The sequence below is a fragment of the Monodelphis domestica genome, chromosome 8 (genome assembly GCF_027887165.1).
Source record: "Monodelphis domestica isolate mMonDom1 chromosome 8, mMonDom1.pri, whole genome shotgun sequence".
NCBI lineage: Eukaryota > Metazoa > Chordata > Mammalia > Didelphimorphia > Didelphidae > Monodelphis > Monodelphis domestica.
In genome coordinates, this window is record NC_077234.1 from 209,763,789 (window position 1) to 209,871,388 (window position 107,600).

A 107,600-nucleotide genomic window follows, 5' to 3' on the forward strand; every position below is an offset into this window, starting at 1 on the left:
TAGAGAGCCAGACCTGGAGATGGGAGATCCTGGGTTCAAATCTAGTTTCAGGTACTTCCTAGCTGTGTGACCCTGGGTAAGTCACATAACCCTAACTGCCTAGCCCTTAGGAGCCAATATAGATTCTAAGAGAAAAGTTAAGGGTTAAAAAAATTTTTTTGCTAGACTACTGGATTCTGATTCTGACTCCACATTTCCTGGCTGCATGACCATGGGAATAGCATTGAATGTCAATTTCTTCATCTATAAAATGGGAATAATAACAATTTCACTACCTCTCTCACAATGCTTTTGATAGCAAAGCATTAAAGCACTATACAACTGTGAGTTACCTCTTACTCAAACCCTAGAAAAATTCCATTATCTGGGTAAGCCAAATTATAACTTCCTCAAAAACACAACTTAATTTCCACATTTTCTCTGAACATATACCTGAAGTTTGGCTTGCAACCTAAGCTCTATTAAAGGAAATAAAACCACAACCCCTCTCCATCAAAAATCTGCTAATTTATGACTGGCCAAGTTTATCTATCTTCTTTTCTTTCTAAAGGTAAAGCAGAGGTTTCAGAGCGCTGGACTTGGGGTAAGGAAGATCTAAATTCTGCCTCTCTGTATCACTTAACCTATCTCAGCCATCTTTTCCTCAACAGTAAAATGGGGATACTTCTAAAGGTTATTGTGAGGATCAAAAGTGATATTCTACGTAAAACATTTTGCTTGTCTTTAAGCGCTACATAATTTTTTTTTTTTGCTATTTAGTCATATCTGATACTTTGTGAGTCTATTTGGGGTTTTCTTGGCAAAAATACTGGTGTTTTATTACCAGTGCCTTCCAACTCATTTGCAAATGAGGAACTGAAACAGTCTTGCCCAGGGTCACACAGCAGTCTGAGGCCAGATTAAAATTTAGGAAGGTGAGTCTTCCAGACTCCAGGTCCCGTGCTCCATTCATTGCACCACTTGGCTGCCTTCATACAAATGTGAGCTATTATTATTATTATTATTATTATTGTTACACTCCATAAATATTAATTTGTGGTAATTACTTACATCCTGAAAAACTACAAGACAGGTGCTAGAACTACTTTTTCTAGGTCTCCGATGCCCACCTCTTCTACCAGTTCTACCTTTGCGTTGAACCCAAAGTTTTGCTTTTCTTCCTGCTTTACTCCCTCCCCTCTCAGTCGCTGCTAAAACCCGGAGTAGCAGAAAAATTTAGCCAGCCAGGCTCTTACGTGATCCCAGCGGTGTGCGCAGGCGCGGGAACCCGGGCCGCTTTCGGTAGCAAGTAGGGAGGAAGCTTCGGCTCTGCTAGGGAGGAAGATGATGACTGCTACTGCAGCAGCCGGGGAAGGGGCGCACAGCCCCAGCCCCGCCGCCGTGTCTCTCGGCTTGAGCGTGGCTGTGGTTTCCAGCCTGGTGAACGGATCCACTTTCGTACTTCAGAAGAAAGGCATCGTGAGGGCAAAGAGGAGAGGTACAGATCATGGAACGCGGTGCTTTCCCCGGCACTCCTTCCCCGGGGAGGCTTTAACGCGGGTGGGGTGGGATTGTCGGCGATTAAAGCTTCAGGGGGGAGCGTTGAAAACATCTGGGTTTGTATTGGCCCAGGGCCACCTAGGGATGCTTCCCTCTATCTGTCCTCTTCTCTGCACCTCCCTCCCCCAGTATCTTCTGTAGCTGATGCTTCTCTGGGTGATGCTGTCACCCTTTCCCCAGTAGCCTGAGTGGTCCATAGCGCCCACCCCTGCAGAAGATGGGCCAAGTGCAGTGTGTGCAACGGCAGGGATGGAGCTGCAGCGCCCATCCGCACTTAGGAGCGCAGCCGACCCACCCCTGCTGCAGAGCAGTGGGGCTCAGCTCACTCCGCTCCCTAGGTGTGTGCCCTGCTCTAGTGAGATAATCTCTTCTGTGCAACCTCTGTTTCCTCCTTTGGCCGTAGCATCTCCCCAGTCTCTGCCACTCTTATTCTACTATGGGGGTAAGAGCTCTATTTTGGTTGCGTTTTTAATTTTTAATTTTTTTTCTTTTAGTTTTGTAGGCAGTTAATAGGTTGGGGATTTGGAGAAGCTTCGGACATAGATCAAAAAGCATTTTTTTTTTCACTTAAAGCACTAATTAAAGAGAGTTTAGATTCCTCTGGGTATGTGATATCCTCCGGGGTAATTCATAAATTATACTGGCAACAAAAGAATGGATAGTCAAACTAGTAAAGAGACGTCCAAAGGTCATGTACATTCTAGAGAAGCCCCTATTCTTTTTACTGAACAAACTTAAAGAAGTTATTCTTTGGTCTGTCAAGATACCTACTTTCCTCTCCTCTCTTCCCACCCCCACTGATGTAAAAGGAAAGGAAAGTACATTTTAAAAATGTTTCTATTCCTTTTCTGTTGGAAAATCTAGCCTCAACTGGGAGGTATTTAACCTTTATCTGAGAATGAAATTCTCTTAAGTGTTTCAGCCACAGTTTATCCTGTATCAGCTTTCAAAGCATCAAAGAGTGGAATATAATAGTTTCCCATTCAATAGCTGGAAGATCAGTAGCATTAGAGAGAATTATATACAGTAGTCTCCATTTAAGGAAGTGATTTTGGGTATCCAAACATACTTTCTACTGTGCTCTCTCTGCCCTGCTTAAAAGTTTGGGCTCCTCCAAAGTAAGTAACTATTTTCATTCTCAGAATTTTCATTATTTTCACATTTAAGAAATAAATTATTTATGTTGAAACTTTTACTTAAAGCCTGATTGTGCAAAATTACTCAGGACTGTTAGCAGACTTTTACATTTAACAGCAGTTTTTGTCTTTAAATCAATCTCTTACTTCTATAAAATGATTTATCAACATCTTGGTATTACTTGGACAGTAGGGAAGAGAAGCACTATAGACAACAAACTGATTAGATCCTGAGTAGATTCTTTGTAAAAATATTAAAGAATATAGCCATTCAACTCTCAAGGCTGGTAGAAAATTCTAGGTAAATCTGTCAATTCAGTACCTCACTTTTCTAGTAATCAACTCTTTTGCTGATGGTAACCCTGCCATCCCGATTCCATACTACATCTCAATAAATGGGACTAGACCCAAAAGGACTAACATGGCCAGTCCTTTCCATCCTAGAGTTGAAATTATGGTTTAGCGCAATAAGTTAGTCTGGGGAGTCACAACTCAAGCACTTCTTTTCCCTATTCCTTGTCCCCATTAATTTTGTAGAACTGCATCTTGAACCTCTTGAGTCAGAGTTTAGGTCTTGATTAGCCTCATATTCATTGCCAATCCCATTCCACCATTACCAATGGAAAAACTACTTTTTATTTATACCTCACCTAGGCAGGTAGGTGGAATAGTAGACAGTGTTGGATTTGGATTTAGGAAGATTCAAATTTGAATCTTGCTTCAGATGGTTACTCCCCCTTAAAATATGGGCAAATTACCTAGTGTTTCTTAGCCTCACTTTCTTCATCTGCAAAATGGGAATAATAATAGCACCTTATTTACAGAGTTGCCGTAAGGATGAAAGAAAATAATATATTAAAAAAAACTTACTTTTCCAGACTTTGAAAGTTATAAAGCTTGTAGCTTTATAAAGGTTAGCTATTATAAAACCATAGTCTTTTGTTCACTTTAATGGGAAGCCTGGACCAATCCTAAGTTAATGAAATTCACTTATTTTTTAGTCACTTTGATAATATAATACTTTGAGGATCAGCCATTTCATTGGTGAGTTTATTTCTTTCAGGGATAGACCCAAGTCTATCCACTGCATCACCTTGCTGCCTCACATCACTGTTATAAGAATTTTGGCAATAGGCAGAAAGGAGAACAGATTGTGTTTGGATAAGGTTTTTCTACCTATCTTTGCTTCAATAAGCACCATCCTAGGACTTGAAAGGTCTGCTCCAGGATGGGTGCCCCATCCCTTATAACTGTATCATAGTCATCCTTTTTCCTAACTCACCAGAACATACTTCCGTAACACATTGTTCAGCAGACAAGTTTTTATCAATTACTTGGGTCAAGGAGTAGAGGGTATGCTTATTAAATTTACTGATGACATATGACTGGAAGAGATGGTTATTTTATTGAATGAGTACTTTATAGATTAAAGCTTTGTGCTAAACTGAATGTCTTTATGATATATTACATTCAGTAGGGATAAAATGTAAAGGCTTTCCCTTGGGTCCAAAAACCAACTGCTTAACTACATTATTTGGAAAGCTTAGCCAGTTATTTGAAAAAGATCTGAAGGTTTTAGTGATCTGGAAGGTCAATATGAGTCAGCATCATGATGTGGCAGCCAAAAAAAAAGCTAATATGACAACAGGATGCATTAAGGAGTATGTTTCCAAGAATGAGGAGATGCAGGTCTATAGTACATTGGTCAGATCACACATATGGAGTACTACGTTTGGTTCTCAGCATCATAGTTTTTCCATAAGCAAGAGAGTAACTGAAAGACCTTGAGCACATATCACATGAAGATCATTCGAAGGAATTAAAAATATTTAACCTAGAGAATAAAAGACATGATAGCTGTCCTCTGGTATTTGAAGCACTGCACTGTGGCAGAAGGATTAAATTTGACCCTAGAAAGTAGAACCAGGAGAGATAAGTAGAAGTTGAAAAGACAGAAATTTAAACTTGATTTCAAGAAAAACTTCCTAACAATTAAGAGGGGCCAAAGGTAGAGGGGCTAAAAAAGTAGGCATTTCCCTTGGATTTGAGGTCTTCCAGGAAACACTTGACAAGCATTGAGTAATTATTCCCTCTGTTAATGATGTCCTAGTTTACCTGTGTGTAGCTTGATTTCTATATACTTTGCATGTTATGTTCTCCATTAGACTGTAAGCCCCTCAAGGGCAAGGTTGGGTTTTTTGCCTTTTTGTATCTCTTCTGCTTAGCACTGTGCCTGGCCAGTAGTAAGTATTTAACAAATGTTTATTGATTGATTATTATTATTATTGTGGGGAATCTTTTCAGGAATACATTTAACTAGATGGTCTTTAATGGCCTTTTTACAGCTTAAAAACTCTGTGATTCTTATTGACTTATTTATAATTTAAAAACAAACAAGCAAATACAAATCCATTCCCTTTTCCTCTGGGCTAAAACCAAAATAAAAACATAAAACCAAGATCAAATCCAAAAAGAAAAGACTCGAAGTTCTTTGCCAGGATCACTCAGAGTGCTAAAGAAAAAGCCATTACTTTCAAATATAAAAGAAATTTTTTTCAGAAAGTGAACAAGAATTATGGGTTTGGTTTTTTTCTCCTATGTCTTTGACAGTTCATGGAATTAGTAACAGTTTTCTAGCAGATTTCACAAAATGTCTAGGAAAGACACCTCTAGGCCATGAGTTGCAAAAGTAATTAAATGAGTTTGATAGGTGGCTCAGATTCTAGAATGTAAGCATACTATTCTTGGTTTCTAGAATTATGGTCCATGAGTGCCTTTTTTGAAATTTTTAAAGTTTCATAAATATATTTGACAATAGCACTCTAGGCAGGAGATTGAAGCATCCCTACTTAAAGAGAAAAGTTCTAAATCTGAGTGAAAGGATTTCATCCTGTATTCAGAACAGGAAGGGAAAAAGCAGAATGTAGAACCTAATAAGGTAACTGTAGCTCACAGTCATATATCAGCAGTTTGATGCTTTAGAAGTAATGTGGTTCAGCAGTTTGTGAACCAAGCCTGGAGGTGGGAGGTCCTGGATTCAAATGTGGCCTCAAATATGTCCTAGCAGTGTGACTGTGGGCAAGTCACTTAACCCCAATTGCCTAGCTCCTACCATTCTTCTGCCTTGGAACCCAATACACAATATTGATTCTAAGACAGAAGATAAGAGTTAAAAAAAAAAAGGAAGTGATGCTGAAGATGAGAGATCCTGAAATCATGAGGTAGCCAATTACAGAATCATAGATTAGGAGCTAGAAGGAATCTTTGTTGTTCAAATTAATTTTAGTCATGTCTACTTCCTTGTGACCCTGTTAAGGGTTTTCTTGACAAATATACCATAGTGGTTTGCCATTTTCTTCTCCAGTTCATTTTAAAGATGAGGAAATTGAGGCAAACAAAGTTAAGTGATTTGTCCAGGGTCACACAGCTTTAAGTGTCTGAGGCCAGGCACTCAGACTGGTCATCCTGACTTCAGGTCTGGTGCTTATCTACTGTGCCACCTAGCTGCCCTCAATATTTATATATCTAAGGCAAACAAGGTTAAGTGACTTGCCCAGGGTCACACAGCTAGTAAATGTTTGAGACCACATTAGAATTTAGGATGATGTCTTCCTGTTAAGCCTTCCTGACTCCAGAGCTGGCAGTCTATCCAATGCGGCAACGACCTTGATTTTAGTGACAAGAAAAATGAAATTGAGGGATTAAATAATTTGTGTAGATCCACAATGGCATCTGTCTATTAATTTTGCTTATGTTAGTGATGGCAAGAGTTTTTGATATGGCTTGAAACCGACCAGCTTCATTGTTTTTGGTTTTTGTACATTTTTCAGAACTTAAACATGCACAATTATTATTTCAAGGCACCATATATTAGACAATTATACCAAGAATTTACTACCCCATTCATGGATACATAAACCAGTATTAACAGTAATTAGCTTAAAACTTTGTTATTTGAACTAACAGAGAAGAAATAACATGTTTTTTAAATGGGCAGATGATTCAAACAATACCTCTTAACAAATTTCAGAATCTGCTCTTTCAAAAAACTTTTTTGCCATCTTCTTCTAAGAATATGTAAAGTTGACAGGTAGTTTTATTTGTTTATTTTCCATTTACTACCTATAACCTCATGTTTACACTAAAAGAGTAATGAAACAACTAAAAAGAAAGAGATGGAGTGAGAGGGAAATGGATAATCCACAAATTGAGTAATCAGATTCTGAATAATCAAACACTGACATTATTCATATTTCTGAAGAAAATATTTCCACTCTGCAACATATTTAGAGTAAGAGATGCTTAGCTTTATGGAAAACAAATTCTAGAATTGAGGCCTCTCTATTGTAAATGTTGTCAATTACTTAGAAATACAGTAGAGGTCTTTTGTTCATGGTGAACCTTTTAGAGACCAAGTGCCCAAACTGCAGCCCTCAAGCCACCCCCTTACCCCAGAAAGAGGAGGGAGGAAATCCTCCCATTGTGCTGCTGAGCCGAGGGACAGGTAATGGGAGAAGTGTCCTCAGGCCTGGTGTGTCTTTGTTTAGGAGTTATAAAATAAGTAAGAGGCGGCATAGTCTAATGGTTAGACAGCTAACTTTGGAATTGGGAAGGTTCAAACCCCGCCTTTGAGTTTACTGGCTATATATGACTTAAATCAAAGCGTTAAACTTCCAAGTATTTCCAAGCAACTGTCTAAGACCACAAAATACTAATGAGTTACCTAGTTGCATTGGTAGAAGATACTTCCTATACTAGTGAAATCACCTGTACTGTCTTTAAAAACAATCATGGAGTAAGAAAGATAATATAAGAGAACACTACTGTATATTATATGATAAGACCTCAGTGCCATTAATGTTTTTTACTGAGGTGCCCTCTTGAAGCTTCAGAGGAAAGTCACTTCACTTCCATTGCCCAGTCTTTACTGCTCTTCTGCCTCGGAACCAATACACAGTATTGATTTTAAGACTGAAGTCTTAAAAAAAAGTTTAAAAAAAATGAAAGTTTAAAAGTTTAAAAAAAGTTTAAAAAACTTTTAAAAGTTTAAAAAAAAAGTAAAAGTTTAAAAAAAATGAAAGACTGGAATTTCTGAAATGGAACTCAGTTACCTTCAGTAGGAATTTCCAACCTGTCGGTAACCAATGGAATAGTAACAGTATCCAAGGCTGCTGGTGGATCTAATACCACCTGATCTTTATCCAATTCTAAGGGAAGATCTCTGTATCAGCTTTTCTTTGTCAAGGGGTTGGAGGATGTCACAGGATTCCAGATACCTCACCCTGCCGTGCTGGATCATCTTTCCATAAAGGGACACTAGTATATGGAAAATAAGAGCTCTGAGAAAACAGTTAAAACATTTAAATAAAACAATGTCTCATAGAATATATTCGGTAGATGAATAGTAATTTATATTCAGTTCTATATATAATGTTACACTAACCCTTTTCCAATTGTGTATCTGTGAAGTACAGTTTTCTTCATATACTTCAACTGAAATGTTGCAATAGATTGATTATAGAAGCAGATACTGAGAATCAAACTGTCTCCTATTAAGCCCAGTGTTAATAAGTTGAGCAAAAATATGTAAAATAATGTCTCATCTCACCAATTTTTAGGTTTGGAAAATATACATCTTTTTCATGAAATAAGATTTATGTAGATTTTTATGTTAAATAAATATGTATTTTAAAGGTTTTTTTAGTTTTCATTTCTAAAATGGTAAATACTAATAGATATAATGTCACCCTTATAAACAAAAGTTCTTTGGGGGACTCAATTTTTTAAATTTACCTTCTGTCTTAGAATCAAAACCATGTATTGGTTCTAAGGCAGAAAAGAGGTAACGGCTAGGTCAATGATGGTAAACCTTTTAGAGGGGTAGGTGATGTGAGAAATGTCCTCAGTCACCTGTGGAGAGGAAGGGAGGAACAGCCTGACCCTGCATCCCTCTAGCTTTCTAGTAACAAACTCTAGTGAACTCTGTGCTAGGGTGAAGGTACATGCCCCCCGCCCCCATGTGCCAGATTTGAGCCCAGAACCTCCCATCTCTTTGGCCTGGCTCTCAATCCACTAAACCACCTAAATGTCCTCCAACTTATAAAAAATAATTTTTTTAGAGTATAAAGGGGACTTGAGACCAAAAAGTTTTGAGAACTATTACTCTAGACCACATAAATTCATTCTTTTTTTTCCCCACTGTATCATGGCTAGAAAAGGATTTTGGATATTTTCTAATCCAATCATGTCATTTTATAGATAAAGCAACTGAGGCCCAGGAAAGTTAAATAACCTACATAAAATCACACAAGTAGTAAGCCTCAGGTAGAATTTGAACCCAGTTCTTGAACCACTATACAACTGTTATTTCCATGTAATCAGTTTATTACCCAAAGTAAATCTTGCTTTAAAATAAAGACATTAAACTTTGAAAGTGTTAGGAACTTTGATCAACAAAATGACAACCATAATTCTAGTTTCTTCATCTACTTCTTGACAGAGAGGGAAGAGGCTCAGAATGGGAATTGAGACATATATTTTTGGACATGACAAATTTGGGGATTTGTTTTATTTAACTATATGTGTTTTTAACAGAGGGTTTTGTTTTTCTTGCTTTCTCAAATTGTTTGGGAAGGGTGCCAAGGTAGAAGGGAGAGGTGGACCTTTGTTTAAAAAAATTTAATACATATACATATATTTAAAGTAAACCTTGCCTTTGAATACTTTGTATTTCCCAGCACTTTAAGTAAGACTTAGAAATTGCATTCATTCTGAGAGACTAGAAATTCTTCCTTTTAAGTCAGAAAATACTTAATTCTTTACACCTTTAACATAGGCTTTGTGATTCTGGGTAAGAAAGTGCCAATAAAAAGATGATTGAGGAAGTTTTCCCCAGGAGCTCTTCTATACCAAGCAATCATGTCGGGTTAATAATTTTTTTTTAATTTTCATTTGTTCATTCACATTATGAATAAAATAGGATTTTTGAGTTGGCCTGAGTGCCTAATCACCATATATTTTTTAGAGGGGAAATGAATTCTGAGTTCCATATGACCAACTAGTAAACAGACTTTTGAAATCCAGTCATTAATTCATGAATACTTGCATCTACAAATTGGCTTTAGTCTTTACAGTATATATTTAGGTATATTAACATCAGAAAGAACATTTTTGCTGCTTAAATTTTTATTAAGAGCTCCGGGAAGGGAGGGAAGGAGACAATTTGGATCACATAACTTCAGAAAATGTATGGAGAAATTTATTACATGTAATTGGCAAATAAATAAATAAATAAATAAATGAAAATACATTTTTAGATACATTTTCCTTAAGGCCTCAGCTCAGACTCAGTAATTTGTTTGTAAACCTTTTTGAAGGAAAGGGATTAATTCATAAAGAGTGTTATTCTCTAGTCATTGTTATAAGCAGCCACTTCCTTTGTTACTGGCTACACCCTGCATGAATTGAGGATCTTTTTTTTTATGCCATGATCATTAGGATTAATATAAGTCCCAGATATATTTGCATATATACAGAATAGAAAATGCATTTTACAAAGATAATTTTCACATAGCTTAATTCCTAAATATTTGGCATTTAGGCACAAAATTAATGTGTGTCAACATTACTAGCAATTGGTATCATGATTTCTACAAATCCCTTTTGTGTTTTCTACAAACACGTCTTTGTCTGACAGTTCAGACTGTTATGCTCAAATTTAGCTTAGTTTCCCAAGATTCCTCCACAAAGGAGAAAAACAACCATGACAGAGCTAGTGTTCCAGTTGGGGATTTGGGGTGAGTTGAGAGATAATAATGGCTAAATCACATTTTAGCATCACAGATTTGAAGCTGCCAATGTTTGTAGATGACTTCAGTATCAAAAATTAAAAACCAAACAACCCATCCCAAATATTAAATAATGGGCAGATTTAAGAGTATACTCAGCTTGGAGAAAACCTCAATGATTTTGATAGGGAACAGAGTGAGCAGAGCTGGAAGAACATTTTATACAATAATAACATCACAGAGGAAAAACAACTTTGAAAAACATTAGAACTCTGATCTATGCAATAATAAACCACAAGACCATAAGACTAAAGATCAAACATGGCATTCATCCTCTGCCAGAGAATTGAGGAATTTAAAATGCAGAGACACATACATTTTCAAACATGGCCAATGTGGGCATTTGTTTTACTGGACTGTGAGTGTTTAAGAGGGTTTTATTTGTTTGTTTGTTTGTTTTAATTCAGTGTAGGTTGAGACTGTGGGAGAAATGGACCATCAATGCATTTTTTTCCAGATGGCAAAAAAAAAAATACACACATAAACACACACATATACATGTACACATACAAACACAAACACAGAAATACTTAAAATTGCATCTGATAAAGCAGAAAGCTCACTGTCTCTGGAATCAGAAGACCTGGGATCATATCTTGCCTCTGATGCTTATCATTTATGTGGCACTGGATAAGTCACTTAACCTCAGTTTCCTTGTCTATAAAATGAGGGGGTTGGATTAGATGACATTCGAAGACCCAACTATAAATCAGTAAATATTTATTAAACACCTACTATATGCCAAGCATTATTATAAAAACTCCAGATACAAAAGAAGGCAATAAATTGACCCTGCCCTCAAGAAGCTTACAGTCTAATGCAGTGATGACAAACCTTTTAGAGAACTAATGCCAAAACTGCAGTCCTCGTGTTGCATGTGAGCTATCCTTTTACCCCAGAAAGGGGAGGGAGGAAGTGCCCCCATTTGACTGCTGGGCAGAGGGATGGGTGATGTGAAAAATGTCTTCAGGCATGGTGAAGAGGGGAAGGAGAGAAGCCTCCTCTGGCATATGTGCCATAGGTTGGTTAACATGGGTCTAATGGGTGAGACAAATACAAGCAAGTTTATACAAAGTAAGATATATATATGCATACACACACACACACACACACACACACACACACACACACACACACACACATATATATATATATATATATATATATATATATATATATATGGCAGCTAAGTGGCTTAAGGAATAGAATGCTGGGCCTAAAGTCAGGAGTCAGGAAGATCATAGCTCAAATCTGGCCCAGACACTTACTAGCTGGGTGACCCTGGACAAGTCACTTAACCTTTATTTTATTTAATTCTCTGGAGAAGGACATGGTAAACCACACAAGTATCTTTGCCAAGGAAACTCCATGGTTCAGAGAGTTGTGAAAAGTTGGACACAACTTAACAACAATAATAATAAAAGTTACGTATAGTATATACAGAAAATAATTAACAAAAAGAAGGCACTAAAATTAAGAGGAGTTGGGGAAGGCTTTCTGTAGAAGGTAGGATTTTAATTGGAACTTAAAGGGAACCAAGGAGGCCAGTAGTCAGAGTGTAGAAGGGAGAGTGTTCCCACATGGGAAATAATCAGAGAGACTGGCCAAAAAGGAGAGTTCTTTGACCATGTGATCCAGTATCCTGATGATTCTTTGCTGCTATCTGAGAGAGAGTGTGGCTTAGAGATGAGGAATTTGAATTGTGATTTCAGAAGGGGGTGGGAGGTAGAGGGAGTTTTTAAAAGAGCCATGAAATAGAAGAACACCAGGAAGAGCCAGTTTAGACAAGGAAAACTAGTCAACAAGTTGAGAAGAAAATAGGGACCATGATACACTGAGATTGGGGAAATTTAGCAAGGAAATTCACTTGTAAAAAGTAGCAATATGTGGTTAGAGGTATGCCATTAAGGCAAGATTTAAAGGGGCTTCAATGAGAGCAGTTTTAAACTAACATCCTTTAGCAGGTAAATCTGGGGCCCAGATTAAAAAAAAGAATGTTGACTCTTTAGCCACTAAGAAAGCATGAAAAATAATTTAGCCTTCATCTGGGAAGAGAAAATAATATGGGTCATCTAGCAAGGAAAATAGTGACCCAAAGAATTAGGCTTGAGCAGGAGCTAGCTTTCCTGTAAAATAGAGGTAGTAGAAAATCCTGCCTGCAGGTTGTTTAATTGAATTAATGTAAAACTGGTACCTGTAACTTATGAATTCTTTGTACCCTTTGTAAAGATTGAAATTTAGGGGAGACTGAGGCAGGTAGAAATTAGTTTCTCTCTGCAAGGAGTGTTATATTTTTATGAGGTTTATTAAAGGTTAAGGATTAAAGAAAATACGGAATAAGAAAGCACATACCAGAGAGGCCTAGACAGGATAACCTCACATCATGGAAGAGATGTGTCTGCTCCAAAACGGAAGTCCAAAAAAGCTCCAGTAGGAGGAGAAATCCTTTAAATAAAGTTTTGTGATCTTGCCCAGGTGAGAATTCAGTGCGATTAGGGGGCATTCTGGGGAAGTGGAGCAAAGATTTCTGGGGATTGAAGTCCAGAGTTCAAATCCATTTTTTTACATTTTTCCATGTGATCATTTTTGGAAAAAAATTATTTTTTCCCCCAAAGGATCATAAAAACACAATTAACTTAAAGATTACAATAATGTGAGGATAAGAGAAAAAAAGAACAAAACCAATAATTGCTGGACACATTGACAGAAAGCCAGTTAGGGGGCAGTCCCCTTTGGCATGAAAGTATACATACAAATAAATGTTCAATCAGCTACACCCAAAGTTCATTTTTGTGCATCTTGTGGTCTGGAGGCTTCTTCATGGTGGCTTCTCCAACAGTTCAGTTTCTGGATTCAGAGAGGTAGCATCTTTCTTTACCTAAAATTCTTCTTAAAAGAAATTTAAACTTTGTAATTTAAATAATAACATTTTTTACACCTTTAATTCCTTTACATTATAACATAAAACTAGTATACCTTACACATGCATGTGTGGTTTGAGACCTATCAGTTACCCTTAACCTGGTTTAGCCCATGTGCTGAGATGGTTTTGCCAGAGTGAAGTTGCTCTGAATGCTTTAACTTTTGGGGGTTATAGTTGAGAGTTGGGTAAAAAGTGGATGAGCAGCTCTGAAAGGGCCATCATACCAAAGGTCCTAGTCCTCCTAGAATACCCCAGATGAGGACAACTTGCTCCAGTGGCCACAAAGGTGACTGAAGAAGATATTGTGGAAAGCTTAGATGTTTAGATGATGAGGAAGCCAAGTTCATCCATGGCATTCTGGGCTATCACCAGTCCTGCCATTTATCCTGCCATTGGTCTTGGATGACTCTAGAAGAGAGAATGAGGCTGATGACTTTGTGCAATGCTGCCTCACCTAAATCCAGTTCTCAAACAAGTTAGGATATCATATCATTGGCCCTTGACAACACGTGTATCAACACCACTAACAGTGTGCTTCTATACTTGTAATTAGTTGAATAATTAAAGGCAGCGAATTACAGTGAGTGACTTTTCCCTTAAAGTCCCATTGATTCCCATTGGTGATAAACAGTAGAATGTTACCCCAGTCACAGAATTAAAGAGACTCAGAATCAGAATGGACCTCAATACTACAATGCAGTGACCTTCAAAACAATATGGTACTGGCTAAGAGAAAGAAGAGTGAATCAATGCAATAGACTTGGGGTAAATGACCTCAGCAAGCTAGTGTTTGATAAACCCAAAGATCCCACTTTTGAGACAAGAACTCACTATTTGACAAAAACTGATAGGAAAATTAGAAAACAATATTGAAAAAATTAGTTTTAGATCAGCATCTTTTACCCTAAACCATGATAAATTCAAAAATGGGTAAATGACCTAAATATAAAGAGTGAAATCATAAATTAGATAAACATAGAATAGTATACCTGTCAGATCTATGGAAAAGGAAAGAATTTAAGACCAGACGAGAGACAGAGAACATTACAAAATGTAAAATGAATAATTTTGATTATATCAAATTTAAAAGGTTTTGTACAAACAAAACCAATGCAACTAAAATAGAAGGGAAGCAATAAACTGGGGGAAAAATGTATAACACAACTCTCTGACAAAGGTCTAATTTCCAAATATATAAGAAACTAAGTCAAATGTACAAGAAATTAAGCCATTCTCCAATTGACAAATGATCAAATGATATATGAATAGGCAGTTTTCAGATGAAGAAATCAAAACTATCAATAATCACACAAAAAAGTGTTCTAAATCTCTTATAATTAGAGAAATACAAATCAAAACAACTCTGAGGTATCACCTCACACCTAGCAGATTGGCCAAGATAAAAGTAATGAAAAATAATAAATATAGGAGGCAATTGGGACACTAAAACACTGCTGGTGAAGTTGTAAAGTGATCCAACCATTCTGGAAGGCAATTTGGAATTATGAACAAAGGACTTTTTAAAAATGCATACCCCTTGATCCAGCAATATCACTACTAAGTTTGTATTGCAAAGAGATAATAAGGAAAAACACTTGTATAAAAATATTCATAGCCGTGCTCTTTGTAGTAGCAAAAAAATTGGAAAATGAGGGGGTGTCCTTCAATTGGAGAATGACTGAACAAATTGTGGTATCTGATGGTGATGGAATACTACTGTGCTTTAAGGAATGATAAACTGTTTGATTTCCATACAAGCTGAAAAGACCTCCTCAAACTGATTCGGAGTGAAATAAACAGAACTGGGAGAACATTATACACAGAGACTGAAACATTGTGGGACAATCATATGTGATCGACTTTGCTACTGATAGCAATGCAGTGATCCAGGATAATCCCAGAATGCTATCCACATTGAGAGAAAGAACTGTGGGAATAGAAACATAGAAGGAAAACATTTGATTTTTCACTTGTTTATATGGGTTTTGGATGTGGGACTTTGTTTTTTTTTTTAAGAGTATTACAAAAATGCTTAATATGGAAATAGATATTGAGTGATAATACATGTATAAACCAGTGGAACTGCTTGTTGGCCCTGGAAGGGAGGAGGGGAAAAGGGAAGGGAAAGTACATGAATCATGTAACCATGGAAAAATATTTAAATTAAAAAAATGTTTTTAAAAGAATGGACCTAAAGATGTCCTGCTGTCTGTATCTGGACAAGAATCTCCTTTCATACATAGAGTTGAAATTAATCTTTTCGTGCCATTCTTCTCCTCTCCCTCCTCTCCCAATCCCACAATATTCTTTTTTTCACTTGTCAGCTCTTCATGGTCTCCTGGCAGGTTATGGTTCTCAAGATCAAACCAATGTTTATGATTTCTAGTCACAGGATTTAGAATAGTGCTTCTCAAAGGGTATGCCACTGCAGAGTTTTGCTAGTTATCCCTGGAATTATACAAAACTTAAGCCTGCCATTGTGTGCACTCGGGAGAGTCACATGATTATCTCTCAAAGTGCCAGGATTTCTCATTGCAAAGAACAATACTGTGTGATGGGCAAAAATAGTTTGATAATCACTGATCCAGAACAGTGCCATAGGTGGTCTAGAAATAAAACTCTCAGATGGTTATGTTCCCACTGGGAGTCACCTCTAAAATGTCTCTTGAGAAGAGACAATCTGGTGTTTTGGAAGAGTGAAGGACTATAGTTAGGGGAGATCATGAATTTGAATTCTACTTATAATATCTCCTAGTACAGGCAAATTATTTAAATTATCTTTTAATTAAATTATTTAACCTAAGTCTCAAATTTATCATTTGTAAAATGGAATAATAATGCCTGTAGCACCCATTCCATAGGGTTATTTTAGGGATCAAATGAGATAATGATGCCTGTAAAGCATTTTAAGGCTATATAAATATCCAGCATACTGATGATTCTCTATTCATGTGGCTTGGAGAGGAGAACTTTGAGTTGTGATCTCAGAAGGAAGTTTTTTTTGGGGGGTGGGGGTACATGGAGGAAGTTTTTCAAAGAGCCATAGAATAGAAGAATACTAGGAAAAGATAGTTTAGACAATGAAAATTGGTTATCTGGTTGAGAAAGAAATAGATTGAGATTAGGGAAAACTTAGCAGATAAGTGCACTTGTAAAAGTAGCAATATGTGGACATAGGCATGCTATCAAGTCTTAAAGATGATAGGAAACTACTGGAATTTACTGTGTACGGGAATGGTATAATTTGACCCATCCTTTAGGAAAATCATATTGGTGACCAAAAGGAGTGGGAGAGGCTTGTGGTGAAAATATCTACCAACAGGCTATTGAAATAGTACAGGCATATGATGATGAAGGCCTACACCAGAATGGTGGCAATATTAGAAGAGAGAAGGGGGCATGTTTGAGAAATGTTGCAAATAGACAGGCTTTGGGAACAGATTAGATATGGGGGTGAGAAGTACTGAGGGGCTGAAGATGACACATAGGTTGTGAATCTGAGGGACTCAAAAGATAGTGTTACTCTCAACAGTTATAGGGAAATTAGGATAAAGAGAGGGTTTGTTGGGGGCGGGGGGGGGGGGAGTGATGAATTTAGTTTTGGCCATGTTGAGCTTAAGATGTCTATTGGACATCCAGTTCAAGACAGCTGAAAGGCAATTGGAGATGTGACATTGGAGATCAACAGAGAGGTTGAGTTAAGATAAAAAGATTTGAGAATTGTTAGCATAAATATGGTAATGGTAATTAAATCCATTGTTGCTGATGAGATAACCTGATTGAGATTTGCTGATGAGTAAAGTAGTGTAGAGGGAGAACAGAAGAGGGTCCTTGGATAGAGCCTTGTGGGACCCCTGTGATTAGAGGCTTTGATCTGGATAAGAATCCACCACGAAGAATGAGGAGCAATTAGACACATAGGGGATAACCAGAAGAAAGTAATATCCTTAAAGCACAGAGAAGAGAGTATCAAAGAGGAGAGAGTGGTTAATTGTGTCAAAGAGGTCATGGAGAAATAAAGATTGAGAAAAGGCAATTCAGCAACTAAGAGATCATTGGTAACTTTAGAGAGAGGAATTTTAGTGGAATTATAAGGCAGAAACTGGATTGTAAAAAGTTAAGAAGAGAATGATGGATAAGAAAGTTAAAACACTTATTGTAAACGGCCTTTTCAAGGAGTTCAGCCACAAAGGGCAGAGAAGATATAAGAGGATAGTTAGCAAAAATGAAAGGATCAAATGAGGATTTTTTTTCAAAATAGGGGATAAATGGACATGTTTGTAGGTGCCAGTGAATGATCCAGTACATAGGGAGAGATTGAAAGTAAGTGAAAGAGTGGAAATTATAGGGAGGCCAATCCAGGAAACTGGATGGAATGGTATCTCTTGAGCAAGTAGAGGAGTCAACATTGATGAGGAGTAAAACCATTGATCTTGTGAGACAAGGGGGAAGAAGGAAATCATGAGTGATGGGAGATAAGGAAGAGGGGAGAAACATTAGGCAAGTTTGTCAGCTTAGAGGGTAGAGGAGAGGGAATCATGGATGGTATGAGGAGAGATAAAAAAGTTTGAGAGAGCTTCAGTGGAGAGTGGGATAGTGAATTGATAAGATGGGTATAGTAAGATTGTCTAGCAGCAGTGGGCCAAGACAAGATTAGGTAACATATATTTGTGTTGGACTCAGAACATGGCATGATTTTCTCCACCTTCATTCAGCAGCATAGGTATAGGAGCAAAGGCAGTAAATGGTGGGAGTGGTCCAGAGGACAGTATAGAGTTGAATTGGTTCACAAAGGAGTCAAGATGAGGGAAAGAGGAAAAGGGGTTTGTATAATAGTTTAGAATCAGTGTGATGTATAAAATATGACTATGTATCTGAAAAATGTTCATTGTTGAAAGGAAGACATCTCTCCTATTACCAAAAGGGACGGAGTCTGGATTCTGGGGCTAAAGACAACTCCCCACCAACTTTCATCTTTCTCTTTCCTCAAGGGACAAACATAGTAGGAGATAAAAGGTCTAAGTCAAAGGGCAAGTTGCTCCTCTCCATACCAGAAATTCCCTCATTGCATTTGGGTGATCAGGCTGGCAGCAGGTTTATATTGCCCTAACACAGCACTAAACTTTTCAGGATACATCCCCCTCATCTCCATATGGGAATTGGGCTATCCTTATGGTAAAGGACCAAGGCAGCTAGGTAATTCAGTAGATAGAGCGTTAGGACTGGAGTTAGGAAAACTTGAATTCAGATTTGGCCTCAGATACTTATTAGTATCTTTTCCAAGAAAACTCCATGGACAGTATGGTCAATGGGGTCATGAAGGGCAGGACATGCCTGAATGACTCAAAAACAACAACAACATGGTAAAAAACATGATGCCTCCCTTGTCATCTTGAGAAATTCAGAGGGGGCCCCCCACTGTATGTCTGGTGAAACTTTTTGTATCAGTAGAGTCAAGAACCCAATCAAATCCCAGATAGAGGGTTTTTTATTTTTAGGGGGGGTTGGCCTTTTAGGGAAAACTAATCCCTATTCTGGGAAATGGGAGAATCCCATTCCTATCACAGGTAAGGTATGAAGCTTAGAAAAGAGGTTTGGAACATCAGTTGGGGAAAAAATGATAAAGAATCATTTAGGTATAGTAAAAGTAATACCTTTTTATAGCAAGTAAACTGTTGAGATATGAGAATATAAATTTGTATTGTATTAGAGGGTTGGTTTGGGTATAATGGAGAAAGAATTGATGTTAAATGCCCAGAAGGTAGGAGAGTGAGATGGATTCCCCCCTTCAATCTTCCTCAAATATGTCTCCTCACTAATCCTGCCTTTACTCCTCTCTAATAACTGATTTTAATGGGTGAACCTCTTGGAGAAAGAGAGAAATCAGCTGTCTCCCTCTTCCACTATGGCAAAGAAGCCAATTTAGGATAACTAACAACTTTATTCTAACAAATTGTGGTTAAGGGGTAAGATGAGAAAAATGTCTACAGGTTAGGGCCTATAGGAAAGAGGGTAAAGGAAGTCCCTGTCTGTCTAAAATATCTTTTTCCCTCCCTCCAAAGTTGAGACACTCAGGCTTTGCCAGCCTGGTCTCTGAGAGGCTCAGGTTTGTGAGCCCTGGTCTCTCTCACAGCAGAGCCAATGTCCAGACCCAGGGTGTCACAGGAGCTGTGCGAGATCTTGTTATGCTGTTCGTATTCTTCTCAGGTTCTGCCACACTTCTTGGTATCTTTGGGAGGAAATGGTGGTTAAATTCAATGAGGGATTTTGTATGGCTCAGGATACAGTCTCTGATCAGACCTGCACCTTTGCTGTCTCAAGATAGAGAGAGCGATCAACTGCCTCTCCTTGGAATCTCCTCTTCCCTCAAGATTCAAGCCTTCTCAACCAACCCCCTATGGATGGAAACCTTTGCATGTCTTCCAGGCTCTGTCATTCAAAGTCTCTGGATTATTCCTCCATCACAGTATTGGACACATTGATACATATTGGACAGGTGACTTCCTACAGTTCTCTCGAAGCATATGATTAGAAGAAAAAGCAGTTGAGTAAACCAGGGTTTGATTTGACATGATCAGCAATAAAAAGTGGTTTCAAAATTCTTAGTTATGGAAGTTGAACCCTTGTGGGTGATGACAAAATAAAACTTATGACCCGTTGTGAGCCTCATATAGATTGAAAGCATAGCTCATGGGAATAGAGGACTTTGAAAAAGTAGGAGGTTAAGATGTTTGAAGGAAAATCAACATGTAGCTGGAAATCCCCTGTTATTAGAGCAGAGGTTAGGGTAGAAGAGAAGCCTGAGAGCCAAGGACTAAACTCCTTAAGAAAGGAAATGTAATTTAGGACTTTTGTTGTTTCATTATTTCAGTTGTGTGATTCTTGGTGAACCGTTTTCTTGGCAAAGATACTGGAGTGATTTGCCATTTTCTTTTCCAGTACGTTTTACAGATGAGGAAACTGAAATAACAAGGTTAAGTGACTTGCCCAGGATTACACAGCTAGCAAGTGTCTGAGGGTAGACTGGAACTCAGAAAGATGAATATTCCTGACTCCATGCTCAGCACATTACCGATGGTGCCAACTAACTGACCATCAGGGATCATTAAATAATTGCCACCAGCAAAAATCTGGAAATTGAGGGGATGTCCCTCAATTGGGGAATGACTGAACAAATTGTAGTATATGGTGGTGATGGAATACTATTGTGCTATAAGGAATGGTGAATCCCTTGATTTTTATAAGAACTTGAAGGACCTACATGAACTGATGCAGAGTGAAATGTGCAGAACCAGAAGGGCATTATACACAGTAACTGAAACACTGTGAGACAATCAAATGTAATAAACTAAGCTACTAATAGCAATGCAGTGATACAGGACAATCCCAAGGGACTTAGGAGAAAGAATGCTATCCACATTGAGAGAAAGAACTGTGGGAGTAGAAATGCAAAAGAAAAATGTATGATTTATCACTTGTTTATATATGGACATATGAATTGGGATGTTGGTGTTAAAAGATTACTCTAAGGGGCAGCTGGGTAGCTCAGTGGATTGAGAGTCAGGCCTAGAGATGGGAGGTCCTAGGTTTGAATGTGACCTCAGACCCTTCCTAGCTGTATGACCCTGGGCAAGTCACTTTAACCCCCATTGCCTAGCCTTTGCCACTCTTCTGCCTTGGGACCAATACACAGTATTGATTCCAAGATGGCAGGTAAGGGTTTAAAAAAAGAAAAGATTACTCTATTACAAAAATGAATAATATGGTAGCAGGTATCGAATGATAATACATGTATAACTCAGTGGAATTGCTTGCTAGCTCTGGGAGTGGGGAGGGACCAGGGAAGAGAGAGAATATGAATCATGTTACCATGAAAAAAATTAAAAAATAAAATAAATAATTGCCACCAAAAAGAGAAGTTGTCAAGTGGAGTCAGAGAAAAGTTCAAATAGTAGCTGAGAGGAACAAGGAGAATGCTGACACTCCATTCTAGGAACAATGTGTTGAAGAATAGTGGGGAGAGTAAAGAAGTTATAAAGCATATGAGAGAGAATGGCCAGGAAATGCAGTCTTCTGCCCAAAACCAGATCTCCTTCCCCACCAGAAAATGAAAGTAGTATGAGATAATTGGCTTAAGATAAAGGGAAGTTTGTTAAGAATAGAAGGGAATCCAGGTGGCATAGTGGAATGAATGGGTAGAGTTAAATGGAAACAGGGGAGGGAAGGGCTAAGGCTAATGGGGAGAAAGGATAAGAAGTTTTGACAAGGGAGAAGGGATATTTTTTCATAAGTAGCTTGGGGATTCTGAATCACCGCCGATTAAAGGAGTAAGATGTAGGAGTTTGCCATCCATGGTTGATGGAGTCTAACCTTTTGCCTGGATTTCACAACTTGTAGAGTCTAGAAACATTCCTGTGGGCCCTGGGATTCCCCACCTCTTCCACCCCACAATCCTTTAGCAGCCTATCGCCCTCTTCTTTATTTCTTCTTTATAGGTGCCTTTACCCCAACCTCTGTAGGAAAATGTGTGTGTGTGTGTGTGTGTGTGTGTGTGTGTGTGTGTGTACACACACATAAAATTGGTGCATATGTTAGACCTTCCAAAGAAAGTAGGATGAGCAGCTCTCTGTAGGACATTAAGGAGGAGGGGTCAAAGATCTGGCCAAGTTGTTAACCTTGAGTCTCCTAATTGGCAAGTTTTTAGAGGGCAAGGACTCTGCAGGTTTTCATCTTTGTACCCCCAGTACCTAACATAGAGTAGGTGGTGGTTGTTTGGTTGTTTTTCTTTGTGATCCTATTTAGAGTTTTCTTGGCAAAGATACTGGAATGGTTTGTCATTTCCTTCTCCAGATCATTGTACTTATGAGGAATGAGAAAACTGAGGCAAACAAGGTTAAATGACTTGCCTAGGATCACACAGCCAGTAAGTGTCTGAGGACAGATTTGAACTCATAAAGAGGAGTCTTCCTGACTCCAGACCCACTGAACTCTATCTAACCACTGAGCTATCTAGCTGTCCCAATATACAGTAGGTCCTATTGAAAATTTGTTGAGTTAAATTATATGCTTTGCAAGAATGGTAGTATTTATTGGGGCAACTCAGTGGCTCTATGAGTACAGACAGGAGATCCTGGATCAAATCTGGCTTCAGACACTTCCTAGCTGTGTGTCCCTGGACAAGCCACTTACCCCCACCCCCACCCCCCGGTTCTAAGGCAGAAGGTAAAGGTTTAAAAAAGAGAGAGAGAATGGTGGTATCCTTGGCAGAAGCAGAACAATGGCAAAAAGGAGCTGATTTTGTAGGAAATTTGATTAATTTGCTCGTTGAGTAGCCTCTGAGGTACAGGATCACATCTAGGGCACTTGTTTTTGGAGGGAGACCCCAGTACAGCATTCCCCACTTCGTCTGTGCTTGTGGTTTTTGGTGAGCGGTATTTCTACTTGGTTCTAGATCTAGGTTTCTGTGTCAGTAAGTTAGAAATTAGATGTACAATGGCACTTTAAGCTTCAGTGCCTAAACCTAAAAAAGCCCTGTTTAAATGAAGAATCTTCCACTGGTCTTCCATTAATAAGTGTTTTTTTGTAGCATTGTTTCAGATAACAAATTGTTATATCCCATTTCATTCATGAAATTCCTGAGAGTTGGTAATATAAAACTTTCCTTTTGGGAGCACAAGGAAGTTGGATAAGTACTGGTGATATTAAATTTTCCACTTATTTTTCTATTTCATATTCTAAACCTCTTACCAATGATCTCTGCTTATAGACTGTGAACTGGGCTCAAAATTGAACAGGAAGAAGAGAGTGGGTGGAAATTGTGCAGCTCTTTTAATGATCCTCAACAGGGAAACAATATGAGAGTTCTGAAATGATTAAAATTCTTTGGAGGCTGTATGTTAATTTTATAATTATTATATATTAAATAGTAGAAAGCAGGCCAGAGAAAAAGAGAAGCCCAAGCTTCTTGGCTGGCTTGCCAGGAATATGAGAGCCTGGGGCTGCCCAGCCAGCCAGAGCTTCTAGCCACTTGCTACACCAGCAACTGAGCAAGCCCACAGACTGCCAGCCTTGTAAGTCCACGGTTCTAGGGGGGAAAAAAAAGGCCGACTTCTGTCCCCTCTGTTAACTTATGCTCCTTGTGATGTCTTTTTCCTCCCACGCCTCTCTAGAAAGACAAAAGAACTTAGACCTCAATCAGTACAAGAGGCAGGTCTTCCAGATGCCAAGAACAACAGGTGGCGATCCAAAATGTCTACACATTACATTTGCCCTTTTCCCTACATGGGTCTGCCTAGCTCATTTAATTAATTCACTACCCAAGAGACTTTTTTTAAATTCAAGGTTAATTTATTTTCCAATTACATGTAATAACAATTTTCAACATGTGTTTTCTAAAATAATGAGATCCAAATTGCTTCCCTCAATCCCTTCCCTCCCCACTCTCAGAGATAGAAAGCAATTTGACATGGGTTATACATGTATTATCCTACAAAGCATACTTCCATATTGGTCATTATTGTGAGAAAATACTAATATAAAATCAAAACAAAATAAACCATAAATAAACTAATGTGAAAGATAGTATGCTTTGATCTGCGTCGGACTCCATCAGTTCTTTCTCTAAAGGTGGATACCTTCTTTGTCCTAAGTTCTTCAGAATTGCCCCAGATCATTGTGTTGCTGAGAACAGCTAAGTCTTCCACAGTTGATCATTATACAATATTGCTGTTATTAGCATACAACATTCTCCAGGTTCTGCTTATTTTGCTCTGCATCAATTTATGTAGATCTTTCTAGCTTTTTCTAAAAACATCTTGCTTATCATTTCTTATAGCACAATAGTATTCCATCACCAATATATGCCCAAATGGTTAGTCATTCCCCAATTAATGGGCATCCCCTCAATTGCCAATTTTTTGACACCACAAAAAGAACTACTATAAATATTTTTGTACAAATAGGTCCTTTCCCTTTTTTTTAATCTCTTCGGGGTACAGACACAATAGTGGTATTACCAGATCAAAGGGTATGCATGTTTTTATAGCCCTTACGGCATAGTTCCAGATTACCCTCCAGAATGGTTGGATCAGTTCACAACTGCACCAACAATGCAGTAGGTTTCTTAATACAATGTTGACTTCATTATATATGTGTGTGTATTGTTGTTCAGTTGTGTCTGACTCTGCATGACACCATGGATTTTATCTGTGGTTCTCTTGGCAAAAATTATGGAATAGTTTGACATTTCCTTCTCCATTATGTCCCCATTTTACATAAGAGAAACTGAGGCAAATAGGTTTTAAGTGACTTGCCCAAGATCATACAACTATAAGCATCTGAGACCAGATCCAAACTCATCTTTCTGAATTTGGTCCCAGTGCTCTATCTACTATAACACCACCTAGCTGCTCCATGTATATACAGATATACAGACAGACAGACAGACAGACAGACAGGTAGACAGACAATCAGATAGATAGATAGATAGATAGATAGATAGATAGATAGATAGATAGATAGATAGATAGATAGATAGATAGGTAGCTAGGTAGGTAGGTACACTCTGATATGAGATACAAAACATTTTTAATTGTGTTACTGATTAGATCAGTTTTTCAGATACATATCAATAGTTTCTTATGTGTATAGAGAGGAGGGGGAAAGAGAATCTATATTTAGGATATCTAGTACATATAATATGTGATATATTCTATATACATTTGGTATATAGAATATGTAGTATATGTGATATGTAGTTTACGTGTGTATGTAGTATATGTATATGCAGGGGGAGAGAGATTTGGAATACAAAACATTGTTAATCATTTTAATGGTTCGATCAGTTTTTTCAGATACACATCAGCATTTTTTTATGTGTACAGAGCAGGGGAAGAGACAGTCTATTAAATATATCTAGTTTATAGCGTGTATTATAAACTCTAGTATATGTATACATTCTATTCTATATACTACAGGTAGTATATAGAACAAACAGCACATGATAGTTTACATACATACACAATAGATAGTTTTCTATGTGTGTGTGTGTGTGTGTGTATAGTAGGTATGTATGTATGTAGATCGAGAGATAGATAGACAGTTTCTGTAAAGTCAAGCAATGCCTGTTCAGGTGCAGAGTTGGACTAAATAACCTCTGAGGTCCCTTCCCAAAGGGATTTTGTGATTTAAGAACCGTCTTGCTTTTTTCTCGTTACATAAAAATGCATTTTCCTTTCTTCTTTATCCTTCACAGGTACTTCTTATTTAACGGACATAGTTTGGTGGTCTGGAACAATTGCAAGTAAGTATGTCCTAAAGATGACTTATTTTTCTCTTTAAATCAATCACTCATTCCAGACATAGTGAGGCATCTGGGGGGGATGATATCCTGGTTCTTTCTGGATGACTTTAACTTCACTCTGCTTCTTCTGGGTACTTGAAGTACCTTCTGGAGCTCTTCATTTACTCCTTTTCTTGCTTCCTTTTTTTTTTTAAATAGGATAAGTAAGGGTAGAAATGAGGAGGAAGCAGAGAGGGAGAGTAGGGAGAAAGAACTAGTGGGGGGAACGGAAAGAAAGGAATAGGGAAAAAATTATCCCATTATCTTTTCCCTCCATTACAATGCTCAAGATATGTCTCTAATTTCAAGCCATTACATCCTAAAGACCATTCTAAAATCGAAGGTAAATACTGTTTTTTCAAATTACCAAATAGACACAGGTTCCATGTGAAGTAAGTGAAATTTCATAAGTTGAAATATTCACCTTAAAAAACAAACAAACAAACAAAAAACCCTTAACCTTCTGTCTTGGAATCAGTGCTAAGCTAAGGGCTAGCCAATGAAGGTTAAGTGACTTGCCCAGGATCACACAACTATGAAGTATCTGAGGTCACATTTGAACCCAGGATCTCCTGTATCTAGGCCTGGCTCTCAATCCACTGAACCACCCAGCTGCCCCCAGAATATATACTTTTGTTCATCAATATAAATACTATACCAGTAATTTAAATGACAGAGTATTTAAGTAAATGAGAATTTTAATTCTGTGCCTTGACTTCCTCAGAGGAAAGACATGTTAGAAACTGAACAGATACAGAGGGTTATTTTTAAAGTTGTTTTTTTAATATTAAGAAATGTGAAGTGCCTTATTTTTTATAGAAATGTTCCCCTTTAAGGATTATTAGAAATTTTCAGTTGGTATTGAAATATGTACAGTATCCACACCACCTTGGGCACCAATCCTGAGAATCTTTATGCATATTTTAAAGATATTTCAAAAGTATGGGTTGTAAGGTCTTTCTCATGTACCTGAAGAATATATAATATAACGTATTATAATATAATAATATAATAACTATTATCTACTCTACAAGGGAAGAGACTCCATAAAATGAATTTCTCATGTTCTAATGTAACTCATATTTTGTGTTCATTTGGTTGTCAATGCTATTCAATGACTAAAAACCAGTGTTTTCAATACTGTCTCTAATATTGGCTCCAAAGCTAAAATATTCTAAATCATTTTAATGGTTTAACAACAGTGCTCCAGAGTTTCAGGGTAGGCTATTTTGTAGAATATAAATATATGTAAGTAATTTTTTCAAATTAATTGTCAAAAATTTTAGATTCTATCCTGTGCCTTTCTCCTGGGCCAATTGTTAATTCTTTTATGCCAAAGGACATCTTAATGTAATAATTACAAGATATATTTTTGTGATTCTCTTAACAGTGGCTCTTGGTCAGATTGGAAATTTCTTGGCTTATACAGCAGTTCCTACTGTACTGGTCACTCCCCTTGGTGCTCTTGGTGTTCCATTTGGGTGAGCATTGAAATTTTGCATTGTAATATTTCATAGATGGGTAGGAAATGAAGGGGAGTTTCCATTAAACATAAGAGTTTTTCCATTAAAAGGATAAAAATAGTAAGTTACATATCATTGGTGGGTCTACCCTAAGGCAGAATTTCTCACATCTAATTTAATCCTGGTTATTAGATAATTTTTCTTGCAGAAATTTGCTTTAGCATATTTCAGAATGTGTTAATGTGACTTAATTATGGACATCTATAACTTCCAGTTATGATATGAATAATAGTTTTTATTTTACTCTTCTTTAAATCTGGTACTTTTCCAAAAGAACTAGCAACTATTCTCGGAATTCTTGGCAAGGATTCTAAAGCTAGTTATAAATTCCATTAAATTAAACTTTAATTTTAAAAACTACAGTAATTATTTGTATGGAACATTCATTACATAACTTAATTTTAAAAAATCCTTTGTTAAATGCTAGTGTCCTATTTGTCTTTGGAAGAAGTGAGATTCCTGAGAAAAATAGGGGAAATGGAGATAAAATCTAAGTTTTTAAAAATCCATTTTAAACTTTTAAAGCTTTTAAACTATAGAATTCCAGAGTCCCTTTGAAAGTATAGGTATGAAGGGCATATTTAATTTTTATGTCTTCCCTGTCACCTCACATGAAGATTAAAGAAGTTCCATAACTTCAAAATGTTTTAAAGTTGAATTATATATTAGTGTTTTTTTATAGCTATAGCTTGTCTATGTAGGGAATAGATGTAAAAGACATATATATGTATGTATGCCTATTTTATATTCAATTTAATATAACTTTTTGGAATTAATTTTTAATTTAATAAACACTTATTTCCTCTCTGATTTCTACCAATCACATGGGGGGGGGGGGGGCGGGAAAGGGAAAGGGAAAACAAAGCCCTCCTAACAAGTATGCATGTTTGAACAAAATAAATTCCCATATTGGATATATCCAAAAATGTGTCTCATTCTGCATATTTTTAGTCTATAACATCTCTGATATGTTTAATCATATTTTCTCTCTGATCTAATTTGTAATGAAAGATAGATTCTCTTGGAAAAAATACTTAGACCCCAATAAATAAATATACATATAATAAACAGCACTTTCTGATTTCTCTAGGCCCTTCCTTCATCAATTATTCCCACTCTCCTTTGGTATCTTCCATTTGTCCCTTCCATTAGCTCTTTGATTTCTCTCCCTTGTACACTTGAAGTTTAGTCCTTCACTGGGTCTGTGATCTCATTGATGTGAGTATTCTCTCTTCCAGCATAGATTGCCACCCATTCACAACTTTCACATACCATGTGATCCTTGTGTTCTTCAAAAATCCTTTAAAAACATCTGCCCAATGGAGGCCTTCATGTAGGTTGGGGATTATTAACAGGGGGTTGATGAATTTGATTTATTATTTTGATAACTGGATTTTAATATAATTGATGTACTTTGTAATCCTATGTATTTTGTTTAGGCATTTAAAAATATTATTTAGGACAGCAAGGATCTGGGTTCAAATTTGGCATCAGACACTTCTTAGCTGTGTGACCCTGGGCAAGTCACTTAACCCCAATTGCCTAGCCCTTGCAGTTCTTCTGACTTGGAACTGATACATAATATCTATTCTAAAACAGAAGGTAAGAGTTTAAAAAACAAAATATCTTTTAGTCATCCCTCAAAGGTTTCTGTGACACACAAATTAGCAATCTCAGATCTGGACATTTTATATTTCTTGGATATGAAGGAAGTATTTTTTATCGAGTTATGTATTGACCCACCTATTTTTAGTCATTTTCTAGATTATATTCCTTATATTTCATTTTTACCATGTAAGCTATCATTGATTAACATAATGTATCATATTTATACTTACTATGTCTCTCAAAAATTTTTTTAAGGCTGTAGGGGCTTCTTTGACCAAAATAAACTTTTCCAGATCATGTTACCTTTTTAGGTTTCATTTATTTTTTTTTGTTTCAGGTCAAACCTATAGTAGAACACACCTGCTAACTCATTTTATTCAATATCCTTTAACCCTCTTGTAATCTTTTATTCCTACCAACTTGACAAAATTATTCTTAGATCTCTCTATTGATCTCCTAATCTTCAAATCTCCTGGCCTCTCTTTAGTTCCTCTTCTCTCTGTATTTCTGATTTAATGATGAGAATCACTCTCTTCCTTCTCGGCACTCTTCTTCCTTGTCTTCTGCGACATTGCCCTCTCCTGGTTCTTCCCCCGACTCTCTATTTTTGTATTTGTTATTTGTTATCATTGTTATTTGGTTCCTCTTTCTGTCATGTCTTCCTTTCTCCACCCTGCTCTCTCTCCAAAAGTTGGTATTTCTCAGTCTTACTTTTTGCATTCTTTTTTTTCTTAATGTTGTTTCCTTTGGCTATTTCTCTATCTTTTCTGATTATTTTTTAATCTATAACTTTAACCCTCTTGAGCTCCTGACTAATATTTCTCTTTCTTGGATAGCTCTACCTGAATGTACTTCCAGGATTTCAAAATTTCAATTCTCCAATGGATCAGTGATCTCCATGGGTAGGTACCCCCTGTAGTAATGCAACTTGCAACTCATCAATCCTGTGTGATCCTTGCCCTTGTGTTCCTGTACAACCATCATAGGGGGTCCATTGTATTGGAAGCCTTCCTGGAATTCTCTTGACATTGAGTGAATACCATTGAAGCACGTCATCTCTTCTTCAGTTATCCCTTGCTCTTGCCATTTGGTTGGCTTGTTTATAGTTAAAATCATTTGTCACCAAGATGACATCCTTTATTTGGCTACTTTGGGGTATTTTTTCATTAGTAATATATTGTATCTTACTTCTATACACCATGTGCCTTTCCACAGCCCTTTGTACAACACTGGACTTTAATTCTTTGAAGATAGTAGTGTTCTATTACTCACAGCTTTATAGCATGAACAGATGACATCCCAAAAAAGAAGTGATTACTAGATCCCTTTTCTACCTTTTAGTCCCTGCCACTGCAGAAGAAGGGGACTGAGCAAGAATGAGTCATTTTTTTTCTCTCTTATAGATTGCCATGGCCAAGTAATCACCAGTCTTCTATTGTTGAGCTTCTCTGTATCTGGCAAGGATGATCCTTGAGAGCAGACATAGTTTGTTGCCAGAACTATATTGAAAGCCTTTCCCGTAGGGTAAAACTTACCTAAGATTTGCTCCATTGGCACAGCTTTTGAGAATCCAGGGTTACTTCCACATGAGGAATGACTTTGTGGAGGAGGATTTCAATTCAAAACCACACACTCCATCCTTCCTATAAATCCCATGCTTCTTTCTGATTTCCCCGTCTCTGTCAGCAAAACAATCACCAATCAATCAATAAATAATGTGTCTACTGTGTGCCAATAAAACTGTCAAGAAACTGGGTATACCTGGGCAAAAAAAAAAGCCCCCAAAAGACAGTTTCTGCCCTCAAGGCAATTAGATTATATTAAGGGAGAAATGAACATAAATATGCATATGTGAAATAAATTTAAGATGACTTTTCTGGGGAAATGTGAGCAGCTTGGAGGGGTCATAAAAGGGCTAATCAGAAGGTGGTTCTTGAGCTGAATTTAGAAGGAAACTAGGAATTTTAAGAGTAGAGGTGAGAACAGAATATGCTCCAAGGATGGGGAACAGCTTGTACAAAGATAAGGAGAAAAGAAGGTGGAATAGCAAGAAGGCCAGTTCAATTAGACTAAAGTGGGTGAAAGAGAGTACTGAATAAAAGTAGATTGGAGTCAGATTGTGAAAAGCTTTCCCTGCCAGACAGAAGAGGTCATTTGTGATCTTAGAATTAATAGGAAGACACTAAAGTTTATGGAGCAAGAGAAGGGATTTATACTTTAAGAATATTGTTCTTCAGTCACGTAGCAAAAAACCCTAAACCCCAGTGAATAAAATGGTAGGTCTGGAGTCTTACTAGCAGTGTGACCCCAGGCAAGTTACTTAACACTGTTTGCCTCAGTTTCCTCATCTGTAAATAAGTTGGAGAAGGAAATGGCAAACCACTCCAGTATCTTTGCCAAGAAAACCCCAAATGAGGTCACAAAGAGTAAAAGACATGACTGAACAACAACAAACCATCCAAGTCAATAAATCCTGTTACTGTTTGTGTGATATTGTTCTAATCCAAGGGTGGGCAGTTTGGGTTATCTTGTGATCTAAGAATTGCATTTGCATTTTAAAATAAAATAAAATGTTATTGATAAATGTAAAAGCATTTCTTAGTATATGAAAACAGATGATGGAAGAATTTGGCCCCTGGACTTGGTTTGTGGACCACTCTTGTAATCTTTCCTTTTCTCTCTCAGATAGCACTTCTACCACTTTAGTTTAAGCCCCTATTGTCATTGCCACTCAACTAATCCCTCTGCTGCCTTTTTTTTTAATCCTCATCTTCTGTCTTAGCATCAATAATAGGTATTGGTTGCAAGGCAGAAGGGTGGCAAGGGCTAGGCATTTGGGGTTAAGTGACTTGTTCAAGATCACACAGCTAGGAAGAATCTGAGGCCAGATGGCTGTCTGTCCACTGAACTATCCAACAACACTGATCCCTTTGCTTTCTAATTCATCCTACGAATACTGCTAGCTTAATTTTCCTAAAGTGAAGCTTGAATCTTCATCATTTCCACCATCATCAACAACTAACAATTTTGTAGAAACTATCATTTAATTTTACTCTCACAACAAACCTGAGAGGTATGTGTTATTATTGTCTATTTTATAGATGAGGAAACTAAGGCAAACAAAAACTTATGTGACTTTGCCCAGGGTCACACAACTAAATAAGAATCCAGGGTCAGATTTGAACTCGGGTCTTCCTGATTTGAGGTTCAGTGCTCTATCTATTGCACTATTAATCTAATCTTCTCAAAAACTATCACTACTTCCCCATTGCTTACTGAATATTCAGAATTCTTAGGCTGTTATTAAAAGCTTTTTCTCTACTTGGCAACCTGGTGCAACTAGGTGGCACAGTAGATAGAGTTCCAGACCTGAAATCAAGAAGACTCATATTCCGGAATTAAAATCTGTCTTTGAACATTTACTAGCCATTTGAACCTAGATAAGTCACTTAACCCTGTTTGCCTAAGTTTCCCCATCTGTCAAATGAGTTGGAGAAGGAAATGACAAATACTCCCAATATCTTTGCCAAGAACATCCCAAATAGAGCCATGAAGAATCAGACATGATTGAAATAACTGAACAACAAAAACTTGGCAATCTGCCTGTCCAGGCTTATCTTCTACTACACCCCTTTTTTTAAAAAAGTCTAATGTGCCAGCCAGATTATACTATTTGTTCTAGCAGACATTTAACTTTCCTACCTTTGATCATGTGAAAGAGAATTTAGACTCTCTTTGCGTATTTTAACTTAATCAAGAACTTGGAGTCCCCCACCTTTCACACTTAGTCATTAACACTTAGTAAGAACCTTTTACTAGAAAAGGAACTTCATGCCCTAAAAGACCACAAGCACTGCTCCCCCCTCCCCCAGCAGTGCTAGGAAAATTGGGAGATTGTGATTGATTCCTGAGATGTGATGAGGAGAGCTGATGGGTAGAGAAAACTGGGTACAAGTGGGAGCCTCTGGGACCCTGGGGGTCTTTTGTGGGCTCAGTCTTGTGGTGGCTCAGCTTGATTAGGTGTTCAATTCTGCCTTGGATTTGGCATTGGTGCCTTGGAGAGTTTGGCTTTGGTGACTCCCTTGGGGTGGGGAGACCCTGGCCAGAGATGGCCAAGTCTTCAGTTCTTCTCCTGTCTCGGTGGGACACTCAGGATCTGGACTTAGGATATTTAGCTAGGCAATATTTTCTACCTCCTTCCTACATTTCCCCCTTTATTATATCTACCTTGCTGTAATAAAGCTACGAAAGCTACTAAAATAGCCTTGTGACTTAAAAGTTAATTTTTATAGGCAGTGACCGCAACAATTTTTAAAATTCTTATATTTGTCAAACTTATTTTAATTATTATGATCAGATTGTTCTTTTGATCACAAGAACCTTGGATTTTCAAAATCTATGCTAAAGGAGCACAAATTTTGCCGGTTCCTACCAAGGTTTAAAGGTTTTGGCTGTAGGCCTGATGAAGAACTGAGTGTCCTTTGTCAGAAGGTCAGCCTAGCCAAGTTTGGAAAGGCTCATCACTGGAATGGCTACAGTGTGATGAAATTTTGGCTCTACAATTACAATAATCTTCCTAAAACACCCCACTATTCAATAAACTCCAGTGGATCTCTAATGACTCCATGATATGGATGAGATGTATCATCTCCCCACAATTGAATTGAAACAGCTTACCTTTGTTTAGTTCTTTATCATTATTCTTTCATTTTTGCCTTTTTATGCTGTTTGAATTACAAAACGTCTTCACAATTCTGGTCTTTTTATCAGGAATGTTTGGAAGACCTCTGTTTCTTTAAAGGTCAATTTTTCCTATATCATTTTCTCAGATTTGCTGGGTAAGTTATTCCTGGTTGTAAGATCATATTGTTTGTCTTATGGAATACCATATTACAAATTCTCTGCTCCTTTATGGTGGCGGATGCCAGATCATATGTGATCATAAATCATATGTGTCTCTTCAGTTATTTGAATTCTTTCTGGATGCTTGCTGTATTTTTTCTTTGACCTGGAATTTCTAAATTTTGACTATCATGTTCCTGGGAGTTTTCATTTTGGGATTTCTTTCTGGAGATGGATTCTTTCTATTTCCAGTTGTCCCTCTGATTCTAAGAGATCTTGGCAGTTTCCTTTAAAATTTCTTGAAATAGGATGGTAAGACTTTTTTTAGTCATAGCAATGATTCTTAAATTTTATCTCCTATTGTTTTTTAGGTCAGTTGTTTTTGCTTTGGGATACCTCACATTTTCTTCTTTTTTCAGTCTTTTGACTTTATTTTTAATATATCTTCTTGCCCCATGGAGGCATCCGCATTTAGTTAGTACATTTTAATTTCAATAAATTTTTTGCTTAGGCAAGGCTTTGTACTCTTATACCAAGATATTAATTTTCTTTCCAGTTCTTTTCTAATTTTCTCCTTAAGCACTCTTATTTAATTTATAAACATATTTAACACTCTGTTTTTAACTTTTGCCTCATCTCTCCCTGAAACTGAAGTTGATTTTTTGCCCGGGTTATGCTTTTCTCTGAGGCTTTGTCTGTGGATGTTTTTGAATCATTCCCTTCTAGATTTATGTCCTGAGCTTCCATACCACCAATTATATTCTGCTGGGCTTGTTTTTTTGTTTTTTCATTATTCCAGCCCCCTGCCTGCCTTTGAACTTAATATGAGGGTTGGGGTCTGTGGTCCTTCTAGAAGGAAGATTGGAGGTGGCCCTGTTGTTACTTTCTTGGAATATTGAGTGTTATATTATTCTAGAATCTCAGGGATGAGTTTCTTGTGATCTCAGAATGACCTGATCCAGGATAAAATCTAAAATCCTCCTCAGTCTGAGTTCTGCAAGTTCCTAACCTGGGTTTGGGTATTAGCAAGAGTAGATTGCTGGGGGCAGCTGGGTGGCTCAGTGGATTGAGAATCAGACCTAGAGAAGGGAGGTCCTGGGTTCAAATATAACCTCACACACTTCATAGCTGTGTGATCCTGGGCAAGTTATTTAACCCCCATTGCCTGCCCCTTACCACTTTTCTGCCTTGGAACAGTATTGATTCTAAGACAAAAGGTATGCCTTTAAAAAAAAAAAAAGAGTAGATTGCTGCTGGACTCATCCTCTACTAGCCAGCTGGTTAGCTCTGTTGATTGCAAGTAGTGAAATTGTAGTCTTCTCTTTGGTCTGGCCCAACCACATTCTCCAGAGTCTGTAGATCTCCCCGTCTCTCCTCATGCCAAGCTATTCTGGACAAATGACTCACTGGGACTCTTTCTGGATTTCCCCACGAGAATTAAATCTGGCACATTTTCTAGACTTGTTTAGAGGAATTTTGTGGAAGTGGGGTAGGCCACACAGGTTCCTACTACTCTTCTATCTTGGCTCTAAGCACTTTCAATAAATACCAAACCTTTTGCCAAAAAATCTTAAGATACTTGATTTAAAAAAAAAAACACACCTCATTTACTTATATACAGCATCATTTGACATGTAATCAAATATCTTGTTTTTAAAAATTCCTGAGATTCTACAAAATCTGAAGTTGCAACGTTGTAGGATAGTCTTGGATAACTTTCAAGTACCTATTATATTTTCTACATCTTTAAATCTTCTTTCCATATCAGGTTTTTGAACCTTTTTTTTTTTTGGTGTCATGGACCCCTTTGGCAGTCTGGTGAAGCCTATGGATCACTCCTCAGAAAATTTTTTAAAACATTTAAATGTTAAGTTTCAGTTAGAGATTAATGAAAATATAGATGTAATTTTTATCCATCCATTATCAAGATCCCCTGAAATTGATGGGAATTCATAAATCACAGGTTAAGAACCCTTTTACTATATAATCTATTTCTGTAATCTAATCTGTATTTACCATATAATCTTGCTTCTGTAATGTCATTATTTGGTATCTGATTGCCTCGTTTTTTGCTTTGCTTCAAGCAAAGGTATATATGATCTCCAAATTATAGAATCATAAGATTGAAAGGAATCCTAAAGAACTTGTAGGCTGCCAACTCATTTTTATAGATGAGGAAATAGAGACCCAGAGAGTTAGGAAGATTCCTCAAGATGGCAGAGCCCCAGGCCCATTCCATTTCCTCTCAATTTCACTGATTTTCAGATTGAGGCTTCAGGTGACTTTGGCATTTGTTATGCATTAAAAACAATTCCTGCTAGACTTTTTCACTGTGGCTATTATTTTTCCTAGATTTTATCCTCACAATAACTCTGGGAAGTAGATTCTGTTATTGTTCTCATTCTTCAGATTAGGAAACTAAGAGGTTAAATGATTTGCCCAGGGTCATACTTCTAGTGTCTAAGACTGGATTTTAAGTCAGATCATTCTCATTCCAAGTCCAGCACTCTGCCCACTGCAACACCTAGTTTTATAGAAAATAACAGAATCTCCTTGACTGTTCTATGTTGTTTCCCATCTCTATTTCTTTGGGGGGTTTTTAAATTGTAGAGTTTACTTCACTTAGATGGTAATTACGAGTTTGATAGCTGAATTAGTATTCAGATGTTTATGTTACAAATCTAAGGTGATCTAAGGATTTTAACATCTTTGTTTTGTGCTTGTTGATGAGAAATAGTCAGAAGGTTGAGCTCTATGAACCTTTCTTGCCCTATGAACCTATGAATCTATAGTAAACACCATGTAGTAAAACAAAGCAATTTGTGCTTCTCAGAATTTTTCTGAAATGTCTAGCAGATATAGAAAGCACTCTTTTTAGAAAAGTTGCTGAGGGGAAGGGGAGAAAACCCAGAGGGGGGGAAAGACTCATAGCTACTTGAATACAACTTTTGCCACATAGGATTTATTCTAATAAATCTGGTTTTGAACCATCATTATCAGCAATTTCTTCTTCATTAAACACATACACACATTCACACATGACTTTTTAATGTATTTATGCTTTTTAAAAATGCCTGTGCTGCTTTCCAATAAAACTCTTCACAGGATGCTTCCTTATAACAAATATAATAGTCAGAATGACTACAGGGTCCAGAGCAGCTAGGTTTCTGAACTTTCTCCTTCTCTACTAAGGAGCCCCTCTGCTCTGAACCCACATACTCCATCAAGATTAGAGTTATTCCTAGAGAAAAGCCTAACCATCTAAAAGAAGGGTTAGATTCCTTTTCTCCCCGTTTTTGTCTCTTTACCTTGTTACCCTTGAGAAAAGTTGTTTAAAGCTTAGGTTTGGTTTATATCCAGGGTCTTCCCAAAAGAGGAAAGGGAAAAGCTACTCAATCTATTATATTTATAGGCATATATATATATATCAGGCATGAGACAACTATTTATTTCCTGGACACAGAAGAAACACTGAACACAAAGACTCACAAATTTTCATTGGCAAGACTTAAACAATCAGTAATTTATAACTTTTAACTACTATTACACTTTCTTAGGAGGCTGGAAATTAAAAGTCATTACAACAAAATATTTGGTGGAGTAGATTTTCTGAATATCACCTTTATATTTCATGTTGGCTCTGCGTTGTCCAAATAATTTTCTTCCCATGGCTTGGGTTAACTTTTTTGCTGGTCATATTTTTGGATTCAGAAATTCTCATTGCTTCCAGTCAGCTCTGACCAAGGGACCAAAGTCACATGACTGCCTCCAAAACTGGATATCTCCATTATAGGATTACTATCTGGTTGCCTATACTCTGGAGAAAAAAAATACAAAGTGGAAAGTAATTGGAAAAAATTCAGCTCAAACTTAAAATACCTAGTTGAGTGCTCTTGCTCTAGGTATCACATGAAAATAGTGGCCATATTACAGGGCTGGGGGTGGAGAAAACCCTTTTTTTATCCATCATGAGAAATACTTGAATAATCTTTACATGATCCACAGAAAAAGAGAGTATGACTGGAGGGCAGGTCATTCCCTTCTTTTTTTAAGTTTTATTTGTATTATCATTAAAAATGTACTTCCATATTGGTCATTGTAGTAAGAGCACACTCATATAAAACCAAAACCCCAAAATAAAATTATAAATACATTGATATAAAAGACAGTATGCCTTGATTTGCATCTGTCCAACTCCAACAGTTCTTTCTCTGGAGGTGGAGAGCATCCCTGTCATAAGTCTTTCAGGATTATCCCAGATCATTGTGTTGCTGAGAGTAATCAAGTTTTCACAGTTCATCATACACATCACAAATCATCATACAATATTAGTTACTGTGAACAATGTTCTCCCAGTTCTGCTTATTTAATTCTGCATCAGTTCATGCAGATTGTTCCAGCTTTTTCTGAAATCATCTTGCTTATCATTTCATAAAGCATAATAGTATTCCATCACCATCATATACCACAATTTATTTAGATATTCCCCAATTGATGCACATTCCATCAGTTTCCAATTCTTTTTCACTGCAAAAAGAGCTGATATAAATATTTTTAAGTAGGTCCTTTCCCTTTTTTTATGATCTCTTTGGGATACAGACACAGTAGTGGTATTACAGGATCAAAGGGTATGCATAATTTTATAGCCCTTTGGGTATAGTTTTAAATTGCTGTCCAGAATAGTTAGATCAATTTATAATTCTATCAACAATGCCTTAGTGTCCCAATTTTGCCACAGTCCATTCAACATTTATCACTTTCCTTTACTGTCATATTTGCCAATCTGATAGGTATGACATGATATCTCAGAATTGTTTTAATTTGCATTTCTCTAATCAAGAGTGATATAGAACATTTTTTCATATGATTATTGATAACTTTGATTTCTTTATCTGAAAACTGCTTGTTCATATCTTTTGACCATTTGTCAATTGGAGAATGACTTGTATTCTTTTAAATATGACTTAGTTCTCTATATATTTGAGAAATTAGACTTTTATCAGAGAAATTTCCTGCAAAAAACTTCCCAGTTTGTTGTTTCCCTTCTAATCTTGGTTACATTGGTTTTGTTTATACAAAACATTTTTCATTTAATATAATCAAAATTATTCACTTTACATCTCATAATGTTTTCTCTCTCTTATTTGGTCATAAATTCTTCTCTTCTCCATAGATCTGACAGGTAAACTATTCTTTGCTCCCCTTTTATGTCTAAATCAGATAGTGAGTTCTTATCTCAAAAGCAGAGATCTTTGGGTTTATCATACACTAGATTGCTATGGTCATTTATTCCTGTATATTATGTAGCTAATCTGTTCCATTGATCCACCATTCTATTTCTTACCCAGTTCCAGATTGTTTTCATGATTACTGCTTTATAGATCAGTTTGAGATCTAGTACTGTTAGGCTACTTTCCTTCATATTTTTTAAGATTTATTCCCTCAATATTCTTGACCTTTTATTCTTCCAGATGAATTTTATTATTTTTTCTAGTCCTATAAAATAATTTTTGGTAGTTTTATTGTTATGGCACTGAATAAGTAAATTAATTTGGTTAGAATTGTCATTTTTATTATATTAGCTCAGCCTACCCATGAGCAATTAATATTTTCCCAATTGTTTAGATTTCACTTTATTTGCATGAAAAGAGTTTTGTAATTGTGTTCATATAATTCCTATTTTTGTCTTGATAAATATATTTTTTGCCTAGATTTTATATTGTCTAGAGCTATTTTTAATGGAATTTCTTTCTCTCTCCTGCTGCTGAACTTCACTGGTAACATATAGAAATGCTAGTGATTTATGAGAGTTTATTTTGTATCCTACAACTTTACTGATATTATTATTTTTTCATATCTCATATTGAATGATATTCCATTAATATGTCATAATTTGTTCAGCAGTATATTCCCTGACTGATAAGTACCCACTTTGTTTCCAGTTGTATTCTCTGATTAAAAAAAAAATGCTGTTTTGTATCTGTTGGCCTTTGTGAGAACTCTGTCTTAGATCTCTTTGTGGGGCATATTCCCAGTAATCTCCAGGTCAAAGCATATGAACAACTTACTCATTTTTATCTCATAATTTCAAACAATTTTCCAAAAATGGTCGAAGCACTTCATAGTTGAACCACAGAATATTAATATGCCTGTCTTTCCCAGGCTTCTCTTATTTATCATCCTTGCCAGCCGACTACATATGAGAAGAAACTTCAAAGTTGTTTTATCCCTGCTGCTTCATTTTTTTTTATCCTTTTCACAGGCTTTTGAAAAGGAAGTTTCACCTGGATTAAGATAAGCTTTTCTATTCACTCTTGTAATTCTTTATTATTAAAATTTTATTCTGAGTATTTCTAAACAAATCAGTTTATTTTATATGTACTGAAGGTGGAGGAGTGCTTTCTTTCTTTTTTAAAGTCATGTACCTTTCTTCTCAGATAACCTTTCTTTCAAAAGTGCCTTTCTGACAGAGCTCCACATAAATATTTGCAGTATTTCTTAAGTTTCTAAATTAGGTGCCACATTATTTACATGGTGAATTCCTATGCTTAAAAGTTATTTGTTCAGTGAAATCCTAACAAATAGTTTAGAGGATCATTTTCATTTAGAACTTGGCAAATTTTACCAGTCTTAGTTTCATGCAAGGGTTTGTTTTCATTGTCAGCTTTGGCTTAATATAATCTGTCATTTGTATAACTCTTAGTAGATTTCAAAGCACTTTCACATTCTTAGATTCTCATTTGATCTCAGCAGAGTCCTTTTTAGTAACAATATGATTATGCTTGCTTAAGCCCAGAAAACAGTAAGGCTTTTTAAACTCAGCCCATACATATAATTAGTTATCATCTTTCTGAAAGGGTAGTGTGAACCAAACATATCTTAGATGAGTTAAAAGTATCTTAGTCTGGTCTTTTGGATAAGCCAGAGATGTCCCATCATAGCAAGGAGACAGGGAAGAGATCTGAGTAGAGAAAGATCAGAGAAGCTGGACAGCTTCTGAAGTTCTTCTAGACCAGACCTATTTGGAGGATGACTATGTGATTAGGGGATCCTCCCATTAGAATGTGAGCTTCTTGAGGGAAGGTGCTATTTTTGCCTATGTCTGTCCTGTCCCAGCACTAAGCACAGTGTCTGGCATATACTAGATAAGTGCTCATTGACTTATTATCTGGTTTGAAGTATTGTGAAATCTCAGAATAGAAGATACCTCCTTGAGTAGAAAAAGGAATTCAAAATAAAAAATACACAACTATTAAGAATCATTAGCACTCCGGTCAAGATGGCGGCTTAGAAGCAACAAAATTTCAGACCTCTAAAAACCCTTCCTTACCGATCACAAACTGAATGCTCCTAGGGGACTAAAATTCAAACTCAACAATAGGACAGAGAGAGGGAACCCTCCTTCTGGACTCAAATCAAAAGGTACTTCCCCCAAAAGCCAGAATCCTAGAACACTTGGGTCTAAGGGGAAGGCAGAAGAAAGGTCTCAGGACCCTTCCCCCCTAACCCAGAGTGCTGAGCCCCCAGCAGCAGCGGGAACCTCAGGGCGGGCAAAGGTGCTGTTCTGAAGGGTGCACCTTGAAAGCAACCTGGGCCAGGCTCAGGGCATCCAACACAGATGACAGGGAAGCAGCATGAGAGAGATGGGGGGAGCCTGTAGCCCCATGGCTGGGTCCTTCCATCGGAGTCTCCCCCCCTAGAGTGCAGGACCTCCCAAAAGGACAGGAACCTCAGGGCAGGCAAAGGCACTGGGGTACCTTGCGGACAGTGCTGTGCCAGGCTCAGAGCCTAAAAGTAAGGCAGTGGAGAAGCAGCTGGAGAAAACTGAGAGCAGTAACACCAAAAACACTGACAGGCAGGGGAGGGCAGAGCCTGGGCTTCCCCGGGAAGACAGCACAGCTGCAGAGAATGGACAATTTGCCTGGGGCTAATGCCTTGGATCATCAGAAGCAATAACTGAGAGCCAGCCCTCCTCACTCAGATTTCTGATTGGAAAGGGGAGGAAAAACCATAGAAATGGCAAACAGTGCAGAGGTGCAACAGCCTCCAAACACCAAGAAAAGCCAGAAGGGGGTGACTTTGGACACATTTTATGGAGCAAAAATGCAAAATACAGAGGAGATAGAAGAGGAAACACAAACAAATGCTCCAAAACCTTCCATAAGAAATGGAAATTCTCCACAAGCTGTTGAAGAACTTAAATTGGAAATTATCAAAAGGATAGAAGCCTTCTGTCAGGAAAATTGGGAAACAATGCAAAAGGAACTCAGCAATCTGAGGGACCAAAATATGCAAATGCAGAAACAGCTCGAAGCCTCAAAAAACAGGTCAGACCAAACTGAAAAGGAAAACCAGTCTTTAAAGGTCAGAATCAGGCAACTGGGAGACAATGATCTTGCAAAAGAGCAAGAATTGATAATGCAAAGTCAAAAGACTAAAGAATTAGAAGATAACATGAAATATCTCACTGACAAGATGACAGACCTGGAAAACAGAGGAAAGAGAGGCAATCTGAGAATCATTGGTCTACCAGAAAAGCCAGAAATAAACAGTAATCTTGATATCATAATACATGATTTCATCAAAGAAAACTGCCCAGAGATTCTAGAACAAGGGGACAAAATATGCATTGAAAGAGTTCACAGAACACCCTCTACACTAAATCCCCAAAAGACAACTCCCAGGAATGTAATTGCCAAATTCCAAAGCTTCAAAGCAAAAGAAAAATCTTACAAGAAGCCAGAAAAAGGCAATTTAGATATAAAGGAACACCAATCAGGGTCACACAGGACCTAGCAATTTCCACTCTGAATGACCATAAGGCATGGAAAATGATATTCAGAAAAGCAAGAGAGCTGGGTCTTCAACCAAGAATCAGCTATCCATCAAAACTGACTATATACTTCCAGGGGAAAGTATAGGCATTCAACAAAATACAAGATTTCCAAGTGTTTGTAAAGAAAAGACCAGAGCTCTGTGGAAAGTTTGACATCAAAACACAAAGAGCAAGAGAAACATGAAAAGGTAAATATGAAGGAAAGGGAAAAGGAGAAAAATGTTATTTTTTTCTTTTATTCAAACTTTCTTCTATAAGGACTACATTTATATCAAATTATATATATTAATATGTGGGGAAAATGTAATGTGTAACTCTCAAAAATTGTATGCATCATTAGAGTAGTAAGAAGAATCACGCATAGGGAAAGTTTGGGGCATCAAGACAATATGAAGAAAGGGGGGGGTTAGAAAGAAAAAAGGGAGGGGGGAATCATTGATGGTACTAAGATATACTCCAAGAAATAGAAATTTCTTACACAAAGATACACATGGGAAGGGGAGGAGAAGAATTCTATAAGAAGAAGAGAAAGAGAGTTTTTACTTAAACCTTACTCTCAGTGAAATCAACTCTGAGAGGGAAGAGCATCCAGATCCATTGGGGTCTTAAATTTTATCTTATCCAACAGGGTAAGTGAGAAGGGAAAACCAAGGGGGAAGGGGGGGAGGAAACACAAAAAGGGAGGGAAGGAGAGGGGGGAGGGGAAGGGAATAAAAAGGGAGGGACTAGAAAGGGAAACATATCAAGGGAGGGGACAAGGGGGACTGATTTAAAGTAAATAACTGGATTAAAAGGTTAGAGCTGAAGAAGAAAGGTTAGAATTAGGGAAGGATATCAAAATGCCAGGCAATCCACAAGTGACAATCATAGCTTTGAACATGAATGGGATGAACTCACCCATAAAACATAGACAAATAACAGAATGGATTAGAATCCAAAACCCTACTATATGTTTCTCCAAGAAACACACATGTGGCGGGTAGATACTCACAAGGTCAGAATTAAAGGATGGAGTAAGACCTTTTGGGCCTCAACTGATAGAAAGAATGCAGGAGTGGCAATCATGATATCTGACAAAGCCAAAGCAAAAATAGACCTGATTAAAAGGTAAATATATTTTGTTAAAAGGGACTATAGACAAAGAGGAAATATCACTAATCAACATGTATGCACCAAATGGCATAGCACCCAAATTTCTAATACAGAAACTAGGAGAATTGAAGGAGGAAATAAACAGTAAAACCATATTAGTGGGAGATCTGAACCAACCACTATCAAATTTAGATAAATCAAATCAAAAAATAAATAAGAAAGAGGTAAAAGAAGTGAATGAAATCTTAGAAAAATTAGAAAAAAAATATGGAGAATAATGAATAGGGACAAAAAGGAATACACCTTCTCAGCACCTCATGTCACATTCACAGAGATTGACCATACACTAGGTCACAGAAACATGGCATACAAATGCAGAAAAGCAGAAATAACAAATGCAGCCTTTTCAGATCACAAGGCAATAAAAATAATGATCAATAAGGGTACATGGAGAGCCAAATCAAAAATTAATTGGAAATTAAATAATATGATACTCCAAAATCGGTTAGTTAGAAAACAAATCATAGAAACAATTAGTAATTTCATCGAGGAAAATGACAATAGTGAGACTCCTTTCAAACCTTATGGGATGCAGCCAAAGCAGTACTCAGAGGAAAATTCATATCCCTGAGTGCATATATTAACAAATTAGGGAGGGCAGAGATCAATGAATTGGAAATGCAAATAAAAAAACTTCAAAGTGAATAAATTAAAAACCTCAAAAAAAAAAAAAACAACAACAAACTAGAGATCCTAAAAATTAAGGGAGAAATTAATAAAATCAAAAGTAATAGAACTATTGAACTAATAAATAAGACTAGCAGCTGGTACTTTGAAAAAAACAAACAAAATAGACAAAGTACTAGTCAATCTAATTTAAAAAAGGTAACAATAAAAGGAAATTAACAGCATAAAAGATGAAAAGGGGGAACTCACCTACATTGAAGAGGAAATTAAGGCAATCATTAAAAACTACTTTGCCCAATTATACGGCAATAAATATATCAAGCTAGGTGATATGGATGAATATTTGCAAAAATATAAATTACCTAGACTAACAAAAGAAGAAATATAATTCTTAAATAATCCCATATCAGAAAAAGAAATCCAACAGGCCATCATAGAACTCCCTAAGAAAAAATCCCCAGGGCCTGATGGATTCACAAGTGAATTTTATCAAACAACAGCTAATCCCAATACTAAACAAACTATTTGTCATAATAAGCAAAGAGGGAGTTCTACCAAATTCCTTTTATGACACAAACATGGTACTGATTCTGAAGCCAGGTGGGTCAAAAACAGAGAAAGAAAACTATAGACCAATCTCCCTAATGAATATAGATGCAAAAATCCTAAATAGGATACTAGCAAAAAGACTCCAACAAGTGATCAGGAGGGTCATTCACTATGATCAAGTAGGATTCATACCAGGGAGCAGGACTGGTTCAATATTAGGAAAACCATCCACATAATTGATCATATCAACAAGAAAACCAACAAAAATCACATGATTATTTCAATAGATGCAGAAAAAGCCCTTGATAAAATGCAACACCCATTCCTATTAAAAACACTAGAAAGTATAGCAATAGAACGGTCTTTCCTAAAAATAATAAACAGTATATATCTAAAACCATCAGCAAATATCATCTGCAATGGGGATAAACTAGAAGCCTTCCCAATAAGATCAGGAGTGAAATAAGGATGCCCATTATCACCTCTATTATTTAACATTGTACTAGAAACTAGCAGTAGCAATTAGAGAAGAAAAAGAAATTGAAGGCATTAAAATAGGCAAGGAGGAGACCAAGTTATCACTCTTTGCATATGATATGATGGTCTACTTAAAGAATCCTAGAGAATCAACTGAAAAGCTAGTGAAAATAATCAACAACTTTAGCAAAGTTTCAGGATACAAAATAAACCCACATAAGTCATCAGCATTCCTATATATTTCCAACACATCTCAGCAGCAAGAATTAGAAAGAGAAATTCTATTCAAAATCACCTTAGACAAAATAAAATACTTAGGAATCTATCTCCCGAGACAAACACAGGAACTATATGAACACAACTTCAAAACACTCTCCACACAATTAAAACTAGACTTGAGCAATTGGAAGAACATTAACTGCTCATGGGTAGGATGAGCCAATATAATAAAAATGAACATCCTACCCAAACTGATCTATCTATTTAGTGCCATATCCATTGAACTTCCAAAAAAAATTTTTTTACTGAATTAGAAAAAAACATAACAAAGTTCATTTGGAAGGACAAAGGAAATAAGGATAGCCAGGGAAATCATGAAAAAAAAAATACAAAGGAAGGTGGCCTTGCAGTCCCAGATCTCAAACTATACTATAAAGCGGTGGTCATCAGAACAATTTGGTACTGGCTAAGAGACAGAAAGGAGGATCAGTGGAATAGACTTGGGGTAAATGACCTCAGCAAGACAGTCTATGAAAAACCCAAAGACCCCAGCTTTTGGGACAAAAATCCACTATTTGACAAAAACTGCTGGGAAAACTGGAAGACAATGTGGGAGATATTAGGTCTGGATCAATACCTCACACCCTACACCAAGATAAACTCATAATGGGTGAATGACCTGAATATAAAGAAGGAAACTATAAGTGAATTAGGTGAACACAGAATAATATACATGTCAGACCTTTGGGAAGGGAAAGACTTTAAAACCAAGCAAGACATAGAAAGAGTCACAAAATGTAAAATAAATAATTTTGATTACATCAAAGTAAAAAGTTTTTGTACAAACAAAACCAATGTAACCAAAATTAGAAGGGAAGCAACAAATTGGGAAACAATCTTCATAACAAAAACCTCTGACAAAGGTCTAATTACTCAAATTTATAAAGAGCTAAAGCAATTGTATGAAAAATCAAGCCATTCTCCAATTGATAAATGGGCAAGGGACATGACTAGGCAGTTTTCCGCCAAAGAAATAAAAACTATTAATAAGCACATGAAAAAAGTGTTCTATCTAAATCTCTGATAATCAGAAAGATGCAAATCAAAACAACTCTGAGGTATCACTTCATACCTAGCAGATTGGCTAACATGACAGCAAAGGAAAGTAATGAATACTGGAGGGCATGTGGCAAAGTGGAGACATTAATGCATTGCTGTTGGAGTTGTGAATTGATCCAACCATTCTGGATGCAATTTGGAACTATGCCCAAAGGGCGATAAAAGACTGTCTGCCCTTTGATCCAGCCATAGCACTACTGGGCTTGTACCCCAAAGAGATAATAAGGAAAAAGACTTGTACAAGAATATTCATAGCTGCACTCTTTGTGGTGGCAAAGAACTGGAAAACGAGGGGATGCCCATCAATTGGGGAATGGCTGAACAAATTGTGGTATATGTTGGTGATGGAATACTATTGTGCTAAAAGGAATAATAAAGTGGAGGAATTCCATGGAGACTGGAACAACCTCCAGGAAGTGATGCAGAGCGAAAGGAGCAAAACCAGGAAAACATTGTACACAGAGACTGATACACTGTGGTATAATCGAACGTAATGGACTTCTCCATTAGTGTCACTGCAATGTCCCTGAACAATCTGCAGGGATCATGGAGAAAAAACACTATCCACAAGCAGAGGACAAACTGTGGGAGTAAAAACACTGAGGAAAAGCAATTGCATGACTACAGTGGTTGAGGGGATATGATTGAGGAGAGACTCTAAATGAACACCCTAATGCAAATACCAACAACATGGAAATGGGTTCGAATCAACGACACTTGTGATACCCAGTGGAATCATGCGTCAGCTATGTGAGGGGTGGTGGGAGGGGGGGAGGAAAAGAAAATGATCTTTTTTTTCCAATGAATAATGTTTGAAAATGACCAAATAAAATAATGTTTAAAAGGAAAAAAAGAATCATTAGCACTACTATTTTCTTTCACTTCCCTCAGATGTGGAATATAGAGAATTAATTTATCATCTATGGTATGTGTAATAAAACAGAACAGAAGGCTGGAGTCTGTATCTCTTTTTTAGAGGATCTTTGTATTCCAATATAGCCTGTCAAATAATATCAGAATTTCTCCAGGCCTTCATAAGACTCTTCCTATCTTAATGTCATCACTATTAAAATTTTTTTTAAAGAAAATAATTTTGACTATTTGGTTCAGATTTGTGCCTGGGTATCATTTGAACATCAAGGGGGAAATGTTGGGGTTTTTCAAAGTTATTTTTAAAAAAACCTCTAGTCTTATAAAGGCGCAGCTAAGTGGTACAGCGGATAGAGTACCAAGTCTGAAGTCAGGAAGACTAGCTATATGACCTTGGCTAAGCCATTTTAACCATTTGCCTCAGTTCATCTGTAAAATGAGCCAGAGAAGAAAATGGCAAACCACTGCAGTATCTTTGCCAAAAAAATCCCAAATGGAGTCACAAAGAGTCAGACAAACTGAAATGAATGAACTAGAAGTCTTATAAAAGTATCACCTTTATTTCCTACCTTAATGTCTTTACTTACTTTAGACTATCCACCTCCATCCTGTCCTCTTTTCCACTAAATCCTTTGTTGACTACTCCAGCCCTTGACTACCCTCACCCCCTTCTCTGACAGTTAACATCTAATGACTTAATGTTCAACTTTTCTTGTGCTATCTGCTCAGAGTTTCATTTATATTAGTCTTATTTACTCAACTAGTTAATTGTTGCTAGGAGACAGAGATCTCTACCCCCCCCCCCCCACAATACTTAATTTGTCCAATTTACAAAGTTGTTGTAAGGAAAATATTTTACTAGTATAAAAAAGTTGCTATTAGCAAGGTGCTAAAGTAGGTGCTCAATATAATAAATTGATTACTGGTCTCAAAGTAGCATAATTTAAGAAAGATATTAACAACTAATGAACTTCGGCATCCAGGTCCTCTTAAGACTCTTCAAAGTAACCCCTTGCTATTAGTTTCATTATGAGGAAATTAAGAAATAAATTAACAAAAAGATTATATTCATTATAGTCATCATTCAGTCAGTATAACTCTTAGGATTATGGGTAATTAAAAAAATTTTTTCCATGGTTACATAATTCATGTTTTTTCCCTCCCCTCATCCATTCCCCTCCTGAAGTTGACAAGCAATTCCACTGGGTTATATATACATACATACATATATGTTATATATATCATATGTATATAATCACTCAAACCCATTTCCATATTATTCATTTTTGTAAAAGAGCAACCTATTAAAACCAAAACCCCAATGTAAACTCTAAACGATCACCGTAGTATAAATATTAATAATATGGTCTTGATCAATAAAACATGTAAAACGCAGTGGAATTGCTCATTGGTTATAGGAGGGGGGTGGGAGGAGGGGAGGGAAAGAACATGAATCTTGTAACCATGGAAAAATATTCTAAATTAATTAATTAAATAAATAACTTAAATTAAAAAAAACAATCACATAATGGGTGGTATTTTTTAATAAACCTATGATTGTTTACCAGATATGATAACCTTCCTGTTCTGTAGTTAAATAGACTTCTATTTTTCAGTCTGACAATTTTGGCAATGCCTAAACCAAAAACAAAATAGAATTTAGGAGAAAAATGACAACTTATTAATCATTTAACTGTCTTTTCATTTAATTTGAGGGAAAGAGGCTTTGATGAAAGGATCTCAGATCAGCTGAGCTCCTTCCTATCCCACTTAATGATATAAAAGTCAAGTAACAGTAGAAGGCATAAAGAAGTATTTACACTTTATTTCCCCTTTAAGAAGTAGGGAAGGAAAAATATTCGAAATTAATTAATTAAATGAAAATTTTTAATTAAAAAAGAAGAGGTAGGGAAGAGGTGTTATTATAGGATGGCTGACTATTGGCCAGCTAAAGGATAAGCCATACTCTTGACACCCTTTAAAAAGTCATCCTTTCTATGAGCTGATGAGTATAGATGAAATACTCCCTAATGATTCAGTCAAGAGGAGAGCCATACCTTGCAGTTGAGAAGAGTCAATTCTCTCTTAAGAGAGAATCAGTCTTGGCCTTTGTTCTTCTTGAGGCTAGTAGAAGAGAGAGGACTTTCTTCTCCTTCCTTCCTCATCTGCCATTATCAATGGCATCACTCAACAGAGTAAGTCACCAAGTGAGAAACGCTGAACTCCAGAGATTAGCCCCAAGGATGGTACTGTAGAATCAAGTAAAGAAGTAAAGCTGTGAGGGGAGCAGGCTCAGGGAGCCCAGCTACAATCTGGCCAGTAAAGATACTGTGCTCAGCTTGAAGACACCAGGAAAATAGAAGCAATGTCTGCGACCCATGATAGTAGAGGCATAAGTTGTATTGGCCATTCATTCCTAAGTGTATGCCTCTCATTTGGGGTATTCTACATAGGTACACACTCTTCCCCCTCAAACTGGTTGTATTTGTGGGACAATGAGACTCTGCTTTATGGGGACAATGCTTTGTTACTACTCATACACTATCTTTGCTTTGAGCTAATTGTGTTAACTGACTGGCTATTGAATATAAAACGATTAGAGGCTCATGAGCTATAGTTTAATAAACTTTCATCTACAAAATAGCTTGAACCCAGTGTCATCCTCCCCTGGAGAATCCAGGGGATATATAAAGACCCTCAGGGGTATGGCTGGTACCTAACCAAGCCAGTGACTATGTTCATTCATTTTTCTGTTATATCTCTACGTATCTTTGTGACTCTAGTTGGGGATTTCTTTGCCAAGATAATGGAGTGGTTTGCCATTTTCTTCTCTAGCGTATTTTTAAAAAAACCCTTCCTTCTTTCTTACTGTCAGTTCTAAGACAGAAGCTTGGTAAGGCTACACAGTCTGGGTTAAATGACTTGCTCAGAGTCACATCACTTGGAAGTGTCTGTGGCTAGATTTGAACGTAGGAAAGGTAAACCTTTCCATCCTTCATCACACTCCCAACTCCAGGCCTGATGTTCTATCTGTTGTACTACCAATCTGCCCCTTCTCCAGCTCATTTTACAAATGAGAAAACTGAGGCAAACAAGGTTAAGTGACTGGTGCTGAGCTACATAGCTAGTAAGTGCCTGAGGCCAGATTTGAACTCACAAAAATGAGTTTTTCTGACAGCAGGCTGCCCTATAGCAATGGCTACACTCTGTATTACTCCATCAAATTGATGGAAAAGCTTCTTCATGCCTCTTAAAGTGGCAACAAAGTATAAATACTTATTCATACTTCCTTTAAAACCTTAAAATCATATTTTCTTTGTTAAATATTTCTTACTTTACCCTTTATTTTCCTCAAGAAGACCAGGAAGAGTGGGAGGGGGGAAGAACCCAATGATCAGTGACCCCTATTCAGTCTGTATCACCTCCATCATCACTGCCATCACTATAATATAAACACTAAAATTTGCTTGTGGTGCCATGGGGTTTTTTTCTCTTAATCATTCCAATTTTTTTCTTTTAAATCTCTTAAGAGATATAATGTGATGTAGATAGTAGAAATTTGGTCTCAGAGCCAAAAAGACCTGGGTTTAAATCTCATGTTACATATTGACATTATAACCCTGTTACATATGGGCATTATAACCCTAGAGAAGATGACAATCTCTCAGGGTTCTGGGAAACTCTTTAAAGCAACAGACACATTATGGAGATAGTGGTGACCCAAATTAGAAGACGTTTTGTCATCCCTTATTCCAATGAAGTCATAGGTCTAGGCCCTATTCTTCAGGCTCTGATTACAGAGAAATTTGAGGTTTTCTAATTGTTAAACAAAGTAGCAATAGGACCAGAAGTAAAATTCATTGTTATTATGACAAATAGCTTGATTTTAAAATTGTGATTTTCTTTTTGTTGTGGAAGGTCTATTTTAGCTTCTTATCTTCTGAAGGAAAAACTGAACATCTTGGGCAAGTTGGGATGTTTGCTAAGTTGTGCTGGTTCTGTTGTTCTTATCATTCATTCCCCCAAATCCGAGAGTGTAACAACCCAGGCTGAACTTGAAGAGAAACTTACAAATCCAGGTAACAAATATCCTTATTTATACATATGAAAAGAGGTTGCCTAAGGGACCTTAAGCAATTTTTACTTTGAATTTTGCTAATATGATATTCTCTAGAAACATTTTCAATGTGTATAATCCTCAAATATAAATTTGTCCAGGACTCACCTGTACAGTATAATTTTCTAATAGCCTATATTTTGAAGTCTGATCAAATATTCTTTGGCTTGCCAAAGCTGATGTGGGCCCAATATTGAAAAAAAAAACATTCCCAAAATTGAATGAAATTTGTAATACAAAATAATGATTGGAATTAAATAAGGGAAAATATTTTATCCCTGTGTATCCCTCAAGCAAACATTAAATTCTGATGTGGTTATCTTCTAAATTAACTTTCTTTCTAGAATTTTTTTATGAAATTGCTCAATCACCAGCTTCAGATATAGTGCCATTTAACCTATACTGCTGAAACATGAATGTCTATGTGCCACTATGACCAATTATATGAAACATAATAGCTCTGGATAAATGTTTATTTAAGCAACTATAACTGAAGTAACCATAGGAGCACATGAGATATTTGGGAATGACATAAAGCAAAATTGGCCTAGAATGTTCCCTTGCTTCTATTTAGCTTATTTCTTCTCATCCAGATAATTCTTAGTATGATTGCAAATTTATCTGCTTTTTATTTCCTTCTAATAAAGGCAAGATAGACTAATTGGGGAAAAGAAAGAGAAATTCTGCCATGTAAGAGAATTCTGAGAATTTGTGAAGATTAATGAGACACAATTCTATTATCTTCTTCCCCACCTCACCCCCATAGTAGACAGGAAAAAGGCAGTGATGGAAGATACCTTGGAGAAGTCTATTTTAGCTGTCCTTTATGACATAGACCTTTAAATCTCTTCTCTGGCCACTGAAATAGATAATATCCTTGAAGATGGAGCTTTTGACATCACTGTCATTGTAGCTTATTAAGAGCTTCAGACAATCAATTTCAGAATTGGAAGGGACTCTAAAAGATCACCTAGTCCAGGGATTCTTAAGTTGTAGTTTATAGACAAATTTGAAAACATCCCATCAACTCAACCTGAAAAGAAGATAAACAGCTTAGCACAGAGGTGTAAAACTTTACACAACAGACTCCTTGGAAATTAGAATGGATCAAACAAGAATTTTCGTCACATAAAAAATGTTAAAAGACAGTCAAGACAAAAAAATAGAAAGTGTAAGATATCTCATATCAAAAATAACTATCTTAGAAAACAGATCAAGGTGAGGGAATGTAAGAATCACTAGACAACTTGAAAGCCATGACCAAAGAAATGGTCTAGACGTGATATTTTGAGAAATAATGAAAAAAAAAAACTGCCTAGATCTCATAACATCAGGGAACAAAATGAAAATAAAAAGAACTCACCAGGTACCTCTTGAAAAAAAAAAACCCAAATGAAAATTCCTGTGAATAAAATAGCCAAAATCTAGAACTTTCAATTAAAGGAAAAATACTTCAGGTTGCCAGAAAGGAAGAATTTGAGTACTAAGGAGCCATAGTCAGGATTAAACAATAAAGGAACAGAGTGAAGAATGTAATATTCTACAAACACTCAAGAAAACCCACAGGAAAAAAGGAGTAGGGAGTGATAAGATAGAAGAATCCTAAGCATTCCTGATGAAAAGACCACAGCTAAGTAAAAACTTTGAAACGCAAACAGAGGAGTCAAGAGAAACATAAGAAGGTAAAAAGAAGTGGACAATTCAAAGGGCCTGAACAATGATGACGTGCTTCTAGTCTAAAGGGGGGATATGGTATGTATGTCCCCTCAGAATTCTTTCATCATCATGGATTGTAGAGGGAGTGGAATAAAATTGAAGCCCTGGAGGTGGTTTTTTCACATTTTCATTATCTTAAAAGAAGAAAGAGAAAGGGAAAATAAATACACCAGGGCATAAAGGGGAAATTCTCTCACATAATCTGAGTGCACAAATAGAAGTCTGTATGCAAGGAAGAAGCAGTTGGAGGAGCATTATCACTTTAACCAACTGAATTGGTATAAGAAATGTAGATTACAACCATTCAGTTGAGTGCAGAAATACATTTTACTCAACAAGAAAAGAGGAAATTTGGGAAAGAGGAAAAGAACAGGAAAAATTAGTCATAAGCAAAACAAATTCTTACAACAGAGAGTGAATAAAAGGGGTTTAAATGAAAGAATAAAAGAATAAGAGCTTGTGATTAGGACCTTGGTGAAGAAAAGAGAAAAGGGGCAGATTGAATAAAGCATAGAACACTAGTATTAGTGCTCAATGCATCCTTCAATCACCACCATTTTCATCTTTGAAAAGAAGTAGGAAGTAAAGAGAGGCAAAAAGTATAAGAGTAAAATAATAATTCACCCATAAAGCAGAAGGGGAGAATCGAATAGATTACAAAGCATGTTGTTTACAAGAAACACATTTTAAACACAAAAGATTCAACCAGAATTAAATAAGTAGGTAAGACAAAGAATTTCTACAATTATCTAGGTCTAGATTTATTTGTATGAAGGGTGTTTTGTAGTTGTATTCATATAGTTCCTATGTATGTCTTGGCAAATAGGCTACCAAGTATTTTGTTCTCTCTGTAATTATTTTAATGGAATTTTTCTTTCTAGCTTTTTCTGCTGGGTTTTGTTATGCTTCAGCTAAAGACAAAAAGGCAGGAGTAGCAATCTTGACATCAAGCAAGGTAACCACAAAAATAGACTTGGTTAAAAGAGATGAAGAGACAAAGACAATGGATTAATAATGATACTTAACACAGATGCACTGAATGGAATATCATTTAAATTAAAAGAAAACTTAAATGAATTATAAGAAGAAATAGACAATAAAACTATAATAATAGGAGACCTCAGTTTACCCCTTTCAGAACTACACAAATCTAACCAATTAATATACAGGAAATAAATTAAGGAACTGAGTAGGATTTTAGAATAATTAGATATGATAGACCTCTGGAGAATATTGAACATCAATAGAAAGGTGTGAGTGTGTGTGTGTGTGTGTATATACATACATACATATATATATATATATATATTTCCGCTGTGAATGACACTTTTACAAAAACTGACCTTATAAAAGAATACTACTTCACAAATAAAATACAGAAAAATAAAACTATTAAACATGTCTTTCATAGTCAACAATGAAATAAAATTATATTCAAGAAAAAAAATCACTAAAGAAACATTTAAAAATTATTTGTAATAACTTAATTCTAAATAATTGGTAAGTAAAAACAAATCATGTAAATGATAAATAATTTTTCTGAGATTAACAATAATAGTGAGACAATAGACCAGTATTTTTGGAATGAAGCAATTCTTAGGAGAAAATTAGTTTCTCTTTACACTTTAGTCAACAACCAAAAGAAAGAATGATCAATGAATTCAACATGCAAAAAAAAAAACAACTAGAAAATCAATAGATAAAAAACCTCCAATTAAATTTCAAAATAGAAATCTGAAAAATCAAAGAAGTTAATAAAATGTAAAGTCAAAAAATTTTAACTAAAAATAAAATTGAGTTCATTTGGGGGAAAGCAAATAAAAAAGGTAAACTATTGGCTGATTTGTTTTTTTTAATTAACAGAATCAAAAATTAAAAAGGAAAACTTACAACAGATGAAGAAAAATTAAGTAAATTAGGATTAGAAACAATTTTGCCCAATTATATGCTAATAAAACTGACAATCTAAGTAAAATGGATGAATGTAAACAAGTACAAAGTGCTCAGATTAACAAAATAAGAATAGAAGATTTAATAACCCAATCTCAGAAAAAGAAACTGAAAAAAAAAACTATGAATGGTCTCCCAAAGGGAAAAACAAACAAACAAAAAGAAAACCAAGGGCCAGACAGATTTACAAATTCAATCTAAAATTTAAAAAACAATTAATTCTAAACTTACATAACCTGGGGGGGGGGGGAGAAAAGATCTTACTAAACTTCTAAGATATAAATGTGGTACTGCTATGTAAATCAGAAAGTGTCAAAATCTAATGAATATGCCTAATAAATTTATTGATACAAAATTTTTAAATCAAATGTTAATAAGGAGAAGACAGCAACATATTTATAAAGAATATACACTATGATCAGATTGGATTTATTTTTTTTTTTAAACCCTTACCTTCCGTCTTGGAGTCAATATTATGTATTGGCTCCAAGGCAGAAGAGTGGTAAGGGCTAGGCAATGGGGGTCAAGTGACTTGCCCAGGGTCACACAGCTGGGAAGTGTCTGAGGCCAGATTTGAACCTAGGACCTCCCGTCTCTAGGGCTGGTTCTCAATCCACTGAGCTACCCAGCTGCCCCCCCAAATAATACTTTTAAAGGCATAGCATACACAAAGTTATAAGGAAAACCAATTTTAATAAAACAAAGTTGTCAAAATATTTTTATTTCTTTATTACCAATTACATACTATTGTAATTTCATTACAAATTTCCACATAAGTTTTCCCAAGTTAGATGATTGAATTTATCCCCCTCCCTCCCTTCCCTTCCCTCTTCCAGTGCTGGCAGGAAATTTGATCTGGGTTATACATGTATTATCATGTAAAACATAGTTCATTTTTGTAAGTGAGTAATCTGATTGAATGTCAAAATATTTTTTAAAAGCCCAAGTTCATAGAACGGGAGGTCCTGAGTTCAAAACTGGCCTCTGACTCTTCTCAGCTGGGTGACCCTGGGCAAGTCACACAGCTGGGAAGTGTCTGAGGCCAGATTTGAACCTAGGACCTCCTGTCTCTAGGCCTGACTCTCAATCCACTCAGCTGCCCACCTGCCCCCCAGATTGGATTTATACTAATACAAGATTGATTCAATGTTAGGAAACCTATCAATATAATAAAACATATTAATAATAACAGAAAGTCATATGATGATACTAGAAAATCCACAAAAATTTTTTGACAAGATGCACCATTTATTATAATATTTCTGTTTTAAAATGCTAGAAATCATAGCAACAAAATATACTATTCCTATTAAGGATAAGTAATATCTATCTATAACCACAATCCAACATCTTATGAAATAGGAATAAACGAGAAGACTTTCCAGTAAGATCCAGTGATAAAGGAAGGAACTTTAATAGTATATTATTATTTTATGTAGGGCTTTATGTATAATATTAGTATATTATGTATTTTATGTAGAATTCTAGCCATGGCAATAAGACAAAAAATAGAGGAAATAAGCACATTCAAAAAGAGAACAAAATTATCACTTGTTCAGCCATTCTGGAAAGTAGTGTAGAACTATGCCCCAAAAGACATTAAATTTCATATGCCCTATAACTCATTACTAAGTCTATATTCCAAGAAATTTAAAAAAAGAGGAAATAGGCTTCTATGAACAAAAATGTTCATAGTTGCTTCCAACAAATTACTTTTTTGCTCAACCTGTGCTCAGGAGCTTCTACAATTGACTGTTCTTCTGTAGTAGACGATTCTGCCCTTTCTGTAACTTTTCTTGGCATTTTTGGACATGATGCTGCTTTAAGTACATTTGATCCCTAATAAAAAGAATATTCCCACCAATTCTGCTCTCTGAGTCAATCTCATGCAGAAATCTAAATTCTAACTCCACTTCTGATCTCTTCTTTTCTCTTCTGACCTCTCAGTGTTCATCAAATTGCTTTGACTTTTGGTACTTTAAGCATCTACGGGGCAGTTCTCATTTTTAATTCACTCCACATTTGTTATCTTCACTCTCAAAGGATAGTACACTTGGGGCCTAGTTTTAAGAACTGATCTTAGCTTTAGCCCTGGTAGGTTCACCTCAGCCTTAAGTAACTCCCATTCCAGGAAATCTGATGCTATGAGTGATTTTTAACCATTAAAAGAATTAACAATAGAGGTTTTAGCCATTTTCAAATTATCTTAAAAGTATTTGTAACCAGGTGGAGGATAAAATAAGAAAAAGAACTGATCTGCTAACTTATTTTATCTTTCAATTGCTCTCTCAACTTTCTCTCAATTGAAATTATATAATCTATTTTAATTAGCAAGAAGCATTGTGATTTGGTGAATAGATAAAGTACTGACCTCAGAGTCAGGAAGACCTAGGTTCAGCTGTGGTCTCTCACACCATTGGCTGTGTGACCTGGATAAATCCCTTAACCTCCCAATATTCTAGGAAGCTCTCTCAAGAAATTGCAAAGAAGGATAAAGAGTTACCTTATTTGGAAGTTCCCAGTGAAATTACAGGTCCACCTTCCTCTCCCTGTCTTATTTCCAGTGGTCACAACGTGCCACCTTGGCATTTGGACACCATGATCCACCTTTGCAACAGACGTATTGTAAAAGTTGAGAGAGCAATTGAAATTGATCCAGCACTTATAGAAGAATTTCCTGCTGGTGCCAGTGCAGTTCTAAAGGTATTCAGGGATAGATTTTTGAGAACTCAAAGATAAAAATTCCAAAATGGCAAAGCATCACAGGTGGTGCTTTTTCAAAACATGATTGCGTAGACATTAGCAATTATATAGGATGGCTTATATCTATAGATGTTCTCCTCTATCTAGAAAATGAGCCAAAATTACATCAAGGATATTTTTTATAAAAATGTGAAGGGGAAATAGGAATATTTTTGCAAGTCACATTTATACAATTGCACCAACTGAGTAGGAAGGGGAGGAAAATGTAAGATCGCCTTCAGGGTTTGATTGCAGAGAAGCATTTGAATTAGAAAAAAGATGCACCTTCACATGTCCACAGAGAAGGTTTCACATCATTATTGTACAAATCTCAAGGTCTGGTGTGTTTATTGAGATCATTGCTCAGTAATACATGAGTACTGACATCAAAGTATTGAAACAGAGAAACATATTCACTACAAATATTCTCTGCTATCCTGAGCTTTGTTTTCTATTTGATGCAAACAGAAAGATGTATGATTAATAGAGAAGCTCTCCAGTTATTTCTGTTCACAGAAAACATTGTGTTAGTTATATTGAGCCATGGTTCTATACATTTGCTATAGCAATCCATAGTAATAAGTAAGAAATAGGTCTTACCCATACATTTTGGGGAAAAGAAAGCTGTGTTACCCATATTGATAAGTAGCAGAATAGGTAGTATCTTGTATTAGACAATCTACTAACATCTTTCATAATAGGAATTGAAAATGGAAGGGGATAAGTGCCTGCTATGTGCCAATCACTGTGCTAAGGGATTTTTTTTACAAATATCTCATTTGATTCCTTTACAAGCCCCATATGAGGTAGGATCCATTATTATCCCCATTTTTCTATTTGAGAAAATTGAGGCAGAGTTTAAGTGACTTGCCCAGGGTCCCAAAGCTAGTGTCTAAGACTATATTTGAGCTCAGATCTTTCTGACGTCAGGCCCAGTGCTCTAGACACTGTACCACCAACTGACTTTAGGCAAATGGTTAACTTAAGCCAACAATTGAGAAGGCTGAACTAGAGATGATTTGGGAAATTGTCCAATGCTTTCAGTGATCTCAGACTGACTATTTCCATGATAAAAGACTTTCTAACACTAGTTTACTTCTGGAAAATGACTGTGAATCACTGAATTCCATTATTTGAAAGGTTAAAATTGCAACCCCCAAAATAGTCTAAATCAATTAATTAAATAAACATTTTCTAAGTTAAAAAAATCCAACCCCAAGGGCAATGGACAGATAGTGAGTATGTTATCAAACATGGATGATGCATGAGAAACAGTATAAAAGATAATTACTAAGAATGTGGATGACATAAATAAGAAAGGGACTAGTCACATATTGAAGATTAGACATGACAGATAGCTAGTCCAAGTGGTCTAAAATAGTATACTAGTATACTAAAGAGAGGTATATTACCAAAGAGAATGGGGGGGTGGGTGGGAAATTGGCTCTCAAGGTAGGATATTTCCCCAATGAGGAATTTATGAGAAAATAAGAAAATTTTTTAAAAGATATGGCATTGAAAAGGTAATGGTGTCAGAGAACTGATGATATCATAGATCTATTAAGGCAAGAAATGATATGGAAATAGAATGTAACAGAAAAGGGGAACTTAATAAGAAAATTTAATTAATTTGGTTAGAGGGTTATATGTACTACTATAATGAGCAAAAGATGGAATGAATAAGGAAATAAAGGTTCAATCTATTTTTTATTTATTATTATTTTTACATTTTTTCCATGTTTTTACATGATTCATATTTTCTCCCTCCCCTCATATCTCCCCTGTCCCAGAGTTGACAAGCAATATATTATCACTCACAAAGGTTTAATCTTCTGAGTGTATTGATTTATTAAGCAATTCATACCAACTGCCTAACAAATAAGGACCCTTCCTCAACTGGACCCTGAATACAGGGAGAGACAAACTTTTATTCATTAAAAACAATCAACTAGTTAGTTAGGTCAACTAACTAAAAATAAATAATACAATATTGGGTAATCTGATTTCTAGTTGAATGAAAAAATAAGACTCTCCACATTGGGAGAAGGGGAATGAATAGGTACAATTCAGGGAAAGCAGTATCCCACTGTATACAATCAAAGGAATCCGGAAACAATAACTTATTGATTAGTTTTCAGATAAGACATAGAGTTGCTTGAGATGTACAGTTACGAGAAAACTCCTTCCATCAGCCTTGGATCTGACTGCATTTCTGGTCAGCATAACCTAGGTCCTTAATTAAGAATCTCTGAATAGCAGGTACAGGTGGTCCAGCTTCCCAGCCACAGGGAAAAGGTTCACAGGTTCAACACAATGCAATAAGGTTTTCTCCCAGTGGCCACAACTGAATAAACTTTTCTCACAAGACAGAATTTAAATGAAGCCCATAACTGAATGGAAAGGGAACTGAGCAAGCTCCAGAATTGAGTCACAAGACAGAGTCAGTGTGGTTCTCTCAAGTCTTACAATTAACCATTTGCTGTCCTAATCCCCTCAATTTCTCACACTATAATCTAAGAAGAGTATCATGGTACAGCATCACGCTTTATTGATTTGATTAATTTGTAATGTTTGCTTTTATCATTGAAAAAATGTGCCTTGTGATTCATTCTTATTGTATTTTGTCATCTAATTAATGTGTTCTTTGTTTTTCAGTGTTTGTTGGCTACCTCTGCATAGTGCTCCTTATGCTGCTGCTTCTTATCTTTTGGATAGCGCCAGCTCATGGACCTACCAATATTATGGTGTACATCAGTATTTGCTCATTGTTGGGGAGTTTCACTGTACCAAGCACTAAAGGAATTGGGCTAGCTGCTCAAGATATCTTTCATAACAATCCGTCAAGTCAGAGAGCCCTATACCTTTGTCTGGTCCTTTTAGCTGTACTTGGCTGTAGTATCATCATTCAGTTTCGGTATATTAATAAGGCACTTGAGTGCTTTGATTCATCTGTATTTGGTGCCATCTATTATGTTGTCTTCACCACTTTGGTCTTGCTGGCCTCAGCAATTCTCTTTCGGGAATGGAGTAATGTAGGACTGGTAGATTTCTTGGGAATGGCGTGTGGATTCACTACTGTTTCCATTGGCATTGTACTTATACAAGTCTTCAAAGAGTTCAATTTCAACCTTGGGGAGATGAATAAACCTAACATGAAAACTGATTAAAATACATTAATGGGTATTGGGTGGCTCAGGGAACCAGTAACGGGATATGGTTACTGGCCTGAATTTGACCTAGGTTTGCAGAGACCAAAATGAATAAACATCTCAGATGTTTGAGTTGTTGGTGGAATTAGTAGATGGCCTCTGTCAAATTCCTAGTGAACAAATGTCCATATCCCTAAAATCACCACTACATATGGCATTCATCAGCACTATAGTGGCTATCATCAGCAGAAGGGCCAAGAGCTAAAATAGCATAGAGACTGATGCACTGCCTCCCCTGAAAATTAGATCCCTCCAAAAATATCTGAGGTTTCACATTCATCATTGTGGAATGGCAGTCTAGGCATTACACTTTTCTGTTGACCAGTCCTCTGTTTCTCATTGTCATTAACCAGGAAGCTTTCGAGAATGTCATTTCCTTTTTTAAAAAAAGTTTAAAAGCCAATTTAAATAGAAAAAAAAAAAGTTGGTGCTCCCTTTTCTTCTTAAGATGCTGAATGTTCTCATTTGTTAGATATATACATTGGAAAAGGACATAAAGTATTCATTGGACTATAGGCTTGAAATCCAGCCGTTTTCCTGACCAGACCACTTCCACATTTGTCTTTTTGGATTGTGTATGTGTCTTTGACATAAAATTCAGGTATCTATTCAAATAAAAGACAACCACTAAAAATTAATTTAAAATCCTGTTTTCAAAAAGTAGGTCTCCAAGATCAGTTAATGGCAAACATTGGGGAGGGAAATGGCAAAGAAAAGAAATAAAGAAAAGACATATTTGTTTATTTGCAAATAGGTGTCAAGAATTTAAATGTTTCAGTGCCTTTGTCTTTTAAAAATACCCCTTAAGTTGACTGAGCTAATGAAAACATAGCTTCTTTTTTTAAAAATAACTTATTACACAGAATACAGTTTCTATGGATGTTTTCATATTTTAAATGCATAAATCATCCAGAAAAAGCAATATGTTTCTGGGAAGGTACTCAAAGGCTAAAACTACTTCAAGGCTATTTGGATTTCTTAAGTATGTCACTATCATCAGACTAGACAACTGGGTATATATGAATATATGTAGTTCAACTTGTGTAATGGGCATCAATACCAAATTCTAGCCCTAAGTTCTTTGATTCTGTAGGGTAATGTTTTCTTTCAGAAAGAAATGTGTATCTTGAATAAATGGCTTTTCAGAAATAACTCATTTGCTAGATAATAATGCTTTCAAAAGAGAGAAAACTGCAAACCACCCTTGAGACAGTACACAGACAAAAAAGTTGGGAGGACAAAAAGTAAGCTAAAGCAAATTTCTATAAAATGGGAAGGAAACTAGTTTATAGTAGAGCATTTGCAACATGAATATTCTAAAGAGTTCATAGCAAGAATTGATGACTACAGATGAGAGAAATTGTTGTCTCATATAGTAGAACATTCTTACTCTGCTAACTTTTCATTCATTAGACTTTGCAAATGCAAATGAGCACTTCATTATACCAGTCTATTGATTACGTTTACTATTCTATACCTAGTAATACTAAATTAACGGAGACCAATTATGTGATATTAAGTCCCAGCAAACTGTTGCTTGCATGATTGGGTGACATTTTAATGAAACAAGGAAATATGGAAAATAAAGATCTAGGATAGAGAAAAGTATGAATTTGTGACTGCAGAGCCTCTTTCTAAGGTAAATTCAGTGGTTCCTAGGAAGGGCCAAAGTTACCTGTAAATGGCAAAAAATATAAAAAGAAACCAAAAAAATGTCAACTGAAAAGTCCTATTAATTAACTGGGCTATGAAAGTTTAGGAAACTTGACAAAGAGAATAAATAAAATTAGACCACTATTTAATGTAAAGAAAATGTTATTAAAATACATCTTATAGAAGTGATTTGTGAATAAGGGTTGAAATATTGTGATGGATCTTTTAAAAGTTTTCAATCTTTGTTATTGTTAACTGATCTACAATAAATGCTCAATTTCTATTAAGACATTTTATTTAACTTTTAGAAGGGGATAATGATTTAGCACAAAATATTTAGGAATGCAAACCCTAATCAATGATCATGATAAAAAGTTTCATGTGTTCAAATTTCAGAACAGGGCTTTTGGGCAAAATTTTCAATTCTCTTAGACACAGAATATTTTCCTATGATGAGATCACCATAATTCAAGGAGGATGTTCATTTGTGGCATAGAAATCCCTTCTATTTTGTCAAACCTGGTGTCTAAGGAATGAAGAAGCTTCTAAAATTCAGTATACTTTATTATAGTTTACTCGAGAACTAGAAATGTCTTTGGTGTTTAGGAATGACATTTTGAATATAATTTTCTGCAATTTTGTGCAGCACTAAATGTCAAAATAAAAATTAAACAGTAGTATTTGGGTACTAGACTAATTCTAAACAGATTCCCCCACCCCTTCCCTGCAACACCTCTGATCAGTGAGGGTTTAAATCCTGGTTTATACTAAAAGTATCTTGTTAGCATAGACCTACTCTTATTTGGCCAAATCATACAAAGTTAATATGATTAGTCCTTTAGGAAAACCATTGAGTTTAAAAAACAAAAAAACTATCAGGTGACCTTGAAGCTTAGTACAAAGCAAATGATATCTGATTTCAAGCAGTCTTCTATAGTTTGTCAATTTAAAATTGATGTAGAAATAGAATGGGAAAATGGATAGAATCATTGCATTTTAATTTTAATTAAAACTTGTGGAATAGGTAGAAGAAATTAGGGCAGTTCTCAGAGTTGAGGCTTTCCAGAAACAGAGAAATAACTTTATTTCAGTACTTTCTCTTTTATTATAGAAAACACTCTAATATTTTAAAATGCATTTTTCAAAGTCAAATAATTTCAACAAGCATTTATTAAGACCTTCAATATGCCAGTCACTCACCTAAGCACTGAGGATACAAAGAAAGGCAAAAAACCCAGAAAACATTCAATTTACACATAAGATAAATTGGGCATAATATTAGTGGGAAGGCACTAGCATTAAGTGGGATGATGATTTGTAGCACCATGATATGGTTTTTCTTCTCTTTTTCCTTTGAAAACATTAAAATCATAACATTACCAATGTACCCATATAGACACCTCTCACCTTCTGAGCATCTTTAAATCTTTGGCTGAAATTATAATTAGATTAGACTGTTTAGATTTCATATTGATATACATTTAAAGGGACAATTGTCCTCCTGCCTGGATGGTGCCTTGTTCCCTCATTTTAATTTTTTTGTTTTCAACTTTTTTTAATCCTGTTCTATGAAATGTTAGGACCATGATGGATCCTTCTTCAGACCCCAAGCTGATAGGCCACGCCAAAACAGTTTTTTCTGCATTCTCACTTCCTTTTTTATAGAGAAAAGGCAGCCTGCTAACTGCCAAATACTCATCTACACCACAATGGGAATGACAAAATCTAGAGCCTTTGGGAAGGAATCCATGATTTTCTAGTGGCCTTGTTCATCACTTGCACTGTAACCACAGCCTTTTCAGAGTAGAATGATAGTGAAAGATATGTTTTGCTATTGGTTCAGCAATAAGCAATATACTTATAGTTCCCGTTTAGCAAGTCTATAATTTGCCTTCTTTTTTTCTGTGTTTTATGTGTGGCTCTCTTCCCTCTTCTCCCTCAAGAAGTCTTATTCTTTTCTTGAGCCATATTCTTTGCATTCCATGATCCTATGTCTATTTTCTGGTATAAGATGTCACTGTTAAAATGTGCTGTCAGTTTTCATCTTCTTTATCCCACAACAAGCGAACACTTTATAAATAATAGATAGGACCTGCCAGGTGAATGAATTACTTTCTGAGTATAAGTTAAGTACTTTTGAGATGTATTCATTTTAAGGCAATTTTATTGTCATTTAATAAGGTAAAGCTCCCAGGCTGTAAAAATAGTCATATTCCTTGCGGGAGGAAGGTGTCTACTTACTAAGAGTAAACATATTTTGATGACTTATTTTCTCAGTATCTAAAATGATTTTCAGAAAAGCAGAGAAGGAAATGAGTATGTTTCTTTAGAGATCTAAGCCATCTCATAACTCTGTTATTCTGATTTAGGCTTAACAGGCTTTAACTATTGTGGCTTACTGTCCTGAAAGAAATGACTGCACCTCCCAAAGTACCTGACACTTGGAAAGTAATTTGCTCACTAAGCAGATTTTGATCTAATATTCACATCCTGCCATCTCAGGGAGTAAAAGTATATTATTGACTCCTAACACTTGTCTTCCTCCCTTTGGAAAAGCAATCTTTGATTATTTTAGGGTTTATTTATATTCATATTTAAGTGCAAGGGTTGTATCACTTCTGAATCCAAAAGAAAAAGATTCAGAATTTGTAAATGGAACATTGTCTCAAGATAAGAGAGTTGATGGTATAATATACCTCGACCTATTTTATATTACTTAGAAGTATGTTATGTTGCTTTTACTGTGGGATTAGTCTTTAGGATATATTCTTTAGTGTAGCTAAGCTTTATAAGTAAAGCTAGATTATTATTCTTCCATAGTGTATATGAAAAGATAAAAAATAAGAATTGGCCTAATAATATTTGAGGGCTGTTTTTTTTTTTTCATATAAACTCCCAGCATATGACTAAAGCAACACAAACACTTGTGTTTTAAACAAGTTAAATCTGCATATGAAAAACTTGTGTTTCCATAGAACAATCAAAATTTCTATAACAGTTACCATTATTATTCTGTAGAGTATGAATCTTTTAATTAATGTCACTGGTATGAAATGTAGTATGACTAGGGCATAAATCAGAGAACTGAGAGTAAGGGTTTATTTGTTCTTTTATCCTTAAGCCAGTGACTTGTGCAACCCTGTGAAAGTTAAGTTATCTCTGTGCCTCAGATTTCCATCTGTCAAATGGGGATAATTCTTCACATAAGTTGTTTTGAGGCTTGATTGACATTTGGAAGTATTTTGATAACTTTAGAATAAAAATACTATATTAAATGACAAAATCAAATCACAACTTGACAAAGTGTCTCCGTATATGTTCAATGTATAATTTTGAGCACAGGAAAAAAAAAGAAATAGTGGATTATTTATATAAAAATAGAAAGCTTTAATTTTCCTTTTTTCCAAAAAAAAGAAGGGTTTATTATTATTATTATAAGTCTCAAGATAAAGGAAAAAAAGAACTGCACTGAAAAGTCAAATTTTGTTTGCATGATGAACCACTCTGATCTTCTAACTTAAAAAGAGGTCTTTATAGGCTTTTGAAATATACCTAGATTTGTGTTCACTAGAGAATTTATAACCTGTAAAAAGATGTTGAAATTTCCTGTTAGAACAATTTGTAATTAATTATGCTTAAAGTCTTGCCTTCAAGGAGTTCAGTCTTTATAATTAACTCTTTGATATCCAGGAGCACAGTGTTCACTGCTCCCACACATTTCTGATGTATTTTGCATTCACTACAGTAACTGTTGGAAATTCCTAAATTATTAGTGCCAAATTATCATAATGAAAAGCTAAGATTATTTTATTTTGTTACTCAGAAATTATACTCAGAAATCTAATGCTTTCCCATGTAGAAGGCTTGCAATTTGAAGGGGGAAAGATGCTGTTTACACAGTAACTTCCTGAATGTGGTTTTTAAAAAATGAAAATATTATTTTTTTGAAAATTGGAATGTAAAACATTAAAGGGGAGGCAGTAGTCTAGAACACAAAAAGGCATAATTGTATTTGGTTACATAAATGCTATTTTAGTGTGGTTGCATCAAAGGAGATCAAAAAGACCTATTTTATTAGCCTCCAAATACTGTATATACATTTGTTAATGGCTAAGAATTCTCACCGATCTTTTGCTTTTTAAAGATAGTCTTGGCATGTGGTAGTTGCCTCATGTAAATTATAAAAGGCTATTTACTAAGTTTTCCAATAACTTATTTATTATCCTGTAATGTGTTTTAAAATAAAATAACTTATTTCTAGCTGACACTTATTTTGTTGTTGTTTTTATGCCTGAAATATTTCTATAGGCACAAGATCTAAATTACCTAAATTCTTTGCTAAAAATTTTTATTATAAAGTGTCTTGTTTTTTTATATTTATTTGTATGTGAGGAATTAATTCAGGTTGAATTTACCTCTAAATTATACTGTAAAGGATGGAACCACTGAAATACGCAATTTCAGTATTATATAATGACAACTCCATTCTGCTACCAAAGAACACTATATTTATTTGTTTTGATATATTTGGACAATATTTTATATTAGATATTTTTAAAAGCTAAAAGCAAATGGTGCAGCTTTTAAGTATCTGTCCTACCTCACAAGTCATTTTTATGTGCAAACATAAAATACCATTGATTCTAGAGAATGAGATTGGAGCAAAGAGATTTATTTGTTCTTGGGCTAAACCTTAATGGGACCACTAAATTATTATTATTTTTCAATCTTGCATCTGTTTTGTTCATAGGGACAGTGTGGTATAGTGGAAAGATTACTAGCTCTGGAATTAAAAGATGTGAGTTCAGATTTTCCTCAAATGATAACTAGCTGTGTGAACCTGGACAAACTCTTTAAGTATTCCAAGCCCAAGTTTCTTTGCCTGTAAAATGAGGGGTTGGACTAAATGGCCCTTGAAGTTTCTTCTAGCTCTAGGCTGATGATCCTATATGTTGACTCTATGTTCCCAAAGACTGTGTGAATGGAATGAAATTCAAGTCCTGGCAAAACCTACCAAACTGGAAAAACTTCAAGAACAGACCAGGTGCCAGACTGTGCATCTGTTGTAGATACAGAAATACTTAACCCCTAAATATCTTTTCCCTCTTTCCTGTCACTATCATAGCTGAATACCCATAACACTATTGTCCTCTTTTTTTCTTACTAAAACATTACCCCCCCCCAAAAAAAATTTTTTTCTAGGATTTACAAGGGAAAAAAAGAAGGCACAAATTCATAAATATTACCACAGAGTAAGGCCATGAGGAGAGTCAGTTGTGGGGACAAGAACCCTAGATTTTAAGTCACATAATAGTATAAGTCACATAATCTTAAGTCACATAAAAAAAATAAAGTTTACATTCTAGTTCCTCTGTTTGTTAGCTTGGTGACCTTCAGTAAAACACTTAATCTCTCTGAGCCACATTTTCCTCATCTATAAAAACAAATGTTTCAAGATATTCTCCAAGGCTCCTCATAGCTGCAAATTCTATCATCAGACTTCCTTGAAGATGAGAAAATGGAAAGAATTCAAGAACTTTTATACCCCTCACAGATCTAAAAACCCAATTTAATCCTCCCTTTATCCTACCACAAAGGAAAGAGGGGAAAGAACAAAATGGGGGGAGTTTGGGTGCCCATAGTTAAATATGTCAATCGTTTCTCAATTTTCTCCATGATATCATTAGTCTCTTCCTCTTTTTTTTTTTGTTTCCCTTTGAAACATAGAGCAGTTTTCTGTAATTCTTCAAGATTCATCTGTGACCAGCTTGGGCAATGTGTTCTAAAATAATCCCTAATCACTTTGCAAGAGTTATTGACAAAGTGCCTTCTAATTTGTCTTATGCAATTTTCTTTAGAAAGGTCAAAATCCAGGTATCAACCCCCAAACTCTGTCCATGAATTTGGAGGATATCTCTTCCTCATTTTGCTTATTTCTTTCAAATTCTGTCCACTTATCTGTACTGTCTGCACACTCTCTCATGGTATAAATAATCCTCAGAGTTGTTATGTCCCATTCAGTATCCTGAGATGGCCAGTGTGCTGCATTGCACCCCTGGGCTTTATTGACATGAGAAATTATTTTATTTTTCTCAAGTTCAGTTAAAAAAGCCTGTAGCAAGTTTTCAACATCTTTGTAAGATGGACTATACTGAAAAAATATGTCTGTCATCTTTTTCATTACCAGAAAGGGATCTTGTTCATATGTGGGAACATTTCGTGTGAATTCATTTATTTCTTGGGGAGTAAACAGTATATTGTGCCATAGAGTCACCACATCCCCATTGCATCCTATTTCAGGTACTTCTCTTAGAGGAAAAAGGCCTCTAGATGAATTTGGTACATGTGAGTCAGTTTGACTAAAAGGAGTTTCTTTAGGACAAGATTTCCTCAGGGCTGGAATTGGTTTTTGGGTAGGAGAAGGAACAGGAGAAATTGGGATTTCAGAAGTTTGGGTTTCAGGAGAAGGGTCTTAGGAATTAATTTCAGCCAAGATTTGCAGACCACAAGAGAAACAGTCTGTTAGCTGAGCTTTAGTAGAGGTGTTTTCCATCTCCATTTCGGGGAAGGGAATTTCCTCATTTAGAAGTTCAGAAACAGGTTTGTCAGAGTCAGACATGCTTTTGGTGGGGTCAGTATTTGCTAATTGATCTTCTAAGAAGTATTTTAAATTATCCAATTGGTTTTGCATGTTGTCCTGCATTTTAGCTTCAATTTTTTTTCAAGGTAGCATTTCTCATCACAGTATCTAGGAGTGTATAAAAATGAAATTACCTAATAACATAAGAAATTGGAGGTATTCTGGAATCTTAAATATCCCTAATTCTTCAAACACCATACAAATGTCATAGAATGTAGTATTCATTTTTATATATATTTTGTAATTATTTAAAATTTTGGTTTTAGTTAGTAGATGTCACTACTGGCTAGGGCTTAAAATCAGGGAGTGAAAACAAAAGATTTGGGTGTAGTGGTCTCTTTTTTTTAAAGAGCCTTTTAATCCAATCAAGTCCCCTAGGCCAAAAGGAGACAGAAAACAAAGCCTGAGTTTTTGTTTGATTCAGGAGGGATCACAAGCCTCCTCTACTTTACATTCAGGGTAAAACAGTTTCTCTCTTTGAGTAAAGCCTCCACTTTTCCTAGTGGGCCTCACAGGTTTTTGTTGTTTTTTTTTGTTGTTTTTTTTTTACTCTTTACTTAATTTTAAAACTAGAGACACATGGGGAACAGGACAAGGCCAAAACTTCCTCCAGGTTTTTCTCACCGCTAGTTAAGAGTAATCTAGGCAATATTGTCAGTGAGGGTTGCCTAATTAGGTTGTTTGTCCCCTAAGGGAAGGGGGATTCATACATAAATAGCTTCCTTAGTCCTGCCACTTTTAGGTTAAAAAAAAAAAGTCTGTGTTCAATTCAAATTAAGGAGAAAAGAGAAAAAAACTGTTTTATACTTACCTGATCTCACAGCTGTGTTTCGAACTGCTGAGTTAGATGCTTAAAAGACTGATTTGAGGAAGTAAGAAAGAGAGAAAGGAAAGAGGTTTCACAGAAATTTGAGGGTCCTGGTCACACCCTTTGTGGATTAGCCAGATTCTAAGGATAAATTTTAGGGTTGAGACTGAATATAAATTTAATTGGTTGTCAGGGATTAATTCAAATCCCAAATAAAATACTCAAGTCAGTTTGGAAATTTTATGGTGGTTTAATTAATATAGAGGGAAGGAATTCAGAAGAAGAGAGAGGGAAAAGGGTATAAAGAATTCTTCAGCCTAGCCTGAGCCAAGGGGAGTTGAAAGACCTTTCAACCAGGAGGCCTCTGAGATGAGGAACCTCCTAGGAGGATGGCATTTTTAGGAAACTAAAGGAAAGGGAATCAGCCTAAACTCCAAGAGAGCTCAGAGAAGATGCCTCACCTGACCTACAATATTAAGCTTCTCCCAGTTACTGTATCAAGGACGCTCACCGCTAAACCTGGAGAATAGCTGCAGCCACACCAAGATGCGAAGATGCTCAGCACGCTGCCACCAGCCACCTCTCTGCCACAAGAGCCAGAGTCACCTCTCTGCAAAAAAAAAAGAGCCCCAAGAGAAGAAGTGACACAAAATATATAGACCATTTTTGCATCACTCCCTGCATCTCACATGCACCAATGGTAGCTTAAGCTTGACTTAGGACAGCCCAGGGGATCTATCAGTTGTTTCTGATTTGTCATTTGCTAGCACATGTCTGTCATAGACCATCCTTCTCAACACTTAATGCTTAAGTAGGGGTGTAGACATCCCTGCTTTGTTAGACTAAGCAGGGTGGAGTAAATCTAAAATTCACACTTAACCCTCATTACCTAGCCCTTACAACTCTTCTGCCTTAGAACAAATTGGTTCTAAGGCAGAAGGTTAGGTTTTTAAAAAATCTTTTGTCTTTATATCACCTATATTTCTCAATTTAGCCATCTTTTATAACAAAGAATAAATAGAGGGGGAACAATTCATCGAAACTTATCTAGCATGAGACACTTGTCTCATTTTCTAACTCTTAAAATTCACATGATATGCCCTCATTCAAATTGCTACTTTCAATGCCCTCATTCAGCCACATAGGAACTGTTATAGTTTTCTGTCTATACACATATACATCTATACATATATACATGTATATGTGTGGTTTGTATGTATGTATGTATGTATGTATGTATGTATGTATGTTTTCCATTTCAGGGGTTACCATGACCTAAAAAATATTCATCACCTGGTGGTCAATCTTCTGGTGATGAGATTCTCAATGCTCAGTTAGGCTGGTTTTTAGCCAAATGACAAACTATCACCAGGTCTTCCTTTCCAAGGAATAATTTATTAGAATTTATGTTGGCACAGTTTTACCTGCATATTCATTGGAATAGAACTTATTTTTTCCTTTTCCAATTTTCTAATTTGAGCGGCATGCATGGATTTTCTCCTTTTCCCATTCCTAGGGTCAATGCTTTGTTACTATATAATATATCCTCAGTATATACAATATAGAATATATTCTGTATAACATATCCCTCAATTTTGTTGGGGAAAAAAACTGTATTAGTAAAATGTGATCAACTTCCTCAGTTTCTTTTGCATTCACTATGATTGCCTTTCCATTCTAAGTTTGATAAAAGATTTTTCTGCCTTTTTAAAAAATAAAAGTAATTGATTTTTTATTAATTGGTCTTTTAAAAATTTAGTTTCCTCCATTGGTTTCCTAATGATTCATCTTCCATTTTATTAATTTCTGCTCAGGCCGCAGTAATTGCCTTCTTCTTGCCTTCCTTAGATAAATATCTTACTCATTTCATTTTTTAAAAATATAAACTCATCATAGTTATTCAGGGCAATAAATTAACTTCTTAAATTGACATGGATTGAATGCTATATACCCTGATGTGTATGTAACCTGTGTCCTTGCATTTACATAAACTGGGTTCAAACTCTACTCAAAAGGTAATTTTCTTTTTGGCTCCTTATTGCCTCACTAGGAATTAATTCTGGGAAATTCCCAATATATCTTATGTATGGTTTTTCTAATCTTCATATAAGTGAGTAAAAGGGTCTTAGCTTTTGTAAAACTACTCAAAGTAACTTGCAAATTGGACAGAATAGCATTTATTTAATCCCATAGAATGTAGAATATATAGTGATACAGACAAAAGAGTGGTTGCCATAAACTGTGACCGTGAAAATATGGGTTTAAGACTTTGAATTGCCAAAACTGCAAAGATAAATTTTTAATGTCTTGATTTTGCATTAAAAATAAAATGGTCGCCATGGGAAAAATTCCCAAATATGAAATACCCAAGTCAGCTGGGTTTTATGGAGATTTTAATTAATACAAATTAAGGAATTAAGGAAAGGGAGAGAGAGAGAGTAAGAGGAAATAGGGCCTAGGCCAATGACCTAGGCCTTTCTCTTTAAGAGAGAAAACGAAGTCAGTCTTTAAACACTCACCACAAGATTTTGTCCCAGGCAAAACTCTAATGTTCATAGAGACCCTCCAGTTCAGCTCCTGAGCTCAACTAACTTCAGCCACTGAGAGACCTCCAATTCAGCTTCCTCAGCTGAACTAAGTCCAGAGGCCTCTGACCTCCTTTTAAAGAGAATTTTCTCCCATGTCACCTCCCCTAAATTTTCACATCTATCAATCACAGTAGACATTTCCAAAGGACTGACCATTCTTAATTCACATCTTGTTATCACCTTCTCTGGGTAGACTAAAACTTCTGAGTATTTCACACCTCTTTGCTAAGGTTGTCCCTTGCAAGTTGCCTGACCTTTTAGTGATTAATTTGACCTTCATAGGTACTTAGCACCCTTTTGTATTAGATCTAAAAATAGACATAGCTTAAGGGCTTTTGGCCTCACTATAAGTATGAATTAAGTACTTTTCATTGTTCAGTAAGGAGTTTTACAACTTTATCTTCCCCTAAGGTATGCCTAAGTATGGGTGGAGTAATTTTAAAGTTCCCAATACATTCCTGATCAAGTACCTCCATTGTTTAAATGGGGAATAACCTTAACCAAATGTTCTAAGGCAGAGTCTGAGAAGTTTTAAGATTCACAATAGAAAGTATGAAGGGCTCACTGGAGCCCATAAACAGATACAGAAAGCACACAAAGCTCTCAAAATTACCCTAAACCAATGAACACAACTCTTCCTTTTTACTGGATCACGTTTTACAGTAGGATCCTAAAGTTCTGCCAATTCAACAATGCCTAATGACTTAACCTCCCTAAGAAAGAGAACTTGAAGTTGCCAGGAAATAATTACCACTTGACATTCCACCCAATCTTTATCTTTCCCACAGGGTCCTATATTTGGCCTCAAATTGAGACAGGCCAGTCTGTCATTTGGACTCCTCCCAGAAAGTAAAGACTGCACCTGTGGGATAAACAACCTTCTTATATATCTGGACCTTCCAAAACTGAGAGGTATCAAGGCCCAGATCCCTTTTTTCCTATGATAATGGCTTTGGTCTCTTAGTCATTTTGTAGCTCTTGGTATGGGTGGGGAAGGTGATGTGGGCAATGTTTTTCTTTTTCCAAGAGGAATGTTGTTAAAGACTTCCCTTATCTCTAGAAAAGAAGTCCTTAACCCTGAGCCCAAGATTTAAAAAAAAAAATATTCAATAACTATTATCCAACCAGGTTCTGATTTCTCAAATTAGGAGGCACGCCAGATAATGTAAAAGCAAGAGGTACTGATTTATTGAAAGCTCGAGCTTGGGTCCCACAGCCTCCAAGGCAGATGGAATCCTAAACGAAGGGGAAAAGAGGATTTATATAGGGTAGGTTTGAGTTGCAAAACAGGATGTCAGGATATCTTATCAGAATATTGGGTAAGGTTAGGTCATGGATCAAGAGTCTTTGTGGGGGATGAGTCCTTCCATTGTTCAGGCCTTTCACTATATTTCAGTATAGTTTTCTTTTTCATCTCATGTATTTTATTTTATGAATTTAAAATGTGATTCTGAGAAGAGATCTATAGACTACACCAGATTTCCAAAGGGGTCTAAGATACAAAAAAAGTTTAAGAATCCCTAGTCTAGAAGACCAGATATCCAAACTCTTGAACTTAGGGTTACTCAAGGCAATTTCCAAGGCTGTCATTGTTTTAAAAATCTTCCTTTTCTAGAGCAAAGGCTACATTCTGAGATAATGTTGCCTAAGGAATCAAGACCCTCTGCTCTTCTAAATTAAGGAGAGTGAGATTCAGGAATGTTTTCCATTAATTCTCTTTGCCCATGGGACTTATTCTGTGTAGCTCCCAAGTGCTTCTCCAAGATACTCAACTACTGCCCTTTAGATTGCTACAATCTCTTGGCCTGGGGAACTCTATTCCCAGGAAGTCTATCACTTGGAAGGATGAGCAAATAGGTTCTCTTGTGCTTCTGCCCCAAAGCAGTCATTAACAGCTTCTGGGTAAAGGAAGTCTGTGCATAAACACACTGCTGTTAATTGTAATTTGGAACCTCTTTTCAATTCAGTTTATTGTTTGATTTACCATATTTTATTAGAGTAGCATTGAATTCCCTAATTTTTTTTTCAAAAGAGCTAGACTTTCACAAGACCAATAGCTAAATTATTTGCAGAGAGGGGTGGAGGGGTGGGGTTTGAGGGTTATATCTATGTATGTTTTATTTTATTATGTATTATTATTTGGCATAAGTGTACACGCATCTGTGAGTATCTACACAAATTGATGTGATCTCATTCAATGGCACTTTAATTTATTGTAACTTTCTTGTTTATTTCTCCCAATGTTCTGTCATCTGAACCCAATGATCATTGTTGGAACATGAAATCATTTAACAGCTTTCTGAGCCAACTACATATTATATTTGGGTCTATTCTTTTAATTCAAATATTTGAACATCTACTGATACCAGATATATTTTCTGGTAGATGGTACATTTTGGAATTCTATAATAAAATTTGCAATCCTTTTACTTTCTATCAGACAATTCAACTGATTTATATACAAAGTTGTAACTGTTATCATTGAAATCACAGGCTATATGTCATACAGTGCTTAGAATATAGATGGGCATGTTTAGTATCATTATATTCCCCTAAATGGGAAGCATACTTCTAAAGGTGAGTTGGCAAATACAAAATATCAATAGTTGCTCATATTTAAATAATACTTTAGGATTGTTGTTGTTCAGTTAATTCAATCATGTTCAAATCTTTGTGACCTTATTAGAGGTTTTACTGGCATAGATTCTGGGGTTTGCCATTTCCTTCTCCAATTCATTTTATGGAAGAGGAAACTGAGGCAAACGTGATTAAGTGATTGAGTGATTTACCTAGGTCACCTGGCTAGTAAATATCTGAGGCTGGATTTTAAATCAGATCTTCCTGACACCAGGTCCAGTACACCATCCACTGTACCACCTAGCTCCATGATGGCGAACCTATGACACGTGTGTCAGCACTGGCACGCTTAGCCATTTTCAATGACATGTGGCCACATGTGGTCGCAAACAGAGAAGTATGGGGCCACATGCCAAGAAGGACGTTTCATCCTCAGCTCCTGCATGGCCAGGTGCTGGCCAGTAGCTGAGGATAAAACATTTGCTGTAGTGTAGTGTAGACACTCTGTGCCAGAGGTATGTGGCCAAAACAACAGAACTCCAGCACAGATCGTCTAGTTCTGGGACTTCTGGTTAGGACACTAGGGGATCTTTGACCTCACTTCTGGCCAGTAGAATGCTGTGGGGGACGCATCTCTGGGGGCCCTGTGAATACCATTACCAGCAACCACATAACCACAGCAACCATCATACAATCTACTGTTCTGGGGTGTCATGGATTTCTACTTGACAGTCAGTATTGAGATAAGTGAGGGGGAGGCTGGGAGAGGTGAGGGCCTGTGGTATGGGTGCTTTTTTCCACCATTAGAAAGAGGGGCAGCTATCTTACTTTACATAAGGAACACCATCTTGCAGCATAGTGCAGACTCCACCCCTATTTCTGCTTATTAACCCTGCCCTTTCCTAAAAGACAGTTACATGTGCCATCTTGTGGTCAGTTAGGCTAGTTAACCCCTAATTGCCTGCAGGGCTAACAGGCTACCTATAATTCTATCTTCTGTCACTGCCCCTTTGATGGAGAACCCAAAAAATACAAAACCAAGGTGAAGTAAAGGAAGTGGTAATAGCAGTAGCCGACCCTTTCGAGAGACATGGATGGAAATGTATGGCATTATAGAAAAAAATGGCAGATCATTTTGTGTTCTATGTACTGAAATGGTAGCAAGCAGATCGTGGAATATAAATAGACATTTTGAAATGAATCATTCTCATCTCTTGAAAAAATATTTCCAGGCAGCTACACCTTTATAAGAGCCAATTTAATTCCATCCTTAAATTTGCAAAAAGCTCTACGAATTTAACATCTGCAAGTTTGAGTATTGCTCCCTCCATAGCTCAGCATAAAAAAGCACTCAGTGAGGGAGAATTTATTAAAGAAACTCTCCTAAGATGTGCACCAGTTCTATTTCACGATATGCAGAATAAAGATGCAATTATTAAGAGAATATCTGAATTACCACTCAGTAGAAATATAAAAGACCAAATAATGAGACTGAACACAAATGTACAACATCAATTAAAGAGAGACATAAGTAATTGTAAATATTTTTTTATCTCTCTTGATGAAACTACTGATGTCACATCACATGCTCAGTTGGCCAATATTGGTCAATATTCTGATGGTCTCATGATGAGAGAAGAGTTGATAAAGTTAGTATCAGTGATAAAGTTAGATCGAGTACATCAGGAAGCGAATATGTAAGCTTGTTATACAAACATTCTGTGACCTAAGCATTGATATCACTAAAGTTGTGCCAGTAATGACAGATGGGGCATCAAACATGGTGGGGAAAAAAGTCGGATTTGTCAAATTGTTTATGGAAGCTATTGGACATCCAATTGTGCCTTTTCATTGTGTTATCCATCAATTTAAATGATTTAATGTCAGTTGTTACAAAAATAGTTATTTTAATAGCTGCTTGCCCCCTTCACAAGTGAGAATTTTCTGCACTTTTACTGAAGGTTGATTCCACCCACAGTGGACTGCTGATGTACAATAATGTAAGATAGCTGAGTCAAGGCAGAGTTCTTGAGTGCTTTGTGGAGTGCTCTGAATAAATTAAGGTATTTCTTAAGGATAAGGATCCGGGAAACTTTCCTCAGCCCAATGATGATAAATGGGTCAACACCTTGATGTTTTTTACAGACCTCTCTGTTCATATTAACGAATTGAACTTGAAGTTACAAAGTTTTGGCAAAAATATTGACGTTATATTTGGATACATAAAAGCTTTTGAAAGTAAACAAAATTTTCAAGTGATATGTAGAAACTAAAACTTTTTTTTCCTTGAGTAACAAAGTATTCCTTGAGTATTTTCCTTGAGTAACAAAGTATTTTGAGAAGGCCAGTGCAGTTTTACAAAATGAAATGGAACCCTTGCATATAAAGTACCAGCATGTTTTAGACTCATTACTTCACCAGTTCAGTGATAGATTTAATCAATTTAGAAGTCTAGAACAGACCATGAAAATAATTAAGCTATAATTTGATGTCTCAGCTTGATTCTGCAGGAGCTAGGTAGTTATATAAATGGTGGTAAGAAGTTAAGCCAAAAATTCTCTTATCATAGTTAATAGTGAAACAGTACAGGAGGTAAAAGCATTCAGTTCTAGGAAGAATATACAAGAAATGTTAAGAATGGAGAGGGGGAAAAAAACAAGGATCCCAGGGAAGAACTACCATCTTTTACAGTAAGATGTGTTTGTGGCAAGTGCTCTAGTCATAGACTGTGATGTTGGTATATAACAGGACTTGGGATGAACTTTATTGGAACTGAAGGGTACATTTCACACTGATGGATTAGTAGGTGGTACCAAGTGGATGGGCACCTGACTGTAGTTCGCATTGTTTTATTTGTTAAATGGAGAACTGTTAGGTATGTTCTCAACGTATATAGTATTAGATCATGCTTTTCTCTTTAGCATTATCAATATGTGGAAGAATAAGGGGAACATTAGACTAATTAAATCTAGTTTCAGTTCAAATCTTAGCTATGTTATTTAAGAATTATAGATGGTCATTCCCCAACTCCTAAAGACCCAAAGTGGTGTGGGAGGTGAAAATGCCACTGAATTTTCAGAGTTCTGATATTTCTTGGAAAGTCTGTAAGTGAATGTCTCTATCACTACTGGTAGATAGAGGAAGATACCAAGTCTTGGACAAAATTCCTTTGAAATCTTTTAGAAACCATAATAATAACTGCATTTTTACAAAGAAATTTCCAATTCATCCTAAATTTAGCCAACTATTAAAATATATCTTCAAAAAAAAGTCTAAATTTACATTAGTCTGTATTTGCAAAAGTTCTTTGAGTTCAGAAATTCTGAAAGAAACTAACAATATCTTCTAATTATTTTTTATTATAATCATCTCCCCTTTACTTGGGCAACTGGATGATGAGTGGATACAGTGCTGAGCTTGGAGTCAGGAAGATTAACTCACATTCCAGAGTTCAAATCTCACCTCAGACACTTACAAGCTGTGCAATTCTGGGCAAATCACTTAGTCTTGTTGGCTTCAGTTCCTCATCTCTAAAATAAGCTGAAGAAGGAAATGGCAAACTGCTGTGGATGGTCCAGCCTCCCACATGGGACAGGTGTCATGGAGGTGGGCCTGCCTCAGTGGATAATGAATGGGAAGCAATTATCATTTCAACCTGCAGCTCAGGCTTCACAGAGAAACTGCTCCGCTTCAGGTGTCACAGTAACTGCTCTGCCCTCACCCAGGCTTGGCTTTTTTTAATACCCTCTGGTTACACATGTACTTTGGCACACAATTCATTTTCAACATACAGGTTTCTATAGATTCTAACAACAAACACGAAGCTTAAGGAGATAATCAACAAAACACTGCTGCTAAGTGCGGGGTCAGAGGGTAGAATTAAGCTGGTCCAGTTTTAGGTATTTTTTAATATCAGGCTTTCAACTTTCATTTTTCTAATGTTTCACTAAGGTATGTATTTCCTGGGCTTTAGTTAGCACAACAAATCAGCGAAGCATAGTGTACCAGCCTCTCCCTGAAGGGCAATTAATATACTAGCTCAGGAGATCATGTTCCTAACCTGTACATGGGTGTAGGCAATTCTGAGCACAGATTTGCCAGAAGTTTTATGGCTAGAAAAAGAGGGTCATATCTAAGTGGGTACATAAGAATCTTTAGGTTTAATTTTGTAAGTGGGATCTCCTGGTGATATTCTGGGGGGAGTAGAGTGGGACATCTGTATTAACTCTGCAAGCATGTTCCAATAATAAGGGATGTTAGGGGGAAGCTGGGTGGTTCAGTGGATTGAGAGCCAGGCCTAGAGACAGGAGGTCCTAGGTTCAAATCTGGCTTCAGGCACATCCTAGCTGTATGACCCTGGGCAAGTCACTTGACCCCCATTGTCTAGCCCTTACCACTCTTCTGCCTTGGAACCAATACACAGTATTAATTCCAAGACAGACGGTAAGGGTTTTAAAATAATAATAATAATAATAATAATAATAAGGGATGTTAGTGAGAGAAGTCACACAAGGGGGGGGGGGGGTCTGAATGAATGTTTCCATTCTTCCTGGGAGCCGCTTTGCAACCTCTGGTGTCCACATGTGACTATGTCAAACAGCATGGCTTCGATGGCTCCCAGCAGCAAACCACTCCAATATCTTTGTCAAGAAAACTCTAAATGGGGTCCCAGAGATTCAGGACTGACTGAAAAGAAGGAACAACAACCTCTTTACTTATGGTGTACATTAAAAGGGAGATGGGGTAAAGGTGTCCTGAAATCAGTTCTTAGGGTCCTTGGAATTGGTTTATGGACAAAAGCTCACCAGTTACATTTTTTAATGGACTCCATACTTCACATTAGCATCCTTGAGCATGGAAGATTACTTTAATTTTCATATATATATTCAACAATAATTATGATATGGTCAATTTACAAGAAAAATTATTTTACCATATGATTCCATCACCAGGAAATTAAAGATAGATATAATATAAGACATTTACTACAGAAGGGAAATGGAACATTGTTTCATAGCAATGCCAGGTAGGTCTAGGTCTAACAATTGCAGAAAAACCTCTCACAAAGCAAGTTAAAACAAGATTTCCTCAACCTCATTTGATCGTAAGTAAAGTTTAGAAAGTTATAACCTAATCTGATAACTAATAATTAAAAACTAATTAAAATTAAATAATTAAATAAATTAAATAAATAGCCAACAATTAATGGTTGGCAATCAATAATTTGTAACCCAAATAAGTAATTGCTAATCAAGAGCTGATGGCTTATAATCATGTTAATACCTAATGGCAGAAAGTCAGTAATTCTCCTTTTGACTTATATGAAATTTTATTTCCCATCTTAGCAAATAAGAGATTATCTACTTGGGCAATCAATCTTTTCATGTGTATTTGATATTATAAATATCATAAAGGCTAATAGGATACAGTGGATGCTTTATTGCCAACCTCAGCATAAATCTTATCTCAATCCTTCAGTGTTTATCTTCAATAATTACTGTATAAATATTACTCATGTGCCAAAATATACAAAACATGGCTTTTTAAATGTACAATAGAGAAATCACACATCTCAACAAGAATCATATTGTTCACATCACTATTTTTCATTAGGTTTTAAAGGGCTGATAGATTTTTCCATATAAAGAGAGACTTTATGCGTCAAAGCATTTGATCTAAAAACATCTTTCTAATGATCATATTTTAGTGGATCAAAAAAAATGTTAATCCTAAAGTTATTCCTGATATTCAATTTTAAGCTGATAGTTGTTTCCCAATGAAATTGTTTTAAAACTTTTCCCAGAGATAGCTTCTGTAGCTTAAGTTCTACTATAACATAAACAACTTAAGAAAAGACCTCTGCTTTGTCTAGATAAGGGCTGAGGATTCTCTGCCATCTTTGGTTCAAATTAATGATATAGCCTTTTAGGTAACAGGGAACATAATGTTAATAATAGGTATTGCTACAATATCTTAAGAGTCATGGATACTTAGAATAGTTGTTATTTGAAGAAGCAAGTTCTAAAGACAAATATTTTATCTTTTTAAAAGTGGGGGCACTTTTCCCTTTAATAATTTGATTATAAATTCAAAGGGCTTTATAATTGTTTTTATCTAAATGGGACCTTTTCTTTGATCTCTTTGGGCTACAGACATTAGTAATATCATTGGATCAAAGGGTTGGGTAAACATAGTTTAATAACTTTTGGGTCCCAATTCTAAAACGCTTCCCAGAATGATTGGATCAATTCATAGCTCCACCAACAGTACATTACTGTAAATGTTTTTCTCCAGCCTCTCCAGCATTTTTTTTTCATTTTCATTAATGTTAACTATATGATGGATCTGAAGTGGTGCCTCAGAGTTCTTTTAATTTGTAATCCTCTAATTATTACTGATGGAGTTTAGAACATTTCAGTGTTTTACTCAATGTCAGTGTTTTTAATTCTCCTATTATTGCCTCATATAAGAATTTCATTTTCAAATATTCGTATGGGCTTAGATAGACTTAATATTAAGACTTGTAGTTAAAACATTATACATCTTTATTTCAAAGAAAATATTCAGTTCATTGTTTCAGCAAAATATGGGGGTGGGGAATGAAAGGGATTAACTTACTTCTTAAACATAGCTAAATAATTGGAGGTTATTGCTTTCTTTAAAAAAATTTTTAAATGAAATGAAAAACAGCATTATTCTATACTGAACAAAAAACTTTCTTCTTCCCAGGGGAAATACAATAAATAAATAAATAAATAAATAAATATTTATTTCATATATAAGGTAAACAGAGAAACTTTTATTCTATGGTTTGTACCTCTGTAAGAGCAACATGTCAGAAAAAGAATGTCAGGTTAAGTACAAAATTTCATCCTCTTTTTTTCTTTATCCAACTTAATAATCCATGGTAAAATCATCATTAAATTCAATACACATAAAAACCTTTATATATTGTACAGATTTTGTGAACCTTATTCCAACATAGTATAATGCCTAATTAGTTCATAGTAGTCACTTAATAAATGTTTATTGATTGATTGACAATTTTAATTTGCTTAGGGATATTTCTTCTTCATGGTAGGGGTCTCATCTATGCAATAAGTCTTGCTTCCTTTTCATTTTTCAATGTAATAATATCACAGAAGAGGGAAAAAAAGACAGACTCCCTCCTCTAGTCTTTGTTTTGTAACCATTCTCACCTTGAGGTACCAAGTTTAGAATGAAAAAAGGAGATTAAAATCTGTTCAAATTGATTTTTTATAATCCAGATATTTTTAAAAATCTAGATATTGCCAAAAATATTTCATTTCTAAGAATTCACAGCAACTAATTTGTTTACATGGTAATAGGAAATTTGTCTAAGGATATGATAGGTATTGCTGCCAATCATACTTATGAATATGCAGAAACATGTAAAAAAGTTTATAATATGCTTATAGCATAAACTGTTATATAAAAACAAATAGAGCTTGAGCAACTATTTAGCAACCTTATATAGAATTTAGGTACATAGGCAGGACCACCCAATAATGAAAAAATTTTTAAGTTTATTTAATTAATTAATTTTGAATATTTTTCCATGATTACATGATTCACATTCTTTCTTCTCCCCTTCTCTACTCCCCCCCCCCCTCATAGCCAAGGAGCAATTCTACTGGGTTTTACATGTGTCATTGATCAAGACCTATTTCCGTATTATTACTATTTGCACTAGAGTGATTCTTTAGAGTCTACATGCCCAATCACATCCCCATCGAACTATGTAACCAAGTAGTTGTTTTTCTTCTATTTCTACTCCCACAGTTCTTTCTCTGGATGTGGATAGCATTCTTTCTTATAAGTCCCTCAGAATTGTCCTGGATCATTGCAGTAGAGAAGTCTATTATACTCAATTGGGTCACCATGTATCTGTCTCTGTGTATAATGTTCTGGTTCTGCTTCTTTCACTCTGCATCAATTCCTGGAGGTCATTCCAATTCACATGGAATTCCTCCAGTTCATTATTTCTTTTAGCACAATAATATTCCATCATCAACATATGCCACAATTTGTTCAGCCATTCCCCAACTGAAGGGCAGCCTCTCATTTTCCAATATGAAAATTTTAAAAAGACAGACAGATAAGAGAAAGATTTATATATCAAAGAAAAATGGTAGAAGAGGAAGATTTTTTATTGACAAATAATATTGTTAAATAATAAACTAGTCAGTATATAGTTGTAATTTGCAGTCTAATCATTAACCTAGGAGTCATAGCTAATTTACCTGACATGGCTCTTAAGTAAATAGAGGTAATAAAACTGAGCCAGAAATTCTCTTATCACTAACCAGTTAATCATCTGTACAAGGGAAAACAACAACAACAAAAATAATCAGTGCCAGGGTTTGATGTCTGAGCTTTATTTTGCAAATCCTAGTTAGCTATATGAGTGCCTATTTCAAACAAATATCAGTAATAAAGCTAAGTCAGAAAAATTCTCTCATGAAAATGGGTAAGACATATAAGGAGCTGGCGGCCTATTATGGAGAGGTTTCCCTCCCTATTTCAGGTAGGAGAGCTCTGCTAAGAACAAAACCCCAGAAAAATATGAGGAAGGTGAGGAAATTATAATATAACCATTTATTCCAAAGAGTCTGCAACAACTTTCAACAGTTCACTGTCTCAAGGGGACAGATAAATAAAAGTTAAACAGATCAACTCTCCCATAAATTAATGGAGGCAATAAGACAGATTCTCTTGTGACTTCCTAAACTTGCTTACACAAAAGAGAAAAGAACTAAAATCAATTGGATTTAGAATAGAAACAGAATGACAAGAATCAAGGTTTTTTTTAACTAAGCTCAAAAACAGAAGGGGAAGTCTTGGGACGATGAGAAGTCCAATGGACAGCAATCTTCTCTAGTCCCTAGGAAGATATAAAGATCAAATGAAATAATATTTACAAAAAGCACTTAGTACAGTGCCTGTGGTTCTGAGTAGCAGCTATATAAATACATTCCTTTCTCTTCTTCCTTTACTTAAAAGCAATGTCTCTTCTTTCAAATCTGATACCAGGAAGGGCAGGCAGATAAAAGGAGTTTCTAATCTTTTCAAGCTTGGAATATTACACTTCTGATGCCCAACTGTCACTGTAAGCAAACTTACTTTATTACAATTTAGAATACATATCAGTAAAACATTTATAATATACTGTAGCATTCCAAGCATATTCACATCTATGAAACATGAATGATTGTATGATCACTGTATCTTCAGACACAAGGTGATACTCTGATATTTGTGAATGAAATCTTGACCTGGCCATGTGGCCTGTTGCCTAAGACAAACTCATTAACATTTTGGCTCTGAGTCACATTCCTCTGGGGAAGAGGGGGTTGATATGTACACGCCCAGCCCATAAAAGTGTCACCTTACATTGCCATCCAATCTGAATTATCTATGCTTTGTAATTGTAATTGTATCTATGCTTTGTGATTGCTACGGGCTTGAGAGTGCTTCCCTAAACATGCTGAAATAAAAACAAAAGGCATGATCTTTCTCTTGGAATCTTCTCGATCCTCTAGGAATCTCTCTCTCTCTCTAGTAAACCTTCTCCTCTCCAGAAACTCTAGCCTCTCTCCTCTTTGCGTTCTCTGCCTTAATCTCTTCCTCTACCTCGTGTTCCATAATTCTCATATTTTCCTTCCAAGGAGAATATCATAGGGGTTTTGCCTGCCCTATTTAAACACTGATTTGTCTGTGTCTGTCATTCTTCACCCTGGTTCTCAGATTCCCTGTCCCTCTCAGGTCCAGTCCCTACCACAAAGGAGAACCCCTTCTTGTGGGCCCTGCAGGTCGGGGACCCCATGTATACATTATGAACTTAAGCAGTGTAAATCCATTTGCTCCATTTGATTGCAACAATGTACAGTATATACTTTTATACAGATTTGTGTCCTTGCCAAGATTTCATGCATGGGAAACATCAACTAGGTTAATTTTGTGCTGTCTGGGCAAGTCACTTAATTGTTTGCCTCAGCTGTAAAATGGACTGGAGAAGGAAATGTCTAACCATTCTACTGTCTTTGGCAAGAAAACCCAGAATGAGATCATGAAAAGTTGAATCCGAATAAACAAAAAAGGTACCATGAGGAAAAGTAAAGTGAAATAAGGAGGAAGGCCCTAGGTTAGAGATGAATTGTGAAGGGCTTTAAAAGGTAAAGAGGGAAATTTGTTTTATTGTAAAGACACCAGGGAGTTGTTAAAAGTGCTTTGAGCTGGAAAATGGCACAATGGCTAACCTGATTAGAGAGAAGGACATGGAACAACAGCCTCCAGCTTTAAATGTTTCCTCTGACCTTGTTGCTTGTTCGGAACTGGAAAAAGACATTTTGTGTTTTGTTTTGACCAGCATGGAAACTGTAGGTGTGCATGGTTAGTGATGTCATCCCGTGTTTGTACTTAATGACTTACTACTCCTAAAATTGTTTTGTTTGATGAATACTATTAGTTTACTGAAATTAGACATTGCTGGGATGCTTTTCTTGCCTAAATGTTCAGTACAACCCTCATTCATCCATATAGCAATAAAATGCTATTAAATGGAGCTATAACAACAACAACAAAAGACTGGTTCCCCCTCCAACCTGTAATAGATTAACTGCGTTTCTTTTACTGCCAAATAAAAGGCGGCTAGCTTATAAAAATAAAAAATGCCATCCACAGTAATTATTTTATTCCCTTTGCGTTCCTTTGCTTCTTGTCTCGTTTGAGATATCATAGTTTTAAGCCACAAAACAATCTGCCTATTTTGGGCAATTACGGCCCTTACAACCGTAGACCAGTTCACAGTTCCCACGCACCCCGGGGCCTGGGTGAATTCGATGGTCACGTGGCTTCCCCCTGGAAGCCCAAGCGTTCGAGAGCTCCAGAATCCTCCCTCCCTAAGGTTCCGGGTCCCGTACGGGTAGTGATCAAATAGTGAAGCATGGAAGACCCTTAAGTACTCTTCTTCCCCTATCCTGGCAACTCTATCCTTTGGCTTCCCCCTGCTCCAGGATAGCTCGCTCGAGGCCTACAAAAAAGCAGCTCGAGAACAGCAAACAAGTGAACCAAGGCAAAGACGGGAAAATTTACAGAGGGCTCCAGCAGTGGAAGTGTTACAGACGCTTACATGCGACGTTTTACGTACTGCGTGTTACGTATGCGACGTGCTGCGTGTCCCGGAGGAGACCCCGGCGGTGGCTTGCGTCACTCGGCAAGCGCCCGCCCGGAAGCTTCTGCCGGTTCCCCTCCCGCTTTCCACTTGCCCGGGGCGGTGGCGGCCTCTGTGATTTGTCCTTCCTGGAAGCTGTAATTGAGATTGGCGCTCCCCGATGGAGGAGGCAGTGCGCGCGGCCGCTGCCCCGGACCCCAGCTCCGGCTCTTCGGTGAAGGAAGAGGGGGCGGCTGCGACGGCCCCAGCAGCCTGTGTGGGCATGTGAGAAGCCTCAGGTGACTCGGGCCGGGGCCGGGGCCGGGAGGGGGCAGGGGGAAGGGGCAGCAGTTTGTGGGCTCCAGCCTTCCCGGCTGCTCCTGTTTCTGCTTTTCTTCACCCTGAGAGGGGCCACCTGGATTCGACCTGTAGCTTGTCCTGTGACTTAAGGGGTGAATGCTGGCTCCCCTTTGGGGCAACGACCTGTCTTCCTGCAAACCCCCATGGGGAGAAAGGAAAGGGTTTGATAGCTTACAGGCATACAGGGCATAGAGCAAAGTATACGTATATGTATGCAGTTTTGTAACTAACACGTAAGTGTGTGCATGTATGCAGGGTATCCTGCGTACGTTTGTCAGTTATCAAACTCTTTTCTACCGGGTCATTTATCAAACAATGTATCTCATATCTATAACCATATATGCATATATAAACTACATATCATACTATAAACTTTACAAAGCTCTTTTCATATATTATCTCATTTGATCCTTGTAACAATCATATTATCATCCCTACTGGCTAGGTGCTTACATCCTAATGGAGACAAATACAAATAAAAATGTGCAGGGAATGTAAAACTAGTGAGTACATTCACACCTCAAATAGTCAAATTTAAGGTAATTTGGGAGCTGAGATCAAGAAAGACTTAGTGTCTAAGCTGCTTCTAAAAGTAAAGAGGTCTGAGATGGAAGTAAGGAGAAAGTACTAAGAGGACAGAAGCTAAGAAGTCCCGTAACTTTTTCCAAAGTTATTCAGGTCAAGAAGACATCAAATCTAGCACTGTACCCCCTACACCACTGTTTACTCAGAAATATGTAGGGAGCAGCTTTACTCTGAGCTTCAACAATTCATTTCAATTCCTTAAACGTCTATCAAATGCAGAGCACTGTACTAGACTGAAAAAGGCACAACCCCTGCCCACCCTTACTTTACAGACTTGGAGCTAAAAGAAAGTATTTTGTTGTTTTTTCCCCTTTTGTGGAGAGGGCTGGGAATGGAGCTGGACATGTGATTTCATGAGGTTAAGTAACTTGCCCAGGGTCGCACAACCTGTATGTGTACAGCCTCTCTGTAATATGTAATGTAGCATGAGAAGTTTGTGAGTAAGCAACCATGGAATTCAGGAAAGCTTAATGACAAGAAAGGAACTGAGTGGGAAATTAAAGTAGAAATTAAACAGACAAAGGGAAGAGAGGGCATTTCAGGCAAAGAAAACAAACTTAAGAAAGCTTTTGTGGTAGGAGAATACCTTGCTTCTTGGGCAGAAGACAGGATGCAGGGAGCAGTTTATAGGATTGTAGATTTAGAGCTAGAATGAACTTCAGAGTCCCTTGTGGCCAACTCCCTCATTTTAAGAATGTGAAAACTGAGGTCCAGGGAAATTAAATGGCTTGTGGAAGATACACAGTTGGTAAGCATCTGAACTCAAGTCTTCTGACTGGAATCAGAGTTATTTCCTCTTCACTACTCAGCCTCCTTGGAATCAAAAAATGTGTAGAGAATTATGTGAAATAAGGTGGTGGAGACAAGTGGTGCCTTTTAACGCCTTTTGGGGATGGCCTTGAATGCCTAGAGATTTTAATTTTATTTAGTAGACTGTCAGGAGCCACTAAAGATGCATGAATAGAAAGGACCTATGCAGAAGAAAAATGTCTAGACTATTGAAAGATTGAGATTGGAGGAGGGGAGTGTGTAGACATGTAGATAATGTCTAGACTATTGAAAGATTGAGATTGGAGATGGGGAGTGTGAGACATGTAGATAAAGCTATTGTAGACCAGTGGTTTCAAACTCAAGTAGAAGCAGGGGGGCCACTAAACCTAAGAATCCCTGTGTTGCATATTGAATTAGAAAACTATATATTTTCTATGTTTTATTGTATTTTTATTTATTTTGTTAAATATTTACCAATTGCATTTTAATCTGATTCTGGCCACATTAGGGAGAGAATTGTTGCTCCTTGCTTGAGACTTATGCTGTAGCCCAAGCAGATGTCAATAAGGATGTGGAGTTAGTGGAAAGGAGGGGAGCAGATGTGAGAGAGGTCACAGAAATACCTGATAACTAGGAATATAAAAGATGAAATGGCACCAAGATGCTCTACCTAGCTCACATTCATAACCAATGTGGTGCAAACAAAATGTGAAAAACCAACAGGTTTTTAAAAGGAGTGGTATCCTAATAATATTAATAATAATAGAACTAAGATTTCTATAGCACTTACTATGTGCCAGGCACCATGCTGAGTGCTTTTTGGGATATTACAAAAATTTCTGGTTTAGGATTCAGCTTAGTGGATAGAAATAGGTCTCTGTGGCTGTATGCCTCTTTAAATTTTAAAAAATTTGAACTAATTTTCTAAAATATAAACTTTAGAATCCATTTCCTACTCTTTGTTATAAGGAATGGCTCTCTAGGTAAGGAAGTGGAAGGGACATACTTGGAAATTAGAATAATATGAAAATCAAAGATATGAATCATGATTTTAAAACATATTTCATTCTTCAAGGCCCAGCCTACAATTCTACCCCTTCACTGATCTCTTGGTAAACTTTTTACTACATTGAATTCCTCACAGTGTAGTACTTGAGGGCAGCTAGGTGGCTCCTTGGTAGAGAGTGAGGCTTGGAGTTGGGAGCACCTGGGATCAAATCTGACACTTCTTAAATTAACCCCAATTGCCTAGCCCTTACCACTCTTCTGCCTTGGAACGAATACAGTGTTGACTCTAAGACAGAAATTAAGGGATTAAAAAAAATGTAATGCTTTATTATTCTGATTGATGTTAAATAAGTATCTTCTCAGCTAGACTGGAAGCCTTTCAGAGTCCCTATTTTGTTTCTTTTGTATCCCTATTGATACTTGATAAAATTGGCATTCAAATATTTTTTTTTATTACAGACACAATTTACTAATTACAGACAAATTTGGCAAAAGACATAGGCAGATTAATTTTTTTAGCTCACTTTGGTAAAAATGGGAAGGAGAGAGAAGAGCAACAACAGTTTCAAGTTTCCAGTTATGATAAAGGCACTAACTTAATGTATAGTTTAATTAATAAGTTCAGCTTGAAAATAGGATTATAACTCACAATAACTAATGTGGGGAAACTTCTTTGATGCACCTAAGAACAGCTCTGCTCTCATTTCCTATACCCAAAAGGCAAATCACAAGACAGATTACAAAGTTATTTTTTATTTTTTAAGTGGTTCAGTTGAGATCAGGTTAAACTGACAGGTAGCTAAAGTCAAGGGTCACCTTATCCCAGTCCCCAAATTACAGGTGAAGAACCTTTATCTGAAGCCTTGCCAGTTTGCCAACTTTACCACTTCTTGGGAAATGAGGGACGGTGGAGGGGAGTGGGGAAATACCTTTAAAGTATTTCTACTCTCAAATTTCTGTACAGATAGATTGCTGCTGGTTTGTACAAGAAAATACAACTTATCAGCAGTCAAATAAATGAAGAAGTAAAACCAGACAAATTGGAAAAGAAATTGTTTTAATTTTAAGAACTGGGATGGGGCAGTTGTGACCCTGGGCAAGTCATTTAACACTATTTGCCTAGCCTTTACCCTTATGACTTAGAGTCATTACTAAGACAGAAAGTAAGGGTTAAAAAATTTTTTTCTAGAGAACTGGGGACTTCTTGAAATTTGCTAATTGTTCTTTGACTGGATCTATGATTTTGCTATCATAGGGAATTTCTAATAAGGAAATGCCTTCTACTATTACAAAATTATTTGCCCAGGATCATGTAACTAGGGTATTATCAGAGTTCAGACCTTCTGACTTAAGACTAGATAATGCACACAAATAATGAATATTTTTCTTATGGATAAAGCATGATATAATGAAAAGAGTGCCTGGACTTGAAATCAAAAGATAAACTTCCTCTACTTAACTACATCTGTGTGACCATGAGGAAGTTGATGAATTTCTCAGAGCTTCAGTCTCAACTATAAAATGTATACATACTGAGAAAGTGTGGTAAGAAAAGCAGTTTATAAACTAGAAAGCACTTATAATTGTTCTGTAATTCATATGTGTGTATGTATATAGACAACACCGGTGATATCAGAGGTATAAAGAATTTCTAGTGAAAAATTTCATCTACCATTGCATATCCTCTCAGTCATATTTGGCGCATATATATATATATATATAATTATTCCTGAGTCTCGGGGGTGGCATGCAGATCTTTGTGAAGACCCTGACAGGCAAGATTGCCACCCTGGAGGTGGAGCCCAGTGACACTATTGAGAATGTAAAGGCCAAAATCCAAGACAAAGAGGGCATTGCACCTGACCAGCAGAGGCTCATCTTTTCAGGCAAGCAGCTGGAAGATGGCTGCACCCTGTCTGACTACAACATTCAGAAAGAATCTACCCTCCCTCTGGTCCTGAGTGTTAGGGGTGGCTATTAATTGTTGACTTTTATGAAAGCATAAATTGCCAACGATAGCATCATTTTGCACGCAGCTCTTCAAAGTCTTACTATTAAGTTTTGAGATTATCAGGTTCAGTAACAGCTGAGCCAATGCTAATAAAATGCACATTGGAAATATATATATATATATATATATTTCCTATATATATATATATATGACTTGAAACCTAGGTCTTGGCCATGAATAATCTAGGTTTTCTCTACTCTGAGACCAGATCTCTACTATGACATCCTGTGACTATTAAAATTTCAAGATAATTTAATGATGAAAACCCACATTTATAAGTGAAATATAAATGCTTTAGTCCATTTAAAAAATGTTTCAAATATATAATTTATACAAAATGTGTTTGCACTTTTTTTTTAACTGTCTCCTTCTGTCTTAGAATTAATACTATGTATTGGTTCCAAGGCAGAAGAGCAGTAAGGGTTAGGCAATAGAGGTTAAGTGACTTGTCCAGGGTCACACAGCTAGGAAGTGTCTAAGACTAGATTTGAACCCAGAACCTACTGTCTCTGGGGCCTGGCTTTCAATCCACTGAGCCGTCTAGCTGCCCCCCATTTTCATTTATAAAAACCTCATTCTTACCAGCGTTTTTAGCAATACTAATAACTTTAATGATCACAATTCTATTCTAAAATTATCTTACATTTGCTTTTAAACTTTTTGAAGTATTTCACATTTATTATTTTTATTATGTCTCCTATTTTACGGATAAGGAAATAGGGAGTGAGAACTATTAAGTGGTAGAATGAGAACTATAAGCTTGGCTCCCAGTTCTATCTTATTTCCACTAGAATATTCTACAATGAACAATAGGAGCCTAGATTTTGTGCTGGAAATGGACCTTCCAGGTAATTCAGTTCAGGTTCCCAATTTTAAAAAAGACAAAAACTGAAGCCCATAGATTAAGTGACTTTTTTGAAGTTAGTCAGTGAGAGAACTAGAATTTGAACTTAAGTCCTATGACTTTTTCCCCCCTAATTGGAGAAGATGGAATATTATTTATTGATTATAATATATATTTTGTAGATATAATATTAATTACATAAATTATTATATAAAAATAATTAAAGGGGTTGGGTCTTTTTTTTTGTATAGAGAGGAAGTAAAATGAGATAAGGTGGAATGATAAGGAGGTGCCAATCAATAACTAATGTGCCAGGCTCTACAGATAATCATGGTCATCATTGTGGGGTCACTCTGAATTTCTCTTGGGAAGGGGATGACAGGAGTATAATGTTATGAAGTGCCATGTTGCATTGCTTCTTTTCAGGAGTAGCTTTCATGCCTCTGACTTTGTCAGAGAGCACGCTTAATTCCCATTCAATATTTGTTTTCTGGTCAGGGTAGATCAAAATTGCTTTCTCATTTCTCTTGCTTCTCCATTTAATAAAATGTCTATGGGAACATATAGAATAGCAGTTGAGGAAGATATAACTATATAATGCTATTCCCCCCCCCCCCCCCCCGGCTCTTTCTAATTTAATGGAAATGAATAATTATTTAATTTAGTCATGGATATTCTGTTTTTAGAAGCTTGCCATGACTTCAGAATGACTTCTTGTTTTAAAATGTAATGTTATCTGTATTTTCTTGAAAATGCCTCTTGTGTCCAGAGAGACTGTCTTTAAATATTTTGTTTATACAAACATGTTTTGAGGATACTTTAGAGATTTCTTAGGGTGAGTGTTGTGTAAAAGAAATTATTTTAAGACCACTCAAGATAAATGTAGCGATATTTCTGTTATCAAAGAATATAAATTCTAACATGTTGTCAAGAATCATGATGAAAGTAAGAAAGTTTGTACTATATCTTGATCTCTGTATGGATTGGTTATAGTACAGAAATCATTGAGTATTAGGTAAGTAATGTTTACTATTCCAGAAAAGAGAAAGTATGTATCTGGAAGTCTTGAAGCAGAGGGAATAGTATGTTGTGTAGTTTAATCAAAGTGTGATCGGTCTACCAACAAATATCAATTATTTATACCAAGCCTGCCACTGAGAGGAAGAAAGTAAAGTAGGAAGGCACTGTTTACCTTAAGTTGAGAGAGGAGTTCAGCTAGAGAAAAGACACAGAAATTAAAGATAGGAGAGACAGAAGAAAAACTAAAGGTTTCACAGTTTTGCCAAGAGTTGGCCCTGTCTTTTGAGCAGCAGCAGACTTGAGGTGAGAGTGATTATTATTGACTATTTAGAATTTTAAAAGAAAGCAGGAAGCTTAGAGAATTATCAATTGAGCTGATCCTTGACATATGGGTAATGTTTCAGGAGCAACAGAGAGAGTTCTCTCTCTCTCTCTCTCTCTCTCTCTCTCTCTCTCTCTCTCTCTCTCTCTCTCTCTCTCTCTCTCTCTCTCTCTCTCTCTCTCTCTCTCTCCCTCCCTCCCTCCCTCCCTCTCTCTCTCTCTCTCTCTCTCCCTCCCTCTCTCCCTCTCCCTGTCCCTCCCCCTCCCTCATTCCCTTTTCCCCTTCTCCCCCTCCCCCCACTCCCCTCATACTGTGAGGAACATTGTGGAATGGAAAGTATATGGTGTATTTCAGACATTTCAAATAACATAGTTTGGCTTAGGCATCTGGTTAAGTAGATTTTGCAAAGAAAAAGATGAAAACCTAGACCAGTGGAACATAAAGATCCAAGGATTAAATCTAAATACGTATAAATGGTTAGTTTATGATTAAACTTGGTGAGATTGAATAATAGGGAAAGAACCATCATTAAATGCTTTCAGGAGAACTGGGTTTCAAAATAGAAAAAAAAATGTGGACCCTCTAAAATTGGTTGTACCACATGTAACAGTGAACTTCATGTAGGTTAATTAGTTTCAAATTCTTTTGTAATGGACTGTTGAGCAAAAGTCCAGTCTGGGATTTTATTGTATCATTGTTTCAGTGGTATCAGTTTAAGAAATGGGGGTCACTCCTCTGTATATAAAGATCCCTGCCAGCTGTATATTGATTTAGTTTTAAAATGAAATGTTATCTTATGTTTTATTTATTTTGTTACATATCTCTCAATTACATTTTAATCTGGTTTAGGCTGTTGCAGGGACACTTTGACTCCTGTGGTATAGGGAACTACAGATGAGGAAAAGCCCCTTTAACCCAAGCAGTTCAGCAACTAGTGACTTGTAATGTTAGGGAGTTGCCTATGGAAATTAAAAATAGTTTAAAAAAACCATAAAATGTAGGATAAAGTGCAATAGTCGTTCATAAATAGGCAGGGGGCATCTTAACTATGAAAGTACAGATAAAAATGTTATTTACTAGTTCCCAGAAAACATGACATTAGGTGAAAGGAATATAGGAGAAAAATTGAGTGAAAGGGGAAATGAAAGGTATAATGTTAGGTTAGCAGAGGTACTGCTCTTAGAAAGTTTTGGTTATAATATTGACATTGGTGGTTAATGTCATTCCATCACTGAAATAGGAGAAACGATCTGGAACACAATTTGTTTTTTTTTGATAATATAAATTTTTAATTGCACAACGAATAGCAGTAAAACAAAATCTAAAATTAAAACAAAAAGAAACAGCAAGAAAATGTTGATACTCATGAAGGATTTCAAGGATTACAAGAGATAAGTAAGTTTATATAGGTAGTATTTAGAATCCATTGGCCAGACAAACTAAATAAAACAATTTCAAATAGTGAATAAACACTTGAAACAAGGTTCAGCTCCCCAAATAATTAAAGAAATCTCAATCATAAGTGTGAGGTACCTCATACTAAATTATCAAATATTAATAAAAATAAGACAACTTTGCAACTCTGGGAAAATAGGTATGTTTATACCTTGCTGTTGGCAATACATTTTGGTGCCACTTTTTGGTACTTCGTTTGCATTTATTATTTCTGCTTTTCTATATTTGATTGTAAAGTTTTTATGCCCCAGCACATGGTCAGTTTTTTTATATGTACCATGTGCTGATGAAAAAAAGGTATATTCCATTTTGTCCTCATTCAGTTTTCGCTATTGATGTATTAAATAAAACTCTTCTAAAATGTCATTTATTTTTCTCGTTCTGAAAAGGAAGGCTTGAGGTTCCTCATTGTAGAAAACCAGCTCTACATAGATTTCTCACATGGGTTTGAATCGCCTGTGGAGGGAAGCTGAAAACTAGAAAGCAGTGGGTTAAGACTAGAGGCTAGAAAAAATAAGACTAGAAGGAATAAAGAGATAGCAACAGAAGGTTTGTCATGGTATCAATGGCCAGCATGTGAAGACTGCTTCGGCCGAACAGATGGAAGAAACCAATAAGAAGGTTCAACGGCTGAGATGGTGACTCAGCAAAGCACTGTGGAGTGCTCAGGGCGTGTTGGAGCACAAAAGACAACACGGCCATCCAATGCAGCTGAGGAAGTCTCCAGGCGTAATGACTTTTCATGCCACTGGACCCAGGCTTCCAATGCCGAGAGTGGGACTGTCTCTGTGCATCAACTCTTCCACTTAAATCTTCATGCACAAGTGTCTTTGTGCACAAAAACACACAAAGACAATCATCATCCTCGGTTACTGAGAGACTACTACTGTTTGGCAATACACCATAGAGTTGGTCATACACTTCAGTTAGTCCCCATTATACCACGTATAACGTATAAAGAGGTGGGGAAAAGCTTCTCTATTCAAAGAACTTTAAGACTGTACCCTATTTAAATGTTAGCAACAACCCAAATGTCTAGTAACTACAAAATAACTTAAGATACATGTGGTATGTTGATGTAAGTATAATGCTACTTTGTTTCAAAGATTGACATGAAGACTACTCAGAAATATGGAAAAACTAATGTGAAATAATGCAAAGTAGAAATAGTACTCAGTACTATAGTTATTCAGTGTAAAAATCATTATGTAAAAAATTGTAAATTGCCGGTGATGTTTGTACCAGGTTTTTTTTTTTTTTTAATTGTAGCTTAACTATGAACAAAAAATGACATGGTTAGAGCAGGTGGGTGGGAGATTTAAGTTCTTGATTTTTAGGGTTGTTGATGATCACAACCTGAAGAAAACAGTAGAAAAAGTCAATTGATGAATCCCTAAAGACTAGAGGAGTAGTGGGCTCTAAGTAATTCTGTTATAGGGACAGAGATATCAACTAGAACTAAAAGCTTAGAGAATTATCAGAAAGCTGGATAGCAATTATAGTAAACTCCCATATAGTAAATTCCCATAAGGGAATAAAAACAAAAACCGAACTTTCTATAAACCTCTCTGTCTTTTGCTCCATTCCCACTCTCTTGCATTTTTTCTAGCATGTCTGTAAGTAATCTATAGTACTCTATAGACCTTTTTTAGACCTTTTATATACCTGCCTACCTGCTATACCTCCTTCCTTTTGGTACTCATTGCTAGTGTACTCTGTTGAACCTAAAGGGGACTTGCGGTAATTTGGATCAGTCTCATTGTTTTACAGATGAGAAAAACTTGCCCTTGATCATGCTGGCAGATGAAGAGGGTCTTTCTAAAACCAATGCTCTTGGCACTGTACTAAACTATCTGAACACTACTTCCTTTTTTGTAAAGCTAGCTGGACCAAGTAATTTACACTGAGGTGTGACTTTTGATTTATTCATTCCAGAAGGTATTTCCATTTTAAAAGAAGAGTTTGTTATTCCAGTTGCATCTTTAATAGTAGAATATTCCAGGACCTTTTTTGAATGGTTTGTCTTAGAATTGCCCCCTTGTTGGAACATAGGGAAGTGTAATTTGACTTCCTGTTTCTGAAAGATCTCCCAGACCTGATGACATCTTTGTTCCAGACACAGAGATTCTATCAGAACTTGGACCTGGCACTTTTCTCCTCTGAGCTTCAGTTTCTTCTTTGTTACCCCTTCTCCTTTGTTGTGTAGCTTCCATTTCTCTGAAACTATATTTAATTAGTATTCAGTCTCAGCACAAGAATATTAATTAGCTGACTTTCTATGAATTCTTAAATTATGAAGCTATTGCTTTTATTCTCATTTTAATTTTGAGTCATTGACCCTCTCCCAAGTTTGCAGAGCATTTGTAAACAACATTTAACATTGTATTTAAATATTTACTATATTCCATTGTTATTGTACATAAATATTTTACCAGAACTGTAGCAAATTTCATTAAATCAGTTCCACAAATTCAACTTTACCTGATAAAGACTCCTCACTGCAAAATACTAGGCAAGTGGTGGTCATTCATGTCCTGCTTGAAGACCTGACAGTCTTCATGTGCCTAAAGGGAAATAAGTTCTGCAACAGTATTTCCTTAATAGGTTAGATTGATAAGATAGCTCAGTTTATAGGATTTGAATTAATATGTTTTTTTTTAAAGGTTCTACTTTATTAAATCAAGAACATTTAACTATTTAGGTCCATTACAGTTTTTCTCTTGCTATGATAGCATTAGTTAAACTTTACTCACAAAAACTTTATCCAACTTGCTGTAGATATTAATTGAATTATTTTGGGGGGGGGTGGTTAAAGTTCCATTCCTAATGAACTTGCTTTTATTTTTTCATTAAAATCAGACATTTAATATTATAAAAATGAAGGGGAAAGAGCCATGGTGACCCTTGCCCTTAATCCCTGAGTCCGTGTCTTTTAAATTCAGGGGTTCTCAGTGTACTAAAACTGATTAGATGTCCATACTGTCTGGCACCTAATAAGTGAGTCCCTGGGAAAGGGAGCCAATTAGACTGCTTAAGGAGAAGCAAGCTGGCCTAGGTTAGAAAAACCAAATCATGTCAACTGTACTTGTCATGGTCATTAGCAAAATCAGTCTGTAGGTGGCTATGTGATTCTAGCCTTGGCCAGATAGGGAGCTTTGCAGTCTTCAGAAAAAAGAATTCTCCTTTAGGATAAAGGAGAAGGTAGAATTTCTATTTGAATACTTTTTAATTACTACATTTGTGGTTTGGCTGTGTTTGGAATCAATTATTTCTCTAAAAATCTTTATTTTTGTTGTGTGTGTTTAGAATTGAAGGTTGTGTCACCTGGCCTCCAGTACCAGCAGTTTTTCTGTTCTGTGATCAATGTGACTCACCTGAACACTTTTAGTAGTTAACGAGATGAGCCACGATCGTGGAAAATATGACTTTTATGTTGGTCTGGGATTGGCTATGAGTTCCAGCATATTCATTGGAGGAAGCTTCATTTTAAAAAAAAAGGGTCTCTTGAGACTAGCCAGAAAAGGCTCCATGAGAGCAGGTAGGTTATAGATGATTTTTATACTTTTCATAAAGATTAATTCTTGATAAGATTATTATGTAGGTAAGCTAATTAGTTTGCTTTTTTCCCCAAAAAAATTTTTGGAATTTAGTTCTATATTGCTAACAGTGTGAGAATCATCAGCTTTGTAATGAAACAAATGCAAAAAAAAAGTGTCTATCACCTTAAGCACAAAAATGTTATTCTTTCCTGTAGCTACTCGTTTGGCTTTTTCTTTCCCTTCTCTTTAAATTGTCATGTCCTAAGTACATGAAACCAAATGAAGAGTACAGGAAAGGAATTGTTGTCTTTATTAAAATGGTTCTGCTAATCCCTTCCTAGTAACATAATAGCCAGATAAGAAATTCTCATTTGTCTTATTTATTCATGTAGCTTTTTAAAAAAAATTAACATAGCTGTTGTAGACATTATGATATATCAGAAAATTACAACGAATCTTCTCTTTTTAGATATTGGCAACATACTATTTACAGATGAGTAGGAAGGGGGCATTTGGATATAAGCCATATAACATGATAGGGAGATAGCTAGTCTACCCCAGGAATTTGTCTTCCATTCTATGCTAGTTAACTTTTTAAATCAGTGACTTAAATAAAGGCATAGATGGTTTGTGTGTTGAATTTGCAGATTAGGGAGGGATAGCTGAGACACCAAATGACAGGATCCCAAAAATATTGATGAGCTATTGAACTGAGTTGAGTCTAATAAGAAGAAATGCAATAGGGGGAAATGAAGAATCTTATACTTGAAAATAAAATTTATCAATACAAGGCAGGAGAAGTATAATTAAAGAGCAGTTTTGGGTGGGGAGGGAAGGAGAGAGAGATATCTATGGTTTTTAGTCAGTCAAGGAATCAGAAGTGTAGCCTAAAGAGCTAATGCAAGCTTGACTTCATGAAATGAGCTATAGCTCTAAGAATAAAGAATTGATGGTCCTACTGAATCTTGCCCTCTCTGGAAATTATGTAGGAGGGATATTCAATAATTTGGAAAGCATCCAGTAGGGGGCTTCCAGGTTGGTGAACAAGTTGGTAGAATTTGCAGGGACCAATTTAGATTTGATTTCAGGAAAAATTTCCAAATGAGGAGAACTGACCATAAGCAAATAGGCTGCCTTAAGAGGTGCCAGATTCTAACTCCTTGGAGGCCTTCAAATAGAGGCTGGTATGTCAGGGGGAATCCTTTTGGGTGTTAGTTGATGAGATGCCCCTTGTTGTCCCTTCCACTTTTCAAATTCTGCTCTTCTCTCAAATTCCTAATAAATATGGGTTGTACAAAACTTGACTTAAAATCATACTAAGTTTTATTAGTGAAGATGAAGTCTTTGGAAAAGAACAAAAAATGTCCAAGATGAAAAGAATCTTGATGATTAAAGTAAATAATCGATTTTTATTTGATAGCAAAAGGAATATTTTTTAAAGCATTCATAATTAATGCATTTAATATATAACTTTTTTAGTATATATTTATATTTCCCTTTTCTAGGAAACTTCATTTTAGAGGTACATATTTGCCCCAATATGCTAGACTAGCTCATACCTTTATTTTTCTGTTTGAGTATTTCACACTTATACAAGTTTGCACTCTAAATTTCATAGTTTTTTTTGCATGTTTGTGAATATTTTGAAAATGTTCATCTCAGTTATTGAGACCTTTCCCCCTTATTCCCTGTAATCTGAAAATATCTTTATAGATTATGATCTGAATGTTTAGAATCTGATGATCTTCCAGATATCTGAAAAATAACCATTTCTTCATTTCCAGGTCAAGGTGGCCATGCATATCTTAAAGAGTGGTTATGGTGGGCTGGACTTCTATCAAGTATGTATTAAGTAAAATGACCAGGAAATGCTAGGATTCTATAGTCAGCATTTTTTACATGACCTTGGATTATTAGCACAAATTAAAGAAGCAATTTTATGTAAAAAATTTTAATTAATATTTCAAAGTTAAAAGCTTTAAGATAAATGTTAAGTATAGATTTAAGAAAAAATTTTTTTCCTATCTGGACCTAGTACAGACTATTGTTATTATCTTTATTCTCCCTTAGTATATTGATGGGTGCTAAGAGAGTAATTCCTTTGAAAACTTGATAGCGCTGTCATTTTTTTTAAAATAAGTAGCAGCAGTACTGATTGGTTTAGAAAAATATACTGCCATTTATTTTAAGTGGTGGTTTATTTATTTGAACCCTCCAATGCTTAATGTTCTGAAAATCAAAAAGAATCAGAATTTCAGTTGAACATTTTAAAGAAGAAATTACAAAGATAATTCTTTTCTCTAGTGATTCTTAATCAGATTGAAAGGGGGGATTGGTAATAGTTTTCAGGTATATTTTGATTATTTTTAAGGAGCATTCAAAGAGTGGTGGTTCAGAAGATATTTGGCACTTAAATGTTAGGCTCTCTGTAGTTTTTATTGCCTTAAAATGCATTTTATTGGTGCCTTTTGTCTTTATAATCAGTAGTTGGGGAGTGAGGGGTTGGGAGAGGAGAGCCTCCAAAACAAATAGCCTCTCTTCAGATTGTACCTTGTAACAAAACACACACACACACACACACACACACCCCATAAAAACGCCTAATAGACCATATATGATATCATAAAACATAAAATGTGAAAACTAGTAACATTATTTAAGACTCTTCAAAAAAAAATGTTGATGCCATAGAGGTCAAACTTACTGACTTAAAACTTCTTGAAAAATGTGTAACAAAAAAATAACAGAAATAGTTAATTATATGGGCTTTTTTTTAGTCAATATCTTGTCTCTAGGGATCCAATTCTATTTAAGTTTGACACCACTACTATTTACTACTGCCCCCTGGTTATAACTAGTAAGATTGTCTTTCATTTTCTGTGTTTAAGAAAAAGTTTATTGTCCCTTAACCGATTTGAATTGTTTGCATGTGTTTCAATATAGAAACTCTATAGTTAAATGCCTTACTATTGCATCCTAAATTTGCATTAACTATGCATGCTATCTGTATTACTTCAATTAAGCCCTTTGGTTTTCTATTGTTTTCTCTCTGGTTCTTTGGGATTTTGTCTCAGAAAGTTTTCTCTAACATGGTAATGAGGAAATCCCACCCCCCAATTAAATCAGGAACATATTCAAGATATCAAAGCAGATGAAATAATCCATATATAATATTGCATAGAACTTAAGAGTTGACTTGCATTAATGCTAAATATGAATATGAGATTTTTTTAATTCAACATTTTGATTTATAACAGTAAAATTGACACTAACTTAAAAAAAAAATTTAACCCACAGTGGGAGCTGGTGAGGTGGCCAACTTTGCTGCTTATGCATTTGCACCAGCCACATTAGTGACTCCACTAGGAGCTCTTAGTGTTCTTGTAAGGTAAGGACAATTTCTTTTGCTTGGCAAGAACAGAAATTCCTTATGTAAAATTTACAGTAGTATTTTGAAATTCTGTTTTGTTTAGTGTTATCTGACTTTGTTTATGAATCTTCTATTTATTATGTAACAGTCAAGCTTTGGTTGTTAATGTTAGGTTACTAATGTTAAATTAAATGCCTTTGTATCACTGTAAGAGCCCAGTGGGAATCTGTTTAGTGGTTTTTAATTTTACAGAGATAAATTATAATTATTAATCTAGATTATATAATTGCAAACTTGTGAGACTTGTACCACATTCAGTTTAATTTAATTCTGTTCAACAGTTTTGCTCTTCACAAAGTTAAATAATTCTCTGGAAATATGATTGAAAAGTAGCATTTTGTTTGAAATGAGAGTTAATATTATGGTGTGCTCATTGTTTTTTATTAGTTCTCAGATTTTTGTCTGCAGTTTGGATGGGGTATCAATTTCACATATGCTATACAGATAGAAATGGGGAAAATGATTAATAATTTTTAATTTTTGGGATGACTTTTTCTTTTTAGTGCCATCCTTTCATCATATTTTCTAAATGAAAGACTTAATCTTCATGGAAAAATTGGATGTTTATTAAGTATTTTAGGGTCTACTGTTATGGTAATTCATGCTCCAAAAGAGGAGGAGATTGAGACCTTAAATGAGATGTCTCATAAACTGGGTGATCCAGGTAAGAAAAAGATAATGTAAAATAGTCTCATTTTTGCATTATTTTTCAAGTTCTACATTTTACATTTTACATTGCTCACCTTGTGAGCAAATTCCATAGATTTCACCCTTCTCACTACAGCAGTTGCTTGCTAGGCCACATACTTCAGATAGTCTCCTTTCAGTGCAAAAAACCCCTATGTTTTAGATGTTATTTTTATGAATCAGATTATGTTTAACATTTGTGTGTTATTTGCTCCCTCTTTGTTATTTTCTATTTTTATTGTGGTATTGGTATATATTTTATTACTTTGGAGAATTCATCAAAATAGATAGAGAGGGCTCTGCTGGACCCAGATCATGCTAGAAAAATCGAGGATGCAACTGTAGTAATTTCTTGTTTCAAAGTGCAGGAAAATATTGTCATACTTAAATTGCTCCTTATAAGACTGGATTAGCAGGACAATTGTTATATGGATTGGGATATACATATACATACATATTATATATATATATTTTTTGCTTTTAACAAAAATGTAATGTTTCCCCATTGTAGTTATACCGGAGCAGAAGTAGATATTTACTCTTCACTTGAAAATAATCAGCTTTGGATAGTAGGGAGATTAGCCAGGGAACAGGAAACCCAGTTCCAAACTCATCTCTGCCACTGGATAGCTTTGTGACTTGGTGCCAGTCACTTTGCCTTGTAAACCCTCAGTTTCCTTCTCTGTGAAAGGGGTTGGGTTACATTTCTGTGTTCTGAAATTGTTATGCCCCCTTTTATCCGAGGCTTTGTTAGAAAATGCCAGATGTTTCTCTTAGCACTTTACATATTTAACTAAATATTACCCTTCTTCTCTCTTCCAGGTTTTGTTGTCTTTGCAACATTGATTGTCATTGTTTCCCTGATATTAATTTTTGTGGTAGGACCTCGCCATGGACAGACAAACATACTTGTTTACATTACAATCTGCTCTGTAATTGGAGCATTTTCTGTTTCTTGTGTTAAAGGCCTGGGAATTGCTATTAAAGAACTTTTTGCAGGGAAGCCTGTGCTAAGGCACCCACTGTCCTGGATTCTGCTGCTAAGCCTTATTCTCTGTGTAAGTACACAGATCAATTATTTAAACAGGGCCCTGGATATATTTAATACATCCATAGTGACTCCAATATATTATGTATTCTTCACGACATCTGTTTTAACTTGTTCAGCTATTCTTTTTAAAGAGTGGCAAAATATGCCTGTTGATGACATTATTGGCACTTTGAGTGGCTTCCTTACAATCATTGTGGGAATCTTTTTATTGCATGCCTTTAAAGATGTCAGTTTTAGTCTAGCAAGTCTGCCTGTGTCTTTGAGAAAAGATGAAAAAGTAGTGAATGGCAATCTGTCCAACTTGTATGAAGTCCTTAATAATAATGAAGGAAACTTAGCCTGCGGAAGTGAGCAACAAACTGGTGAAAACATCTCTAGAAGAAATGGAAATCTGATGACTTTTTGAAAATGAAAATAGATATTATTTTTAAAGACTGAATCTGTAATTGTGAGATTTTCCTTTGGCTGTAAAATGAGCTTGTCTGAAAATAGAAATTGTCATTTTAAATCCTGTCTAAAGACAATCTTTTCTTTTTAATGGTTTCACTAATTTGGGCAGAAACAATAATGACTTTGCTTTTCTTACATATGAAGTATAAGACAACTAAGATAACCTAAATATGGTTGGTTTGGGTTTCTATTAACACTGTATAATTTAAAATTTCAAGTCTTTCATCATAAAAAAAAAACTTATTGCACTGACAGTTTTAATTATAAAAATAAAATACTTTATTTCTTCATTATTGATAAAGACTGAAATGAACATTTGCCATTTACCAAATGACAATGCATTAACATTTCCTTAATCTTCTTCCATTATGTGGAAGAACAAAATATTTCAGTGTGGTATCCTGTGGATTATACAGTTGTGACTCATGTTGGATGAGTCATGAATTAGTTTATGATATAACATGAATGGATTATGGGAAATGAGAAATACAGTTACTTTAATTTTGAAGCATTTTGAATGAATCTTAAGTTAGGCAGAATGAATACGAAATAGAGTAACTTCTGGCTCAACTTTTAAGGGTGATTTTCTGATATATAGTTTGCCTTATCAAGTGACTACAGGGTCCCTGTACAATTTACTAGGTGTTTATGAATGGCTCAGTTACCAGATTGGAGAATTTCTTTAAAATGCAGTTTAACAATTCTTGGCAAAAGTGTTTTCATTCCCTTGTGCCTTGCTAACCTTAAAGCATTACATGAATGTGAGTTATTACTAATAATTTTGCATTTTGTACTATTATTAATGTTCTATTGCAGTCCCCATTACCAACTTCTGAAATCCCTTAATCTATTGAGACTTGTGTGGCAGTTTCATTCTCATAGTCATTAGAAACATGAATATTGTTCAGGATGATTATGAGGGTGGGACTTGTTTCTAGAGGGTGAAGAAACTTTAATCCTTATATTTTTAAAGGGGTATTTCAATGTAGCAGTTCCTATTGGGTCATTTGATATTCAAAAAAACAAAATGAGGGAGGCCAGTTAACTGTTAAATGATAAATAAAGAGTTATTGTTTAAGTGAGGAAGCCAAAAAAATCTTTTCACTAAGCCATAAACTGATTTTTGAAATACTTTTTTGAGAAATAAATTGAGAGAAATTACTTTTCCAAATGCCAAAAGCCTTCCAAATTTATCTTTGTCCTAAGAGAACAGTCTACAACTTCTCAGGCTAGTTTTCCTGATACCAAAGTATATGATCCAGGAACTTAATTTTTTATTTTCTAATTTAAAATGAGTATCATCCATAACAGATCTTTTAGAAATAGTAATTTTGCTAGATAATTCTGAAAGCAGACAAAAGGGAAAAAAATCGTATTTTTTTTCCAAATGGTTAACTTTAGAGGATGTTTTAATCAAATGAATCATTGATTTTGTTACCTAAGTTTTACAGGACTTAGATTTATATTTAAATCAGAAGAATGTAGGATTAGATTCTGCTATTACCTGATGAACCTTCATGAATACCATTTACAAATGTTAACAGTGATTCTAGGTTAACAGGATAGCAAAAGAAACTATATAATTTAATGTTTAAATAATTTCAATATGAAATTTTAAATTAAAATCCTTCAAATTTATATAGCCATGTGAAAACTGCAGCATCACAGAATTGCAGTTAGAAGAGACTCCAAATACTATTGAATCATTTAGCTTTTCTTTGAAAACATGAGGAGGGCTTCAAATAGTCCATTCCCTTTTCGCTTAGGATATCAAGCCTTAATTTACCCCTTTGTGATTTTTAATTTAACTCAGAACAATTAATTCTTCCCCCCCACCCCCAACTAGACAGCCTTTCAGATATTTGTTCATATTTGGGTTTTGTTCTCTCCTGCATATCCTCCAGATTAAACATCCCTGATTCATCACTTATTTGGCATGATTAGGAGGCTCTTCACCATTCTGGTCATCCTTCTCTGGATATTCCAATGCTTCTCAGTGCTCTTCCTCATCTGGGAAGCCTGCAACTGAAAATATTCTAGAGGAGATCTCATAAGGGCAGAACAGTGGATTGTTACTTATTCTTGGAAATTATGCTCCTCCTTAATGGAGTACATTATTGTTAACTATTTTGACTACATTAGCTTTCTTGACTGCCATCTATATCACAATTTGTGTAGAATTTGTAGTCCAGAAAACCCCCCAGATCTTTCTCAAACTGCTCCCTAGTGACACCTTCCTGATATTGTAATTATGAGGTATATTTTTTTATAATCTAGTGTGAGGCTTTATATCATTTATCTCTATTAAATTCACTTCAACTAAGTTCTAGCCCATTAGCCATATCATTTTTGGACCTTAAATTTTCATCCAGGGCTTTGGCTATCCTTCCCGGTTTTGTTGCCTGCAAATTTGATTGGGATGCCACCAATAGCCATTCACAATTAATATGGAGCCACTAATGAATATTTTTGGGTTTATAATTTTTTCCACGTTTACTGATCATCCCTTTGATTTTCGAATTTGCTTAGAAATTAAAGTAAAACTTGGTGACTTGTTTTCAGTTCTCTTCATTTTTTGAAAATCAGAATGGCGTTTATGCTTTCTCAATCCTGTGATATTCCTGTTTTCCACAGCCTTCTGGATATATCTGATAGTGGCTCAGCAATCACTTCTGCCAATTCTTTCATAGTACCTGAGGATGTAGCTCATCTGAACTAGGTGATGTGAACTTATCAAGAATAACCTAGGTGCTGCTTTCTTGGTATCTCCTTCCAGTCTAAAGGTCATACTCCTTGGCAGAGAAATCAAGCTTAAGAAAAATCAACTGTTTCTGCTTTTTCCCTATTGTCAATTATGTTCCTGCCACCTAAAGTTGTTCTATATCTCTCCTTTGATCCCTCTTTCCCATTATAGCTAATAGGAAATCTTTTTCTTGCTGGCCTCTGCTTGTTCTGAAATTTAGCATTCCTCTTACTTGAGGATTGTGCTGTATTTTTGTCTTCATTGTTAATCTGCCCTTGCTAAATTGGTAATGAGCCCTTGCAAACTCTTCCTTATCAGAATTTTCTTTTTATATCTTCAGGATTTCATTCTTTTCAGCCTTTTAGCCCTCTAGGACTAACTTTCCTTGTGTCATAGCCATCCATCCATAGGTACAAGATCATGTCTCCTCACTTTATCACAGACTGATAGGTGAAAATGTGAACTTCTAGAGCAGTGATGTCAAACTCAAATAGAAATTTATTTGTACATAAGGATTGCTACAAGCTACATTCCAGTGTAGTTT

The 107,600-nt window shown here is 36.0% G+C and overlaps 3 protein-coding genes across 4 annotated transcripts; all 3 read left to right on the top strand.

The window, feature by feature from the left end:
- Nucleotides 1–1,249: 1,249 nt before the first annotated feature.
- On the top strand, nt 1,250–67,261 carry NIPA1 (NIPA magnesium transporter 1). Its single transcript, XM_001366257.5, has 5 exons — nt 1,250–1,477; nt 25,699–25,746; nt 27,176–27,266; nt 51,526–51,686; nt 60,788–67,261. Exons 1-5 carry the CDS (start codon nt 1,324–1,326, stop codon nt 61,297–61,299), a joined length of 966 nt encoding a protein of 321 aa, XP_001366294.2. The 5' UTR covers nt 1,250–1,323; the 3' UTR covers nt 61,300–67,261.
- A 19,223-nt stretch (nt 67,262–86,484) lies between these two features.
- NIPA2 (NIPA magnesium transporter 2) lies at nt 86,485–104,371 on the top strand. 2 transcript variants are annotated; one of them, XM_001366151.4, is made up of 6 exons: nt 86,485–87,079; nt 98,463–98,694; nt 100,480–100,536; nt 101,993–102,083; nt 102,629–102,789; nt 103,635–104,371. In XM_001366151.4, exons 2-6 carry the CDS (start codon nt 98,556–98,558, stop codon nt 104,267–104,269), a joined length of 1,083 nt encoding a protein of 360 aa, XP_001366188.1. In that variant the 5' UTR covers nt 86,485–87,079; nt 98,463–98,555; the 3' UTR covers nt 104,270–104,371. The 2 variants fall into 2 exon arrangements, with proteins under 2 accessions (XP_001366188.1, XP_016280315.1); XM_016424829.2 differs by lacking the exon at nt 98,463–98,694 and having other exon boundaries at nt 86,806–87,079.
- Nucleotides 91,228–91,636, top strand: LOC100011187 (ubiquitin-like). Its single transcript, XM_001362687.3, has one exon. The coding sequence runs from the start codon at nt 91,252–91,254 to the stop codon at nt 91,483–91,485; it is 234 nt and encodes a 77-aa protein (XP_001362724.1). The 5' UTR covers nt 91,228–91,251; the 3' UTR covers nt 91,486–91,636.
- Nucleotides 104,372–107,600: the final 3,229 nt, after the last annotated feature.

Coding starts and splice junctions, on each gene's coding strand:
- NIPA1 (XM_001366257.5), top strand. CDS start 1,324: ATGATGACTGCTACTGCAGCAGCCGGGGAAGGGGCGCACAGCCCCAGC. Junction 1,478..25,698: donor CGTGAGGGCAAAGAGGAGAG/GTACAGATCATG, acceptor TATCCTTCACAG/GTACTTCTTATTTAACGGAC. Junction 25,747..27,175: donor GTGGTCTGGAACAATTGCAA/GTAAGTATGTCC, acceptor TTCTCTTAACAG/TGGCTCTTGGTCAGATTGGA.
- LOC100011187 (XM_001362687.3), top strand. CDS start 91,252: ATGCAGATCTTTGTGAAGACCCTGACAGGCAAGATTGCCACCCTGGAG.
- NIPA2 (XM_001366151.4), top strand. CDS start 98,556: ATGAGCCACGATCGTGGAAAATATGACTTTTATGTTGGTCTGGGATTG. Junction 100,537..101,992: donor GTGGGCTGGACTTCTATCAA/GTATGTATTAAG, acceptor TTTAACCCACAG/TGGGAGCTGGTGAGGTGGCC. Junction 102,084..102,628: donor GCTCTTAGTGTTCTTGTAAG/GTAAGGACAATT, acceptor TTTTCTTTTTAG/TGCCATCCTTTCATCATATT.